Below are 138,753 nucleotides of genomic sequence, written 5' to 3'. Positions count from 1 at the left end.
TAGCTTTAAGCCGCTGTACGGCTCCTGGGCCCGCAGCACGGCTTAATGCATGATTTTCATGTCGAGCTTTTTTGCAAGTTTTGAAGTCTGGTCCTTTGTTAGCCCGCGGCGCGGCTCTTGGGCCCGCGACGTGACTTAACACTAAGTCGCTAAAAAGGTGCATTTTCAACCCAAAAGGCACATTCGAACCCCAAATGTTTTGGGGTTGTTCTAGGGCATTTAAACTGCGTTTTTACATGTTTTTAGACCATTTTAAGTCTAAATACATGAATATTAACTTTCAAGTCACTAATGGGTATGAATCAAAGGTTGTGACTTTTCAAGAAACCTTTTGACCCATTATAAATACACTCTTTGTGTATATAAAAAAGGTTACAGATTTTTTACTTTTTACATACACTTTCAACTTAAATAATTAGAAGATAAATCACTGCAATTTGTGATGACCCAGGAATTTCCGACCAAATTTAAACTTGAATCTTATATGGTTTCGACACGATAAGCAAAGTCTGTAATGTTGAAGTCTCAAAATCTTTGAACTGTGTACATGTATACATTTGACCTTTGACAAATCCCGACGATTCACGAACAAATATTTGTAAATAACTATGTATATATATATAAATGTATTATATATAATAATTTGATATTATAAATTATAATTTAAACATTTAAAAATTAAATATGTAAAATAAGATATAAAGTCATTATGTTGTACTTAAAATAAATTCATATATATATGTATGATTTCTATAGATAATTATAATAATATGTAGATATGTAAGAATTTATTACTCAATGTAAGCTACTATATATATAATTATTAAATACTACATAATTAATAAGTTGTATATATATAAAGTGTAAATACAAGTTTAGAATATAATATAAGAAGGTTGTTATTAAATTAAACCTATAGATATAACTTTTATACATAAATATTATTGTGTGTATAACATAATATATATAAAATTTATAAATGATAAATATTCACTAAAAGTTATTATATTATACGAAATTTCAAGATAAAGTATAAATGTTATATTAATAATATGGGCATTACTTTCAGTATAATTATTAATTGTAACATTAATATTTGTATTATTAATGATAGTAAATCAAATATAAACCATATATGTGTATATAAAATTTTATATATATATATAAGTTATGATATTATTATTATTAATACTATTATTATTATTATTATTATTATTAATATGAATATATTTATTATTTGTTTATATAAATTATAAATAGAAAACAAAAAATGACAGATATATATATATATATATATATATATATATATATATATATATATATATATATATATATATATACTCGTAATATAATCACTGTCAATTATTTTTCTTCTTTGCTATTAGTCTCGTGACCTTCCTCAACTGTATTATCACAACCCAACAAATTTATTCAATTAATTATGTTAAAGATATCCTTCAATCAGATATGTATACCAACTGCCTGATGTAATTCGAGGGAAGAAAAATCACAGCAATACCTCTGCTATATTTTTTTTTTCTTTTCTTCGTAAACCCACTTTTAACCATAATCGATTTTCGAATCAAACTTCAAAATCTAATAACGCAGTTGTGTTAGGAATCTTTCGTTTGATCTATCTATAAGTTTACAACCTCCAATTCTTTCTATATACTTAGAATTTCGAAGTCAAACGTTATAAAGAAAAAGTCAAAATGAGTTGTTCTTTGAAGAATTTGAATTTGTTTTCAAGATTTTGGATTAATTGATGATGCATATAGATTCTAGGTATGAATTGAAAACTATTTCGTGTTAAACATTTTTGCTATAACACAATACAAATCAAAAATCGATTTTTTTTTATATAAATGTTCGACGAACAGAGCAGACACTGAATATATATATTTTTTTAATCAAGAACACTCTTCCTTGTTCTATGATTGGTTACGAGTCCAAAATTGAGATCATTAATTTGTCATTTGATGTTCATTGATCTACCGAATAAATTGAAGAAGGGAGAAGGAGAAGTAAGGGAAACCAGTGCAAACAGTTTAATTAAATTGGAGTGGGACTAATATCAGAAAGATTGGGGTGGACAGATAGTTAAGGGTGTTTGATCGGAACGGGAGGTCTTGGGTTCAAACCTGGTTATGAGCATTTATATTTTTTTGGAGAGCATTTAAAGGTAGTCCTTAATTGTTATATTTACTAATATGATTATTAATGTTATTATAAATCGTTATTGTTATTGTTATTATTATTATTATTATTACTATTATTATTTTTGTTGTATTTATGATTATTACTATGTTAATGAATAAGTGATAATAATTATTAGATAAAATTAAGATTTTTCATATATAGATTATTAATATAAGTATGTTTATAATATATAAATATATATATATATATATATATATATATATATATATATATATATATATATATATATATATATATATATATTTAAACTTATAATTAAGTGATTGATGCAAAGATAAAAATATTATTACCATTAATATTATTACTGTTATTATTATTATAAAATATTGAATACAAAAGATATTGAATAAAATTAAGGTGAATATATGTAAATGCTAGTAATTGTAATATTGGAAATTTTGATGAGGTTAGGATTATGAAAACAATATTTATGATATTAATAAAGATAAAATCATCAGTATTGACAATAAATAACATTAGAAATAAGTATGAAAATTATTTAAGTTTATGGATTATATATGTAACTATAACACAGCTTTGAAACTTTACTATAAGTATTATAACTAATATTATTATTATCAGTATTATTATGTAAACATAAGTGCTATGACTAATTTTATTATCATTTTGTTATTAAGTAACACCAATAAGTATTAATAACGTTATTTTTAGTATTAGTATCATTTAAAACTTATTATTATTATTATTATTAACAAGATTATTATTATTATTAAGATTAACCTTAGTAATAAGATTGACATAATTATTATTGTTTTTATTGATAAGTTAAGTATTACTATAACTATCATACTATGAGATATTATTATCATCATTAAAAATTAATAATAAGATTATTATTATTACCACCAATATGATTATAAGTATTATTATTTATATTATCATAAGTAGTATTAATATGCAAGTACAAAAATTATTATCACAAATATCATTAACAGTAAAATTATTAATTTTATAATTATTATTGTTATTACCAGTATTATTATTATCATTTTTTTAAAATGGGTATTAGTATAACTACTGATAATATTATTATAAAGATATTACGACTTTTGATTATTAATATTATTTTAACCAAATAAATATTAGTTACAAAAATATAATCAATACATATATAACTTAACTCTATTATGATTTTTATAATAAGTAAGATATATAAAATAAATATATGTAAGATATTAATGGAATGCATAAATCATTTAAGTAACAATTATATCACTAGTAATAACATATATAATATATACAAATGATATAAGTTCATGAATCCGAGGCCAACCCTGCATTGTTCAGTTGTTTAATGTCGTTATATGTATTTTTACTACAAAATATATCATGGTGAGTTCATTTGAATCCCTTTTACTCTTTACGTTTTTGGACTGAGAATACATGCAATTGCTTTATTAACTGTTTTACAATATTTATATGCGTGAGTTTCATTTGCCTTTTTACCCTTTATATTTTTGGGCTGAGAATACATGCGCAATTTTTATAACTGTTTTATGAAATAGACACAAGTAATTGAAACTACATTATATGGTTGAATGATCGAAATCGAATATGCCCCTTTTTATTAAGTCTGGTAATCTAAGAATTAGGGAACAGACACCCTAATTGACGCGAATCCTAAAGATAGATCTATCGGGCCCAACAAGCCTCATCCAAAGTACCGGATGCTTTAGTACTTCGAAATTTATATCTTATCCGAAGGAGGATCCCGGAATGATGGGAATATTCTTATATACATATTGTGAATATCGGTTACCAGGTGTTCAATCCATATGAATGATATTTTTGTCTCTATGCATGGGATGTATGTTTATGAGAAATGGAAATATTAAATCTTGTGGTCTATTAAAATTATGAAATGAATATTTATGATAAACTAATGAACTCACCAACCTTTTGGTTGACACTTGAAAGCATGTTTATTCTCAGGTACGAAAGAAATCTTTCGCTGTGCATTTGCTCATCTTAGAGATATTACTTGGAGTCATTCATGACATATTTCAAAAGATGTTGCATTCGAGTCGTTGCGTTCATCAAGATTATTATTAAATCAATTATAGTTAATTATATTATGAAATGATTTTCATGCCGTCAACTTTCGATGTAATGAAAGATTGTCTTTTCAAAAACGAATGCAATGTTTGTAAAATGTATCATATAGGGGTCAAGTACCTCGCGATGTAATCAACCGTTGTGAATCGTTTATAATTGATATGGACTTTGTCCGGAGGGATTAGGACGGGGTATGACACAATTGTTTTGATTGTTTTCTTTTAGCCAAGACAACAATCTAGTCTTTGTCTTATCCCAATCAAAACTTCGTGTAACCCGTGGCTAATTGGGTCGAAATATTTGATTAGGAAAGTGTTCACACGATTCAAAGATCAATCCGGAGTCGGTTCCATTTCAGGCACGAAGATTACTTACAATCCAAGTTCATAACACCCGAGGCTTTATAAATGGATAAGGTTTTCATGCTCATGGGGAGGGGTATATTTAGCCAGATGTACATGGCCTAACCGGTTAATCGTGATCGTTTCCGTGGCCACCCCAAGATATGCTAGTGAGGGTTGAACTCTTTAGTCCTCTTCTGAGGATATTAAGACCTCAAACATGGGCTATCTTGGGATGGTTCTAGAAGCCTTATAATAAGATTAAATGATTTCTATATTACTCGGTATAAAAAGTTAATTATAAAATAAGGCCCCAGTATTCGATTCAAACTTATGTGTAGATTGAATTTTTTTCTTAATATCTATTTGTATATACATATGAAATGTAGTCATGTAGATACCTACGACGTAGTTACGCTTGACACGAATTTGGTCATTGTTCTACTTAATCAACAATCAAATTATTTGTCATTATACATGCGCCTGCATATTTTGGAATCCCTTAAAATTTGTAGGTCCTGGTCGACCACCTCACCCACCCTTAAAGACGACCATGTACTTATGTAAGTACCATAGTAACTCGGATTATTAAAAATTAGTTGAGAAGGCAAAACGGGGAATCTTCTAATCCGTTGATGATGTATGTGAGCACCAAGGCCAGCAACATTAACATATACACGATGCCTTGGTCGATTAATGCTCCTGAATCGTGGTTAGTTAAGTAAGACCTGCCAAATATTCTAAAAACCCCTTTCATGGAAGATGCAAAACAGAGAATTGTTTCTATATGTTGTTTGTGCACATGAGTAATTCACATTGAAGGCATATATGTAGACAAGTAGCATCAAGAAAGATGTGCGTTACATGCACACCGTTTGGCTGTTTGAGCATGAAATATACATTTTTATGCAATATTCATGGACAACAATAAGTACATAATCTTAGGTAACTGGTGATATGGGGAACTTTCAGTAACTGTGAACAAAAAAATGTGCATTAAAGGCTTGTTCGTCATATTTTGCGTTACATGTGCCTGCTGTAGTAGAAGCAACACGACTTTAAATTTAATTATAAGGAATTGTCATAAAAAACAGTATGTTAAACTTTATAATGTGAAAGTACCTAAATCTCTGTAATATGATGAGTTTATTAGGAGTTCTGTGTTGTGTGTTTTAATAAAACAATTATGTTTAGGAAGTGTAAATTGAGTTTTTGCTTCAACCTGTGTGTAAACGGAACATATTTTACCACTGAACATTTGGTTGGGTGGTAAAAAGTCTCCGTTGGTTCTGGACCTGTATATTTGAAAGAATAAGTGAGTTCGAATTGTGAGGAGTTTTCTCCAAGGTTGTGCCTCTGGTATCCTTCAATATGTACGGGTCAAGCATTTAACCTAAAATATTCCGGATACGCTTTGCGCGATGAGAGTAGTTTCTTCCTAATGCGTGTGTGGGTGGCAAATGAGAGTAGTCGATGCCGACATATTTTTACTGATGTTATGCGAGGTGTATACGAAATAGTTATATTTTGACTACGAAATACTATTAAATACGATACAATTTTACACAAGTTATTTATTTATTTATAGAGTGGATATACCTAAACCTTGCTACAACACTATAGGCAGTGTACCTAATCGTACAGTAGTGTAGTTTTTAGTAAGTCCGGTTCGTTCCGCAGGGAGCTAGCCAAGTTTAACGCTATATTTTTAAAAACTATATTTGTAATATATATATATATATATATATATATATATATATATATATATATATATATATATATATATATATATATATATAAGTAGTATTATTATTATTATAAAAAGGGGGTTTTACCGTTTAATGACCGGTTTGTCGATTTTATGTCTTAAGTCGCAATTAAAACCTAATGTAAAATATTAAATATACAAATGACTTAATTTAAAGCATAAATTAAATAACGATAATAAAAGTGCGATAATTTAAAGTGCTATAAATAAAATGACGATAAATAAAATTGCGATAATTAAAAAGTACGATAATTAAAAATGCGATAAGATATAAAATAAAGGAATTATGCTTATTTAAACTTCCGTAATCATGATGTTCGACGTGTTGATATTAATTTATTACCATGGGTTAATTGTCCTTTGTCCTGGATTATTCGATATGTCCATACGGTTTTGTCCATAATAGTCCATCGGTCATAATTATAAAGTGCGAGGATCTTCGTCAAATTAACCTTAAATCCGAAGTCAAATATTCCAACTAATTGGGGATTCGAACTGTAACAAGGTTGATAGTGCTCTAAATGAACATATATTTAGTATCAATATCCCTCCGATATGTAAAGATTTCAGTTGAAATTGTTCCATTTTCATGTAATATTCATTTATATTAAATAAGTGCGAAGACAAAAGGCGAAAACAACGAATTGAAGACGCAAAGGTCCAAAAAGCTCAAAAGTACAAGATACAATTAAAAAGGTTCAATTTATTGATAAGGAACGTCTAAAAATGACAAGAGTACAAGTTACGAAACGCAAAGTACAAAATATCTCAGCGTACGCAAGGACGTTCGAAAATTTGGAACCGGTACATGAACCAACTCTCAACGCTCGACGCAACGAAAAAAAAATTACGAGTCTACTATGTATATAAATATAATATAATATATAAATAATTATAAAAATTATTTATATATTATATATATTTAAATAAAAACCGTCGGCAGCCTTGGATCTTAAACTTGTGGGCTGGTTTTGGAACCTCCGCGACTTGCGGAGCTGGAAGGCCAAAAGTGCCGCGACTCGCGGAGCACAGAAATTTCAGAATCCCTATAAAAGGTCGCGAATTCTGCCGAGTAATATATAATAATAATAATAATAATAATACTCCATAAGATAATAAATAAATAAATATATATATATAGTATAGATTAGTGTTATATTAGATTAGTTCGGGTTATGTAAAGGTTATTTTACGGGTTTTTGAAGTCGAAACTCTGTCCGTGTAACACTACGCGATAAATAATCAATGTAAGCTATGTTCTCCTTTTTAAATTAATGTCTCGTAGCTAAGTTATTATTATGCTTATTTAAAATGAAGTAATCATGATGTTGGGCTAATTACTAAAATTGGGCAATTGGGCTTTGTACCATAATTGGGGTTTGGACAAAAGAACGACACTTGTGGAAATTAGACTATGGGCTATTAATGGGCTTTATATTTATTTAACTAAATGATAGTTTGTTAATGTTAATATAAAGATCTACAATTGGGCGTCCCTATAAATTACCATATACACTCAATCGGACACGATGGGCGGGGTATTTATATGTACGAATAATCGTTTATTTAACCGGACACGGGAATGGATTAATAGCCACTAGAATAATTAAAACAGGGGTGAAATTACATTCAAGGGTAATTGGTGTAATTGTTAACAAAGTAGTAAAACCTTGGTTTACACGCAGTCGATAACCTGGTGTATTCATTAAACAAAGTATTAAAACCTTGTTACAATTCGAATCCCCAATTAGTTGGAATATTTAACTTCGGGTATAATAATAATTTGACGAGGACACTCGCACTTTATATTTATGACTGATGGACTGTTATGGACGAAAACCAGACGGACATATTAAATAATCCAGGACAAAGGACAATTAACCCATGGGCATAAAACTAAAATCAACACGTCAAACATCATGATTACGGAAGTTTAAATAAGCATAATATATTTTATTTCATTTTTTCTCGTACTTTTATTTATTGTCATTTTAATTATTGTTATTTATTTTATTGTTATTTAAATATCGTCATTTACTATACGCTTCGCTTAAAATATAAATCGACAAACCGGTCATTAAACGGTAAATCCCCTTTTATATATTATTATATATAATTATATATATTTTATACAAATATAGTTGTTTAAAAATATAGTGTGCAATAAGCCCGCTCCCTGTGGAACGAACCGGACTTACTAAAAACTATACTACTCTACGATTAGGTACACTGCCTATAGTGTTGTAGCAAGGTTTAGGTATATCCCATTTGTAAATAAATAATTAAAACTTGTGTAATTTGTAACGTATTTCGTAGTAAAAATATAGTACTATTTCGTACCCCCACGCTACAACATCAAGTTTTTGGCGCCGCTGCCGGGGAACTATCTTAAAAGCCGGAAGCGCAACGCTAATATAAAAAAAAAAAAGATTTTTAGTTACTTTTATTAAAAATTCGCTTTTGTAAAAATACGTTTTAATTATTCAAAAATATAAAAAGAAAAACAAAAATATATGTATTTTTAAGATTTTGTAAATATTTAAGTTTTATAAGTTTCTTTATTTCTATTTTAGTTTATAAAAATATAAGTTTTATTTTAAAATCGTTTATTTAAATATAAAAAACAGAAAACATAAAATAAAAAAAAAATAAAGAAAACGCGTAAAAACTCAACCCTGTCAGCTGAATTTCTGAACCCCGCGACTCGCGGGGTTTTCCTCATTTATCACCGCAACTCGCGGAGACCTTCTGACACACGGACAAAACCCTAATCAAGCATTGATTACGGGTTATTTTTAATTATTATTAATTATTAAACCTAATTATAATTATTATTATTATTATTTTTAGTTTTAGTTTTATTTTTACTTTTTATTTATTTATGTATTTAGTATTAATTAAGTTTTTATTAAATTGTAAAATTTGTAGTTTTATTAAATAAATAATATAAAAATAATATTTTATTAAAAATTGTACTTTTTACAACTTTAAGTTTATTTTTATTTGTATAAAAAATAATATTTTTGTGTAATATTTGTATCGTTATTGTTCGTAGCTAGTTTTAAGTTCTAGTATTTTGCCGTAGCTTATTTTTATTTTTAGATTTTTAGGCTTTGCCGTAAAATCCCTTAAGTGCTTTTTCTTTAGACTAAGATTTAGGTGCTTTAGAATTTTGCGACGCAGTTTTTAGATTTTAGTGCCTAATTAAGTTATTGCCGTTTTGGATATAGAATTCCTGTAAGCTTTAATACATTTAAGCGCAACTTTTTAGATTTAATTTTTAGACTTTTAAGTTTCGACGCGCTCTTTTCTTATTTTTATTTTTCGACGTTTTTTTTTCGACGCGCATTCTTTTTCTTTCTTATTTCTCAACGCTTTAGTTTTTAGGACTTAGAAATTTTCTCTATTTCTTATCTCAAACGGAAAGAAAAATTATTTAAGTGGTTAAATTAATGGACGTTGACAATTTTCTGCTTCGTAGTAATAGTTGGATTTGTTAGTGGCTGAGTTGTGAGCTTCCGATTTAAAGGGTTCTGGCTCCCTGCTGCATCTTTTGGCTATTCGAAACGTGGGCAAAAGCAGAAAAGTCTATTAATTGGACAACTTATATAAGTTTTTCTATTTTTATAACTAATAGGATAATTAGTAAATGCACCACATTGTAGCTAAAATCTGGCCATCGCAATAAAATGGAAAATTTTGAAAACAAGGCTATGGAAACTCTTTTTGATATCCGAAATCAATTAAATCAATACTCTCAAACGAGTGTTGATAAAAATTCATTCGGTCAATCTTGGATCACGAACGACGAAACAATAACTGGTTGTGAAATTTGTGGAGATTATCACTCAACATGGGAATGTTACTATTACGTTCCTATGGAAAATTACGCACCCACGGAACCTGAATGGAACGATTACGAAGAATACAATTCAAATTGGGATTATTCCCAAGAATATATCCAAACTCAACAACCAGAAGACGAGGAAAATTATGTGCCTGAAAATTCTTTAGATTATATAAAAATCAAACTCGAAGAACTCAATGCTCAAAATGAACAAATGAGAGAGTTTGTAAACCGGCAAGCTGAAACTCTATCAGACTACACACCTGTTGATCTGAGGAGTCGTGTGCAAGAAAATCTCATATCATCGAATTTTGATGAATTCGAGAGCTCCGAAATCACCAACTATCCCGATGATACTTTTTATTCAGTCTTACCAATTTCACAACATATCGACCCATTAGCCTCTACCGACGAAATCATCGATCCATCAATGGATAAAGAAGAAGTAAGGGTGACAAATTGGTACTCTTGGGAATACGATAACGTTGAAAATTTTACCCCCGAGGCCAAACCGAACTTCACCATTCCACAACCTTCCAACACAATATTCTCAATAGACGAGTCATCCACCGGAAATGAACTACGAGCTGTAATAGATAATGACACCTCGAATTTCACCCAATTGGGTAATAGAGGTGAAAACTTTGATCCTGAGAATAAAAGGAAGGAAATGTTAGGAATTGTCCACCCTATAGAAATATGTATGTCGGTGTATATCGATCCATTTGACCAAGAACCAGAAAAGAGACATATCCATTTACTAAAAGCTACACTTAAAAAAGAATTAAGTAGTGACAATCGGGTGGGTCTAAACTTTAAACCCATTGATATAATATATACCACCCGAGATGTAAATAACTGGCTCACTATTTTAATTCTTGGAACTTATTCTACTGACTTCACATATCGTCAGCTAAGTGTGGGGAAGTTTAACCCTACTTAACGTTAAATTAGGGGTTCGGGTTAGTGCATAACTCGTTAATAAACATGCATAATAAATTAGGGCAAAAGACGTATTTTTAAAGATTAGCAAACAGTTCAGAAAAGCAACCGTTTTTGAAGAAAAATATGTGTGATAAAACATAAAGGAATGAACGATGAGACGCGCCATCTATCATTCGACGAGCTTTGTAATTACAAACTGGGTATTTTTAATTACTTTTCTACACTAATCACCCTCATGAATTTATAATTATAGTCTGATTTCATGTAAATGAGGGCATTGCATGATCTCAAGTGTGGGGAAGGGTTATAAATTCTCTCGGGTTTGCACTTAGTTTATTTGCCAAATTTTGTGAAAATTTGAAAAATTTTCAACTAAATGAAGTCAAAATCATGTTTATACATATTTATGAACGATGAAAACTAGGTGTTAATACCGAAATTATCGTTACCTCGGAAAGGACATAAATTGAGAAACACCCTAAAACGATTGAATTCATTTAAAATAGAATAAAGGAGAATAAAAAGGCAAAAAAAGAAACTAAGTGTGGGGAGAATGTACCAAGTTATTCAATTAAAAATTATCTATCACATGTTTCTGTAAAGTTTATTGCAAGTGTTTTTGTTTTGGACTAAATTAACTGTTTTACCCGATTTATTAAAGAAAGATGGATCTACACGATGAATCAATTCCATCATTAAAAGGAAGTAAAGTCTTCCGAAAAGGACACGCGCTTCTTGATTTAGGTCAAGAAGTTGTCGTCCAGACCAGCTGTAGGTTGACGAAAAATCTAGAAAAGTCATCACTAAAATCAGCATGAAATCCACGGACCTCAGCATAAAACAGGGTCACCAAGTGGTCAGATTTATCCTAACCATGAGAAGGATTTATCTCGTACAATGGGGAGGCACCGTGCAAATTAGCTTGATAAGACTAATGAATCAGATCCCCAGAAAGGATAATCTCCTTAAAAGATTAAAAATCAGCTTTTAAGCCTGATATTACTCAATCCTTGAGATTGACCTTAAAGATTGAGAATTACAAACTCATGGAATTCAATGATATCTAAACTCGAGCTTGAACGAGAAAATATTTTGATCAAATTATAAACCGATTTGTTTTCTGAAAACCCATTTTCAATGCGTTCATTACCATTGAACGTAAAATCCTAGGAATTCACCTAGAATTCATTAGGTCACCTGAACCAAATCGGGTGTCAACCGTAAGAACGGTGGTTGCATATTGGTCGAAGACAGGACCTTTTGCCAAGACCGAAAAACTATAGGGTGATCTTTACTATTGCTCCTACAAAGGATAGTATTGCATCCGACACGTTAAAGACCATAATCAAAAGCATGTCACGGGACATTGCCTTAACAGTTGCTTGTTCATCGCTTTCCTTTACAACCGGAAGGTAGTTTACCGAAAGGTAATATACGGGACAAGTAAACTGGACGTGTTGCTTTCCTAATACAAGGTTAGCAAGTGGGTGAAACAAAACCATAAGTTTTGAGCTAAAATTTTCAAATCTGAAACCCACCAACCCACAAAAATATTTTGCAAACACCGGTGAAGGGTTATTCCGGAAAACCTGTCTAGGGTAAAATCTAGCATGAATTTTCAAAAGATCAAATGTTTTTATAAAGATCCAATTTCCTAACGGATCTAAATTTTCATAGTCATGTGGGACTGTAAACCACAAATGCTACTATCATTGTTTATACCGCCGTATCAAAGTCACTGATGTACAAAGTGTGAAGAATAAAGAAGTGATTCTAGTGTGTTTTATTTCAAGACTGTATTGCTTGAGGACAAGCAACGTTCAAGTGTGGGGATATTTGATAGTGCTCCAAATGAACATATATTTAGTATCAATATCCCTCCGATATGTAAAGATTTCAGTTGAAATTGTTCCATTTTCATGTAATATTCATTTATATTAAATAAGTGCGAAGACAAAAGGCGAAAACAACGAATTGAAGACGCAAAGGTCCAAAAAGCTCAAAAGTACAAGATACAATTAAAAAGGTTCAATTTATTGATAAGGAACGTCTAAAAATGACAAGAGTACAAGTTACGAAACGCAAAGTACAAAATATCTCAGCGTACGCAAGGACGTTCGAAAATTCAGAACCGGTACATGAACCAACTCTCAACGCTCGACGCAACGAAAAAAAAATTACGAGTCTACTATGTATATAAATATAATATAATATATAAATAATTATAAAAATTATTTATATATTATATATATTTAAATAAAAACCGTCGGCAGCCTTGGATCTTAAACTTGTGGGCTGGTTTTGGAACCTCCGCGACTTGCGGAGCTGGAAGGCCAAAAGTGCCGCGACTCGCGGAGCACAGAAATTTCAGAATCCCTATAAAAGGTCGCGAATTCTGCCGAGTAATATATAATAATAATAATAATAATAATACTCCATAAGATAATAAATAAATAAATATATATATATAGTATAGATTAGTGTTATATTAGATTAGTTCGGGTTATGTAAAGGTTATTTTACGGGTTTTTGAAGTCGAAACTCTGTCCGTGTAACACTACGCGATAAATAATCAATGTAAGCTATGTTCTCCTTTTTAAATTAATGTCTCGTAGCTAAGTTATTATTATGCTTATTTAAAATGAAGTAATCATGATGTTGGGCTAATTACTAAAATTGGGCAATTGGGCTTTGTACCATAATTGGGGTTTGGACAAAAGAACGACACTTGTGGAAATTAGACTATGGGCTATTAATGGGCTTTATATTTGTTTAACTAAATGATAGTTTGTTAATGTTAATATAAAGATCTACAATTGGGCGTCCCTATAAATTACCATATACACTCAATCGGACACGATGGGCGGGGTATTTATATGTACGAATAATCGTTTATTTAACCGGACACGGGAATGGATTAATAGCCACTAGAATAATTAAAACAGGGGTGAAATTACATTCAAGGGTAATTGGTGTAATTGTTAACAAAGTAGTAAAACCTTGGTTTACACGCAGTCGATAACCTGGTGTATTCATTAAACAAAGTATTAAAACCTTGTTACAATTCGAATCCCCAATTAGTTGGAATATTTAACTTCGGGTATAATAATAATTTGACGAGGACACTCGCACTTTATATTTATGACTGATGGACTGTTATGGACGAAAACCAGACGGACATATTAAATAATCCAGGACAAAGGACAATTAACCCATGGGCATAAAACTAAAATCAACACGTCAAACATCATGATTACGGAAGTTTAAATAAGCATAATATATTTTATTTCATTTTTTCTCGTACTTTTATTTATTGTCATTTTAATTATTGTTATTTATTTTATTGTTATTTAAATATCGTCATTTACTATACGCTTCGCTTAAAATATAAATCGACAAACCGGTCATTAAACGGTAAACCCCCTTTTATATATTATTATATATAATTATATATATTTTATACAAATATAGTTGTTTAAAAATATAGTGTGCAATAAGCCCGCTCCCTGTGGAACGAACCGGACTTACTAAAAACTATACTACTCTACGATTAGGTACACTGCCTATAGTGTTGTAGCAAGGTTTAGGTATATCCCATTTGTAAATAAATAATTAAAACTTGTGTAATTTGTAACGTATTTCGTAGTAAAAATATAGTACTATTTCGTACCCCCACGCTACAACATCAAAGGTCTTAATACTTTGTTTAATGAATACACCAGGTTATCGACTGCGTGTAATCCAAGGTTTTACTACTTTGTTAACAATTACACCAATTACCCTTGAATGTAATCCACCCTTGTTTTAATGAGTCCATTAACTATTAATCCATTCCCGTGTCCGGTAAAATGAACAATTATTCGTATTTATAGATATCCCGCCCACCGTACCCGATTAAGCGTGTGTGGTTATATATAGACACGTCAAATTGTAACCTTTATATTAAATTAACGAGGTATCGTTTAGTTAATATAAAGCCCATTAATAGCCCATAGTCTAATTTCCACAAGTGTCGTTCTTTTGTCCAAACCCCAATTATGGTACAAAGCCCAATTACCCAATTTTAATATTTAGCCCAACATCATGATTATTTCGTTTTAAATAAGCATAATAATAACTTAGCTACGAGACATTAATTTAAAAAGGTTGAACATAACTTACAATGAGTATTAATCGCGTAGTGTTACATGGACAGAATTTCGACTTACAAACTTAAAACATTCGCTAACATAACCTTATTATTATTAAACTTAAATTAAAATTATAATTAAAATATAAATATAAATATATATTTGAGAGATAGATAGTAGATGGATATGATGTGTATAAAACGTCGAGCAAACTGCCTTTTTATAGAACCTGGTCAGCTACAGTGAGCCATGCGATCGAATGGGTTTAAGGCTACTAGGCCATGCGATCGCATGGCAGCCATCTCCTGGTCACATTGCATTTTAAACGTGGGCTGCTCGTATTTATTTAATATATAATATAATATATATAATTTTATATAATTATATATATATTATATTATATTCTTGTGAATCGTTGACTTGTAATTTTAGGTCCGTTGCGTCGTGCGTTGATAGTTGGTTCATGTCCCGGTTCCGGATTTTTGAACGTCCTTTCGTACGATTTAATATCTTGTACTTTGCGTTTTGTGGCTTGTACTCTTGTAATTTTGAGACGTTTCTCATCAATAAATTGAACCACTTGGATTGTACTTTATACTTTTTAGGGTTTTGATCATTTGCGTCTTCAATTCGTTGAATCTGTCTTTTGTCTTCACCTTTTAATATTTAAACGAATATCACTTGTAAATAGAACAATTGCAACTAAAAGCTTGTCTTTCTTGAAGGATAATGCTATGAAATATATGTTCGTTTTTACCATTATCAAATATTTCCACACTTGAGCGTTGCTTGTCCTCAAGCAATATAGAACTTGAATATAACTTTACTAGAATCACTTCTTTATTCTTCACACTTTGTACATCAGTGATTTTAATACGGCGGTATGAACAATGGTAGTAACGGTGTGGTTTACAGTCCCACATGACTATAAAATTTAGATCCTTTAGGAAATTGGATCTTTATGAAAATATTTGATCTTTTGAAAATTCAGTCTAGCTTTTACCCTAGATAAGTTTTCAGGAATAACCCTTCACCGGTGTTTGCAAATTGTTTTTGTGGGTTTTGTGGGTTTCAGATTTAAAAATTTTAGCTCAAAACTTGCGATTTTGTGACACCCACTTGCTAACCTTGTATTAGGAAAGCAACACGTCTAGTATACTTGCTCCGTATATTACCTTTCGGTAAACTACCGTCCGGTTGTAAAGGAAAGCGTTGAACAAGCTACTGTTAAGGCAATGTCCCGTGACATGCTTTTGATTATGGTCTATATCATGTCGGATGCAATTACTATCCTTTGTAGGAGCAATAGTAAAGATCACCCTATAGTTTTTTGGTCTGGCACAAGGTCCTGTCTTCGACCATGCTATGCAACCACCGTTCTTTCGGTTGACACCCGATTTGGTTGAGGTGACCTAATGAATTCCAGGTGAATTTCTAGGATTTTACGTTCAATGGTAATGAACGCATTGAAAATAGGGTTTTCAGAAAACAAATCGGTTTGTAATTTGATCAAAATATTTTCTCGTTCAAGCTCGAGTTTAGATATCATTGAATTCCATGAGTTTGTAATTCTCAATCTTTAAGGTCAATCCCAAGGATTGAGTAATATCTGTCTTAAAAGTTGATTTTTGATCTTTAAGGAGATTATCCTTTCTGGGGATCTGATTCATTAGTCTTAAAAGCTAATTTGCACGGTGCCCCCCCCCCCCCCCCAATTGTACGAAATAGATCCTCTCATGGTTAGGATAAGTCTGACCCATTGCTGACCCTGTTTGATGCTGAGGTCCGTGGATTTCCAGCTAATTTTTGAGAAAACTTTTCAAGGTTTTTCGTAGACTCTACAACTGGTCTGGACGACAACTTCCTGACCTAAATCAAGAAGCGCGTGTCTTTTTCTCGAAAGACTGTACTTCCTTATAAATTCTATTTATATTACAATAAACTGGGTAAAACTGATTAATATCGTTCAAAACAAAAGTATCTTTAATTATTTGTACAAAAATATCTTTAATTATTTATTCTCCTCTATTCCATTTTAAATGAATTCAAGTGTTTTGGGTTGTTTCTCAATTTATGTCCTTTCCGAGGTAACAATAATTTCGGTGTTAACACCTAGTTTTATCGTTCATAAATATGTATAAACATGATTTTGAATTCATTTATTTGAAAATTTTTAAAAAATTTACTAGAAGTGGGTAGTCAGTATATAAGACTAGGGCTGTTCTTTATTATCAGAGAGTACTAGATTCTAATACAACTATTGCGTTACTAGTATTTTTAATAGTAACCAAGTGTTTAAATTAAAATTTTAAAACCCAAAAGAATTTAACCCCTTCCCACACTTAAGATCTTGCAATGCCCTCATTCGCAAGAAATCAGTAACAATTTAAATTATTGAGGGTGATTAGCGTAGAAAAATGATTAAATTTTACTAAAGTTTCCAAACATATTGTTGTTTGTTTTGAATGATAAATGGTGCACATCATTTGTTCATTCCAGCAGTTGTTATTTCACATATATTTTGCATCTTGTGGTTAAAATTAGTTGCTTTTGCTGAACTTAATGTCAGTCTTTGAAAATGCGTTGTTTTACCTTGTTGTGTACATGAGATAAAATACATACAATACAAATATAAATATGCATGGTAATTTGAAATGGGACTTGATATTCTACTTTCAAATTACAAAAATGAAATATTAGTACAAAATAATAAAAATATTAAACATTACATTAAAGTATCACAATGTTAAATGTTTAACATAAATAGATAAAAATAGATAAAAGATAAGACATCACCAGTGGAACACTATTGATTTGGATAGCGATTCCAATTCATACAGTCGTTCGGGTTCCATGGTTGGTGATAGGTGTCCTGGTAGGCTTGATTTGGGTCGTACAGGTTAAAGGGTGGTCGAATGTCGGGCTGATGTGGTGGATAGTAAGCAGGTCGAGTTGGGATGTAGTTATATGTTACCTGATATGATAGCTGGCTCATGATTTGGTGCTGATGAACTTGCCAGCTATCGTGTTGTCATCGCCTGGAAGTCTCATACTCATTCGCGGCTTGCCACTACTCATACCGACGATGCCTTGCCTCGTTAGTCATTTCTACCTCATCTATACACTAGAAAACGTCGGTAAAACTATCCCTAATGACATCCCTGATGTCATCTGCTTCCTCCATCTCCTCATCCGAACCTCTCTCTACATGTGGATGGTTGCCCCGATATGGCATTGCCTGATTGCGTCTCCTAGTCAATACCTTTGCACCTTGATAGACTTGCAAACCTAAAGTATCGTCTTGTTCCCTGTAGTGACCCGAACTTTTCCATGTTTATATATATTAATTGAGATTGATATTTACATGACTAAATGTTTCCAACGTGTTAAGCAATCAAACTTGTTAAGACTTGATTAAATGAAATAAGTTTCATATAGACAATTGATCACCCAAGTTGACCGGCGATTCACGAACGTTACAAAATTGTGAAAACTACATGTTGTGGTATATATAGACATATATATATGGTTGACATGAGATTATGATGAGTAAGTATCTCACTAAGTATATTAACAATGTGTGATATACATAAGAAATGAGATTACTAAGTTAAGAAACTCGAAATGATATATATAACGATTATCGTTATGATAACGTCTACTAAATACATATGAATCATATTAAGATATTGATACACTATATTTAACATGATAAAATGATATTTAAATATATCATTAAGTGTGTTAACAATGAACTACATATGTAAAAACAAGACTACTAACTCAAGAATTACGAAACGAGACTTATATGTAACGATTATCCTTGTAACGATATTTTAATGTATGTATCATATTAAGAGATATTCATACATCATAATATCATGATAATATAATAATTTAACATCTAATTTGATATAATAAACATTGGGTTAACAACATTAATTGAGATCGTTAAATTAAAGGTTTCAAAACAACACTTACATGTAATGACTAACGAAGACTTAACGAATCCATTAGAATGTATATACATGTTGTGTTTTGATATGTATTCTTACACTTTTGAAAGACTTCGAGACACATGTCAAAGTACTTCTACTTAACAAAAATGCTTACAATTACATCCTCGTTCAGTTTCATCAACAATTCTACTCGTATGCACCCGTATTCGTACTCGTACAATACACAGCTTTTAGATGTATGTACTATTGGTATATACACTCCAATGATCAGCTCTTAGCAGCCCATGTGAGTCACCTAACACATGTGGGAACCAACATTTGGCAACTAGAATGAAATATCTCATAAAATTACAAAAATATTAGTAATCATTCATGACTTATTTACATGAAAACAAAATTACATATCCTTTATATCTAATCCATATACCAACAACCAAAAACACCTACAAACACTTTCATTCTTCAATTTTCTTCATATAATTGATCTCTCTCAAGTTCCATCTTCAAGTTCTAAGTGTTCTTCATAAATTCCATAAGTATAGTTTCATAAAAATCAAGAATACTTTCAAGTTTGCAAGTCTACTTCCAAGCTTTCTAATCCATTCCAAGTAATCATCTAAGATCAAGGAACCTTTGTTATTTATAGTAGGTTATATTTCTAATTCAAGGTAATATTCATATTCAAACTTTGATTCAATTTCTACAACTATAACAATCTTATTTCGAGTGAAAATCTTACTTGAACTGTTTTCGTGTCATGATTCTGCTTCAAGAACTTTCAAGCCATCCAAGGATCCTTTGAGACTAGATCCATTTTTCTCATTTCCAATAGTTTTATCCAGAAAACTTGAGGTAGTAATGATGTTCATAACATCATTCGATTCATACATATAAAGCTATCTTATTCGAAGGTTTAAACTTGTAATCACTAGAACATTGTTTAGTTAATTCTAAACTTGTTCGCAAACAAAAGTTAATCCTTCTAACTTGTCTTTTAAAATCAACTAAACACATGTTCTATATCTATATGATATGCTAACTTAATGATTTAAAATCTGGAAACACGATGAACACCATAAAATCGGATATACGCCGTCGTAGTGAAACCGGGGGCTGTTTTGGTTTGGATAATTAAAAACTACGATAAAATTTTATTTAAAAGTTGTTCTTCTGGGAAAATGATTTTTCATATGAACATGAAACTATATCCAAAAATCTTGGTTAAACTCAAAGTGAAAGTATGTTTTTCAAAATGGTCATCAAGATATCGCTCTTTCGACGGAAATGACTACCTCTTTAGTAATTGACATGTAACTTAAATTTCCAACTATAAACCTATACTTTTTATGTTTGGATTCTTAAATTAGAGTTCAATATGAAACCATAGCAATTTTATTCACTCAAAACGGATTTAAAATGAAGAAGTTATGGATAAAACAGGATTGGATATTTTTAATCTTTTTAGCTACGGGAAATGTTTAACAAATCTATACAAATCATATCCTAGCTAACTTATATTGTATTATACATATATTCTAATATATTATATAATCTTGGGATACCATAGACATGTATGCAAATGTTTTGACATATCATATCGACCCATGTATATATATTATTTGGAACAACCATAGACACTCTATATGCAGTAATGTTGGAGTTAGCTATACAGGGTTGAGGTTGATTCCAAAAATATATATACTTTGAGTTGTGATCTAGCCTGAGACGTGTATACACTGGGTCATGGATTGATTCAAGATAATATATATCTATTTATTTCTGTACATCTAACTGTGGACAACTAGTTGTAGGTTACTAACGAGGACAGCTGACTTAATACACTCAAATCTTTAAAACATAATAAAAATGGTTGTAATTATATTTTTATCATACTTTGATATATATGTACATATTTGTATAGGTTCGTGAATCGATCCGTGGCCAAGTCTTATTTCTGAGGAAGGAAATATCTGTGAAAGTGAGTTATAGTCCCACATTTAAAATCTAATATTTTTGGGATGAGAATACATGCAGGTTTTATAAATGATTTACAAAATAGACACAAGTACGTGAAACTACATTCTATGGTTGAATTATCGAAATCGAATATGCCCCTTTTTATTAAGTCTGGTAATCTAAGAATTAGGGAACAGACACCCTAATTGACGCGAATCCTAAAGATAGATCTATTGGGCCTAACAAACCCCATCCAAAGTACCGGATGCTTTAGTACTTCGAAATTTATATCATATCCGAAGGGTGTCCCGGAATGATGGGGATATTCTTATATATGCATCTTGTTAATGTCGGTTACCAGGTGTTCACCATATGAATGATTTTTATCTCTATGTATGGGATGTGTATTGAAATATGAAATCTTGTGGTCTATTGTTACGATTTGATATATATAGGTTAAACCTATAACTCACCAACATTTTTGTTGACGTTTAAAGCATGTTTATTCTCAGGTGAATACTAAGAGCTTCCGCTGTTGCATACTAAAATAAGGACAAGATTTGGAGTCCATGTTTGTATGATATTGTGTAAAAACTGCATTCAAGAAACATATGTCGATGTAATATATTTCTATTGTAAACCATTATGTAATGGTCGTGTGTAAACAGTATATTTTAGATTATCATTATTTGATAATCTACGTAATGTTTTTAAAACCTTTATTGATAAAATAAAGGTTATGGTTGTTTTAAAAATGAATGCAGTCTTTGAAAAATGTCTCATATAGAGGTCAAAACCTCGCAACGAAATTAATTAATATGGAACGTTTATAATCAATATGAACGGGACATTTCATTCCCGAACTACCATCATTAGACCCCCTTGTTCCCTATCTACACCTAAATACTCTCCAATGAGAGTAACAAAAATGCATCCTCCTATTATTCCTCCGTCCTGTATTCCTTCTACCATTTTGGACAGATAAAAACCAACACAGTAGGGGATATTAATAAAGCCTCTAGTGTCTCGAATGCACTTAAGGTAAAATAAATCGTGTAAGGTCATTTTCTCCTTGTTGTTACCTCTTTGTGTAATCGAGTTTGCTAAAAATCTATGTATTATACGAAGTTCGGCTTTATTAATATCTAAATAGGAGTGTCTTCCTCCCCGCGTAAAAACATTATAATTTGACATACGCCTCCAGATGGCGTTAGCGTCAAAATTTCTATCTACCCTCTCACCATGATAAATCAAATTTGTACAATCAGGTGATAGTAATTCAGCGGGAGTGTAAATCTATAAAGCCCTGGCCATGTCCAGCATGGACATCCTATACATCCTACGACCAAGTAAAAATCTAAGAAAACTCTTATCGTCTAACCTATCAACATCCTTATTAAAAGCTATAGTACTCATTAGCTCAACACACCACTCTTTATATACAGGCGTACGAGTGGTAAATAAACGTTCCCAATCGGAAAAAGAAGAGCTGTCATACCTTTGGATTAGATGCTGCCTAATTGGGTTAGCTAGGTGGACCCTTTCCAAAGGCTCCCAATCTATTACCCTTGGTACTTCTACATTTTTGGTCCAAAGCTTAAATTTGTTACTTTGGTATGTTGGGTAATCTCTCCAACTTCTATCAAATCTTAAATTGGGATGCAACTGTTCTTCATGAATTGTTGGGTGTTCTATTATATGGTGAACGGGAAATACTACGTAGGCAATAAAAAATTGTGGTTCTGGTTCATAGTATGGCACGTGTTGATCATAATGTTGTTGTTGTTCAGGTTGTTGTTCCGGTTCGTGATATTGCATCTCTGGCTATGGTTCCGGGTCAGGTTGCCTAGACGATGATGCACCGTCCGTATCTGTATTTCTCTGCAAAACATATTAAACACAAAATTTGTGCATCCAAATATGCATTAGTGTTAGCAAAATAATAAATTAAAACAATTACAATAACATGTTTAATCCACATTAAACTTATACTCATTTTCATATTTTTATCAATTATACACATTTTCAAATAATCATATATGAAAATGTTTACAAAGTTCATAAGCTTTTATCTCAAATAACATGTCAAAATAATCATTACTAACAATTAAACAAGTTTCAAATGGCATTTATATCAAATTAATCAAGTTCATGAATTTTAGACTTAAAAAGTCTACTTTAATTCTCAAAAATCATGTTTAGGATCAATGTTTGGATCATTTAGCAACCTAAACATGTTACACTACTTAATTTAGCAATAATTCATCACAAAAATCGGCCATAACTTGTTTATATCAAAAAGCCCCAAATTGCTCAAGAACACAAACCCTAGATTTCTAAAAATTTTGAAGTTTTTGGCTTCAAATCATGTTAAATAGCATCAATCTAGGTTATGCATACATAATATACTAAAAATTTAACTCTAATTACACTAAAAATTATCAAAATCAAATTAGGACAAATATTTGTAATTATCACAAAAATTAGGAAATTTATGAGTTTAGAGGTGAAATTTTTACCTTTCTGCTTCCCCATCTGAGAAAAGACATGATTATAGCGGATTATTGTGACGAATTTCGTTGATTTTGGTGAAAAATTGGTGAAAATTGAGGGTGTTTGGGAGAGTTTTCGCGTATATGTGTGTGTATTGTGAGGAGACAGAGACCAGCGACTGGAACTTAACAATCTGTCCAGCATTTTGATGCCATGCGATCGCATGGCTTTGCTGTGTAAACCCCATGCGATCGCATGGGTCCTATTTCTTTTTTCTTTTTTTTTATAAAAACCTTTGACTAATAAAATAAAAATTAAATTAATTAAAATTTTGTTTCTTTTAAGAATGAGGGCGTTTCGGTACGTCGACCTAGTTCGTCTCTCGACAAAATTTTAAAATTTGTCATTTTAAAGCGCTGTTTTAAAAGTAAAGATTTTTGAGTTTTTTTAATGTTTTTGGCATACTTTAAATCAATAAAATTAAAACAATTATAACAAAATTTCTCGTCCCGCCCTTGGGTAAAGCAATTTCGGTTCAACGACCTAGACTTCAACTCACAACGAATTTTATAAATCAATTTTTAACTTGATGAAGTAAAGTACATTTTTGTTTTTAAATTCACACCAAACTTAAATTTAAAATGCATAAAATTTCATAAATATTATTAATATTTATATACATTAATTTTACAAAATTATATTGAAAATATTAATTTTTAAAATGTTTAAAAACTTAAATATATTGGTTTTAAAAATTTACAATAATAATTTAATATTAATTTAAAAACAAGGTAAAAATTAAAATTAAAAATCTTTTTGGTCTTTTATCCCACTTTAATTAATCAAATATTATCAAAAATATACGTCCCTCTTTTGGGTAAAGTAATTTCGGCTATATTGCCTAGTTTTACTCCTGACGAATTTTTGAAATATTTTGGATTGATTGATTAAAGATATTTATACCTTATGAATAAACGGTAAATTTCGCAGTGATGTAATAAATTTTTGTATGATATCAATAATTTTGGTTTCGCATATCTAATTTTATTGAATATCAATTTAATACTTTATAGCGAACGATTCAGCGTTTATTATCAAAAGGTTAAAAGCAATAAATAAAAATAAAAACTGTACATATTTATCTGTGAGATAGAATTCTCAGAGACCTGCTTTAGCCGACTCATAGGAGAGTTGTGTGATTTGATTTTCCATAGCTACATAAGCGTAACCTCGATTCTTCAATAACTTTTCTTCTAAACATATGAACGGTCCTTCTCTGCATAGAGTAACAGATTCGGTATTTGAATATGTTTGATTGTTTGAACTTTTACCTTCGTGTGACCATTTTCTGCATTTATGACATCTTTCAAGATGTCGTGCTCTTCTTTTTGTTGCGGATTTTGATTTTCCTTTACCAAAATGTGTCTTATGATGATCTTTCCTGAGTTCTTTTCTCACTTCGTCCATTTTGCCTCTTATGAATGATACCAGTTCACTCGGAAAAGTGTTATTATTACGTTTAGTAATCATAGCGTGTAGTAGTAGACCATGGTTCAGATCAAAGGAATTCTTCATCTCGTAAAACCTAAAAGAAATAAAAATTCAGAATGGAGGGAGAAGACTAGTTCTTTAGGGTCTGCTAGGGAAAGACCATTCGGATTCCATTTTCGAGAACTACACGAAAACAGAAAATCTAACTCTAACAGAAATACTTATTACCCTTAAAAGATTCGAATCTTCCCACACTTAGTTAGCTGTGGTGTCGAAATTGTGATTAACTTCATCTTCAACTTCCATTGGATTATCTATGTAATGTTTAACTCTGTGACCATTAACCTTAAATTCAACCCCATTTGAATTTATTAACTCTACTGTTCCGTATGGAAAAACTCTTTTCACTATGAATGGTCCAGACCATCTTGATTTCAATTTTCCAGGAAATAGCTTGAATCGTGAATTAAAAAGAAGAACTCTATCTCCTTCCTTAAATTCTTTTGAACTTCTGATTCTTTTATCATGCCATTTCTTCGTTTTTTCCTTATAGATTAACGAATTTTCATATGCTTCATGTCTTAATTCTTCTAATTCATTTAGTTGACTTAACCATAGACGTCCGGCTTCATACAAATCAAGATTACATGTCTTCAAAGCCCAAAATGCTTTGTGCTCAATTTCTACTGGAAGGTGACATGCTTTTCCGTAAACAAGTTTAATAGATGTGGTTCCAATTGCAGTTTTGTAGGCTGTTCTAAAAGCCCAGAGTGCATCCTCCAATTTCATGGACCATTCCTTCGGATTTGATCCTATGGTTTTCTCTAGAATACGTTTTAAAGCTCGGTTGGTATTTTCAACTTGTCCACTTGTTTGTGGATGATAAGCGGTTGAGATTTTATGAGTTACTCCATATCTTTTGAGAACTTTCTCAAGTTGATTATTACAAAAATGAGTACCCCGATCACTTATTAAAGCTTTCGGTGTTCCGAACCTAGAAAAAAGATATTTTAAGAAGTTGACTACAACTCGTGCATCGTTAGTTGGGAGAGCTTGTGCTTCCACCCATTTAGATACATAATCAATGGCAACGAGAATGTAGAGATTATTATGAGATTTTGGAAATGGACCCATAAAGTCAATACCCCAAACGTCAAATACTTCACATACTTGAATGACATTTTGTGGCATTTCATCACGTTGACTTATTTTTCCGACCCGTTGACATGCATCACAGGATTTACAAAGAAGGTGTGCGTCTTTGAAAATTGTAGGCCAATAGAATCCAGCGTCATAGACTTTCCTTGCGGTAAGTTGAGGCCCATAATGCCCTCCTGTTGGTCCTGTGTGACAATGATTTAAGATTTGACTAGCTTCATTTCCGAATACACATCGGCGCATTATTCTATTGGGACAACTTTTAAACAAATGTGGATCTTCCCAAAAATAGTGTTTTATATCACTAAAGAATTTCTTTCATTTTTGGTACGACAACCCTTTTTCAAGGAATCCACATACTAAGTAGTTTGCATAGTCTGCAAACCATGAAATTTCATTATAATCGATCTTCAAAAGATATTCATCAGAAAAGTTATCTTGTATAGCCGATTCATTTAGAACTTCTAAATCGGGATTTTCAAGACGAGAAAGATTATCAGCGGCAAGATTTTCTGCTCCCTTTTTGTCTCGGATTTCAATATCGAACTATTGTAAGAGTAAGATCCAACGGATTAATCGTGGTTTAGCATCTTGTTTTGAAAATAGGTATCTAAGAGCAGAATGGTCAGTATAGACCACCGTTTTAGCTAGAACGAGATATGAACGAAATTTGTCAAAAGCAAAGACAATAGCAAGGAGTTCTTTTTCAGTAGTTGTGTAATTCGTTTGTGCTCCTTGTAACGTCTTACTAGCGTAATAAATAGGTTGAAATCGTTTTTCAATCCTTTGACCTAAAACGGCTCCCATTGCAAAATCACTTGCATCGCACATAAGTTCAAACGGTAGATTTCAATTTGGAGTTATCATGATCGGCGCATTAGTGAGTTTTTCTTTAAGAATATTAAAAGATTTGATGCATTCATCTAAAAAGATGAATGGAGCATCTTTTTCTAAGAGTTTATTCATAGGAGTGGCAATTTTAGAAAAATCTTTTATGAAATGTCGGTAAAAACCGGCATGCCCTAGAAAACTCCTAACTCCTCTAACATTGGTGGGATGTGGAAGTTTAGCAATTACATCTACTTTAGCTCTATCCACTTCAATTCCTTCTTTTGAAATCTTATGTCCAAGAACGATGCCTTCTCTAACCATGAAATGGCATTTCTCCCAATTAAGAACTAGATTTGATTGTTCGAATCTAATAAGCATTCGTTCAAGATTAACTAGACATGATTCAAAAGTATCACCGAAGACTGAAAAGTCGTCCATGAAAACTTCCATGCATTCTTCTATCATGTCGTGAAAAATCGCCATCATACATCTTTGAAAGGTTACAGGGGCATTGCAAAGTCCAAATGGCATGTGTTTGTAAGCAAAAGTACCATAAGGGCACGTGAAGGTGGTTTTCTCTTGGTCCTCGGGTGCGATTGGAATTTGAAAATATCCGGAAAAACTGTCAAGAAAACAATAGTAACTATTCTCGACTAATCTTTCTAACATTTGATCAATGAAAGATAAGGGAAAGTGATCTTTTCTGGTGGCGTCATTTAATTTTCTATAATCAATACAGACACTCCATCCTGTTACAGTCCTAGTAGGAATAAGCTCATTTTTTTCATTTGTGATGACAGTCATGCCACCCTTCTTAGGTACACATTGAACTGGGATTACCCATGGACTATCAGAAATTGGATAAATTAAACTTGCATCGAGCAGTTTAATAATTTCTTTCTTAACAACATCTTGCATATTAGGATTTAGTCTTCATTGGCATTGCACATAGGTTTTATGACCTTCTTCCATAAGGATTTTATGTGTGCAATACGAAGGACTTATGCCTTTAATGTCATGAATCTTCCATGCAATAGCTGGTTTATGAGCTTTTAACACAGAAATGAGTTGAGATTTTCCATTTTCCGTAAGAGAAGACGATATTATTACAGGTAATTCAGATTCACCATGTAAATAAGCGTATTCCAAATGGTTTGGAAGTAACTTTAACTCTAATATCGCTGGTTCTTCTATCGATGATTTGTATCGATATCTGTCTTCCTCTTTTAGCATTTGAATTTCTTCTGTTGTTGGTTCGTATTCATTAGCCATGAGTGCGGGTAACATTTCAGCTTCATCAATTAGTTCAGTCCCTTCTCCTAAAAAATATTCTCCTGTTCCTTGTAATTCTGGAAATTCTTCTAACAAATCTGCATGTGAATCTATAGGTTAAATATAATATCATGTATCATCTGCAGATTGCGGTTGTTGCATGGCTCTATCAACAGAAAAGGTAACACTCTCGTCCTCTATACTTAGGGTCAGTTTCTTACCGAACACGTCTATTATTGCTTTAGCCGTGTTTAAGAATGGTCTTCCTAATATGAGAGGAACTCGAGAATCTTCTTCCATGTCCAAAATAACAAAATCTACTAGAAATACTAAAGTACCAACTTTAACTAGCATGTTCTCCATTATCCCTCTAGGATATTTTACTGATCGATCGGCTAGTTGTATGCTTATTCGTGTTGGTTTTAATTCTCCAAGGTCTAGTTTAGCGTATAGTGAATACGGCATTAAATTTATACTAGCACCTAAGTCTGCCAATGCTTCTATTGAACTAAGACTACTCAGAAAACATGGAATTGTGAAACTTCCTGGGTCTGAGAGTTTTTCTGGTAGTTTATTCAACAGTACTGCAGAACAATTAGCATTCATAGTAACAGCCGAGAGTTCTTCCATTTTCTTTCTATTTGTGATTAGATCTTTCAGGAATTTAGCATATCTTGGCATTCCTGAAATCACATCAATGAAAGGAAGGTTTACATTTATTTTTTTAAACATATCCAAGAATTTGGATTGCTCGGCTTCAAGTCTTTCTTTTCTCATTTTACTTGGGTAAGGAAGTGGTAGTTGGTATGGTTTAACATAAGGTTTAGCTTTAACTGTGTTATCTTCATTAACCTTTTCAACTACCGATTCTGGTTCCTTTTCTTGCTCAGGCTGTGATGTCTGTGTAGTAAGAATAGAGTCATCAGAAATTTCAGGTATTTCAGGTGGTTTAAGTGTAATACCACTTCTCGTGGTAATGGCTTTAGCTGTTTCATTTTGGGGGTTAGCATTTGTATCACTAGGTAGACTCCCCGGTTTTCTTTCACCTATTAACCTTGCTAGGTTGCTTACTTCTTATTCCAGATTTTGGATAGAAGCTTGTTGATTTCTAAATGCTTGGCCATTTTGTTCATTCGTTTGTTTCTGAGATGTGAAAAACTGCGTTTGAGATTCAACTAGCTTTGATATCATGTCTTCTAAATTTGGCTTTTTATCATCGGTTTGTGGTGGTTTATTTGGAAAAATAGGTCTTTGCTGATTGTAGGTATTGTTAGATACTTGTTGATTGCTAGGACCTTATTGGTTGTTGTATGGAACATTTCAGTTATAATTCTGGTTTTGATTGTAGATTGGTCTTGGCGGTTGATAATTATTCTGATAATTATTTCCAGGCCTTTGGTTCATGTATGAAACATTCTCTCTTTGTTCCATTGTTTGTTTAATACTGAGACAATCTTTTGTCAAATGTGGTCCTCCACACTGCTCACAACTAATTCATGTTGCGTGAATATCCTTAGTCATCTTTTTCATTCGTCTTTCGAAAGCATCTAACTTTGCGGAAATGGAATCAAAGTCATGGCTAGAATGAGCTCTAGCTGCTTTAGATGATCTAACAATGTCTTTTTCTTGATGCCACTCATGTGAGTGGGAGGCTGTGTTATCAATAATTTTGTAAGCTTCAGTTGCGGTTTTCTTCATAATGGAACCACCAGCTGCTATATAGATGTCTTTGCGTCTAGTAATGTCGCATCCTTGATAGAATATTTGAACTGTTTGATAAGTGTCTAAACCATGTTGAGGACATCCTCTCAATAACTTTCCAAATCTTGTCCATGCCTCATATAGAGTTTCATTTGGCTTTTGTGTGAACGTAACTATTTCTCCTTGAAGTCTCACGGCTTTAGATGCCGGAAAGAATTGTTTAAGAAATTTTTCAACTAAAACATCCCATGTATCAATCGCCCCTTCAGGTAGCGATTCTAACCAATCTTTGGCTTCTCCCTTTAAAGTCCAGGGAAATAACATGAGATATATCTGTTCATCCTCAACTTCTCTGATTTTGAATAGAGTACAGATCCTATTAAAGGTACGAAGATGTTCATTTGGATCTTCCTTTGGCGCAACACTAAATTGGCATTGATTTGTTACCATGTGTAGGATTTGTTCTTTGATTTTATAATCTAGTGCATTAATGTCTGGTTGAGTAATTGCGTGACCTTGGCCAGTGCGTTTAGCCCTCATTCGGTCTTCCATACTTAGAGGTTCCAGATTTTCCATGATTGAAATTGTTGAATCTGAATTACTAGAGGATTCTGACTTAATGGTCTCTTCCTCGACAATCTCTGGATGAGTGATTTGTGATTCAGGAGGAATGATTAGTGGTTCAGGATCTTTGAATTGTCCCTAAATATCCTCCAGATTCTCAATTGTGAGGTCGGGTTTAAAAAATGGATTATCGGAAATTTGAATCAGAGTACTTGGTAGACTAGATGACGATTCTAAAGAAAAATCAACGGCGACAATGTTGGCTAGATGTCTTGATCGAGTTACAGGTGGTGAACGTATGAAAGGTGGTGAACGTTTTCCTCGGTGCATTCACTGAATATCCTGTTAGTTAAAAAAGATAAAAATTATATAAGCTATCAAATTAATAGACTTTTCTGATTTTGTCCACGTTTCGAATAGCCAATAGATGCAGTAGGTAGCCAGAACCCTTTAAATCGGAAGCCCACAACTCGCCACTAACAAATCCAACTATTACTACGAATCAGAAAATTTTGGATGTCTATTAATTTAACCACTTAAAATAATTTTTCGTCGAAATTTTGAAAAAAAAAATCTATGTCCTAAAAACTAGAGCGTCAAGAAATAAGAAAGAAAAGGAATGAGTAGAAAAACGTCGAAAAATAAAAGGTCGAAAAATAATCGTCGAAAAACAAACAGTCGAAAAATAAAAAAAAGAAAATAAAGCGTCGAAACTTAAAAGTCTAAACATTAAATATTAAAAGATGCGTCTAAAGGTATTAAAGCTTAAAAGGAATTCTATATCCAAAACGGCAATAACTTAATAGGCACTAAAATCTATTAAATACTAAAGCGATAAGCGACGTCGTAAATTTCTAAAGCGTCTAAATCTTAATCTAAAGAAAAAGCACTTAAGGGATTTTACGACAAAGTCTAAAAATCTAGAGCTACTATGGCAAAATACTAAGTTTAAAACTAGTTACGAACGAAAAAAAATACAAATTACGAATTAAACGATAAAAATATACAATTTATAACTAGAATGATAAAAATACAAATTTTATAAAAAATATTATATTTATATTATTATTTTATAAAAGTAGTAATTTATATAATTAATAATAATTTTAAAACTTAATATTACTAAATATAAATTAAAACTAAACTTAAAAACTATATAATTAATTAAAACCCTAATTAGGTTAATAATAATAATAATAATTAATTTAAAAACCCTAATGTAATTATGGCGTACCAGGTTTCAGCTGTCAGAACCTCTCATGCAGTCGCATGAGTGTAGTGCACCTTAGCCATGCGATTGTTGGGCTGCTACAGTACCAGGCCCGATTCAGTTTTAATTATTTTATTTTTTTTAGACACTTAAAAATATATACATAAATATTTTTATGTTTTTATATTTTTGTAATTTTAACACTTATTACTAAAACAAAATATTTTTACAAAATAAGAAATATTATATTTTTACAAAAATATTTTAAAAACTAAATTTTTTTTATAGCGTTTCGCTTTCTTCCCCGGCAGCGGCGCCAAAAATACTTGATGTTATGCGAGGTGTATACGAAATAGTTATATTTTTACTACGAAATACTATTAAATACGATACAGTTTTACACAAGTTATTTATTTATTTATAGAGTGGATATACCTAAACATTGCTACAACACTATAAGCAGTGTACTTAATCGTACAGTAGTGTAGTTTTTAATAAGTCCGGTTCGTTCCACAGGGAGCTAGCCAAGTTTAACGCTATATTTTTAAAAACTATATATATATATATATATATATATATATATATATATATATATATATATATATATATATATATATATATAAGTAGTATTATTATTATTATAAAAATGGGGTTTTACCGTTTAATGACCGGTTTGTCGATTTTATGTATTAAGTCGCAATTAAAACCTAATGTAAAATATTAAATATACAAATGACTTAATTTAAAGCGTAAATTAAATAACGATAATAAAAGTGCGATAATTTAATGTGCTATAAATAAAATGACGATAAATAAAATTGCGATAATTAAAAAGTACGATAATTAAAAGTGCGATAAGATATAAAATAAAGGAATTATGCTTATTTAAACTTCCGTAATCATGATGTTCGACGTGTTGATTTTAATTTATTACCATGGGTTAATTGTCCTTTGTCCTGGATTATTCGATATGTCCATACGGTTTTGTCCATAATAGTCCATCGGTCATAATTATAAAGTGCGAGGATCTTCGTCAAATTAACCTTATATCCGAAGTTAAATATTCCAACTAATTGGGGATTCGAACTTTAACAAGGTCTTAATACTTTGTTTAATGAATACACCAGGTTATCGATTAATCCAAGGTTTTACTACTTTATTAACAATTACACCAATTACCCTTGAATGTAATCCACCCCTATTTTAATGAGTCCATTAACTATTAATCAATTCCCGTGTCCAGTAAAATGAACAATTATTCGTATTTATAGATATCCCGCCCACCGTACCCGATTAAGCGTGTGTTGTGTAGTGACCCGAACTTTTCCATGTTTATATATATTAATTGAGATTGATATTTACATGATTAAATGTTTCCAACATGTTAAGCAATCAAACTTGTTAAGACTTGATTAATTGAAATATGTTTCATATAGACAATTGACCACCCAAGTTGACCGGTGATTCACGAACGTTAAAAATTGTAAAAACTATATGATGACATATATATATGGATATATATATAGTTAACATGATACTATGATAAGTAAACATATCATTAAGTATATTAACAATGAACTACATATGTAAAAACAAGACTACTAACTTAATGATTTTTAAACGAGACATATATGTAACGATTATCGTTGTAAAGACATTTAATGTATATATATATATCATATTAAGAGATATTCATACATGATAATATCATGATAATATAATAATTTAAAATCTCATTTGATATTATAAACATTGGGTTAACAACATTTAACAAGATCGTTAACTTAAAGGTTTCAAAACAACACTTACATGTAATGACTAACGATGACTTAACGACTCAGTTAAAATGTATATACATGTAGTGTTTTAATATGTATTTATACACTTTTGAAAGACTTCAATACACTTATCAAAATACTTCTACTTAACAAAAATGCTTACAATTACATCCTCGTTCAGTTTCATCAACAATTCTACTCGTATGCACCCGTATTCGTACTCGTACAATACACAACTTTTAGATGTATGTACTATTGGTATATACACTCCAATGATCAGCTCTTAGCAGCCCATGTGAGTCACCTAACACATGTGGGAACCATCATTTGGCAACTAGCATGAAATATCTCATAAAATTACAAAAATATGAGTAATCATTCATGACTTATTTACATGAAAACAAAATTACATATCCTTTATATCTAATCCATACACCAACGACCAAAAACACCTACAAACACTTTCATTCTTCAATTTTCTTTATCTAATTGATCTCTCTCAAGTTCTATCTTCAAGTTCTAAGTGTTCTTCATATATTCTACAAGTTCTAGTTACATAAAATCAAGAATACTTTCAAGTTTGCTAGCTCACTTCCAATCTTGTAAGGTGATCATCCAACCTCAAGAAATCTTTGTTTCTTACAGTAGGTTATCATTCTAATACAAGGTAATAATCATATTCAAACTTTGGTTCAATTTCTATAACTATAACAATCTTATTTCAAGTGATGATCTTACTTGAACTTGTTTTCGTGTCATGATTCTGCTTCAAGAACTTCGAGCCATCCAAGGATCCGTTGAAGCTAGATCCATTTTTCTATTTTCCAGTAGGTTTATCCAAGGAACTTAAGGTAGTAATGATGTTCATAACATCATTCGATTCATACATATAAAGCTATCTTATTCGAAGGTTTAAACTTGTAATCACTAGAACATAGTTTAGTTAATTCTAAACTTGTTCGCAAACAAAAGTTAATCCTTCTAACTTGACTTTTAAAATCAACTAAACACATGTTCTATATCTATATGATATGCTAACTTAATGATTTAAAACCTGGAGACACGAAAAACACCGTAAAACCGGATTTACGCCGTCGTAGTAACACCGCGGGCTGTTTTGGGTTAGTTAATTAAAAACTATGATAAACTTTGATTTAAAAGTTGTTATTCTGGGAAAATGATTTTTATTATGAACATGAAACTATATCCAAAAATTATGGTTAAACTCAAAGTGGAAGTATGTTTTCTAAAATGGTCATCTAGACGTCGTTCTTTCGACTGAAATGACTACCTTTACAAAAATGACTTGTAACTTATTTTTCCGACTACAAACCTATACTTTTTCTCTTTAGATTCATAAAATATAGTTCAATATGAAACCATAGCAATTTGATTCACTCAAAACGGATTTAAAATGAAGAAGTTATGGGTAAAACAAGATTGGATAATTTTTCTCATTTTAGCTACGTGAAAATTGGTAACAAATCTATTCCAACCATAACTTAATCAACTTGTATTGTATATTATGTAATCTTGAGATACCATAGACACGTATACAATGTTTCGACCTATCATGTCGACACATCTATATATATTTCGGAACAACCATAGACACTCTATATGTGAATGTTGGAGTTAGCTATACAGGGTTGAGGTTGATTCCAAAATATATATAGTTTGAGTTGTGATCAATACTGAGATACGTATACACTGGGTCGTGGATTGATTCAAGATAATATTTATCGATTTATTTCTGTACATCTAACTGTGGACAACTAGTTGTAGGTTACTAACGAGGACAGCTGACTTAATAAACTTAAAACATCAAAATATATTAAAAGTGTTGTAAATATATTTTGAACATACTTTGATATATATGTATATATTGTTATAGGTTCGTGAATCAACCAGTGGCCAAGTCTTACTTTCCGACGAAGTAAAAATCTGTGAAAGTGAGTTATAGTCCCACTTTTAAAATCTAATATTTTTGGGATGAGAATACATGCAGGTTTTATAAATGATTTACAAAATAGACACAAGTACGTGAAACTACATTCTATGGTTGAATTATCGAAATCGAATATGCCCCTTTTTATTAAGTCTGGTAATCTAAGAATTAGGGAACAGACACCCTAATTGATGCGAATCCTAAAGATAGATCTATTGGGCCTAACAAACCCCATCCAAAGTACCGGATGCTTTAGTACTTCGAAATTTATATCATATCCGAAGGGTGTCCCGGAATGATGGGGATATTCTTATATATATGCATCTTGTTAATGTCGGTTACCAGGTGTTCACCATATGAATGATTTTTATCTCTATGTATGGGATGTGTATTGAAATATGAAATCTTGTGGTCTATTATTATGATTTGATATATATAGGTTAAACCTATAACTCACCAACATTTTTGTTGACGTTTTAAGCATGTTTATTCTCAGGTGATTATTAAGAGCTTCCGCTGTCGCATACTTAAATAAGGACGAGATTTGGAGTCCATGCTTGTATGATATTGTGTAAAAACTGCATTCAAGAAACTTATTTTGTTGTAACATATTTGTATTGTAAACCATTATGTAATGGTCGTGTGTAAACAGGATATTTTAGATTATCATTATTTGATAATCTACGTAAAGCTTTTTAAACCTTTATTGATGAAATAAAGGTTATGGTTTGTTTTAAAATGAATGCAGTCTTTGAAAAACGTCTCATATAGAGGTCAAAACCTCGCAACGAAATCAATTAATATGTAACGTTTTTAATCAATAAGAACGGGACATTTCAGTTGGTATCAGAGCGTTGGTCTTAGAGAACCAGAATTTTGCATTAGTGTGTCTTATCGAGTTTGTTAGGATGCATTAGTGAGTCTGGACTTCGACCGTGTTTACTTGAAAAATGATTGCTTAACAAATTTTGTTGGAAACTATATATTTTTAACATGTGAATATTATGTGATATACTAATCTCTTAACGCGTTTGATATTATGTGATAGATGTCTACCTCTAAAACAAGTCCCATTGACTCGCCTAATAATAATGAAGAGTCAAATGTAAATTGGAATGATTCGTGGACTGATTCACAAGTTCCCGAAGAGGAACCGGAAGAAGAGTCGGAACCGGAAGAAGAATCGGAACCGGAAGAAGAATCGGAACCGGATGAAGAAATAGAACCGGTGGGGGAAATAATAAAACGGTTAAGTAAAAGAAAATCCTCAACCAACCGACCAAGGTTAATTATGGTCAATGGTGTTTTCGCCAAGGAAGCAAAATATTGGGAGGATTACCAATTCTTCGATGAATCGGATTTCGACGAGAATTCCGATGATATTATAGAAATTACCCCAACTGAATTTAAACAGGCAAAAGAAAATAATAAAGGAAAGGGCATAAAAATAGAGAAATCTAATTCCAACCCCGATGAACTTTATATGTATCGTCAACCCCCGAAGTCCTTAAGTTGTAACAATGACCCGGGAACCTCTAAACCACCAGGTTTTTCTAAACCAATGTGGATAACGACGGCTCGTATTAGGGGAACATCATATATCCCTAGAAACTTGGCAAAACGAACCAAAACCGAAGAAGAAGAAACAAGCGAGTCGGAATAAGATAGTTGTATTCGTGTGGTGTAATATAAGTAATATAGTGTGCTTATGCTTTATGATATATGTAAAAATTGCTTGTATTAATAAGTAATTTTTTTATGAATCTAACTCTTGTCTATTTTACAGTATAAAAACACAAAATGGATAGACAACCCAATATTTTAAGAGACCTACCCGGAGACATGATTGATGAAATCTTGTCTAGAGTCGGTCAGAATTCTTCGGTACAACTATTTAAGGCGAGATCAGTTTGTAAGACATTCGAAGAACGTTCCAAGAATGCCTTGGTTTATAAAAGGCTTTCGTTCGAAAGATGGGGGATATCACATTGGGAAATCCATAAGTTACGATGTGTTTACTTTGACGCATATATTGCGGGGAACCCAAATGCTATTTTACGCAATGGGTTAAGAAATTATTTTGACTCAATATATCCGAATATTGGACTTCGTGATTTAGAAAAAGCGGCTAACATGCAACATAAAGAAGCATGTTATGCTTACGGATTAGTAATGTTCGCTTCTCACCAAAGTGAGAACAAGAACATCGGGCTACAACTATTAAACAAAACGTTCCCACAAGTGACGGAGTCGGTAGTTGGAGTAAGAAATGAGGTTTTTAGATTGTTACGGGACTGTTGGACATTACGTAACCCTCGTCCCTTTGACGACGTTACAACACGCTGTCTTATCAACGGCCATAACGGTTATGTTCCACAAGACCAAGGATGGGAAATAATCCTAGTAAAACCAGAATGCATGACTTGTTTCTGGACGTATGAATTACGTGTCTTTATTGCCTTTGCTGAACGACTTGTGTACTAGCTAGAATTATCTTCACAACTATCTTGTATCAAAGTTATTGTGTGCTATATTTCATGCTTTATGTAAAATAAGCGGTATTGTAAGTTTGTAAAATATTGTATAAAAGTTTGAACGCGAAATATTATTATAATCAGTTTTTCATATAGAATTGTAGTAGTTGAATTGTATATTAGCTACTAAGTATGAACTTAACGGGTAGGTACTACCAGAATTTAAACTTATAAAATGCTAATATGAAGAAAAAGCTTTTATAAATGAGTTCATATTATGCTACGAAATACTATTAACTACTCTTAATATTCTGTATGATTAACTTGTTCCATTTGACTATTTTGAAGGAAATGGCACCGACTACTCGACACACCGTGAATATGAATGAAGAGGAATTCCGTACTTTTCTAGCTTCAAACATAGCCGCAGTACAGGCTGCGCTACATACCAACAATAACCTTGGATCTAGCAGTACAGGAAATCGTGTAGGATGCACCTACAAAGAATTCACTGCCTGCAAACCTTTGGAATTTGATGGAACCGAAGGACCGATCGGATTGAAACGGTGGACCGAGAAGGTCGAATCGGTGTTTGCCATAAGTAAGTGTACTGAATAGGAAAAAGTAAAGTACGCTACACATACCTTCACAGGTTCTGCGTTAACATGGTGGAATACCTATCCAGAGCAAGTGGGACAAGACGATGCGTACGCACTACCGTGGTCAGCATTCAAGCACTTGATGAACGAGAAGTACCGTCCCAGAACCGAGGTCAATAAGCTCAAGACAGAACTTAGAGGGTTACGAACCCAAGGATTTGATATTACCACGTACTAAAGACGATTCACAGAATTGTGCCTATTGTGTCCGGGAGCATTCGAAGATGAGGAAGAGAAGATCGACGCGTTTGTGAAAGGATTACCGGAAAGAATCCAAGAAGATATAAGTTCACACGAGCCCGCCTCCATACAACAGGCATGTAGAATGGCTCACAAACTAGTGAACCAGATTGAAGAAAGAATTAAAGAACAGACTGCTGAAGAGGCCAATGTGAAGCAAGTCAAAAGAAAGTGGGAGGAAAACGGTGATAAGAATCACCAATACAACAACAACAGCAATTACAACAATAATCGCAACAATTATCCCAACAATCGCAACATCAATCGCAACTACAACAAACGCCCCAACAACAACAACAACAACAACAACAACAACAACAACAACAACAACAACAACTACAACAATCATCCCAACAACAATAATAACCGCAACAACAACAACAACAACAACAACAATCAGAAGCAGCTATGCCAAAGGTGTGAAAAGTATCACTCGGGGTTCTGCACCAAATTTTGCAACAAGTGTAAAAGAAATGGTCATAGCGCGGCGAAGTGTGAGGTCTACGGACCAGGGGTTAATAGAACGAAAGGAACAAATGGTGTCGGAACGAGTAATGGCGGAGCAAGTAGTGTCGGAGCAAGTTATGCTAATGTAGTTTGTTATAAATGTGGAAAACCGGGCCACATTATTAGAAAATGCCCGAACCAGGAGAACACGAATGGACAAGGCCGCGGAAGAGTTTTCAATATTAATGCGGCAGAGGCACAGGAAGACCCGGAGCTTGTTACGGGTACGTTTCTTATTGACAATAAATCTGCTTACGTTTTATTTGATTCGGGTGCGGATAGAAGCTATATGAGTAGAGATTTTTGTGCTAAATTAAGTTGTCCATTGACGCCTTTGGATAGTAAATTTTTATTCGAATTAGCAAATGGTAAATTAATTTCAGCAGATAATATATGTCGGAATCGAGAAATTAAACTGGTTAGCGAAACATTTAAGATTGACTTGATACCAGTAGAGTTAGGGAGTTTTGATGTGATAATCGGTATGGACTGGTTGAAAGAAGTGAAAGCAGAGATCGTTTATTACAAAAATGCAATTCGCATTATACGAGAACAAGGAAAACCCTTAATGGTGTACGGAGAAAAGGGAAACACGAAGCTACATCTTATTAGTAATTTGAAGGCACAAAAACTAATAAGAAAAGGTTGCTATGCTGTTCTAGCACACGTCGAGAAAGTACAAACTGAAGAAAAGAGCATCAATGATGTTCCCGTCGCAAAAGAATTTCCCGATGTATTTCCGAAAGAATTACCGGGATTACCCCCACATCGATCCGTTGAATTTCAAATAGATCTTGTACCAGGAGCTGCACCAATAGCTCGTGCTCCTTACAGACTCGCACCCAGCGAGATGAAAGAACTGCAAAGCCAATTACAAGAACTTTTAGAGCGTGGTTTCATTCGACCAAGCACATCACCGTGGGGAGCTCCTGTTTTGTTTGTCAAGAAGAAAGATGGTACATTCAGGTTATGTATCGACTACCGAGAGTTGAACAAACTTACCATCAAGAACCGCTACCCATTACCGAGAATCGACGACTTATTTGATCAACTACAAGGCTCGTCTGTTTATTCAAAGATTGACTTACGTTCCGGGTATCATCAAATGCGGGTGAAAGAAGATGATATTCCAAAGACTGCTTTCAGAACACGTTACGGTCGTTACGAGTTTATGGTCATGCCATTTGGTTTAACTAATGCTCCAGCTGTGTTCATGGACCTTATGAACCGAGTGTGTGGACCATACCTTGACAAGTTTGTCATTGTTTTCATTGATGACATACTTATTTACTCAAAGAATGACCAAGAACATGGTGAACATTTGAGAAAGGTGTTAGAAGTATTGAGGAAGGAAGAATTGTACGCTAAGTTTTCAAAGTGTGCATTTTGGTTGGAAGAAGTTCAATTCCTCGGTCACATAGTGAACAAAGAAGGTATTAAGGTGGATCCGGCAAAGATAGAAACTGTTGAAAAGTGGGAAACCCCGAAAACTCCGAAACACATACGCCAGTTTTTAGGACTAGCTGGTTACTACAGAAGGTTCATCCAAGACTTTTCCAGAATAGCAAAACCCTTGACTGCATTAACGCATAAAGGGAAGAAATTTGAATGGAATGATGAACAAGAGAAAGCATTTCAGTTATTGAAGAAAAAGCTAACTACGGCACCTATATTGTCATTGCCTGAAGGGAATGATGATTTTGTGATTTATTGTGACGCATCAAAGCAAGGTCTCGGTTGTGTATTAATGCAACGAACGAAGGTGATTGCTTATGCGTCTAGACAATTGAAGATTCACGAACAAAATTATACGACGCATGATTTGGAATTAGGCGCGGTTGTTTTTGCATTAAAGACTTGGAGGCACTACTTATATGGGGTCAAAAGTATTATATATACCGACCACAAAAGTCTTCAACACATTTTTAATCAGAAACAACTGAATATGAGGCAGCGTAGGTGGATTGAATTATTGAATGATTACGACTTTGAGATTCGTTACCACCCGGGGAAGGCAAATGTGGTAGCCGATGCCTTGAGCAGGAAGGACAGAGAACCCATTCGAGTAAAATCTATGAATATAATGATTCATAATAACCTTACTACTCAAATAAAGGAGGCGCAACAAGGAGTTTTAAAAGAGGGAAATTTAAAGGATGAAATACCCAAAGGATCGGAGAAGCATCTTAATATTCGGGAAGACGGAACCCGTTATAGGGTTGAAAGGATTTGGGTACCAAAATTTGGAGATATGAGAGAAATGGTACTTAGAGAAGCTCATAAAACCAGATACTCAATACATCCTGGAACGGAGAAGATGTACAAGGATCTCAAGAAACATTTTTGGTGGCCGGGTATGAAAGCCGATGTTGCTAAATACGTAGGAGAATGTTTGACGTGTACTAAGGTCAAAGCTGAGCATCAGAAACCATCAGGTCTACTTCAACAACCCGAAATTCCGGAATGGAAATGGGAAAACATTACCATGGATTTCATCACTAAATTGCCAAGGACTGCAAGTGGTTTTGATACTATTTGGGTAATAGTTGATCGTCTCACCAAATCAGCACACTTCCTACCAATAAGAGAAGATGACAAGATGGATAAGTTTGCACGACTGTATTTGAAGGAAGTCGTCTCCAGACATGGAATACCAATCTCTATTATCTCTGATAGGGATGGCAGATTTATTTCAAGATTTTGGCAGACATTACAGCAAGCATTAGGAACTCGTCTAGACATGAGTACTGCCTATCATCCACAAACTGATGGGCAGAGCGAAAGGACGATACAAACGCTTGAAGACATGCTACGAGCATGTGTTATTGATTTCGGAAACAGTTGGGATCGACATCTACCGTTAGCAGAATTTTCCTACAACAACAGCTACCATTCAAGCATTGAGATGGCGCCGTTTGAAGCACTTTATGGTAGAAAGTGCAGGTCTCCGATTTGTTGGAGTGAAGTGGGGGATAGACAGATTACGGGTCCGGAGATTATACAAGAAACTACCGAGAAGATCATCCAAATTCAACAACGGTTGAAAACCGCCCAAAGTCGACAAAAGAGCTACGCTGACATTAAAAGAAAAGATATAGAATTTGAAATTGGAGAGATGGTCATGCTTAAAGTTGCACCTTGGAAAGGCGTTGTTCGATTTGGTAAACGAGGGAAATTAAATCCAAGGTATATTGGACCATTCAAGATTATTGATCGTGTCGGACCAGTAGCTTACCGACTTGAGTTACCTCAACAACTCGCGGCTGTACATAACACTTTCCACGTCTCGAATTTGAAGAAATGTTTTGCTAAAGAAGATCTCACTATTCCATTAGATGAAATCCAAATCAACGAAAAACTTCAATTCATCGAAGAAACCGTCGAAATAATGGATCGTGAGGTTAAAAGACTTAAGCAAAACAAGATACCAATTGTTAAGGTTCGATGGAATGCTCGTAGAGGACCCGAGTTCACCTGGGAGCGTGAAGATCAGATGAAGAAGAAATACCCGCATCTATTTCCAGAAGATTCGTCAACACCTTCAACAGCTTAAAATTTCGGGACGAAATTTATTTAACGGGTAGGTACTGTAGTGACCCGAACTTTTCCATGTTTATATATATTAATTGAGATTGATATTTACATGATTAAATGTTTCTAACATGTTAAGCAATCAAACTTGTTAAGACTTGATTAATTGAAATATGTTTCATATAGACAATTGACCACCCAAGTTGACCGGTGATTCACGAACGTTAAAAATTGTAAAAACTATATGATGACATATATATATGGATATATATATAGTTAACATGATACTATGATAAGTAAACATATCATTAAGTATATTAACAATGAACTACATATGTAAAAACAAGACTACTAACTTAATGATTTTTAAACGAGACATATATGTAACGATTATCGTTGTAAAGACATTTAATGTATATATATATATCATATTAAGAGATATTCATACATGATAATATCATGATAATATAATAATTTAAAATCTCATTTGATATTATAAACATTGGGTTAACAACATTTAACAAGATCGTTAACTTAAAGGTTTCAAAACAACACTTACATGTAATGACTAACGATGACTTAACGACTCAGTTAAAATGTATATACATGTAGTGTTTTAATATGTATTTATACAATTTTGAAAGACTTCAATACACTTATCAAAATACTTCTACTTAACAAAAATGCTTACAATTACATCCTCGTTCAGTTTCATCAACAATTCTACTCGTATGCACCCGTATTCGTACTCGTACAATACACAACTTTTAGATGTATGTACTATTGGTATATACACTCCAATGATCAGCTCTTAGCAGCCCATGTGAGTCACCTAACACATGTGGGAACCATCATTTGGCAACTAGCATGAAATATCTCATAAAATTACAAAAATATGAGTAATCATTCATGACTTATTTACATGAAAACAAAATTACATATCCTTTATATCTAATCCATACACCAATGACCAAAAACACCTACAAACACTTTCATTCTTCAATTTTCTTTATCTAATTGATCTCTCTCAAGTTCTATCTTCAAGTTCTAAGTGTTCTTCATATATTCTACAAGTTCTAGTTACATAAAATCAAGAATACTTTCAAGTTTGCTAGCTCACTTCCAATCTTGTAAGGTGATCATCCAACCTCAAGAAATCTTTGTTTCTTACAGTAGGTTATCATTCTAATACAAGGTAATAATCATATTCAAACTTTGGTTCAATTTCTATAACTATAACAATCTTATTTCAAGTGATGATCTTACTTGAACTTGTTTTCGTGTCATGATTCTGCTTCAAGAACTTCGACCCACCCAAGGATCCGTTGAAGCTAGATACATTTTTCTCTTTTCCAGTAGGTTTATCCAAGGAACTTAAGGTAGTAATGATGTTCATAACATCATTCGATTCATACATATAAAGCTATCTTATTCGAAGGTTTAAACTTGTAATCACTAGAACATAGTTTAGTTAATTCTAAACTTGTTCGCAAACAAAAGTTAATCCTTCTAACTTGACTTTTAAAATCAACTAAACACATGTTCTATATCTATATGATATGCTAACTTAATGATTTAAAACCTGGAGACACGAAAAACACCGTAAAACCGGATTTACGCCGTCGTAGTAACACCGCGGGCTGTTTTGGGTTAGTTAATTAAAAACTATGATAAACTTTGATTTAAAAGTTGTTATTCTGGGAAAATGATTTTTATTATGAACATGAAACTATATCCAAAAATTATGGTTAAACTCAAAGTGGAAGTATGTTTTCTAAAATGGTCATCTAGACGTCGTTCTTTCGACTGAAATGACTACCTTTACAAAAACGACTTGTAACTTATTTTTCCGACTATAAACCTATACTTTTTCTGTTTAGATTCATAAAATAGAGTTCAATATTAAACCATAGCAATTTGATTCACTCAAAACGGATTTAAAATGAAGAAGTTATGGGTAAAACAAGATTGGATAATTTTTCTCATTTTAGCTACGTGAAAATTGGTAACAAATCTATTCCAACCATAACTTAATCAACTTGTATTGTATATTATGTAATCTTGAGATACCATAGACACGTATACAATGTTTCGACCTATCATGTCGACACATCTATATATATTTCGGAACAACCATAGACACTCTATATGTGAATGTTGGAGTTAGCTATACAGGGTTGAGGTTGATTCCAAAATATATATAGTTTGAGTTGTGATCAATACTGAGATACGTATACACTGGGTCGTGGATTGATTCAAGATAATATTTATCGATTTATTTCTGTACATCTAACTGTGGACAACTAGTTGTAGGTTACTAACGATGACAGCTGACTTAATAAACTTAAAACATCAAAATATATTAAAAGTGTTGTAAATATATTTTGAACATACTTTGATATATATGTATATATTGTTATAGGTTCGTGAATCAACCAGTGGCCAAGTCTTACTTCCCGACGAAGTAAAAATCTGTGAAAGTGAGTTATAGTCCCACTTTTAAAATCTAATATTTTTGGGATGAGAATACATGCAGGTTTTATAAATGATTTACAAAATAGACACAAGTACGTGAAACTACATTCTATGGTTGAATTATCGAAATCGAATATGCTCCTTTTTATTAAGTCTGGTAATCTAAGAATTAGGGAACAGACACCCTAATTGACGCGAATCCTAAAGATAGATCTATTGGGCCTAACAAACCCCATCCAAAGTACCGGATGCTTTAGTACTTCGAAATTTATATCATATCCGAAGGGTGTCCCGGAATGATGGGGATATTCTTATATATATGCATCTTGTTAATGTCGGTTACCAGGTGTTCACCATATGAATGATTTTTATCTCTATGTATGGGATGTGTATTGAAATATGAAATCTTGTGGTCTATTATTATGATTTGATATATATAGGTTAAACCTATAACTCACCAACATTTTTGTTGACGTTTTAAGCATGTTTATTCTCAGGTGATTATTAAGAGCTTCCGCTGTCGCATACTTAAATAAGGACGAGATTTGGAGTCCATGCTTGTATGATATTGTGTAAAAACTGCATTCAAGAAACTTATTTTGTTGTAACATATTTGTATTGTAAACCATTATGTAATGGTCGTGTGTAAACAGGATATTTTAGATTATCATTATTTGATAATCTACGTAAAGCTTTTTAAACCTTTATTGATGAAATAAAGGTTATGGTTTGTTTTAAAATGAATGCAGTCTTTGAAAAACGTCTCATATAGAGGTCAAAACCTCGCAACGAAATCAATTAATATGTAACGTTTTTAATCAATAAGAACGGGACATTTCATGTTGTTATATATAGATACGTCAAATTGTAATCTTTATATTAAATTAACGAGGTATCGTTTAGTTAATATAAAGCCCATTAATAGCCCATAGTCTAATTTTCACAAGTGTCGTTCTTTTGTCCAAACCCCAATTATGGTACAAAGCCCAATAACCCCGTCTTTATTATTTAGCCCAACATCATGATTACTTCGATTTAAATAAGCATAATAATAACTTAGCTACGAGACATTAATTTAAAAAGGTTGAACATAACTTACAATGAGTATTAATCGCGTAGTGTTACACGGACAGAATTTCGACTTACAAACTTAAAACTTTCGCTAACATAACCTTATTATTATTAAACTTAAATTAAAATTATAATTAAAATATAAATATAAATATATATTTGAGAGATAGAGAGTAGATGGATATGATGTGTATAAAACGTCGAGCAAACTGCCTTTTTATAGAACCTGGTCAGCTACAGTGAGCCATGCGATCGCATGGGTTTAAGGCTACCAGGCCATGCGATCGCATGGCAGCCATCTCCTGGTCACATTGCATTTTAAACGTGGGCTGCTCGTATTTATTTAATATATAATATAATATATATATATATATATATATAATTTTATATAATTATATATATATTATATTATATTCTTGTGAATAGTTGACTTGTAATTTTAGGTCCGTTGCGTCGCGCGTTGATAGTTGGTTCATGTCCCGGTTTCGGATTTTCGAACGTCCTTTCGTACGATTTAATATCTTGTACTTTGCGTTTTGCGGCTGGTACTCTTGTAATTTTGAGACGTTTCTCATCAATAAATTGAACCACTTGGATTGTACTTTATACTTTTTAGCGTTTTGGTCATTTGCGTCTTCAATTCGTCGAATCTGTCTTTTGTCTTCACCTTTTAATATTTAAACGAATATCACTTGTAAATAGAACAATTGCAACTAAAAGCTTGTCTTTCTTGAAGGATAATGATATGAAATATATGTTCGTTTTTAGCATTATCAATATATATATATATATATATATATATATATATATATATATATATATATATATATATATATATATATATATATATATGTGTGTGTGTGTGTGTGTGTGTGTGTGTGTGTGTGTGTGTGTGTGTGTGTGTGTGGCTAATTAAGATCGAAGTGAATTTTTGGGGGAAGGAGGAAGTAAAAGATTACATACATATAATGTTATTGTTTAAGCAAAAATTGGTGAAAATTTATCAGAAATATTAAATTCTGTGAAAAATATCAACATTCGTTAAAAAGAATATCATTAGATGTCAATGTTTTTGACAAAATCAATAACATTCATTAAATGTAATGTTTTCTGGAGGGAAAATCAATAACATTCATTACATATAATGTTTGTGTATGGGAGAGGTGAGATTGGACAATCCAGTGGCGAATCTAAGATCGAAATTCAATTGGGTCCTATACAATTTGAGTGATACTTTATAATTTTTTTTTTAATTATGACTGTTTACATTAAAAAAAAATATTGATTCTAAAAATATATGGGGTCACATCTTTATATTTAGTGGTGTCCTTTAAGAATTTAGTAGTATTTTAAAAAAAAATCAAAATATTGTGGGGTCAAAGGACCCCATAGCATACATGCTAGACTCGCCCCTGGGACAATCCTTCCCCTATCCAAGAATAAAAACAAGTCATTTCTCCAGCAAGAGTGAAACACTCTCAAAAGTAGAGAAAGTCATCACTCTCTATATTCGATGGATAAAGAGATTGTTTTCGAGTGGACCTCCGGCAAATAAATAGAAAATTTAAAAAAATAAATTAATAAACGCAAATATAAATAAAATTGAGACGCCATGAAAATGGTAGAATCAAATTTTCATGGGTTTTAAATCCTACATGGAATTCAATTTAGTATCTAAACGGCAGTTAATACACCAATAAATCGACGCTTGTTGTTGACTCAAAAATAGAGCCTAATTCATCGGGTTCGCATTTCGGTTTCGAGTTCACGTATCACGGTCGCATTCCAGTTTTGGATTCACGTTTCAATTTCGGGTTTGCGTTTTTCAATCGCGTTCCTGTTTTGGGTTCGCATTACAAAGTCTGAGATTTGAAAACCTCAAACCAAACAGAAAATAGGATATCATATCCCAAGATTTGAAATCCCATAAGATTTGAAATGTTCAAATCCTGAGAATTGAAATCCTTAAATCAAACGCCCCTTAAGAGAAAGACTTGGACATCCATAAACCACCATCCTTACCTTTACAAGACATTGAAAATTAATGCACTATTTCTAATATAACTATATTAATAGTTTAGTTTATCCACGGTGGCTTTATTAACGTTCGAGTTACATTTTTAATTTAAAGATGGTTTTTTACAATTTTGGTAGCACAGATTTTATAGGGATTAATAATTTTACCACAATGAATGACTTGGCAGTATTGAAGTCACGCGAGTCCTGCTTAGGACATTTTATGGTGTATATATTCGTGTTACTATTAAGGGTGTGTGAATTTGCCTTTAAAAAAAACATTGAATGGATGTTTGCTTAAACATCAAATCTAGTTCTAGTACTCGTATAGTATATATGACAAAATTGTACTCTTAATTTTAACTAGTCCGGATCCGGCCTTCGTGGTGCGGCGGGGGCTTTCGGCATGCATATTCATATTTAACGTATCGATGTGTATGTAGAGAAGGGAAACGGCCCATGTGTTAAGATCCGTTTTAGGTGTCGTTGTGGTTAGCGCTTTTTAAAAAGTGTCCGTTTCGAACGTAGTTAGTTTCGTTGTGTTCGTGAAATTATTTCGAGTTGAACGGTGGTGGCAGAAAAATTTAACTGGGGTCGAGCAGGAAGATATGACCCGTTGAAAATTTGGGTGGAGTTTATTTTTTATTTTTAATAAAAATAACAGTTTTACATTTTATACCCTTGAAAATTGAGAAGTATGTACTTTGGACCCTGGATGAGGGGGTTAATGTGAAAATTAAGAGGTGGTTGGGTGGATGTCGGTTGATCAACTGCAAAGTGGTTAAACGACTTAATTTCCCACGTAGTTTAGTACTCCCGTTCCATAATAAGTGTCCTGTTTTTACTTTTTAAAATCACTTTGACTTTAAATATTTTTATTTTTATAATATAATATTTGATATAAATTATATGACTGGATTGAATTTTATATGTACTTTTTAATGGTATAAGTATCACCAACTATTATATAACACAAATAAAGATATTCGAGGTCAAAGTTGAAAAGAATTGACTTTGAAAAGTCAATACAGGACACTTATTATGGAACGGAAGGAGTATATCGAAGGTTTAATTTTAGAAACGTACAAGTGAGAAAATTGTATTTTTATTTTTTTAAATCTAAGATAACCCTACTAGATCCTTTGAACAAAGGTAAGACTCAAATTTATCCATCTCTAAATGTACACCAAATGGATTATTTGAGACCGGGGTTGTGCCCGTCTCCACTTCTCTGACACTACTCAACCTAAAATCCACTTTTAATCGCTCTTTATAGATGGCGGACGATATTTCCGTGTCAATCCTCCTAAGGACCTATAGTTTAACAACAATGAAAATTGGCTATTTTAATAATAAAAGGCATTATTTAGCACTACACTAGTAGTAGAAGTAAGCAGCTAAGTTAGCCTATGATTAGACAATCAAAAATTCGACAACAACAGAGCGCTAGCATTAGTGATAGATCCAAATAGCAAGAATTGCTAATCATCTAAATCATCATCAGAAGCAAGAGTATCTTCATCCTCATCTCGCTTTAGCCTTTTCCATTTGTGTGCTTGCTCCAAAAGTTTCAAAGTGGATGCTTGTGATTCTTCTGGGAAGAGGTAATCTATGTACTCCTCATACCTGCAGTTCACAAATTTTATTTAGATATTAGTATCATCACAAATCTTATAAAACCGATCTACAATAAACACTTATGGCATCCAGCAGATGCAGAGCTTGAATGACTAAATCCAAATTCTTGAAAATTGTAAATCTTCTTCTGACAAATCATTAAATTCAACCCAAGAGTCATACAATGTATCAATTTCTATGGGTATAAAGACACTTATTATTTAAGTCGTCCCTTAAAGTCAGTTCTTCGGGTCTTCGTTAAATTCTCATAGCTTAGCTTTTAAATAAAGGATCCAACATCCGAATAGTAGTATACGTTTATCATTTGAGACATGAATGATAATATACACACAAAATCGAGTTTTTACTGATGATGTTTTACCAAATACAACATAGTCCAAAAGGGGATAAGTGTCAATTCACCAGTAAAGCCTTAACTTGTAGTCAAATAATTGTGAAACTTTTAATAGCCAAATAAAGAAAATACCAGGTCTTTTAGAGAGTTTTATAATAACTTAAAAGGCATAACAGCAACTGACAAATACTACGTGTAGGATTGCTCTTAGCTCACATATAATGAAAGAAACTACTAATACTAGTCAAACGTAATTACACGATAAAGAAGGAAATTTTGAGCGATTATGTTATAATGACTCTGATTGATCTCAAACGATCAAATCATGACTAGTTGCTAAAAAGAAACAGGTGAAGTCTCCATAATATTCAATATTGTAATAATGTATAAATATCTCCAGCATTTTGTTTTAGAAACAAGATTATTTTATCAAGTAATATAACATAATACTTGACGCACCAAAGTAACAGTACACCAAGGTAACCCAACAACCAGTAGTTTGTGAGTTTAAGTCTCACTTGAGACAAAATGTGTAAATAATAAGTGGGCGGGGTGTTTTCGTTTCTTGAAAGTACATATTTCTTGCCATGCCAATTGTTTAATGGGGAAAAATCAAGAACATTCAGCGAAAAAGCATGTCAGGCCATCCCGCCAGCCCATAAACATTTGCATGAATTATTTGACCCGCCCATTAAAAAAACAATAACTGATCAACGCAAAGAACCAAGATCTAATGATTAAAACAAATAAGAACATGTCAAACGACATAAAAGTACAATAACAAGTTCAGTGACATACCCATCAGAACCATCGTCAATTTCAATTTTCCTTTTCTTCTTCAGTTTCATGGGCTGCTGAACACGCACCAGTTGTTTGTCACCCAGATCACCAAAACTGGTCTCTAAATTCAACCATTCTTCTAGTAACACGGCCCGCTCTTCTTTTAGCTCAGGGGCAGACGATTTGTAGTAGTTTATTGCATTTTCAAATACTCCTGATAACAACAAAGTAAAATAACAAATATGAGAATCATATAAAACTCAACAATTCCCTAGTAAATTCATATGAGAAACAGTTTGAATGTAGCCGTGGGTGCATATTAACTAAAGACATAAAACCGCCTTAAATTATGTTATTTGATAGTCAGGTTATTATTTATGTAATATATAAAAAAAATTATTCATTTTCACTAACTAATTATTTTTATATAAATCTGGACAAGAAGATTTAAAATAAACTCTACCAGAACCAAACTATGCCAAAAGTTATGTTTTGACCCGTTACCCGACTCGACCCAACAATTTTGCCATATGTAACTTGGTGAGTAACAAGATTAGATTCTTACTTCTAGCACGTTGAAGGCAAAGTTTCTTCTGTTCGAGATCCACTTCTTGTTCAACTTTTTCCATGGAAAAAGCTTCAAACTTTGCATATGAGATCCACACCTTTAGATGCTTTGTGCGGTCCAAAAGCCGTTCATATAGTTGTCTACTTCTGTCAAACTCTCCTTCTGATTTCTCAAAGTCAATATAGGCCTGCAATAACAAATACCAGTTATTATCCATAACTACAATAAAATTTAAAACATGCACTTACTAGCAAGTTTACCCATTTCCTTATTGGCACACATATAGAGAAGCAGTGATGACAGGTTCCATTAGCAATATTCAACTTTATTGGTGCACTCGGTTATACAATCAGACAATCAAAACAGTGATAACTCTAACAACAACAGTCAAACATAAGGCATGTGTATCTCATTTTAAGATTACTGTTGAGGTGCCAATCGTTTAAAGACATACATATTACACTTTTAAATGAAACTAAAGTTAAGAAAAGTAATTACCTTCCACAACAACTCGGGCATGTCCAGTGCAGGTTGTGCAATCGCAAGTTCAAAAATGGCTCTGGCCCGCTCAGTTTCACCCAAAGACCTTTCCAACTCAGGATACTTGTTCCATGCATAGCAATTTTCAGGAGACCATTCCAGATATTTTGCATATAGCTTCCGACAACGATCTATCTTACCAAGCTGTAGCTCAATCTCAATATACTTCTTGAAAATCTGTAAAATTTAAGCATCATGGGTTAATAAACCTAAATCAAAAGCATATAAACAGGTAAATAACTAACATGATTACACTAAAAGTCAGGTCATGAATTATACCTTGTCTTTAGGAGCCATTCCAATTGCATTCCCAAGAACTTTCCTTGCATCCGAAAGATTCAGCTGTCTAATTTCAAACTGGGCAGCCAACAACCAAATAATTGCAAAAGAAAACTTCTTGTGAGGTATTACCTTTAAACACTGGTTATAAACACCCCTGGTTCGTTCAATATCTCTTGCGTCTAGCTCTTCGTACAAAGCGTAATTGATCCATAGATATATGTATCGTTGCCAATATCTCTTCTCCTCAGCTGGCGGAACATTCGCAATTGCTCTTTCGTACACTTCTCGAATTCTTAATTTGTCCCTAACACTTTCCTCAAGTCTTACATAGTCAAACCAAGAATCATAATTGAAAGGATTGTTTTTAACATGTTGCTCATACTCAAATCTCTTATTCCCAACAATTGCATCTTCAATGCCATCCGTATCACCATATTTCTTCTCAAAAGCAACAAACTTCTTGTAAAGATTTTCAGTCCGACCCTTTGGTATGTGATCTAAAGCAAATTTATACACACATCTTGCTCTCTCGGTTTCTTTACATTTCTCCTCAAACTCAGCAAAAGCAACATATAAAGTCTCAGCTTCTTCATCATCTTCCAACTTAAACTTATCAACTGCTCTTTCATAACAGTTCCTGGCTCTACCAATCTCCCCATATTTCATCTCAAATTTAGCAAATCGAATCCACACACCAACTTTGGGAAGACATTTTACAAATCTCTCATAGATAGCCCGAGCTCGCTCAATCTCCCTGTATCTTAGCTCAAATTTAACATATGAAATCCATGCTTGCTGGTCAGGTTCCCAACTCATCCACCTTTCAAATATCTGTCTAGCACCTGCAAATCATAAATGATATGTGTAAATACAACTTATGCATTAACACAGTTATAAAGAGCAAAAACTTTTACCCGTTAAAATAGTTAGAACTTTACCCTCCCTGACCCAGCATATTACAGCCCTTGAATTATAAAATCAACATACTCAGTTTGATAGCTATACTTACTATGTTTGATATATCATGATTACAACATAGTTTTTGTCTTTCTGATTAGCAAAACTAAATGAGTATGCACATCATTTAAGTTTGTTGTTATGCACTATTAAGTAAAAGTCACTACTTAAATATAGTTCAACAAAATCATCCCTCTTGCCATTTCATTTATATATCCTCATAAATAGTATCTTTAAGTGTATCTAATTATCACATAATGCTAACTCAGAGTCTTACTCAAGTGCTTATACACTGCTATGTGTGCTAACCCACTAGTTTACCTGATTATTATTCCTATAACTAATACTAATCCTACTATCTACTCAAAAGTTTATACAGCTTAGAAATAATGATAAATTCAAGATACTCATTGTAGGATCGTTTAAACAGAATTACACAATCGTTAGCTTATCCGTGCAGCAGCACTCTATCCGTACAGATGTAACTCTTATCCCCGTACGGATGGACTCTACATTATAACGTTGATTTCGTACTAAGTCCAAATGAACGAGGGCCTTACGTTTATGCACCAACACTCATTAAACTTTCTTCACATATAACTCTATCTAGATATCACATTATTATACATTTAACAATTTAACATAACATATGTTCAAAAACTATACACAAAACATGATAAGCCAAAATATATAATGATAACATAATTTTTATAATTAGTAATATTATTGTACCTGCAACATTGCCAAGCATCTCCTCCATATGAATGTACTTAAACCACAACTGATCAACCCTAGGCAACAAAGTAACCGCACGATCCCACACATTCCTCGCATGATTAACAAACTTATTCTTCATCTCCACGTCAGCATACTTCATCCACATTGTATGATCTCTATTATGAACATCAAGAGCTCGTTCCCAAACTGATCTAGCACGGTCAAAATCCTTCTGTGATTCCTCCCATTTAGCATACTTCACCCACACACTCTTATTACGCTTCTGCATCCTTATTGAATCTTCGAATTCCTTTCGTTTACGAAGACGATAGTCCGCGAGTTCAGTTTGATCGGAGATTTCATGTTTAGGTGGTCGGATTTCAGGTTCCTGACGATCGCGAGCTTCACGTAGAATTTGTTCGGCGGTGATTTGGATTGGGGCGGGGGTTTTATTCTTAACCCTAGTTGGACGCGGAAGCTTCAATTCCGTTTCCCTAGGGGTTAGAACCCCTAAATTGGGGTCTCCATCAGGATGCGACATGGTTAGTTGATGAATAATTTTCAGAGATCAGACTAAATTAGGGCCAGTACCGTAGAAGAATCCAGAAGATTGAAGACGAAGAATGTATTAACTTTTTCGAAGATAACCGCCGACGGAGAGGATTTTTTTAGGTATAGAAAAGAAAACCACTACCACGTGTCGTTCTTATACTCCCAATTCAATTCAATTGGCCGACTCCATCTTTTATTATTTTTTTTTATATTTTTAATTTTAGCAATAAGGCTAACTAGTGTGAAAACGATTAAAAAAACGTTTTCAACTAAAAGATACAAAGTGTAGTGACCCGATAAAATTGTCATTGACGGCGCCGTCTACTTAGGTCTCGTTACGTGGTCATAAGTCTTTAAAACAACGTTTGACCAAAATATGTCCCATTCATTTCAATTATAAAGATGTTTTAAGGTTTACAAAGTAGGTTCGACGACCAAACATGTTACAACGTTTTAAGTACAATTGAAACCTATGCGACACAAATCAAGTTAAGTCAAAAGACGCTCCACGTATGCATGTATACTCAACATCCAAGCAAGTATCAAAAGTAATGAGCGGAAGCATGTATCACAAAACGTTCAAGGACCTGAGAAAAACATAGAAATCTGTCAACGAAAACGTTGGTGAAATCATAGGTTTAAGTAAGTAAGTACAAATGAACCACAAGATTTATATCATTGAAATAATAGTAAACCATTCTAAAATTTGTTATCACGAGCACCCAATTATCAAGGCTTAACTTTTCATCCATAGAACCCCATCACAATAGTGTTAGAACATACACTGTTTCTCGAAAATATATTTCATCCGAATAACGGTAGCGAACCGTCCGAATGAGGGTTTGTCAAACCCATATGGCCATACAACATAAGTTCTCGCTTACACCCGGCAAGTGTAACTAATGATAATCGAATTGAGGATTTTTGTTCTAACTCGTATGTAGAATGTTTGTTTTCGTACTTGTGTTCACTTTGTAAAATGAAACGTTTATGTTTTCTCATCCCAAATATAAGTTTGAAAGAGTAAAAGTGGGACTATAATCTCACCTTGAGTGCACGAGTAATAAAGTACTTCACAAGTAAACGTGTGCAAGGACAATTGCTAGTCTTGACCTAAATAAATAGGTTGTGTCACTATCGGTAAACACGGTCGGTCAAAGTGTTCAATTAGTCCTATGGCTCGATACGACTCGATTAATTAGCATGCGAAAACAAATTTGTCAAGTTTCATGCAAGATACAAGTATATAAGAGCAAGATAGAATGATTGCATAAGTAATTGGTTAAGTTTGATTAAAAGTCAATTTTGGTCGGGTCAAAGTCAACGAAAAAGTCAACACGTTCGGGTCGGGCCCCGAACTATTTTTATGAGGTTTTTAATCGTATATAAGCATGTTAGAACAAGTTACATGTGAATCGGAGGTGCGTAGCATACTTAGAATTAAACGAAAAATGACCAACCAAATCAGAACCTGACAGTTCATCTGGACGGCATCCATATTGGCTGGACGGCGTCCAGATGTAAAGGCCTGGACGGCGTCCAGATCAGTGCACAGGTCTGATTGCTGATTTTTCACAAGTGCACGAACCAAAACCCAAACAAACACAATTTATGATCCGCAAACAATCAAAACATGTATCTTATACCGTTAGGAAGGTAATTTGACGAGGAAAACAACTAAACATATTTCATCAATCAATCTACCAATTACAACAACCAAAACCACATTTAATGCTCATCATTAATTGCATCCAAGTTCATAACTCTCATTTCATGATTCGGTGATCCATTTTACATAAATGATATGCCGTTTTGAAGGTAATTAAACATACATTGCAACTAAATACTTACAAGCAACATTGTTAAGCATTTAAGGCATCAAAATTCACATTGAAGACCACCAAACCCTTAACCAAAAATCATAAACTCATAAATCATGTTATTGAAGTTTTCTTAATCAACCTACACATCACAATGAAGCTAGTGATGCTAGTAACACAATTAATACTTGCACTTTAGCATATCAACAACATTTAATCATCCAAAACTCAAGATCAAACACACACTTTTCAAGTTCATGCTAGTTACACTAAAATAACGAGATCGAGCATATAAATCACATAATCATGTTAAACTTAAGCCATAGACATTAATTAACACTTTTATAAGTTAAAAACATCAAGAACAAGGAATTTAGTGATTTTAGAAAATTACCCAAACTTGATGAAATCGATATGAAATCGAAGAGGAAGATGCAAGGATTCCAAATATGTAATTTGTTTCGTGAAACACTTACTAGATCGGAAATAGATGATGATTCTTTGTTTGAATGTTTGAGAGAATAAAAGTGGAAGTATGAGAAAGAAGAAGATGAAATGAATGGGTGAGAGGAGGTTTGACCACTTTGACCTAGTCACCACTTTGGCATCTTGGCAAGTTTAGTCCCTCAAGTTTGAATCGGGTGCGTGAATTACCTAAACGAGATAATTTAAAATGCGTATTAACGGAAGATGTTATAATTCTATAACGGACTTTAAATAACATAACGGAAGGTAAACGAAAAAAGGCGGGATGTTACACAAAGTGATAGCCTAAAGGCTCGAACCTAAGAGAATATCCAACTAAACTGCAATTATCTATTACCGAGCCTTTAGCAATGAACTAAACGAATGAAACCGCAAAAAAAATAAAACAACTATCTAAACAATCATGATAAAAGAGAAAACATGGACAAACGACAAAACAACAATCAAACGCGCTAGAAGGTCACTTTCTTCATCTTGCCGTCAATGATCTCCAGATCAATTCTTTTCATGTTCCTATAACAATTCTCTATGTCAAAACACAACGAGAATAGCTTCAGTCGAAGCAATAATACCACGATCGAGGAACTCTCTCCATTCTCTCCGAATTGAGTATCGATAAACAACCTTTGAACTGCGTCGCCAAAATCCATATCATTAACATCATCATCAAGTAGATTAAAAGAACTCGAAATAATTTCTTCCTTCCTCTTTCTAAGTGTTGATATACTCTGTATTCTTTTAATAATAATAATAATAATAATAATAATAATAATAATAATAATAATAATAATAATAATAATAATAATAATAATAATTATTATTATTATTGCGTTTAATTTATAAAATTATTTCGTGGCTAACAATGATGTCGTTGAGGCGGAACTCGAGTCGTACTAAAAGGTATAACCCGTGAAAGATTTAGATGTTATTTTAAATTAACAATATATGTGCATCTCCGCGTTTCACTATGGAATTGTCGACTTTTAAAAATTTAACGCAAAATCAATGTGTATGAAAAATACCCCAAATATTTAGCATTTTTTAAAAAGAATCTGTTTTGCGTATATTTAGTGACATTGTGTTCGTAAAATTATTTCGAGTTTAACGATGATGCCGGAAAAATTTAACTCGTTGCGAGCGAGAAGATATGACTCGTTGAATATTTGGTTGGAGTGTATTTAAAATTTTTATGAAAATCTTGATTTGGCACTTTACCCCCTGTCTGGGGGGGCGGTTTTAATGTTTAAACAAAGTCTGGGGGGTTTTTTGGCAAAGTGGAAATTATATTAAAAAAAAAAGCGAAATAGCGAAAATACCCCTGATACTATTCATTATTTTTGTCTAATAGTTAGTATGGTAATTAGGAAAATGTTACGAATCGTTTAAACACACTGCATATAATTTAATCCTATTTTTATAATTTAAATATGACATAAATAAATATTGATGACATAATTATAAAAAAATTTCTATATCAAAAGTGTATATGTTTTATATAAATTTTAATTAATTAAAATAGATTTAATAAAATTATTATAATATGTTTAAATGTAGCACTACCGGTTACATTTATAGATGTCCCATAGTAAGTAAAAGGAACTTTTATTATTAGCTAGGAATGACAATTGGCAAAAAAAAACTCGCAACCGGTGGGTATTCCTACTCATGATGGACGGGTAAATTCAAATATATATATATATATATATATATATATATATATATATATATATATATATATATATATGGATACGGTTCGGATACAAATTCGTACCCGTTGATGAGTCGTGGTCAGGTGATGGATATACAAAACCACGACGGGTAATATCTAACTTCTAAATCCGTAATACGCGTCTGAAAAATTCACAGATATATTCTTTAACCCGCATAGATATATTTAATTGCACATTCTTATGCTTATATTATTCAATGTAATTCTATAGATATATTTAGTTAAATATTAATAGACTTATATTTTCAATGTATATTTTCGTAGTTATTTGTGGGTTCACTCTCGGGTCATAGGTTTCCATGGGTTCTTACTTCAATTAGAAAACAAACATATCACAATTCGTGGAAAAGTGCCATATTTGCGCACAAGTGAAAGCGGAACACCGAAAAGATACAGTATGGGTCCTTAGGTCAAATGAAAATTCCAGAGCGGAAATGAGAACATATGACGATGGATTTCGTGACAAAGTTACCCCGAACCCATAAGGGAAATGACATGATATGGGTGATAGTGGACTGTTTGACGAAAAGCGCTCATTTCTTAGCTACCGGTGAAACAACTTCGTCGACCAAGTTAGCTCGGTTGTATTTGAATGAAATAGTGTCAAGACATAGGATACCATTATAGTCGAGGTTTGTGTCTAACTTTTGTAAGAGTCTACAAGAAAATTAGGTACCCGTGTCAATATCGGTACAACCTATCATCCTCAGACCGATGGTCAAAGTGAACGAACTACTCAAACTCTAAAAGATATGTTAAGAGCTTGTGTACTATAATACAGTGGATCGTAGGATTCTCATCTACCATTGATTGAATTATGATATTGCAAAATCTATACATGTTTTACACGTTCAATTATTGCAATATCGATCTCATTTTGGTTATGTTTGATCAAGAAACGAAGAAAAGTTCAGGATTTAGGAAAGAAAGTTGGTTTTGAGAATTTTAGAGGCTAATGAATGTTTATTGATTAAGTTTGGAAGAAAGAAAGCAAGTCGGAGAAAGTTAGAGTTTTAAATCGAACAACTAGTGTAGAACACGGGAATCTCACGTATCAGTCTTATCTCTCGAGTTTCAATATGCTGGCGTAATGCGGGAAGTTTTACCAGAACGCGAGGATTGAGTTTTTCAGACCTTCAATCCCTGGCATTATTTTCGCGTTTTGATATGGGTTTTAAGTTTCATTCACCTCGCGGAAGCGAGGAGTCTTCGCAAAACGCGAATTTAGTTGATTTCAGATTTTTCCAAACTTCTATAAATAAACGGGTGATGTCAAAGCTAAGGGATACGAAATAGTTTATATTTTACTAGGAAAAACTATTAAATATGCTACAATTTTACACAAGATATTTATTTATTTATAGAATGGATCTACTTAAACCTTGCTACAACACTTATAGGCAGTGTACCTAATCGTACAGTAGTGTAGTCTTTAGTAAGTCCGGTTCGTTCCACAGGGAATCTTTTTTAAGCAAAGCTCAACGCTATATTAGTTTACTTTTATAAAAATACAAATATATATATATAAGTAATATTATTATTATAAAGGGGGGTTTTTACCGTTTAATGACCGGTTTGTCGATTTTAAAACTTTAGTCGCAGTTAAAACCAAATGTAAAATATTAAATAAATAAAAGACTTAATTTAAAGCGTAAAATAAATAACGATAATGAAATTGCAATAAAAGTGCGATAAAATAAAATTGCGATAATTAAAAAGTACGATAATTAAAAATGCGATTAAATAACAATAAATAAAAGTGCGATAATTAGAAGTGCAATTAAATATAAAATAAAGGAAATTAAATATGAAATAAAAGAATTATGCTTATTTAAACTTCCGTAATCATGATGTTTGACGTGTTGATTTTAGTTTTATGCCCATGGGTTAATTGTCCTTTGTCCTGGATTATTTAATATGTCCGTCTGGTTTTTGTCCATAACAGTCCATCGGTCATAAATTTAAAGTGCGAGTGTCCTCGTCAAATTATCCTTATACCCGAAGTCAAATATTCCAACTAATTGGGGACTTAAACTGTAACAAGGTTTTAATACTTTGTTTAATAATTACACCAGGATATCAACTGCGTGTAACCCAAGGTTTTAATACTTTGTTAACAATTATACCAAGTGTCCTTGTATATAATTTCACCCCTGTTTTAATAATTCTAGTGACCATTAATCCATTCCCGTGTCCGGTTAAATGAACGATTATTCGTACATATAAATATCCCGCCCATCGTGTCTGATTGAGTGTATATGGTAATTTATAGGGACGCCTAATTGTAAATCTTTATATTAACATTAACAAACTATCATTTAGTTAAACAAATATAAAGCCCATTAATAGCTCATAGTCTAATTTCCACAAGTGTCGTTCTTTTGTCCAAACCCCAATTATGGTACAAAGCCCAATTACCCAATTTTAGTAATTAGCCCAACATCATGATTACTTCGTTTTAAATAAGCATAATAATAACTTAGCTACGAGACATTAATGTAAAAAGGTTGAACATAACTTACAATGATTAAAAATAGCGTAGCGTTACACGGACAGAATTTCGACTTACACCCTTACAATATTCGCTAACATACCCTTATTATTAGAATTATAATTAAAATTAAAATTAAAATATAAATAATATATATATATATATATATATATATCGTATGAATGAGGAGAAAAAAGATGATGAAAATGATCAGATTTCGGTTTGCTTTATAGGGAGTTTCAAAACTGGGGGCTCCGCGACTCGCGGCCATTTTGGCCTACAAACTCCGCGAGTCGCGGAGAATGAAATTACAGCTCAGCCCCTTGGAGTCTTTCTCTGCCGACGGTTTTTATTTATAAATATAATATATATATATATAATTAATATAATTAATTATATATTATATTATATTTATATACATAGTTAACTTGTAATTTTTAGTCCGTTGCGTCGAGCGTTAAGAGTTGACTCTGGTCCCGGTTCCGGATTTTCGAACGTCCTTGCGTACAATTTAATATCTTGTACTTTGCGTTTTGAATCTTGTACTCTTGTAATTTCGAGACGTTTCTTATCAATAATTGGAACCTTTTTTATTGTCTTTTGTACTTTTGAGCTTTTTGGTCGTTTGCGTCTTCAATTCGTCGAATCTGTCTTTTGTCTTCACCTTTTATTATTTAAACGAATATCACTTGTAAATAGAACAATTGCAACTAAAAGCTTGTCTTTCTTGAGGAATAATGCTATGAAATATATGTTCGTTTTTAGCATTATCAAATATTCCCACACTTGAGCATTGCTTGTCCTCAAGCAATATCGTCTTGAAATACAAGAATCACTTCTTTATTCTTCACACTTTGTACATCAGTGATTTCTATACGGTGATATAAACAATGGTAGTAACGATATGGTTTACAGTCCCACATGACAATAAAAATTTAGATCCATTAAGGAAATTGGATCTTTATGAAAACATTTGATCTTTTGAAATTAAATCTAGTTTTTACCCTAGATAAGTTTTCCGGAATAACCCTTTACCGGTGTTTGCAAAATATTTTTGTGGGTTTGGTGGGTTTCAGATTTGAAAATTTTAGCTCAAAACTTATGGTTTTGTGTCACCCACTTGCTAACCTTGTATTTGGAAAGCAACACGTCCAGTTTACTTGTCCCGTATATTACCTTTCGGTAAACTACCGTCCGGTTGTAAAGGAAAGCGTTTGAACAAGCAACTGTTAAGGCAATGTCCCCTGACATGCTTTTAATTATGGTCTATAACGTGTCGGACGCAATTACTATCCTTGGTAGGAGCAATAGTAAAGCTCACCCTTATAATTTTTCGATCTGGCACAAGGTCCTGTCTTTGACCATGCTATGCAACCACCGTTCTTACGGTTGACACCCGATTTAGTTCAGGTGACCTAATGAATTCCAGGTGAATTCCTAGGATTTTACGTTCAATGGTAATGAACGCATTGAAAATAGGGTTTTCAGAAAACAAATCGGTTTGTAATTTTGATCAAAATATTTTCTCGTTCAAGCTCGAGTTTAGATATCATTGAATTCCATGAGTTTGTAATTCTCAATCTTTAAGGTCAATCTCTAGGATTGAATAATATCAGTCTTAAAAGCTGATTTTTAATCTTTAAGGAGATTATCCTTTCTGGGGATCTGATTCATTAGTCTTATCCAGCTAATTTGCATGGCGCCCCCCCATTGTACGAGATAAATCCTTCTCATGGTTAGGATAAATCTGACCACTTGGCGACCCTGTTTAATGCTGAGGTCCGTGGATTTCCTGCTGATTTTAGTGATGACTTTTCTAGATTTTTCGTCAACCTACAGCTGGTCTGGACGACAACTTCATGACCTAAATCAAGAAGCGCGTTTCTTTTTCGGAAGACTTTACTTCCTTTTAATGATGGAATTGATTCATCGTGTAGATCCATCTCTTCTTTTCTTTCATCGGGTAAAACAGTTTAGTTTAGTCCAAAGCAAAAGTATTTTCAGTTATTTGTTACAGATATATGTGACATATGTTTAAGATAACTTGGTAAATTTTCCCACACTTGGCTTTTATTTTCCTTTTTATCGTCCTCTATTCCATTTTAAATGAATTTTAACATTTTAGTTTGTTTCTCAATTTATGTCCTTTCCGAGGTAACAATAATTTCGGTGTTAAAACCTAGTTTTATCGTTCATAAATATGTATAAACATGATTTTGAATTCATTTAATTGAAAATTTTGAAAAATTTTACTAGAATTGGGTAGTCAGTATATAAGACTAGGGCTGTTCTTTATTATCAGAGAGCACTAGATTCTAATACAACTACTGCTTTACTAGTATTTTTAATGGTAACCAAGTGTTTAAGATAAAAATTTTAAAATCCGAAAGAATTTAACCCCTTCCCACACTTAAGATCTTGCAATGCCCTCATTTGCAAGAAATCAGTAACAATTTAAATTATTGAGGGTGATTTGTGTGAAAATGATTAAAGTTTACCAAAGTTTCCAAATATATTGGCGTTTGTTTGCTGAATGATAAATGGTGTACATCATTTGTTCATTCCGTCTTGTTGTTATTTCACATATATTTTGCTTCTTGTCGTCAAAATTAGTTGCTTTTGCTGAACTTAATGCCAGTCTTTGAAAATGCGTTGTTTTACCCTGTTGTGTACATAAGATAAACTGCAAACATATATACATATTTTTGAAGTTTGGTATATTACCCCACATTCAAAAATTATTAAAATCTAAGAATAAAAGTTAGACAATTATAAAAATGATTACAATATTAACAAAAGCATTAAACGTATCAATAATTACAAATTACAAAAAAAAAAAAAAAAAAAAAACTAAGTATACTAGGGATGATACTGGTACCAATAGGGGTTCCAGGCATAACCATAGGTGCTATAGAATGCTTCGGCAGGGTTATACGTAGGATATGGTGGCTGCATCTCTATAGACCAAGGAGGGAAGATGGGTTTCGGTGTAGGAATATAGTTTCTACCTATATGTTGGCAATGAGCTATGATTTGGTTCTGATGAACTTGCCAATCTTCAAATGCTCTCTGTCTAGCATTTTCGTATTCCTGAGAAGCTATAAACCTTTGCATTTCTTGCATCTCATTCCCCCCTCCTACATTACCTTGTTGTTGGTTTCTCTCTACCTGTGGATGTCTACCATGGTATCGTACTGCGGCGTTATTTCGCCTCTTCAAAACTTTCGCACCATGGTATACATTTAAACCTATAGTATCGCGGGGTTCTGGTTCTTCTACTAATAATCCCCCCCGACTTATATCCACACCGAGATATTCACCAATCAAAGTAATAAAAATACCACCTCCTATTATGCTATGCGGTCGCATCCCCCGAACCATAGCTGATAAATAATAACCCACACAATATGGTATACTTACAGCGCTTTGTGGGTCTCGAATACACATATGGTAAAACAAATCCTGTTCATTTACTTTTTCCTTGTTCTTACCCCTTTGTGTAATCGAATTGGCTAAAAACCTATGAATCACTCTTAATTCGGCTCTATCTATATCCAAATAAGAGTAATTTCCCCCTTTGAAATGGTGATGGCTTGTCATTTGACTCCACACACCGTGTGTATCAAAATTTTCATCTATCTTTCTACCGTTTAGTATCAACCCTCTATAATCGGCAGATGCTAACTCCTCAGGCGTATATATACGTAAAGCCTGAGCCATGTCTAGTAAAGACATGTGGCGCATCGAACCGCCTAACAAAAATCTAATAAAAGAACGATCGGTTAAACTAGCTACCCGATCATTCAACTCTATACTACACAACAATTCTTCACACCATACTTTATATACAGGTCTACGCATGGTGAATAAACGTACCCAGTCATTAAAAGTAGAATTACCATACCTCTGTACAAGTAATTCCCTAATTGGCCCGGCCAATTCTACATCTTCTAAGGGTCCCCATTCTATGACCCTCGGTACCTCAACAACCTTAGAATGAAGAGTATGCAAACCCCTTTGGTATTTTGGATAATCTATCCAAAGTCTGTCAAATCTCAGGTTCGGGTGCAACTCTTCCAAGTGCATATCAGAAAAGGTCATGACTGGATGAGGTATATCCTGCTTGTAGTAGTTATCCACCTCCTATTGTTCCGCATTCTCAGCAGGAGCATTGTGGGCTTGGGATGAAGATTCACCCCTTTCAGTCTGCAAAACACATCAAACACAAATTTTGTGCATCCAAATATGCATTAGTGTCAGCAAAATCATCAATCAAAATAATTACAATGACATTATCAATTTATATCAAACTTAAGCTCATTTTCATATTTTCATCAAATCTACACTTTTTCAAATAAGCATATACGAAAATGTTCGCCTAGTTCATAATCATTCAACTCAAATAACATGTCAAAATAATCATTACTAGCAATTAAACAAGTCTCAAATGGCATTATCTTTCAAAAATCAAGTTCATGAATTTTAGACTTGAAAAAGTCCACTTTAATTCTCAAAATCATGTTTAGGCTCAAAGTTTGGATCATTTAACTACCTAGACATGTTACACTACTCAATTTAGCAACAATTCATGACAAAAATCGGCCATAACCTGTTTATATCAAAAAGCCCCAAATTTGCTCAAGAACACAAACCCTAGATTACTCTAAATTTGAAGTTTAAGGCTTCTAATCATGTTAAATAGCATCAATCTAGGTTATACAAGCATAATACATAAACAATTTAAGCATAATTACACTAAAAAGCATCAAAATCAAATTGGGAAAAAAATTGCTCAAGAACACCAAATTTCGGATTAAATGGTGTTTAGGTGTAGAAATTTACCGTTTTTCTTGAGTAATTCCTAGATAGCATCCTTCTAAACATGATTTTAGTAAAAAATTTGGTGATTAACGGTTAAAAATTGTGATTTTGGGGTGTATTTCTCGGGTTTTTTCGTGCAGAATTCGCTGTGTTTTTGAGTTGTGGAGTGCACTGATCTGTTACAGCTCTTTATTTTTTTTCTGGGTTTTGGTCCCTCCGCGACTCGCGGCATTTAACCCTTCAAACTCCGCGAGTCGCGGAGTTTGATATATATATATATATATATTTTTTTTTTATAATCATTAACTTATGAAACAATTAAGTACTTAATTTTAAAATTTTGTTTCCCTTGTTATTTAGGACGAGGTCGTTTCGGATTGATGTCCTAGTCCGTCCCTCGACAAAATTTTAAAATTTGTCTTTTTGTAGCGATTGTTTTAAAAGCTAAGATTTTTGGGGTTTTTTTTTTTTTTTTAATGTTTTTGGCATACTTTAATTCAATGAGATTAAAAATAATGATGATAAAAGTTCTCGTCCCTCTCTCGGGTAAAGCAATTTCGGTTCAAAGACCTAGTCTTCAACTTACGACGAATTTTAAAAATCATATTTTTAACTTAATGAGATAAAGTAAATTTTTGTTTTTAAATTCACACAATTTAAATATAAAATTCAAAATTAATATTAAAAATTCACACCAAACTTAAAATTTGAAATGCATAAAATTAAAAATTCATATTTTAAAAATTCACACCAAACTTAATTTAAAAATTCATATTATAAATTCATACCAAACTTATATTAATTTTTCAAATATTTACAATTTTAAAAATATTGTTTTTACAAAATTTACAATATTAATTTAAGATTTAAATATTAATTTTAAAAACATGGTAAAAATAAAATTAAAATTCTTTTTGTCTTTTTATCCCACTTTAATCAATCAAATATTATCAAAAATATGCGCCCCTCTTTTCGGTAAAGTAATTTCGGTTCCAAGACCTAATTTAACTCATGACGAATTTTTGAAATATTTTGTGTTGATTGATTAAAGATATTTATACCTTAAGAATAAACGTTAAATTTCGCAGTGATGTAATAAATTTTTGAATGATATCAATAATTTCGGTCGCCAAACCTAATTTTATTCAATACCAATTTAATACTTTTTAGCGAACAAATTAGCGTTTATTATCAAAAGGTTAAAAAAAATAAAAACTGTACAGACATACCTGTGAAATACATTTCTTAGTTATATGATCTATCCCATTCATAAGATAGTCGGTTTAATTGGTTTTCCATGGCTACATAGGCGTAACCTCGAGCATTCAGTGTCTTTTCTTCTAAACATATGAACGGTCCGTCTCTGCATAAAGTAACAAATTCGGTATTTGAATAGGTTTGATTATTTGAACATTTACCTCCATGTGACCATTTTCCGCATTTGTGACATCGTTCTAGGTGTCGTGCTCTTCTTTTCGCTGCGGATTTTGATTTTCCTTTACCAAATTGTAACTTATTATCTTCGCATCTGGATTCTTTTCTAACTCCGTCCATTCTTTCTCTGATTACTGATACTATTTCACTCGGTAGTATGTCATTATTACGTTTAGTTATCAAAGCGTGTAGCATTAGACCATGGTTTAGTTCACAGGCAGTCTTCATTTCGTAAAAACCTAAAAAAAAAAAAAAAAATTCAGAATGGGGGGAGAAGACTAGTTCTTTAGGGTCTGCTAGGGAAAGACCATTCGGGTTCCATTTTCGAGAACTACACGAAAACAGACAATCTAACTCTAACAGAAATACATATTATCCTTTAAAGACTTGATTCTCCCCACACTTAGTTAGCTGTGGTGTCGAAATTGTGATTAACTTCGTTGTCGACTTCCATCGGACCATGTATGTAATGTTTAACTCTGTGACCATTAACTTTAAATTCAATCCCTTTTGAATTTATTAATTCTATCGTTCCGTATGGGAAAACTCTTTTGACTATGAATGGTCCAGACCATCTTGATTTCAATTTTCCAGGAAATAGCTTGAATCGTGAATTGAAAAGAAGAACTCTGTCTCCTTCTTTAAATTCTTTTGAACTTCTGATTCTTTTATCATGCCATTTCTTCGTTCTTTCTTTATAGATTAACGAATTTTCGTATGCTTCATGTCTTAATTCTTCTAATTCGTTTAGTTGACTTAATCGTAGACGTCCGGCTTCATGTAAATCAAGATTACATGTCTTCAAAGCCCAAAATGTTTTGTGTTCAATTTCTACTGGAAGATGACATGCTTTTCCATAAACAAGTCTAAAAGGTGTGGTTCCAATTGGAGTTTTGTAGGCTGTTCTAAAAGCCCAGAGTGCATCCTCCAATTTAATGGACCATTCCTTCGGATTTGATCCTACGGTTTTCTCTAGAATACGTTTTAAAGCTCGGTTTGTATTTTCAACTTGTCCACTTGTTTGTGGATGATATGCGGTGGAGATTTTATGAGTTACTCCATATCTTTTAAGAACTTTCTCAAGTTGATTATTACAGAAATGAGTACCCCGATCACTTATTAAAGCTTTCGGTGTTCCAAACCTTGCAAAAAGACGTTTTAAAAAGTTGACTACAACTCGTGCATCGTTAGTTGGGAGAGCTTGTGCTTCCGCCCATTTAGATACATAATCAATGGCTACGAGTATATATAGATTATTATGAGATTTTGGAAATGGACCCATAAAGTCAATACCCCAAATGTCAAATACTTCACATACTTGGATGACATTTTGTGGCATTTCATCACGTTGACTTATTCTTCCGGTCCTTTGACATGCATCACAGGATTTGCAAAGAAGGTGTGCGTCTTTGTAAATTGTAGGCCAATAGAATCCAGCTTCATAAACTTTTCTTGCTGTTAGTTGAGGCCCATAATGCCCTCCTGTTGGTCCTGTGTGACAATGGTTTAAAATTTTACTAGCTTCATCTCCAAATACACATCGGCGTATTATTCCATCGGGACAACTTTTAAACAGATGTGGATCTTCCCAAAAATAGTGTTTTATATCACTGAAGAATTTCTTTCGTCTTTGGTATGATAATCCTTTTTCAAGGAATCCACAAACTAAGTAGTTTGCATAGTCTGCAAACCATGGGATTTCTTTATAATCTATCTTCAATAGATATTCATCAGGAAAGTTGTCTTGTATGGCCGATTCATTTAGAACTTCTAATTCGGGATTTTCAAGACGAGAAAGATGATCAGCGGCGAGATTTTCTGCTCCTCTTTTATCTCGGATTTCAATATCAAACTCTTGTAAGAGTAAGATCCAACGGATTAATCTTGGTTTAGCATCTTGTTTTGAAAATAAGTATCTAAGAGCAGAATGGTCGGTATAGACCACCGTTTTTGCTAGAACGAGATATGATCGAAATTTGTCAAAAGCAAAGACAATAGCAAGGAGTTCTTTTTCAGTAGTTGTATAGTTCGTTTGTGCTCCTTGTAATGTCTTACTAGCATAATATATAGGTTGAAATCGTTTTTCAATCCTTTGTCCTAAAACGGCTCCCATTGCAAAATCACTTGCATCGCACATTAGTTCAAATGGTAGATTCTAATTTGGTGTTATCATGATCGGCGCATTAGTGAGTTTCTCTTTAAGAATATTAAAAGATTTGATACACTCATCTGAAAAGATGAATGGCGCATCCTTTTCTAGGAGTTTATTCATAGGAGTGGCAATTTTAGAAAAATCTTTTATGAAACGTCGGTAAAAACCGGCATGCCCTAGAAAACTCCTAACTCCTCTAACATTGGTGGGATGTGGAAGTTTAGCAATTACATCTACTTTAGCTCTATCCACTTCAATTCCTTCTTTTGAAATTTTATGTCCAAGAACGATGCCTTCTTTAACCATGAAATGGCATTTCTCCCAATTAAGTACTAGATTTGATTGTTCGCATCTAAGAAGCATTCGTTCCAGATTAACTAGACATGATTCAAATGTATCACCGAAGACTGAAAAGTCATCCATGAATACTTCCATGCATTCTTCTATCATGTCGTGAAAAATCGCCATCATACACCTTTGAAAGGTTGCAGGGGCGTTGCAAAGTCCAAATGGCATGCGTTTGTAAGCAAAAGTACCATAAGGGCACGTGAATGTGGTTTTCTCTTGATCTTCGGGTGCTATTGGAATTTGAAAATATCCGGAAAATCCATCTAGAAAACAATAGTAACTATTTCCGGCTAATCTTTCCAACATTTGATCTATGAAAGGTAAGGGAAAGTGATCTTTTCTGGTGGCGTCATTTAATTTTCTATAATCAATACATACACGCCATCCTGTTACAGTTCTAGTAGGAATAAGCTCATTTTTCTCATTTGTAATGACAGTCATGCCACCCTTCTTAGGCACGCATTGAACTGGGCTTACCCATGGACTATCAGAGATTGGATAAATTAAACTTGCATCTAGCAGTTTAATAATCTCTTTCTTAACTACGTCTTGCATATTAGGATTTAGTCTTCGTTGGCGTTGCACATACGTTTTATGACCTTCTTCCATAAGGATTTTATGTGTGCAATACGAAGGACTTATTCCTTTAATATCATGAATCTTCCATGCAATGGCTGGTTTATGAGCTTTCAACACAGAAATGAGTTGTGATTTCTCATTTTCAGTAAGAGAAGACGATATTATTACAGGTAATTCAGATTCACCATGTAAATAAGCGTATTCCAAATGGTTTGGAAGTGGCTTTAACTCTAATTTCGGAGGTTCTTCTATCGATGATTTGTATCGATATCTGTCTTCTTCTTTTAGCATTTGAATTTCTTCTGTTGTTGGTTCATATCCATTAGCTATAAGTGTAGCTAACATTTCAGCTTCATCAATTGGTTCATTACCTTCTCCTAAAGAACATTCTCCTGTTCCTTGTAATTCTGGAAATTCTTCTAATAATTCTGCATGTGCATCTATAGTTTGCATATAATAACATGTATCATCTGCAGATTGTGGTTGTTGCATTGCTCTATCAACTGAAAAGGTAACACTCTCATCCTCTATACTTAAGGTCAGTTTCTTACCGAACACGTCTATCATTGCTTTAGCCGTGTTTAAAAATGGTCTTCCTAATATGAGAGGAACTTGAGAATCTTCTTCCATGTCCAAAACAACAAAATCTACTGGAAATACTAAAGTACCAACTTTAACTAGCATGTTCTCCATTATCCCTCTAGGATATTTTATTGATCTATCGGCTAGTTGTATGCTTATTCTGGTTGGTTTCAATTCTCCAAGGTCTAGTTTAGCGTATAGTGAATACGGCATTAGATTTATACTAGCACCTAAGTCTGCCAATGCTTCTATTGAACTAAGACTACCCAGAAAACATGGAATTGTGAAACTTCCTGGATCAGATAGTTTTTCCGGTATCTTATTCAACAGCACTGCTGAACAATTAGCATTCATAGTAACAGCCGAGAGTTCTTCCATTTTCTTTCTATTTGAGATTAGATCTTTCAAGAATTTAGCATATCTAGGCATTCCTGAAATCACATCAATGAAAGGAAGATTTGCATTTATCTGTTTAAACATATCCAAGAATTTGGATTGCTCGGCTTCAAGTTTTTCTTTCTTCATTTTACTTGGATAAGGAAGTGGTGGTTGATATGGTTTAACATAAGGTTTAGCCTTAACTGTGTTATCTTCATTAACCTTTTCAACTACCGGTTCTTTTTCCTTATCTTGATCAGGTTGTGGTTCTTGTGGAGTAGGAATAGTTTCATCAGAAGTTACAGGTATTTCAGGTGGTTTAAGTGTTGTACCACTTCTTGTGGTAATGGCTTTAGCTGTTTCATTCCGGGGGTTAGCATTTGTATCACTAGGTAGACTTCCTGGTTTTCTTTCACCTATTAACCTTGCTAGGTTACTCACTTCTTGTTCCAGATTTTGAATAGAAGCTTGTTGATTTCTAAATGCTTGAGCATTTTGTTCATTGGTTTGTTTTTGAGATGTGAAAAACTGCGTTTGAGTTTCAACTAGCTTCGTCATCATATCTTCTAAATTCGGCTTTTTATCATCGGTTTGTTGTGGTGGTTTGTTTTGAAAATTAGGTCTTTGCTGATTGTAAGTATTATTGGATACTTGTTGATTGCTAGGACCTTGTTGGTTGTTGTATGGATTATTTCGGTTATAATTCTGGTTTTGATTGTAAATCGGTCTTGGCGGTTGATAATTATTCTGATAATTATTTCCAGGCCTTTGGTTTATGTATGAAATATTCTCTCTTTGTTCCATTGTTAATTCTATACTGAGACAATCTTTTGTCAAATGTGGTCCTCCACACTGCTCACAACTAATTCGTATTGAGTGAATATCCTTAGTCATCTTTTCCATTCGTCTTTCCACAGCATCTATCTTTGCGGAAATGGAATCAAAGTCATGGCTAGAATCGGCTCTAGCTGCTTTAGATGATCTAATGATATCTTTTTCTTGGTGCCACTCATGTGAGTGGGAAGCAGTGTTATCAATAATTTTGTAAGCATCAGTTTCGGTTTTCTTCATAATAGAACCACCAGCTGCTATATCTATGTCTTTCCTTGTAGTGATGTCGCATCCTTGGTAGAATATTTGTACTATTTGACAGGTGTCTAAACCATGTTGCGGACATCCTCTTAACAACTTTCCATATCTTGTCCATGCCTCATATAGAGTTTCATTTGGCTTCTGTGAAAACGTAACAATTTCTGCTTGAAGTCTTACGGCTTTAGATGCAGGAAAGAATTGTTTAAGAAATTTGTCAACTAAATCATCCCATGTAGTAATCGCCCTTTCAGGTAACGATTCCAACCAATCTTTGGCTTCTCCCTTTAAAGTCCAGGGAAATAACATGAGATATATCTGTTCATCCTCCACTTCTCGGATTTTAAATAGTGTGCAGATCCTATTAAAGGTACGTAGATGTTCATTTGGATCTTCCTTCGGCGCACCACTAAATTGGCATTGATTAGTCACCATGTGTAGAATTTGTCCTTTGATTTCATAATCTGGCGCATTAATGTCTGGATGAGTAATTGAGTGACCTTGACCAGTGCGTTTAGCTCTCATTCGGTCTTCCATACTTAGAGGTTCCAGATTCTCCATAATTGAATTTGTTGAATCGGTATCACTAGATGATTCTGATTTAATGGTTCGTTCCTCAACAATCTCTGTTTGAATGATTGGTGGTTCCGGAGGAAAGTTTAATGGTTCAGGATCTACGAACCGTTCCTGAATATTCTCTGGATTCTCAATTGTGAGGTTGGGTTCAAAAAATGGATTATCGGAAATTTGAACTGAAGTACTTGGTCGACTGGATGACGATTCTAAAGAAAAATCAACGGCGGTTATATTTGCTAAATGTCTTGATCTAGTTACAGGTGGTGAACGTACAAAAGGTGGTGAACGTCTTGCTCGGTGCATTCACTGAATATCCTATTAGTTTTAAAAAAGAAAGAAAAATTATAATAAATTATCCAATCAATAGACTTTTCTGATTTTGCCCACGTTTCGAATAGCCAAAAGATGCAGCAGAGGGGCAGGATTCGTTTGGTCTCAATATAATTGAGGACTGTTTGGCTCCAATAACCCGGTCCACGTACAAATCCAACTATTACTACGAACCAGAAAATTTTGATGTCTATTAATTTAACCACTTAAAATAAATTTTCGTAATTTTAAGAAATTTAGAGAAGAAGTAGAATAAAAATCTATGTCCTAAAACTAGAATAGCGAGAAATAAGAAAGAAAAAGAGTTCGTCGAAAAAGGTCGAAGAAGAAAAATGGTTGAAAAATAAAAGGTGACGAAAAAAAAATAAAAGAAACTTATAAAACTTAAAAATACTTTACTAACCTAACCTTATTACTACAACTAACTTAAAATTATAATCGCAAATTGAGATTACTAATTGGAATGATAATTGATACATAGTAAAAGGTGTCTAAAAATATTAAAGCTTACAGGAAAAACTAAATCCCAAATGGAAATAACTTAAAAAGAAACTAAAACTTAAAAAGGCGTCGCAAAATTCTAAAGCACCTAAATCTTAGTCTAAAGAAAAAGCACTTAAGGAATTCTACGGCAAAGCTTAAAAATCTAGGAGTAAAAATGACTATAGCAAAAACTAAGTTTAAAACTAAATATGAGCTAAAAATACAAAAGTTACGCTAAAGAGATTAAAAAGGGACAAAATATAAAAATATACAAAAAGTTGTAAAAATTACAATTTTTATAAAAAAATTATTTTTATATTATTTATTTATTAAAACTATTAATTTAATATTTTAATTAAACTAATTAAACAAAATAATAATAAAAACTAAAATTAATAATTAATTAAAAACTAATTAGGGTTTTATATTAATAATTATAATATAATCCGTAATTAATGTGAAATTAGGGTTCTGTCAGCGTGTCAGAGCAGCTCCGCGACTTGCGGTATTTAAAACATCAAACCCCGCGACTCGCGGGGTTCCAAAATTCAGCTGACAGGTTTAAATTCGACGCGTTTTTCTTTATTTTTTATTTTATTTTATTTTCTGTTTTTAATTTTTTCTGTTTTAAAAAAAATAAAATATGTGTATAAATAAAACTTATATTTAAAACTTAAATAAAAATAGAATCACTTTATAATTTTATAAATAAAAATCTTAAAACTTGATTTATATATATATTTTTTTTATATTTATATGTTTTTAAATAAAAAAAACAAAATACTTAAATAAAACTTATGTTTTTATAAAAACAAAGAAACTTTATAAAACTTAAATATTTATCAAACTCCTAAAAATATTTATATTTTTGTTTTTCTTTTTATATTTTCGAATATTTAAAACGTTTTTTTTTATATATATTAGCGTTGCGCTTCCGGCGTTTAAGAGTTTTCCCCGGCAGCGGCGCCAAAAATACTTGATGTCAAAGCTAAGGGATACGAAATAGTTTATATTTTACTAGGAAAAACTATTAAATATGCTACAATTTTACACAAGATATTTATTTATTTATAGAATGGATCTACTTAAACCTTGCTACAACACTTATAGGCAGTGTACCTAATCGTACAGTAGTGTAGTCTTTAGTAAGTCCGGTTCGTTCCACAGGGAATCTTTTTTAAGCAAAGCTCAACGCTATATTAGTTTACTTTTATAAAAATACAAATATATATATAAGTAATATTATTATTATAAAGGGGAGTTTTTACCGTTTAATGACCGGTTTGTCGATTTTAAAACTTTAGTCGCAGTTAAAACCAAATGTAAAATATTAAATAAATAAAAGACTTAATTTAAAGCGTAAAATAAATAACGATAATGAAATTGCAATAAAAGTGCGATAAAATAAAATTGTGATAATTAAAAAGTACGATAATTAAAAATGCGATTAAATAACAATAAATAAAAGTGCGATAATTAGAAGTGCAATTAAATATAAAATAAAGGAAATAAAATATGAAATAAAAGAATTATGCTTATTTAAACTTCCGTAATCATGATGTTTGACGTGTTGATTTTAGTTTTATGCCCATGGGTTAATTGTCCTTTGTCCTGGATTATTTAATATGTCCGTCTGGTTTTTGTCCATAACAGTCCATCGGTCATAAATTTAAAGTGCGAGTGTCCTCGTCAAATTATCCTTATACCCGAAGTCAAATATTCCAACTAATTGGGGACTTAAACTGTAACAAGGTTTTAATACTTTGTTTAATAATTACACCAGGATATCAACTGCGTGTAACCCAAGGTTTTAATACTTTGTTAACAATTATACCAAGTGTCCTTGTATATAATTTCACCCCTGTTTTAATAATTCTAGTGACCATTAATCCATTCCCGTGTCCGGTTAAATGAACGATTATTCGTACATATAAATATCCCGCCCATCGTGTCCGATTGAGTGTATATGGTAATTTATAGGGACGCCTAATTGTAAATCTTTATATTAACATTAACAAACTATCATTTAGTTAAACAAATATAAAGCCCATTAATAGCTCATAGTCTAATTTCCACAAGTGTCGTTCTTTTGTTCAAACCCCAATTATGGTACAAAGCCCAATTACCCAATTTTAGTAATTAGCCCAACATCATGATTACTTCGTTTTAAATAAGCATAATAATAACTTAGCTACGAGACATTAATGTAAAAAGGTTGAACATAACTTACAATGATTAAAAATAGCGTAGCGTTACACGGACAGAATTTCGACTTACACCCTTACAATATTCGCTAACATACCCTTATTATTAGAATTATAATTAAAATTAAAATTAAAATATAAATAATATATATATATATCGTATGAATGAGGAGAAAAAAGATGATGAAAATGATCAGATTTCGGTTTGCTTTATAGGGAGTTTCAAAACTGGGGGCTCCGCGACTCGCGGCCATTTTGGCCTTCAAACTCCGCGAGTCGCGGAGAATGAAATTACAGCTCAGCCCCTTGGAGTCTTTCTCTGCCGACGGTTTTTATTTATAAATATAATATATATATAATTAATATAATTAATTATATATTATATTATATTTATATACATAGTTAACTTGTAATTTTTAGTCCGTTGCGTCGAGCGTTAAGAGTTGACTCTGGTCCCGGTTCCGGATTTTCGAACGTCCTTGCGTACAATTTAATATCTTGTACTTTGCGTTTTGAATCTTGTACTCTTGTAATTTCGAGACGTTTCTTATCAATAATTGGAACCTTTTTTATTGTCTTTTGTACTTTTGAGCTTTTTGGTCGTTTGCGTCTTCAATTCGTCGAATCTGTCTTTTGTCTTCACCTTTTATTATTTAAACGAATATCACTTGTAAATAGAACAATTGCAACTAAAAGCTTGTCTTTCTTGAGGAATAATGCTATGAAATATATGTTCGTTTTTAGCATTATCAATGGGTTAAACCCCAATTTAGGGTATTTGACTTTAGTTACGAATTTTTCACCTCCAGAGGTTATGATACGAACTGTTAGGGTTTTCTACCATTGTTTTAAGGCATTTGACACTTGGATTCAATTGTAGCTAAGCTTAATCATTCAATAAGGTTTTTTATTATTTGATTAATACAATGGTTGCAATTGTCTATTCTATGTGTTTGATTGATCTTTGCATGATGATGTTCGGCTAAATTTGTAGTATTCGCTTAGATGATTGAACCTTGGTGATGGATTGCTATCTTTTGGTTTTATTCAATTAATTAATTTGTTATGTTTATGTTTAACTAACGAATGATCGTTATCGATGTTAATTGGTTAGCTTTAATCGCGGAGATTGTTAGTTGTTTAACGAAGGTTAGATAAATTAATGATCTTTACTAGGTTGTTGAACGTGAATAACTTAGGACTTCGTAGAATTGTGTAACGACCTGCCAAAATCGCTATTGACGCGGTACGTTATTCATTGATTTCATAGTGAGGTTTTGACCTCTACATGATACGTTTTGTAAACATTGCATTCTTTTGAAAAGATACACCATAAATGAATATATAATTCCAAGGTTTTTGACATCTGATGATTTCTACATATAGACAATCACCGTAAATAATAGTTTACAATAATACATCCGTTGACAATGCAGTCAAAATGGTGATGATTTTGTGAATGCAAAGTTTTCTCGAATAAAGCATGTATGACTCCATGCACATAGCTTGTATAACGTATAAGCAAACAGCGCAAGACTTCTAGGAACCTGAGAATAAACATGATTAAAAGTGTCAACACAAAGGTTGGTGAGTTCATAGTTTTAAATGTTGCGCATAATCTGTATATAAAGATGGATCACAAGATTTCAGTTGTTTCATCCAGAAACGTTTATCAAAATATTCTACAAGATTGAGTACCCTGGTAACTAAACTTAACGTATATATAATAAGTATCCCTGTTTTAACATACATGCAACCAACATGTACAATACACACAATCCAACGTGTACTAAACTCAAATAGCATACGTCTGTTTTATAGTTCAGGCTAAGGTTTCTATACCTGGAACAGACGGGGATGTCAAGCCTTATGGATCCATATACAACTACTCGCGCCCACCAGTTCTTATAACTGGCAGTTACTAGTTACCAAAGCTAAGGGATTTTCGGTTCAAACTCAGTGTAGAATTAAGTATGTACTTGTATCCATTGCGTTTAAAGTAAAGTGCATGTATTCTCAGCCCAAAAATATAGATTGCAAAAGCAATTAAAAAGGGAGCAAATGAAACTCACCTGAATACGAGTGATGAAAGCTAATGGGAAAAAAAATGAGATGACGACCACAAATGAGTGTATCCTGGATAATCGTATAAATTTAATACTTATACTAATAAATAAATAATAACTATTTAAGGATGTGTTTCATATTAATTTTTATACTTAAGAGGAAATTAGTAAGTGACATGAACTTGTTGATATTATTTGTAACTATATATATGGTTCAGGGGTAAACCAGTAAATATGACATACTTTAAAACTAATTTGTAAAATTATACATAATCTAGGGGCTCAAGTTGTAAATCATAATATTACTCCAATATCTTTTCTTGTCTGCATCGTTTCTTTCAATTTTCGAGTAACACAACAGTTACCAACTTTTCACTCTTAATATTTTATTCTAATTTGTAAATTTTGTTCTTAATGCTTAGTAAAAAAAATGTGTAAATATAGAAACGTAAATCTTGAAATATTTTGTATCCCGAATCACTAGTAAACGACATATTTAAAGACTCATAACTTTTCTATTTCCACGACTTTAATCATTACTTTCGATTGGTCTCAATTTGATTTTTAGGGATATGAATACTATATGATTAGGAGATTCTCATAGCATGTTAATATTCATGTTAAATTAAGAAATACCTTTGAAAGAAACCGAGCACTTTAACGAAGCTAGACTTAAAATCTCTTGTTATTGTCGACGTAATCTACTAAAAAAAATCCTTCTTTTCATCTCAATGTGATGTCTTTTTGGGTGTGGGTATATGTAAGTGACCAAGTGTATGTTTGTATATTTTGTAGAACTTGTTGGCTCTATGTTTGTTTATAATGAGTCATATATATAGAATAATAATAATAATTTAAATAATATAATAATATAATATAATAATATTAGTGCATAAAAATGTGTTAAAACTTGAAGCCGCCTCATTTTTGTATTTTATGTGCCGACACCCGACTCCGTGTTTTAATTAATTCAATCGAATTTTTTTTTTAAAAAGTCGTATTTGTTAAATACCTTAGGGGTATGTTATGTAACTTATAATTAATAATTTCTATCATGTCACTTTCATGTGAATAGTAAATTATTTACTTTCATTTCATTTACTATTCATATGAATAGTAAATGAATTAATTTTGATTCAACTATTTAAGTTACATTGTTGTACGTTGTGCTTTACAGCTTGTACATCTTTGATTTAACTGCGTTTCTTCTTATAATTTAAAAAAATTCACATCATAAAAATAAAACGATCATATACGTAAAACCTTTAATTTGAAATTGCATCATTCAATAGTAAATTTTTATCATTTCATATATAAATATTATTCGCGTGTTTCTGTATATATATATATATATATATATATATATATACACACAATTATATAATTATAACAAGTTATGACGTTCGTGAATCGTCGGACAAAAAAGGTGGTCAACCGTTATATAAAACTCATTTACAAAAGTTTTAAAACTTGTCAAAATGCATTGCTTATCATGACGAAAATATTAAATCATATAGAGAATTGGTTTAAATAAGTCGAAATTTTCCGGGTCATCATAGTACCTACCCGTTAAAGAAATTTCGTCCCGAAATTTGATAGAGGTTGTCATGGCTAACAATAAAAATGTTTTCATGACGAATATGAGTTGATAACTAGAGTTTTATCATTTTTGATTAATATAGATAAAACAATTCGATTATGTGAAGCGTACGAGTGAAGCTGTCACAAAAGATAGAGATTTAACTTTTGACGTAGTCACGGTGGATTTCCAGAATTTAAGGAAATTAAATAAGATCTTTGTAATCTATATAAGATTTGATTCTTCGGTGATTAAGGAAATTATGATTTTCTTTGATTAAATGCATCTGCCTTGATTGCTATGTCCGTTATTTCGCTATAAATCAACCTCTTCCGTTCCATTATTTTCACCACTCCTACATCTTCTTCCTCATTTCATATTTTCAAAAGATTGTGAAAATGTTTCATCCAGTTCTGATCCTTGACATTTTCCTGGCTATCGTATCCTTCATTCTTCTTTTTCATCTGTCACCAGAGGAAGTTATTTTCTTCTACTATTACCTTGGGGTTATAATGTTTTTAATTCTCCCGTGTCTTTACATTGCAATACGTATTGATATACATGGTTTGTAGTTTATGTGTTGTTGTCATGCTTTATATTTTCCCTTATATTTAGGAGCTCCCTGCTTTTGTTTTTCAATCCCGACTTCAAGTTAAGCGAATAATGGTCCAGAATTCGTAGGTATGGAGTTTCAAATGATCATAATATACAAAGCAGAAAGGAAAGATAATAGCACGATTTGATTTGTCAAATTACCAGAATATCCGGAAAAGACCGAATCATCAAGAAAAATATTTTCTTGATATGTTTAGAGATTAAATAGAATTAAAGAGTTATGTAACATGGTTCATGATGAGGGTGTGATCTGTGAACCTTTATCACGTTCCATTAGAAACTCAGCATGACTTATTGTAATATAACCACATTGGCCCGACGTCATTATATTATACTAACTCATGCTTCAATTCCCAACACTACTTCAAAAACATCCATTTTTCGAATTTTTCAGAATTTAGAAACTAAAATAGTTTCTTTTATGATGTAACACAGATAGCGCGAAGAGATAAATAATTTTGGATAATAATAGTTATGAATATATCTTCAGAAATATCGAAGATATTTATAATGAAAGATATGATGACATCTTAGAATTTCTAATATCGAAGGATGACGAAGAAGATTTGTTTGTAAAGGTTTAGAGTCAGGAGCAAGGTATTCGTTAATGACTTCAGCAGATACTGAATCATTTGGATTCTTTGAAGGCAGGTTTAGTCTTTGTGATTTGTCCACAGCCTCCTTCATGGTTTGCTCAACCGTTTCTCAGTACCAAATTTATCTCATTTTCTGGGTTTTTCCAACACACTACTCTTTATCATCAAACTTTCGACTGTTAAGGTCGTTTACAGTTTTTGCTGCTTCATCGGATTTTTCAAACTCCAAGAACTGATTCGTAAACTGGGGTGCTTTTCAGAAATTTATAATTGAAGTACATAAGTTCAGGAGATAGATGTTACATGTGTGTGTGTGTGTGTATATATATATATATATATATATATATATATATTGATGTTGCGGTGTTCGAATATGATGATTGATGCTTCCCAGTATTTGGTATGGCAATTATTGTTAGAAGATGTAGACGAGTACATGATAGGGTTTCAATGAATAAATATAGTGATTTTTCGGAGAGACCTAAGTCAAAGGTTAATGAAGTTGCTGGTACGTTTACTGTTAATATGGTGAAATATAAAAGGTTCTCCGGTAAAAAAAATGTACATATCAAGGTTATGATAAGGCTAATCTGAAAAGTCGACGTTGAATGATTGGAAGTGTGATAAAACTGGATACCTTAAATAAATTTGCAAGGTTATTTTTGGTAATAACAATGCCAATGGATCACAGATTTATGTTAAATTTTTACTTAGGTTCCGGAAGTTTTCAGGTGCATAACTATATGCAAAAATCTTTCTTTTCGAAGATAATGTGTGATTGGATCATCCTCTCGATTGTTTCTTAATTGAGGTGTTTTCAAGAATCATGAAGGGTTTGAACGCAGATTGTAATCGTCAATATCTAGAATTTTGAATGATACGAATATTTTTCTGAATTTTAGAAGTGATGTTCTAGCACAGTTTTGAAGTCAAAGTATAGCTTTGAAAGATGTAGGAATCTAAGAGTGATGATATCGGTTATATCTCGACTTGGATTCTGATCTGTTAAAATCAGAATATGTAATTGGATTTGAATGAGTATGGTTGCTCAGATTTCTATGAGAGAATGTATATCGTTGTGAAAGTAGTGAGTATAGTTAATGATTATTGATTAATTGAATGATGTACCGTGTAAAATATTAATTGTGAACTCAAATATTTCTCGGGTATTACCTACCCGTTAAAAAAAATTTCACAATTAATATTTTTGTACAATAGAATTTTACTACAGTCTTTATGAAAATATATATGTATACTTTCTTCAGATGTAATACATATTTAATGAGTTAATATACTATTAAACTCTTTTGATTTTCGGCTGGAACTAGAAATGAATAATCTCTAAAACATTAGATATTACATAATCTTTGCGGAGTATTTGACTAATGTCATCAATACTTCATTATCTATTCTTATTGACATTCCTCGGTGAAGGATATTAGTGCTTGTGGAATTTTGTGAACTTCGCAAGGTACGGGTGATGTTTTCTAGAAAGTTTTGAATAAATCGATAATGAAAGTGTAACATCAAACATGTAATTGAGTAATACACTTGGTTTATTAGGAGATGGAATTCATTGAGTTGAAACAGAGATTGTAGTTAACGATGGTTAAGTCATAGATCATAGCATATTAGTAATATGAATTAACCGAGTAGTACTTACCCTTAAAAATTCATACATAATAGCTTAGTACGAAAAGATATATTATGGTTTTCAAAATTCATATATATATATAATATATAAATTCTTTAGAAATAATGAGTTAATACTTCATAACTCGTTATTTCAATATAACCATTGGTGGTTGTGTTGTCGATATCGTCGGTGGTTATGGAGCTGGTGGAGCTTGTGGTGCTACAGGTGTTGCTTGTGTTGGTGATACTGATGGTGATGCTGGTGGCGCTTGTACAACAAGTCTAGCTTGTAAATCACACACCATTCTTGTCAGGATTTTCTCTATCATCTCTATCCATCTACTCATCTGGTTTACGGTTAGAACAGAATAATTAATCTCTAAAACTTTTAGAAACTACATATTCTCTGCAGAATATTTCTTCAATGAAGTGATGAATTAATACTTCATCGTTTGTTGTTGTTGGTACTCCTTGGTACCTATGGTGCGTATGATGTTGATGCCCGAGGTACATATTGTGATGTTGAGGCGTGTGATGTGGATATGGTTGTTAGTGGTAATGGTACTGTTGGTATTGATGATGGTGGTACTATTGATGTCGGTGATGCTGCTGGTGCTTGTGGTATTGAAGCTTGTGATGTGGATGTTGTTGGTGGTACTGGTGTTGTTGCTGGTGCTTGTAATCTTTGCACCATATTCTCCAACGCCACTACTCGAGTGCGAAGATCGTTGACTTCTTCTATTACACTAGGATGATTGGAAGTTCGAACGAGCGGATGAATAAGATTTAGAATAGTAGATGTTACGTAATCGTTGCGAGCTATTCTGGAAATGAGGGTGAAAATGGTGTTACGGATTGGTTCGCCGGTAAGTGCTTCAGGTTCTTCGCCCAGAGGGAAATGTGGTGGATGGAAGGGATCACCTTCTTCTTGTCTCCAATGATTAAGTAGATTACGAACCCATCCCCAATTCATCCAGAATAGATGATGGCTAATTGGTTGATCCATTCCGGTTACGCTGCTTTCGGAGCTTAGGTAGAATTCCATATCAGAAGAGCTATCGGAATCTAAGGAATTTGAACTAGATGCGGGATCCATATTGTATAATCAGGGAAATGATTTTTGATATGGAATAGATTATAGGGTTTAGATTGGTATTCTTCAATACATAATTTACATATGCATATGTAATACTAAAATCCCATAAATTACGGAGGAATCTTTGGAAGATGTCAGGCAAAGTTTACAATAACATATATGCTAAGATATGAATTCGTCTGTACACTATCTATGCAATAAATGTAGGAAAACGTGTCTAGACTTAAGAATGATAAGTATGTAATTTCCGACAAAAAATGATAAGCAAAAATCGGTAAAAACAAATACGGTCGTAGTCCAGACTCACTAATGCATCCTAACAATTACCAGTTAAACACACTAATGCAAATTCTGGTTCCCTATGACCTCAAGCTCGGATACCAACTGTAACGACCTGCCAAAATCGCTATTGGCACGGTACGTTATTCATTAATTTCATAGTGAGGTTTTGACCACTACATGATACGTTTTGTAAACATTGCATTCTTTTGAAAAGATACACCATAAATGAATATCTAATTCCAAGGTTTTTGACATCTGATGATTTCTACATATAGACAATCACCGTAAATAATAGTTTACAATAATACATCCGTTGACAATGCAGTCAAAATAAGATACATGGTGATGATTTTGTGAATGCAAAGTTTTCTCGAATAAAGCATGTATGACTCCATGCACATAGCTTGTATAACGTATAAGTAAACAGCGGAAGACTTCTAGGAACATGAGAATAAACATGCTTAAAAGTGTCAACACAAAGGTTGGTGAGTTCATAGTTTTAAATGTTGCGCATAATCTGTATATAAAGATGGATCACAAGATTTCAGTTGTTTCATCCAGAAACGTTTATCAAAATATTCTACAAGATTGAGCACCCTGGTAACTAAACCTAACGTATATATAATAAGTACCCCTGTTTTAACATACATGCAACCAACATGTATAATACACGCAATCCAACGTGTACTAAGCTCAAATAGCATACGTCTATTTTATAGTTCAGGCTAGGGTTTCTATACATGGAACAGACGGGGATGTCAAGCCCTATGGATCTATATACAACTACTCGCGCCCACCACTTCTTATAACTGGCATTTACTAGTTACCAAAGCTAAGGGATTTTTGGTTCAAACTCAGTGTAGAATTAAGTATGTACTTGTATCCATTGCGTTTAAAGTAAAGTGCATGTATTCTCAGCCCAAAAATATAGATTGCAAAAACAATTAAAAAGGGAGAAAATGAAACTCACCTGAGTACGATTGATGAAAGCTAATGGGAAAAAAAATGAGATGACGGCCACAAATGAGTGTATCCTGGATAATCGTATAAATTTAATACTTATACTAATAAATAAATAATAACTATTTAAGGATGTGTTTCGTATTAATTTTTATACTTAAGAGGAAATTAGTAAGTAACATGAACTTGTTGATATTATTTGTAACTATATATATGGTTCAGGGGTAAACCAGTAAATATGACATACTTTAAAACTAATTTGTAAAATTATACATAATCTAGGGGCTCAAGTTGTAAATCTTAATATTACTCCAATATCTTTTCTTGTCTGCATCGTTTCTTTCAATTTTCGAGTAACACAACAGTTACCAAATTTTCACTTTTTATATTTTATTCTAATTTGTAAATTTTGTTCTTAATGCTTAGTAAAAAAATGTGTAAATATAGAAGCGTAAATCTTGAAATATTTTGTATCCCGAATCACTAGTAAATGACATATTTAAAGACTCATAACTTTTCTATTTCGACAAATTTAATCATTACTTTCGATTGGTCTCGATTTGATTTTTAGGGATATGAATACTATATGATTAGGAGATTCTCATAGCATGTTAATATTCATGTTAAATTAAGAAATACCTTTGAAAGAAACCGAGCACTTGAACGAAGCTAGACTTAAAATCTCTTGTTATTGTCGACGTAATCTACTAAAAAATCCTTCTTTTCATCTCCATGTGATGTCTTTTTGGGTGTGGGTATATGTAAGTGACTAAGTGTATGTTTGTATATTTTGTAGAACTTGTTGGCTCTATGTTTGTTTATAATGAGTCATATATATAGAATAATAATAATAATTTAAATAATATAATAATATAATATAATAATATTAGTGCATAAAAACGTGTTAAAACAGTGAAGCCGCCTCATTTTTGTATTTTATGTGCCGACAGCCGACTCCGTGTTTTAATTAATTCAATCGAAATTTTTTTTAAAAAAAATTCATATTTCTTAAATACCTTAGGGGTATGTTATGTAACTTATAATTAATAATTTCTATCATGTCACTTTCATATGAATAGTAAATGAATTAATTTCGATTCAACTATTTAAGTTACATTGTACGTTGTGTTTTACAGCTTGTACATCTTTGATTTAACTGCGTTTCTTCTTATAATTTAAAAAAATTTACATCATAAAAATAAAACGATCATATACGTAAAACCTTTAATTTGAAATTGCATCATTCAATAGTAAATTTTTATCATTTCATATATAAATATTATTCGCATGTTTCTGTATATATGTAAATATATATATATATATATATATATATATATATATATATATATATATATATATATATATATATATATATATATATATATATATATATATATATATATAGACACACACACACACACACACACACACAATTATATAATTATCACAAGTTATGGCGTTCGTGAATCGTCGGACAAACAAGGTGGTCAACCGTTATATAAAACTCATTTACAAAAGTTTCAAAACTTGTCAAAATGAATTGCTTATCATGACAAAAATATTAAATCATATAGAGAATTGATTTAAATAAGTCGAAATTTTCCGAGTCTATCATAAATTGTATGCGGGAAACCAGTAGAATTAGACGATTAGTAATTAAACTATTGATATACTTTGGTAATTGTGAAAGTTGTGTAGGGAAACCGGAACAACTTAAGTTAGATTATATTCATAAGTAATTACTTGGTGCGTTGATTAGTAAATGAGGATAACGACAGTTAAACTCAGGGAGCCAGTTAATAAACTGCGAGAATTCAAAGATAATTGCGGTGTCATCATAAATACAATTGTTTAAACGGGTTTAATAAGCAATATTGATCCAAGAGAATTGATTGTAAGTGAATACCTTTGTCTCTACTGGTTTAAGTTTAATTTTAATTCACGTATTTTATTTAGTTTAATCAAATTCAAACAAAAACCCCTTTTTAACTTGGGATAATTATTAGTATTTGAATTCTTAATTAAACTTATCCTTGTGGAACGAACTGGTCATTTACTTGCTAATTGCTATAAGATCGGGTTTAGTTCCCTGATTTGTGTGATAATTGTTAGGTAATTTGCTAGTTATTTTAAGGTACGATTTAGCACATCAACTTTGTGCCGCCGCTATTGGGGAGCGGTGTTATTTAGAAATTTAAGTTTGCTTTTAGTTATTCGATCCTTTTGTGAGAATCTAATTCTTGCAAAAGTTACTTGCTTTATTTTGTTTTTATTTTGCGTAGACGTGTTTTGTTTGTTGTATTGTGATCGCATATTACGTGAATTTTATGAAACTATGTTCTGACAACAATTCAGAACTAGTAAGCTCATTTTTTGAATCCTAATAAGCAGGCACTCAAGAGCAACAAGGTTAAGGAAGAGTAACTGATAGTTGATGGTTTTGCTGCATTACCTTTCTATATTCCTGATTTTGAGTTTATTAAAGGGGAAGAAAAGATGGCTAACAATGAAAATCAAACAATGGAGGCTTTGATGAAGGCCACGAGAACCGGTCAAAGGTATGCAATTCGGCAACCCAATGTCGCGGACGAATTCGAGATTAAAGGACAGTTTCTCCACATGGTTTCTAGTTAGTGCCAATTTAGTGGTACTCCAATGGAAGATGCTAACGAGCATCTTTGTACATTCATGAGGATCTATAATTTATTTAAGTTGAAGTCAGTCAATGATAATGTGATTTATTTGAGGGTTTTTCCATGGTCCTTGAAAGGCGATACAAATGATTGGTTTAATTCACTGCCTGAAGGTGCGATTACTACATGGGATGTCATGGTTAATGGGTTTTTGCAGCATTTCTTTCCAGTTTCTAAGGCCGCACGATTACAAAGTTAGATCAATCACTTTGTCCAAAAGCCAGCAGAGACACTTTATGAGGCTTGGACCCGGTTTGGTAAAATGCTAAGGATGTGTCCTCAACACGGGTTGAACACATTTCAGAAGGTTAAGATATTCTATAAAGGTGTTAATGTGTCTACGCGTAAGGAGTTTGATATTGCCGAAGGTGGGTCCATTATGAAGAAGACACCGGATGAGGGCCATACCATTATTGCTGAAACAACCGCACACTCTCATGATTGGCATCAGGAGTAGGAGTTTTTCAAGAACATCTAAAGTCACTAGTGTCGAGGGTCTAGTGATGATATTGCTTCGATTAATGCTAAGTTGGCTACTTTTGGAAGGCAGGTGGATAAAGTGACAAAGGATATTCATGATATGAAGGTAGGTTGTGAAGTTTTTCAAGGTTCGCATCTCACCAAAGATTGTGATTAGTTGACTATGGAGGAACAAGCTAAATGAAATGGGGGCATTTTGACTAATATCCCTTAGAAATATCAATAGAGCATATTTGTTCTCACTAATTCTATAAATGAGAACATTCTCATTTGAATACTTACTAGTGAAATGACCCGTGGAATCACGGATTTATCTAAATGAAACAATTTAATGACATGTTTTAGGTATTAAGTGAATGTAAATGGTAAAGTCATTTATTTTAATGACCCGTTCGACTAAAAAACTTGTCGTTGTTTTTACAAATATATAGAGACATGGTTTTTCGCATACATATGTAACGTAATTAATCTCGTAAACATAATCCATATCCGAATATTAATAATATAATAATTATAATTATTATAATATAAATAAAATAATAATATTAAAGTCTGCTCAAAGTTGAGTATTTATATTTTTAATAATAATTATTAATAATAATAAATGTCTTTTGAATTTTTTTAGAAATTAATATAAAATAATGACATCATCAAAGATGTTTTAATTTTTTTTTTATTTTGAATTATTTTTGAGCTTAAAAAATGTTTATTTATGACATCATCATTTTAGAGATTTAATAGATATTATAGATATCTCCAATAGAATCATGTGTTTTTCATTTGAATATAAAAATTAGACTTGAAATTAATTGTAAATTATCAAAAATACCTCTCCACGTAATTAATTATAAAATTTCACTAATTCTATTGATCCTCTCTTTCTCCAGGTTCTCTCCCCTCCACTTTATCCTCCAACGCGATATGGAAAATGTGTAATGTCTACTGGTACTTCATGACAGGGATAATATTATGGGTTAATATGTAGTCAACGGGGGTCAAACTCCTAACCTCCCCTAAAGGAAGCATGTCACCAACCGCTGAATCACATCACAACTTCTTTATAATTAGTGACACTTTTCTAAAGCCATAGACCCATAGTAGACATAAAGGTTTTGTGGCACATTCATTTTGCCACATAAAATGCTTTGATATCAACCAATTTAACTAGCAGTTGTTGACACTAACTTATTAAATTGCATCATAATTAAGATGATGCATCAACTAATTTCATGTCATGTATTTAATTATTCTATTCTAATTGTATCAATGAATCAATGCAAATACATAAAATGGTATAATGATTTATATTATTATTTTCATGTAATGTAATCTATATTATTCTATTACAGGTGTTTAGTTAACGCAATTCAAGTGAAGTCTTTTGAATAGATCTCGTGTAGGCTTAAAGGAAAAAAGATCGAGTGACTTAGTTGGTTATCTAATCCGTGTTTGTATCTAAATATGTAGTTTTAGTGTTGTAACACCCCATGTTTGTAACCGAAAACGGATGTCACATTAACGATAATCAATATGAGCAAAGTTCGTCTAATACGTACACGAGTCATTAAAATACACTAAACGAGTGTGCATTACAATATTTAATTCAAAAATCATAAATCTTGAACTAGCTTTTCCAACTTCTTCAACTTCCCCGTACTCTATTCCTTATGATCCTTGAATACCTGCCGCATGGAAATAAAAATGCGGCTGAGCGAAAGGCCCAGTGCGTGGATACGAATAAAAGAAAATAAACTATAGTTGTTTTAGAAAAAAAAAAGTATTTTTTTATTATTATATATTAAAGCGGAGTGTTTTGAAAACTAGCTACATAGATTTAAATAATATTCATAACCAAATGTAAAGATTTTATAAAATAGTTTTTGATAAAACGATGTCTTTGAGATGAGACAAACGAAGGAAAAACTTAACAATATGAATCAAACGAATTCAGAATCAATGGGATCCAAAACGAATCCAGAATCAATGGGATCCAAAACGAATCCAGAATCAATGGGATCCAAAACGAATTCAAAATCAATGGGGTACGACAATCCGAGCTCAATACAATACAATACAATGGGTACATGGACCTGCAGATCCAAGTGTACTGTAACATCCCGTTTTTCCCGTACATATTTAAAGGTACAAACTTAATTATTTATACGCTTATAACTTGTGCGTTTATGTGATTAAAAGACCTAAGTGCTAGTTATTGTGTAAATGTGTATATATATATATATATATATATATATATATATATATACGAATATGTATGTGTATATATATGTGTTTAGAATATATGCATGTATAAGTATATGCATGGGTCTTCGTTGATGTTAAGTCTTGTGAGACTAAAAGATGAAGTTTAGACGTACATAGGAAGCGTGAACAAGGTGTACAAGTTGAATAAATTGTTAAGTTGTGTAAAGTTGTCGAATGGGTCAGTTGAAGGCCATTGTCGCGCCGCGACATTGACCTCAAAACAAAGTCAGGAGGCATGCTAAGTAGGGTCGAGTTTTCCTTTAAATGTCGCGCCGCGGAGAAAGAGGTCGCGCCGCGACCAATAACTAGAATCTGAGTCAGGAGTGAATTGAGACAGCTCGTAAAATACGTTAATTGTCGCGCCGCGACAATTGAAGTCGCGCCGCGACCCACTGGGTGAACTGGTTCCGGATTTTGTTTTTAAAATAAGTGGTTCAAGGGTATTTTCATCTTTTCGCGTATGGATCTGATTGGAGCATTAAACCCCAACCACTTATCTCATTTATTCAATTTCTTTTCTCTTTTCTTCTTCTATTTACTCTCAAAACATAAAACTCATTTAAATTAAAAGTAAGATTCGAGAATGAAGAATTGTGAATCGATCTTTGGAGCAAGAAGTAAAGTTGTTCTCCTTGTTCTTAGCTACGACTTGATAGTATTGGTAAGTCTTAACTCCATGTATTGAGTTTTAGTTAATTAATGGCTAGGGTTTTGGCCATTTGAGTCTTGTAAGACCCATTTGGGGGTTAAATGGGCGAATTTGGGTTATATTGATGTAAGGAGACCCTAATAACTATAATCTAGGGTTTGGTTATGTAAATCGAGATTGGTAAGTGTTAGATGGTGTTGTTAGTCACTAACGCACTTGTAAATGATGAAAGAATTGTTAATGGGTCATGTTTGACTAAAATTGCAAGTGTAAGTGTCAAAATGAGTCAAATGAGTAATAGTTGACCTAATTGGGTGAAATGGGTATGAAATGCCCATAGTTCGGGTTAGTTGGTGTTAGTAGACTTACATTACTTGTTCCTAGTGATTTATGACAAGTCTTAGCCATTAATGGGCGGTTTTGGTGTAGTTGAGCCATTTAATGCAAATTGGGTCATTAAATGCTCAAGAGTGAGAATTGTGGTTAATTCCACTAGTTGTGTATTGAATGTGTACTTATTGTATTAGGTACTTCACTTTGAAGCTTGCGGAGTTGTTAATTCATCGCCTAGTCTATAAAGTGAGTGGAATAATTATGCGTACATGTATATGGCGTATTTATTTGTGAATGTTATGGTATGAACCATGTGCCGGTAGTACCATAACATGTATGTGACGAGTATTATGATGTGAACCACGTGACGGTAGCATCAAGTGTGAACCACGTGCCGGTAGCACTATAAAATTTGGATGTGAACCACGTGCCGGTAGCATCAAGTGTGAACCACGTGCCGGTAGCACTATAAAATGAGGCGTGAACCACGTGCCGGTAGCGCCAAAGTGTGAACCACGAGCCGGTAGCACTATAAAAGAGTGAGACTCAAATGCGTATGGTGTGAACCACGTGCCGGTAGCACCATAGCGTTATGGTTAACCATATTATGTTGATGGATATTGATTAGCATATATATATATATATATATATATATATATATATATATATATATATATATATATATATATATATATATATATATATATATATATATATATATATATTGTGTTGAGTATATGCTATTGTGATGTTGTGATATTGTACGAGTTGTTAGCATTATGAGTAAGACGACATGCTATTTGTGTTATATTCTCGTATGAGGTATTTGTTGGGTGCGAATGCAAATAGATGGGTTATATATATGTGTGTATAATTGTTGCACAACTAAGCTTTAGCTTACCCCTCTCGTTGTTTATCTTTTTAAGATGCATGTGTGGACAAAGGGAAAGGGGTTATTGGATACTAGTTCCCCGTGTTGGATTAATGTGAAGCTTTTGAAGTTGGCCTAGCGTTTTGGGTAGTTTAGCCTCAAACCAAGCTCGGAGTGTTGTTTGAATTAAAACTATCATTTTTGGATAGGTCAAACTTGTATCACATTTGTTAATGGCCTTCGTGCCTTTTGTAAAACATTAAACTTGTAGTATGTTCTAATGGAACGTGTGGTATGGTTACATATTTAATTGGCGCGTAAATGTGTATTATATAAAAAAAATTATCGTATGGAATACGGGTTGGGTTGTTTCATGTAACAACAATGGTGAAGAAGGCGTTGGACACTACACCTCCATTCACAACAATATGATACAATACAATAACTATGGTTAACCAATACGCCTCCTAAAAATCCCATCACACCACAATGAGGAGACGCCGTAACAAATCATACCATTACGGAAGTGTCACGCCACCAGTGCCACAATGACATGCCTATGGTACCTCTATAGGAAGTTATGCTCGCATACCCAGAGTAAAATAAATAACGCTAAACAAATATTTGGTCAACAATAAAGCAATGAGTCCAACTATTAGAAGCCAATAACGATGTTCAAAAGTCAATATTAATAGGAGGTCAATAACGCACGGAGTCCAATAAAATTTATCAAAGAGTTCGTACAAATTAATTAAATGAACCGATATCCATATCAAACAATATTAATCAATGTAATTTTAGTAAAAAGATTAAAATCCGTCGATATATATTAATAAATATATTTTAGTAAAAATAATCCGTTTAAATATTATGAGTAAAGAAATCCGTACAGTTTATCATGCATAAATAATAATACGTTTAAAATAAGTTAATATACGAATCAAAAGATAGGCTAGAATCCGTACTACAAAAATATAGTTTTAGTAACCAAAATTGAATACGCATTATATATCATGTGATTTATCAAGAAATCCATACAAAACTCATTTGAACAAATAATATTTAGTAATAAAATTAGATGTATTTATATTTATATTGGTACTAAAATTCATTAACTAAATAATATTTCAGTAAAAGTAGAGATCCGTACCTGGATAATTTTCTTACTCTCTTAAGATTGTAAAGAAAATCCAGAATCTTCACAAGTCTACATGACAAATAACTAACTTAATATATATATACAACAACAACAATACCCAATTCCACTTAAGTATATATATATATTCTAAAATCCTTATTTCAATTATTAATATACTTATCCATTTAAAATGTACAACAACTGTAACTAAGATCATCTATTGTTTATTTTTGTAACCTTATACATGGTATATGTGCTATTTTGAAAAATCATAAAATTACTACTTACTAGGCCACCTTAACCAATTTTATTGTTTTCACCTTGATTCTAAGTTTTAATATATACTAATCTTTACAAATGATATTTCTATAGACTTTTAGACTTAGCTTCATTCAATTCAATCCCGAACCATCTAAATGTTTTAACCACTCTATAGAAATGATAATTTAATGGAGTTCACTATTTAATATTTTATGAAACTATATATAGTTAACTAATAGTAAAACAGTTAGTAGTCGTTCTATATTTATATGTATTCATGGTTCAGGAATTACCTCTAAAGTATATACGATCGAGCTTGAGATCGCTTTTAAATTTTTAGTCTTTTATCGAATGCTCTTCTTCCTCCAAGTTATTTGTGAAAGTGTTGATGAAAGAAATAGTGATATGATATGTACACTTTATATAATACCCGAGTTTAGCCGTAAATATTAGAAATAAATAGTCGAATATCATAATTAATTGGCATTCCAACAACTTAATGATATTTAAATGGCCACTATGAATTCCCTTTTTAAATGTCACATTCTAAAGTATAGTTCTATCCCTTAAATGTTACTGTCATTTATTACTTTTATTTTATTATTATTATTTTATTATGTATCTCATAATTCCATCACCTTTCGGTGGAGTTTTTAATTTCATAAGCAATAACGATAATGATACCTAAAATTTTAAATGGGTTTTTTGCATGTATTTAATATCATTTAAAGTTAAGAATATTAACTACTTGTATTATTTAATGGCTTAAAAACAACTAATATTATACTACTTGTATTAGATATTTAAATTCATATTTTTATATTTATTATAATTATTATTTACTATATTAAATTTTAGGGTATTACAACTCTACCCCTCTAAAAAATGATTTCGTCCTCGAAATCGACAATAATTAAACTTTGTCACACAACTTAGAGTTGGCAATTTCCGTATATCAATTTTATTTTAATATCAATTATTATAAGAATGAAATTCTTAGGTTGTACCTTAACACGATCCATCAGTCCTCAATGCGAACACCCTGCCGTTGGTAGTCGGTTGAGTTTTGTCTTTTCCGGTAGTATCACGTTGACTTCTACAATCTCTTGCTATATGAAACAACCCAACCCGTATTCTATACGATAAATTTTTTTTTTAAAAAATAATACACATTTACGCGCCAATTAAATATGTAAACCATTCCACACGTTTCGTTAAAACATTCAACAAGTTTAGTGTTTACAAAAGGCACAAAGGCCATTAACGAATGTGATACAAGTTGACCAATACAAAAATGATAGTTTTAAACCAAACAACACATCGAGCATGGTTTGGGACTAAACTACCCAAAACGCTAGGCCAACTTCCAAAAGCTCCAACATAACATCATCAAGGGACACCTAGTGCCCAACAACCCCCTTGCCCTTGTCCACACCTGCATCTAAAAAGATAAACAACGAGAGGGGTAAGCTAATGCTTAGTGAGTGCAACAATTATACGTTTACATATACAACCTACTTACTTGCAATCACTTACGCATTTACCGCATACATGCTAGCATTATAAGTAATCATACCATCACAAGTATAACACTAAACCTTCCACCATACGAGCTAGCATAACAATAGCATATAGTTTAAACAATATAATATGCTACGATCCACACACACACAACCATGGTTAACCAAACGAACGAGGGAACGGTGTTTAAAGACCGTCGGAGTTCATAACAACCATTAGTGCACTTAACACTTCGTACACTAACCCCACGGGTGGCTTCTTAACACGTCGATACTTCACCCCGGGTGGTGCCTTAACACTTCGACACTTCACCCCGAGTGGTGTCTTAGCACATCGACACTTCACTCATTACATCTCTCGGAGTGGCATCTTAACACATCGATACTTCACTCCCGAGTGGTGTCTTAACACATCGACACTTCACTCGCCACGTGAGGAGTGGTGTCTTAACACGTCGACACTTCACAACTCAACTACACAAATAAATACATCATATATGCACGCATATAATTATTCCACTCACCTTAACACTTCGGTGATGATTATGCACTTCCGAAACTTCAAGGCAACGTACCTAATACATAAGTACACATTTAATTACACAACTAGTAGAACTTACCACACTACATATCACTTGAGCATTTAATGACCCATTTGCATTAAATAGCTCACCTACCTCAAAACCGCCCATAAATGGCCAAGACTCATATTAAATCACTAAAGCTGGTGATTTAAGTCTACTAACATTAATTAATCGCAACTTAGGGTAATTCATACCCATTTTGCCCAAACTAGGTCAACATTAACCCCTTTTGACCCATTTTAACACTCTTTCAACATTAAACAAGTGTTTTAAAGCTTAACAACACCATTAATACTTACAAATCTTAAATCATAAGGCCAAACCCTAGGTTATAGCTATTTAAGATTTCCTTTCACCCACATAACCCAAGTTCACCCATTTTAACCCCAAATGGGTCATACAAGTCTCTAGTAACCAAAACCCTAGCCATTAACCAATTAAAACTTAAAACATAAAGTTAGAACTTACCAAAACTATCCTCTTGTAGCTAGTAACAAGGAGGACAACTTTAATTCTTGCTTCTAGGTTTGATTCACAAATCTCCAACTCCAAATCTTAAGTTTAATCTAAATGGGTTTTAAGTTTTGGGAGAGAAATTGGAAAGAAAAGAGAAAAGAAATCAAATGAAATGGATAAGTGGCTGGGATTTAATGCTCACATCAGATTTATACGCCAAATTACCAATTTGCCCCTTAAAGTCATTTAATTTGAGCTAAAACCGGAGTCTGTCCACCAGTATTGCCGCGGCGCGGCTTAATTCGTCGCGGCGCGACGTACAACGGGAAAATCAACCCTCCTTAACTCACTTTCTGATCCTGGTTTGCTTGCTATGCCACGGCGCGGACCCATTTGTCGCGGCGCGGCCTAAGGCTGCATCTGAACAGTTCAACCATCTTAAACAAGTTTCGACTTAATTTAATTTGTACATTCCAAACCCGCTTCCTATTTTCACCTAGCCTTCAACAATAGTCTCACAAGACTTAACGCTATCAAAACCCACATATATACTTGCATATGCACACATTATCAAGTATTCATTTATATATATATATATATATATATATATATATATATATATATATATATATATATATATATATATATATATATACATATATTCATACATTTACGCATAAGCTAACGAGTTATAAACGTACAAATGATTAAGTATGTACCTTTCGATACGTACGGGAAAAACAGGATGTTACAACTCTCCCCCACTTGAATCGGGGCGCGTCCTCGCGATCCAAGCCGCATGACAAGCCGGAAGATAGACCAAGACAAACTCTTCGGATTCCCATGTAAACTCGGAACCCTTTCGATATCGCCATTGCACCTTGAAAGTTCTAATTTCCTTATTTCGCAACATCTTAACCTTCTCATCAAGGATTGCAACCGGTTCTTCCGCATACTCTAGCTTGTTATTCAACGTAATCTCATCTAAAGGTACCCAAGTCGAGTCATCTGCAAGACACTTACGAAGATGGGAAACATGAAACGTGTTATGGATTCCCGCAAGTTCTTCGGGTAACTCTAGTCGATAAGCAACCTCACCAATACGTGCCGAAACCTTGAAAGGACCAATAAACCGAGGAGCTAACTTTCCTCGTTTCCGAAACCGGATAACACCTTCCATGGAGAAACCTTAAGCATCACCATGTCACCTTCTTGAAACTCAATCGTTCTCCTACCTTTATCGGCATAAGACTTTTGTCGATCTTGTGCCGCTTTAGGTCGAGCCCGAATCATCTCAATCTTACAATTCGTCTCCAAAACCAAATCGGAGCTCCCGATCTCTCTTTAACCCACTTCTCCCCAACAAATAGGAGTTCGACACCTACGCCCATAAAGCATCTCATACGGTGGCATTCCAATACTAGTGTGGTAACTATTATTGTACGAGAATTCCACCAATGGCAAGTGCTCATCCCAACTTCCACCAAAATCAATAATACACGCCCTTAACATATCCTCCAACGTTTGGTTCGTACTCTCGGTTTGACCGTCCGTTTGAGGATGATACGCCGTGCTCATTTTCAATTGAGTACCCATATCTTCATGAAACTTGTTCCAAAACCGGGACGTAAAACGAGTATCTCGATCCGAAACAATAGATATAGGAACCCCATGTCTCGATATCACCTCCTTGATAAACAACTTGGATAAAGTCTCCGATGATATCGTTTCCCGAATGGGAAGAAACAAAGCACTTTTCGTCAATCGATCAACTATCACCCAAATCGTATCATATTGGGTCCTCGCCGTCTTCGGTAACTTAGTAATGAAGTCCATGGTAATGTGCTCTCATTTCCATTTCGGGACTTCCAAGGGTTGTAACTTACCGTACGGCTTTTGGTGTTCGGCTTTAACTTGCAAACACGTGACGCATTGTTCAACATACTTAACCACATCACGTTTCATACCGGGCCACCAATAATCTTTCTTCAAGTCATAGTACATCTTTGTTGCACCCGGATGAATGGAATACTTTGACTTATGTGCTTCATCTAGTAGCACTTGTCGGTTACCACCCAACTTAGGTACCCACACTCTTCCTTGAAAAGACAACAAACCACGCGAGCCCATAGTAATGAACTCCGTTTGCCCCACAATCCGCTCTTCATGCTTGTTGTGAACATACGCTTCTATTTGAATATCACCAAGCTTTACAAGGAAATCGTTAGTAATAATCATGCGTAACGACCCTACTCTTATCGCCGGATGTTGACTCTTTCGACTCAACGCATCCGCGACCACGTTCGCCTTTCCCGGATGGTAAAGTATCTCATAATCCTTTACCACATCCATCCACCTACGTTGACGATAATTCAAATCTCATTGAGTAAAGAGATGTTTCAAACTCTTATGGTCCGAATAAATCGTACACTTGACACCATACAAGTAGTGGCGCCAAATTTTCAATGCATGAACCACCGCCGCCAATTCAAGATCGTGAGTCGGGTATCTCTTTTCGTGTTCATTTAATTGTCGAGAGGCGTAAGCGGTGACTTTACCTCTTTGCATCAAAACACACCCGAGCCCATTTAAAGAAGCATCACAATAAACCGTCATGTCTTCTACCCCTTCCGGCAACACTAACACCGGAGCTTGACACAATTTCTCTTTTAACAATTGAAAAGCGATTTATTGCTCGTTCTCCCAATTGAACCTTACGTTCTTCCTCGTCAATTTAGTCAAAGGATAAGCAATCTTAGAAAAGTCTTGGATGAACCGACGATAATAACCGGCCAATCCAAGAAAGCTTCGGATTTCCGTAGGCTTAGTCGGTTGTCCCCAACTCTTAACCGTTTCTATCTTCCCCGGGTCTACTTGAATTCCTTCTCGATTCACAATATGGCCAAGGAATTGAACTTCCCTTAGCCAAAATTCACATTTGGAGAATTTTGCATACAACTTCTCCTTCCGCAATGTCTTCAACACTTCACGCAAATGGTGCTCATGTTCCTTCATACTCTTAGAATAAACAAGTATGTTTTCGATGAACACAATTACCGACTTGTCCAACATAGGTTGGCACACTCGGTTCATAAGATCCATGAATGCCGCCGGTGCATTCGTAAGACCAAAAGGCATAACTACAAACTCATAATGCCCATAACGCATTCGAAAATCCGTTTTCTCTATGTCTTCCTCACGGACCCGCACTTGATGATAGCCGGACCGTAACTCAATCTTAGAAAAATACGTTGTACCTTGGAGTTGGTCAAACAAATCGTCAATCCGAGGCAATGGATAACGATTCTTGATCGTCACTTTATTCAACTCCCTATAATCGATGCACATCCGCATACTTCCATCTTTCTTTTTCACAAACAAAACCGGAGCACCCCATGGCGAGGAGCTCGGTCGAATGAAACCCTTTTCAAGCAACTCTTGGGTTTGATTTAACAACTCTTGCATTTCCGTTGGCGCTAAACGATAAGGAGTTTTAGCAATGAGAGTAGCTCCCGGAACCAACTCAATGCAAAATTCTACTTGTCTTTCCGCCGAAACACCCGGTAACTCATCCGGAAAAACGTCTTCAAACTCATTAACCACCAGAATTTTACGAATGGGTGGTGGCTCATCACGAGTATCAACTACATGAGCGAGATAACATACACCACCACTCTTGAGAAAATGTTGTGCCCGTGCATAAGTGCATAATGGTACGAGTCTTCTTCGTTTATCACCATGAATAATCAACTCTCCCCCACTTGGGGTTCTCACACGAATGAACTTATCATGGCATGCAATATCGGCTCTATAACGATCGAGCCAATCCATGCCAACAACAATATCAAACTCACCCAAAGTCATCGGAATGAGATCGATTTTAAACGTTTCAGTACCAAACACAACATTACAATCTTTACACACATCAACCCCTAGCACCGTCTTACCATCCGCTATTTCAACTTCTACCGGATGACTTAACTTATCTAGCGGTTTGTTAAGCTTAGACACAAATCGAGGCGATACAAAAGACAAATTAGCACCGCTATCAAATAATATCTTTGCCGGATTAGAGTTAACCATGAAAGTACCTGAGACAACTTCATTGGAATGCCTGGCCTCATCATTGGTCATCAAATAATTCCGCCCCTTAGCCGTGCCCGCCGCCTTCTCTAACCTCTTAACATGATCACCCCGCAAGTCGGGACACTCCGGCCTCTTATGCCCTTCTTTACCGCAATTAAAACAAGTGAGCTTGGTTGTGGTTGATTGTTTCGGGCACTCACGAGCCATGTGCCCCCTTTGCCCACAATTGTAGCAAGCATAAGTAAAATCACCGGAAGCACCCTTCTTAACACTACCAACACTCTCGGAGCCCTTCTTGTGCTTCTTGTTAGAAAAGTTCGAATGACTAGTAGCTTCAAACTTCTTTTTGCCGAAGGTAAAGCCACTCTTTCTCAAGATGAGCGACTCGAAACCTTTGGCCATATCAAACAACTCATCAAAACTCTTCACCACATTCACGCTTATCTTCTCTTGATAATTATCATTCAAGATTCGATAAAAGTCTTCCTTCAACATTTTATCATTCCCGACATACTCCGGGCAAAATTGAGTTTTTGACAAGTAAACGGATTTAAGAGTATTCAAATCCATCGACCCTTGCCTCAAGGAACGTAACTCGTCCTTAAGCCTAGTAAGATCGGTCGAAGTTCGGTACTCTTGGAAGAACTCCGTTTTGAACTCATCCCAAGTAAAATCCATGCATTGTTCTTCGCCATAAACTTGGATTTTTGCATCCCACCATAGCTTCGCATCACCTCTTAGCATGCTACAACCATACCTTGTCTTTTTATCAATCGGGCATTCACAAGTTCGAAAGGCCCCCTCCATATCGAAGATCCACCTGGCACTCTTTAACGGGTCTCTTTCGCCCTCAAAAGTAGGTGGTTGAGCATCCTTAAAGTTCTTATAGAAAAAGTCACGTCTTCCCACATTATCTTCATGTAGGACGGCGTTAACTTGTTCTTTGACTACATTGACCAATTGTTCGTCAATTGAGTCTAGGAACATCTTCTTGATATCCACAAGGTACTCCGCCTCTTGACTTCTAAGAATGGCCTCAATCTTGGTCGTCAACTCGGCGTCCTCACTAGTGCCCCCATTTTCAGTGTCGTGTCTGTTTCTCATCTTCATTCTATAAAACGGAAAAGATTAAACAACGAACGAAACAAAAGGACATAACACGTATGCATATAAGTATACCCCACACTACTCCATCTTACTCAACAATCGTCGTACATTACTTGTTTGACACGATTTGCACCCGTAACAATGGTAGCTAATCATTGTTACGCGAGCACGTCGCATTAACTTGCTAGTACAACGTCCATCTCGCTTGATGATTGCTAAACACAACACAAATCAATTAGCACGAGGTTAGTTCACATAAACCAAAGCACTAAAAATTCTCGATTAGACCCAAAGTCCTACAAGTCCCGCATAAAAGCGCATGCACAATAAAGTCTAAGTCTAGGCACCTATCTCAAGTCGCCTAAATCCCTTAGACCATGCTCTGATACCACTTGAAACAACCCAACCCGTATTCCATACGATATTTTTTTTTTAAATAATACAAATTTACGCGCCAATTAAATATGTAAACCATTCCACATGTTTCGTTAAAACATTCAACAAGTTTAGTGTTTACAAAAGGCACAAAGGCCATTAACGAATGTGATACAAGTTGACCAATACAAAAATGATAGTTTTAAACCAAACAACACATCGAGCATGGTTTGGGACTAAACTACCCAAAACGCTAGGCCAACTTCCAAAAGCTCCAACATAACATCATCAAGGGACACCTAGTAGACAGCTCCCTTTCTTCAATTTGCTGGAGTAGACAGCTCATGGTCCTCTGTAAGCGCTCAATGGATTCTTGTTGGCCCGCTAGTGTTTCTTGAAAATTTTGACTCCGTTCAATCTCGTTTCTCATGAAGTCTAAAATTACATCTTCTAAATTCGACTGACTCTCCTCTCCTTGTTGAATTTGAAAGTGTTGTTGAGATGAATCCCAGGATGAGTTACCATTTTCATAATAATCTCATGGTTGGTCCATCGGGGCATAATGATACATAAGACTATCATCACACTCCTCGGGCATATGGTAACCTCCATAAGTCTTACAAACACCTCTTAGTTCAACCCTAGCTTCCCAAGAACCCATATACCAATCATTATTCATACCCATGAAAACCGATGATTCACCCGATTGTTGGACATCATACATGGCTTTCGAATTCATAAAATCATACCCAGCCATATTATACCTGTAACCTAGCTGCAATCACACCATAAAAGAAAAAACAAAACAAACAAAAACAAAAATAAAGCAGGTAACTTTCATGAAAATAACTTCCCACGAAAGGATCGAATAACTAAAAGTCTATTAAAATCTTTTAAACAAAACCGCTCCCCGGCAGCGGCGCCAAAAAGTTGATGTGTCAAGACGTAACCTTTAAAATGTAGACAATATGCTCAATAATTAACACATAATACAGGCAACTAAACCCGATCATGCAGTAACTAGCAAGTAAATTGACCAGTTCGATCCACAGGGAGAAGTCTGTTTTAAGGACCTTACAACGATTAATTATTCTAAAGGAAAAGGGGAGTTTTAGTTGTAGAATTGTTAAGTAACAAACAGAAAATAAAATGAGATAAATAACAAGAATGAGAAGGCGGTGTTTACTTCAATGATTGATAAATGATAGAGATTGTTCTTTTATAGTTAAACCCGTTATTATGTAGTTACAAGTAAATGTAAATGGCTTATATCAATCTCACAATATCTATAAACCGAGAACTATAAACTTAGTAAATTCACATAAACCTTGTCATTAGTTCTTCTTTACCTATGTTTAATCAATAAGACTCTTCCTTGGTTGAATTCACATAAAACCTAGTTTATTAAAATCACTCTAAATAAACTACACTATTGTAAAATCTAGTTACCATTCAATTACCATCCTACACTCACATGTAGATGTCTAAATCACTAGGTGTTGAAGTACAAGCCATGAATATTGATAAACTCACATAAATCAATTCATAACTTGTATAATTGAACTAGAGTAAATGGATACTTACAACAATGGATCTATGGAAGAACATAATTGATTTAGATTGATTAGATTAATTAGACCCAACCCGGTTAAACTCACGTAAAACCTAAATTACAACAATCACTTGAGGTAAATTCATGACTATGTAGTTTCTAGTACCTATTCAATTACCGATCTAAACATATAGCAAAGTCGTCAATTAAGTATATGTTTACCCATCTAGATTACTAAAAGTATTGAAGCATAGATTGTGTTCCTAGTGTTACATGTAGTTAACAATCTATGTAATTGAAGTAAAGTACCAAACTAGCATAACTATGGTTCTTTTTGTTGGACATGGTAATTTAATCAATCAAACATCATAGTAACTTAAATAACATTAAAAGATAGAACAATTCCAAACCATAAATCTTACATTAAAGTAAACACACAAGGCTTTAGACAATCATAATAATGAAGGTTACAACAATACAACCGAAACAATAGGAATTCATAATCTTATCACTAAAATAAATGAAACCGAGAGTACCTATCGTAGTAAATGATCCCTTCTTCAATATTGATGCTCAAAAGGGTGAAGAACCCTTTAGAATGGCTGGGGGGAAGCCCCCTTCTCGAACTAGAACTGATGTATATTGAGGTGTCTCAAATTTGTAACCAAAGCTCTTCTTAAATAGGCTTAAAAGTTAGGTAAAATAACCAGAAATGCATCAGATGAGCCGCATCTAGAAGGGATGCGCCGCATCTCTTTACTTTTAGTGGATTCCAGCTCATTTTAACACCCAAAACTGTCAGCAGGCTTCAGATGCGCCGCATCTAGATGAGATGTGCCGCATCTGGCTTTGTTGATGTCTAATGCTCCGTATCTAAAACTTTCGGGACTTTTTTGGCCTCAGATGCGCCGCATCTAAGGCAGATGCGCTGCATCTGGTACTGTTTATTGGTAATTTTCCAATATGATGTTGTAGAGCTCTGAGTTACGGACGTCTGGGCTACGGATTCACCCTTTTTTGAGTTCGTATGACCGAGTTATGGCCAAAACGGTGCAGGTGCGCAAAATCTTCTAAAATCAGCAATATTTTTCATAAATTTTTGCTTCAACACTCGCAATGGATTATACACATATTTTAACTTATTACAATACACAAGTATAACAATTACATACAAAATGATACAAAATCGGATCGAAATAACGACAACAAATATGTATAATTTTGGCGTTATCACAGACTTTGCTTATCGTGTCGGAAACATATAAAGATTAAAGTTTAAATTTGGTCGGAAATTTTCGGGTTGTCACAGCAAGTCTAACAAATCTGGCCATAAAGTCCGTAGCAGATTCGTCCTCTCATTGGCGAATGTTATCATACTCTCTAACGTACGCCTCTCTATCAGCCCTAGAAAAGTATTGTTGATAGAATTCTTGACGAAACTCGTTCCATGAAAGTGCATTGACAAAGGCATCGCCTCCTTTGGCTTGCTTGATTGCTTTCCACCATCTTCCCGCATCACCCTCCAATTTATAAGTAGCCAATTTCACCTTGTGGTTGTCAATACATCCGAAAACCTCAAAAAGTTTCTCCATGTGAGCAATCCAATTTTCTGCATCAATCGGAGTCGGGGCTGAGCTAAAGTTTTGGGGTTTCTGCTTCTGAAATCTCTCCAGCCATACATGAAGATCACCCAGTTGTATTGTTGTTCCACCAGAACCTTCAGATGTGTTATGAAAGGACACGTCCTAATCCATCCGGACAAAGTCCACATCGATTATAAACGATTCACAATAGTTGATTACATCGCGAGGTATTTGACCTCTATATGATACATTTTACAAACATTGCATTCGTTTTTAAAAGACATACTTTCATTACATCGAAAGTTGACGGCATGCATACCATTTCATAATATATCTAACTATAATTGACTTAATAATAATCTTGATGAACTCAACGACTCGAATGCAACATCTTTCGAAATATGCCATGAATGACTCCAAGTAATATCTATAAAATGAGCAAATGCACAGCGGAAGATTTCTTTCGTACCTGAGAATAAACATGCTTTAGAGTGTCAACCAAAAGGTTGGTGAGTTCATTAGTTTAACATAAATAATCATATCATAATTTTAATAGACCACAAGATTTCATATTCCATTTCTCGTAAACATACGTCCCGTGCATAGAAACAAAAAATATCATTCATATGGATTGAACACCTGGTAACCGACATTCACAATATGCATATAAGAATATCCCCATCATTCCGGGATCCTACTTCGGACATGATATAAATTTCGAAGTACTAAAGCATCCGGTACTTTGGATGGGGCTTGTTGGGCCCGATAGATCTATCTTTAGAGTTCGCATCAATTAGGGTGTCTGTTCCCTAATTCTTAGATTACCAGACTTAATAAAAAGGGCATATTCGGTTTAATAATTCAACCATAGAATGTAGTTTCGATTACTTGTGTCTATTTCGTAAAACAGTTATAAAAGTTGCGCATGTATTCTCAGCCCAAAAATATAAAGGGTAAAAAGGCAAATGAAACTCACCTAATGTATTTTGTAGTAAAAATACATATGACTATATTGAACAATGCAGGGTTGGCCTCGGATTCACGAACCTATATCATGTATATATATATATTAAAACATATACTTGTAATTGAATAAATCTATATATTATTATTAGTGATGTAATTGTTATATTTAATAATTTATAAGTTTTCTTATTTAATTATATATGTTCCATTTTATATATCGTAATATTAATATAGTTATGTCATGTATATTAAATTTATATCTTTTATATTAAGATCCTTTGTTTATGAAATTATTATTAATTTTGGTAATACTAAGGTTAATAAAAGTAATAATATTTTATAATAATAATATTGATAAAAGCGATAATAATAATATTATTAGAAATAATGATATTAATAATTATAATACCAAGTTGTACTATGATAATAATTGTTATAGAAATTTTAGTATTTCTTATGAATCATAAAATAATCCAAATTGTAACTTAATGATTTTTCTGCTAATCTTTATATCTAAGATTTTTATTTTTCATATTTGTAATAATATTATTAAAACCTTTATAATCCTAATCATGAAAATTATAATCTTTGTGTTAAATTTCAAAACTAAAGACTAAAGCTCCTATAACATTAATTCGTAATCCTAATCGTAACAATAATAATTGTTTTACTAATAATTTGCTATAGTTGATAATATTGATAACAATTAATAATACCATAATACTAATAAGTAATATTAATAATAATAATAACCATGATGAAAATAATAACATTAATTACTTTTAAAAATAATAACATTCTTTATGTTAGTAATAATATTACACTCCTAATAATAATAGCATAATCAATAATAATAATAATGAAAATAATAATAACAATAATAATAATAATAGTAATAATAACGATCTTAAAGAAAGAATACTACCTTGAAAGCCTTCCTAAAAAGAAATGCTCACAGCCGGGATTGAACCCGTGACCTCTCAAATATCCAAACATCACTAGCCATTCCTCCATTTCTATTATTCTGTTTAAATCTATATTTCTGTAAATATAACCCGTTTAATTGTGATCTTGTTCTTCTTCCTCCTCACTAATTTACATCGACCTTAACTAAAAAAAAAAACTCAACATATATTTTTATTTGATGTAACTCTGAAACAACAACATATAATAACAGTATTACCAGGTAATAGCCACGAATTAAATTAAAAAAAAATAAATTTACAGCAGCTCCGCTGCTTTTGCTGTTTGCACAAAAAAAAAATTGATTTTGAAAATTAAAATGTTTTACAAAATTGTTATAACATAAAGTAAGTTTCAAATGATATATAAAAACGTTCTTAATTATCAATTGAACTCAAATTATAACAGATTTCTCGAATTTAATCAAAGAACATTCGTTTGACTTTTTGCTCAAAAACTTTGACTCGAAAATTCAAAGTCGATATAACGAATTGAGACTTGAGATTTTGAAGAAAACTTACATGTATGATTCCTAACGTTTCTGCATTAACACATTTTTAAAATTTATTCAAAATCGAATATTTGATGAAAAGTTAGAAGGACAGAGCTATCGAGCGTATATATAAAAATTAGTTTGATTTTTGCTGTTATCAAATGAATTGCAATCACAGAATATTAGGTAAAGGCTATTAGATAATATTACAGCTCATATTACTTGTTTGATATCTCAATTGATTTCGACACCATTGAAATCAGGAACCGAAAAAAAATAAATAAATAAAGGCGTACGATCTCCTACAGATTCTTGTTTGTTACAAGACTTTTTGGGATCAATTGGTCCAAGTTTACAGGTATAAAACAATTTATAAAAACAGTTTGATAGTTACTTATAACTGATTTGGATTCTTTTTCTAGATTTACTTTATAAAAAAAATTGATATTAATAATAATAATCTTATTAAATATCATTAATAAAATACTGAAATAATAATATAACAATACTATTAATAGTAATTATCTTAATAATATTATTATTTATAATATTAATACTAATAGTTATAATAATGTTTATAATGATATTATTAATGATAATGTTAGTAAATTGTATTATTTTTATAATAACAATAATAATGATAGTATATTTTCGTAATAATAATTCTTAGCGATACTACTAACAGTTATCATAATTGTATAACAATAATAATGTTATAATAATACTAATTATACTAATTATATTAATAGTAACAATAATATTAAACATCATGTACCAATTTATATATGCTAACTTATTCATACCGATTTCATATATATATATATCGTGTATTAGAAATAGTGATACGAATATTGACATTGATATTAACACTAACAATATTAATGAAAGTAATAGTAATAATTTTGATATATCAGTTATATTTTAACTTGTAATTACATTTAATATAATACTATTACATTTCATTAGTTACGTAATACTTATAATAACACATTTGGATATTTAACATTTATATACCTTATATATTACTATATAATACTTATTGATAGCAATGATATGTGTGTGTGTGTGTGTGTGTGTGTGTGTGTGTATATATATATATATATATATATATATATATATATATATATATAAATTCATTTTTTTAATTTAAACTTAATTATATTGTATCTTATTTTACATTTTAAATTTCACACAATTGTTCGTGAATCGTCGGGGATAGTCAAAGGTCAACTGAGTCTATGTAAACAGTTCAAAAATTCTTAAGACTCAACTTTACAAACCTTGCTTATCGTATTGAAATCATATAAAGATTAAGTTTAAATTTGGTCGGAAATTCCCGGGTCATCACATGTTAGGTGGGGTCTCGAGTGTAGTCGCAATGGCATTTACTAGAGTAGGTTGTTCGCGAATGGCATTTACAGTTTGAGTGACTATAGTAGGTATCATACTTGATGACGCTTGATTTATTGCAGTCAAGATATTCGGGTCCACTGCATTCTCATTTGATCTCGGCATACGATGACGAGTTGTTCTTCGAATCTTACAACGGGAGTTTCTTTTCAAAGCATTGCGAAAAGGAGGCATCTATAAGAAACAAAAAGGTTGGAATCAAAACCCGAATAAGGATACCGAAAAGGAAATGAAGAGAAAGTTGTCAAAAACAGTAGCGGAAGTGAAACCAAGTCTCACGGGTCAACACCGGTCGGGTTTCAACAAGAAAGAACCTAATGCTCTGATATCATAACTGTAACACCCCATGTTTGTAACCGAAAATGGATGTCACATTAACGATAATCAATATGAGCAAAGTTCGTCTAATACGTACACGAGTCATTAAAATACACTAAACGAGTGTGCATTACAATATTTAATTCAAAAATCTTAAATCTTGAACTAGCTTTTCCAACTTCTTCAACTTCCCCGTACTTTATTCCTTATGATCCTTGAATACCTGCCGCATGGAAATAAAAATGCGGCTGAGCGAAAGGCCCAGTGCACGGATACGAATAAAAGAAAATAAACTATAGTTGTTTTATAAAAAAAAGTATTTTTTTTATTATTATATATTAAAGCGGAGTGTTCTAAAAACCAGCCACATAGATTTAAATAATATTCATAACCAAATGTAAAGATTTTATAAAATAGTTTTTGATAAAACGATGTCTCTGAGATGAGCCAAACGAAGGAAAAACTTAACAATATGAATCAAACGAATTCAGAGTCAATGGGATCCAAAATGAATCCATAATCAATGGGATCCAAAACGAATCCAGAATCAATGGGATCCAAAACGAATCCAGAATCAATGGGGTACGACAATCCGAGCTCAATACAATACAATACAATGGGTACATGGACCTGCAGATCCAAGTGTACCAACAATGGTGAAGAAGGCGTTGGACACTACACCTCCATTCACAACAATACGATACAATACAATAACTATGGATAACCAATACGCCTCCTAAAAATCCCATCACACCACAATGAGGAGACGCCGTAACAAATCACACCATTACGGAAGTGTCACGCCACCGGTGCCACAATGACATGCCTATGGTACCTCCATAGGAAGTTATGCTCGCATACCCAGAGTAAAATAAATAACGCTAAACAAATATTTGGTCAACAATAAAGCAATGAGTCCAACTATCAGAAGCCAATAACGATGTTCAGAAGTCAATATTAATAGGAGGTCAATAACGCACGGAGTCCAATAAAATTTATCAAAGAGTTCGTACAAATTAATTAAATGAACCGATATCTATATCAAACAATATTAATCAAAGTAATTTTAGTAAAAAGATTAAAATCCGTCGATATATATTAACAAATATATTTTAGTAAAAATAATCCGTTTAAATATTATGAGTAAAGAAATCCGTACCGTTTATCATGCATAAATAATAATACTTTTAAAATAAGTTAATATACGAATCAAAAGATAAGCTAGAATCCGTACTACAAAAATATAGTTTTAGTAACCAAAATTGAATACGCATTATATATCATGTGATTTATCAAGAAATCCATACAAAACTCATTTGAATAAATAATATTTAGTAATAAAATTAGATGTATTTGTATTAGTACTAAGATTCATTAACTAAATAATATTTCAGTAAAAGTAGAGATCCGTACCTGGATAATTTTCTTACACTCTTAAGATTGTAAAGAAAATCCAGAATCTTCACAAGTCTACATGACAAATAACTAACTATATATATATATATATATATATATATATATATATATATATATATTCTCAAATCCTTATTTCAATTATTAATATGCTTATCCATTTAACATGTACAACAACTGTAACTAAGATCATCTATTGTTTATTTTTGTAACCTTATACATGGTATATGTGCTATTTTGAAAAATCATAAAATTACTACTTACTAGGCCACCTTAACCAATTTTATTGTTTTCACCTTGATTCTAAGTTTTAATATATACTAATCTTTACAAATGATATTTCTATAGACTTTTAGATTTAGCTTCGTTCAATTCAATCCCGAACCATCTAAATGTTTTAACCACTCGATAGAAATGATAATTTAATGGAGTTCACTATTTAATATTTTATGAAACTATATATAGTTATCTAATAGTAAAACAGTTAGTAGTAGTTGTATATTGATATGTATTCATGGTTCAGGAATTACCTCTAAAGTATATACGATCGAGCTTGAGTTCGCTTTTAAATTTTTAGTCTTTTATCGAATGCTCTTCTTCCTCCAAGTTATTTGTGAAAGTGTTGATGAAAGAAATAGTGATATGATATGTACACTTTATATAATACCCGAGTTTAGCCGTAAATATTAGAAATAAATAGTCGAATATCATAATTAATTGGCATTCCAACAACTTAATGATATTTAAATGGCCACTATGAATTCCCTTTTTAAATGTCACACTATAAAGTAAAGTTCTATCCCTTAAATGTTGCTGTCATTTATTACTTTTATTTTATTATTATTATTATATTATTTTATTATGTATCTCATAATTCAATCACCTTTCGGTAGAGTTTTTAATTTCATAACCAATAACGATAATGATACCTAAAATTTTAAGTGGGTTTTTTTGCATGTATTTAATATCATTTAAAGTTAAGAATATTAACTACTTGTATTATTTAATGGCTTAAAAACAACTAATATTATACTACTTGTATTAGTTATTTAAATTCATATTTTTATATTTATTATAATTACTATTTACTATATAAAATTTTAGGGTATTTCAAGTGTAGGTTGCAACCTTTGCACCCTAGTTTGTAGCTTGTGATTTCTTTTGCCCAACCTTGTCGTTGTATGGTTGTGGCCTTGTTGTATCGTTGTTTTCTATTTATTATATTATCTTGCCTTTCAAAAAAAATTACACGTGTTTATGTTCTTAAAAGTTAGTGTCTTGGTGTTAATACAAATGAGTTTGTTTTGCTTTTAAAAAAAAAATAAATAAATAAATAAAAATTTGAGTTTGTTTTTTCAATATTCTATTTCTTTTATATAAGACATAGTTATGACATAGATGCAAGATTTATAAATTGGATAATTGGATAAAAGGCGCATAACTTAGATGCAAAATGATGCAACCACTTATTAAATTGCATCAATATTAAGATGATGGATCAACTAATTTCATGTAATGCAATCTATACCGTATTATTTTATCCAGATCAATGAATCAATGCAAATACATCACATGGATTAATGCTTTTTTTAATTATTTTATCGCAAATGTTTATGTCTCTTAAAGTTAATGTGTCAGTGAAGGCAACAAATAATGTATTAGCTTCTTCATAATCTTCATAATCTGCTAACTTATCAACCGCCCTTGCATAACAATTACGGCCTCTACGAATATGCCCGTTTTCATTTCGAATTTAGCAAACTGAATTCACACACCAAGTTTAGAAAGACACTTCACTAATCTCTCATAGATAGCCCGGTCTCACTCAATCTCGTTGTATCTTAGTTCAAACTTGATATAGTGAGTACATTATGTAACTTAAAATAAAAGTTGTACATCTGTCTCTTTACGAAAAGATTAATGTCAAATGTCAAATGTCAAATTTAATTAAAATGAGAACAATAGTAAAGGGTGCTGATTCGTACACCACCAAAATTATCCATACACCACTAAATATGCAACACAGTGTTGTACTGTACAACTCTTTAAAGCATATTTAGCGAAATAGTGGTGTATGGATAATTTCAAGTGGTGTACGAATCAGTCCCCATAGTTATAGTCCCATAGTTATAGTTTTAAGGTACATACAAATTACAGAAATACTCCGTATTAAATTAAAAGATGCTGGACTATTTAATTTAGTTCGGATTTGAAATGAGAAACGGAATAGTGGGGCCAACAAAGCATGTGGTCCTTCAATAATATTGTCATAAGTGGACAAATGTTTCCAGTGTCAATGTAAATTACCAATCGTGTCCTATTCACCAATTTGAACACTGGTAGCTGATGGGCATATTTGTGCTGTACAAAGATTACAGGGTCCACACATTTTGGCTGTTACAACTTTAAGGATGTGTGTGCTGCTTTAATTATTTATTTATTGGTATTATTTTTACGGAGTATCTTTTAGAAGGGGTAGAATATATATATATTTTTTGGGTAAATGAAATCACCAGGTGAATATATTAATATCAAAAAATAATACAAGAAAAAGTGCCGAGTTATAGGACATAACCTATAACCTCACAAACGACCAAGCTTTAACAAAACATCAAAGCAAACAAGAGCTACAAGCTCGAAACAAACGAAAACAAAACCCTTAAGAAATTTTCCAATCGGATTTTAATCTAAGAACACTAGCAGTCGACCTCCAGTGGAAACTCGTCAATTTTAAACAACGGTAGAGTAGATGGTCTCATAGACCTGAGCCGGGGATCGATGACCTTTTTTGAAAACCTTCCTGTTTCTCTCATGCCATACAAAATACACGGAAGCAGCAAACAAAAGCTTGATAACAACAAATCTAGCAATATTCCTATTAGCAAACGGGCTCAACAACAACATGAAATCCCTCCAACCATAACAATTGATTGGAAAATCGAAGTGCCTTACCACTAGAGACCACACTTGGGCCGCATACGAACACGTGAAGAAAAGATGATCATGAGAATCCGGGACCTTATTACAGAGCGGGCAAGTTATACCATTAACATCACGAATCTCCCACGTCTTTAACATATCTTGCGTCTTCTGTCTTTCAGTAACCACAAAATAAATGCATGACGGGAAATACATCGAGATAACCAAACCACATGGAACCATTGAACCTGACTTGCACGAGGCCGAAGATATTCCCAGACATGTGCAATCGAGAATTCACACGGAATCCCATTAAGATCTTTCCACTTCACAACATCCATGTTATTTGAAAATGACAGAGGAGCTAGGTTCGCCAGAACCGTGAACCTATCGACCCAATCACTTGGCCATAACCAAACGTCATTAAGAACAATGTCAGCCACAGAGTCAGACAACCTCAAATCGGCTTGAATAATATCACGACGTCGAACAATATTGATGAGAGGGCCCTTACCCGACCAATCATCGAACCAAGCCGAGGTATGGACTCCATTACCAATAATATGCACAAATTGTCCTCGCAAAACCTCGCGCATGCCAAGCAATTTACACCACCCCCAACTCACATTAGTAGGCATCGAGACATCCCAAAAATTTTTATTTTTTAGCCGATAAGAATGAATCCACTTAACCCAAAAGGGAGTCTTTGTGGGAAAGAATCCTCTAAATATGACCCGTTAACAGAGCGATATTCCAATATTTAAGACGCCGAATTCCTAAACCTCCTTCCACCTTAGGAAGACAAACATCGTCTCATTTAACTTTGGCTTTTCCTTTCTTCATAGCACCTTGGCACCATAAAAAACCCTGCATCAAAGCTTCAATTTCCTTGATAATGGCACTCGGGAGAAGGAACACGGATTGCCAATAAATTTGCATAGAAGAAAGAACCGAACTAAATAATTGCACACGACCTGCAAACGAAAGAAACTTGTTTTGCCAACTATCGATTCTACTTCTCACCCGATCAACAAGTACTTTACAGTCATTATAGAACAAGCACGAAGCGATAAGCGGCACACCTAAATACTTAATAGGTAAAGATCCTTCCTCAAACGGCATCAACACAAGAATCTGCGCTTTAACATGATTAGAAACATTAGCAAAAAATGTCGTGCTCTTCGGTAAACTTGGAACAAGACCGGACCAAGATTTAAACTCCTCTAAAGCTGAGCTAATAACTTGAATCGACTGAGTATCCGCATGAGAAAAAATAAACAAATCATCCGCAAAACACAAATATATAATCTCTTGCTCTTCACATTTAGGATGATAAGTAAACCCTTGAGAAGCATTACGAGTCAACAGAAGCGTAAGAATCTCCATAACAAGTGTGAAAAGGTATGGAGACATCGGATCCCCTTGTCGCAAACCCTTCTTACCTTTAAAATACCCGTGAAGATCACCATTGATATTTAAGGAAAAGAAAACTGTAGTCACACACTTCATAATCCAACGAACCATTGAAGGGTGAAACCCAAACCGCATTAATATAGTCTCCAAAAAAATACCAATCAACAGTATCATAAGTCTTTTGAATATCTACCTTAAAAGCACAACGGGGGACACCTGAGGACAAAAGATAATTCCACATAAGCTCCTGAGTTAATAAAATATTATCCAAAATACGTCTACCCGGAACAAACACGGACTGATTTACACTAACAATATCATCTAGGCCATCTTTTATGCGATTTACAATAATCTTACTAATGCATTTATACAAGACATTACATAAAGCAATTGGTCGGTAATCAGTAACTTTGGTGGGAGATTAGACTTTAGGTAACAAATCAATAACCGTATGATTAATATCCGACAACAACTAACCATTACGAAAAAAATATTTGACAGCATCAACAATCTCATCCCAACTATATCCCAAGAAGATTTAAAAAATTCCACTGTATAACCATCTGGACCTGGGGATTTATTATTCCCCATATCAAACATAACCGATTTCACCTCAGAAGTTGTGACCGGACGAATCATACTACAAGCTGTGATGACCCGGAAATTTCCGATAAAATTTAAACTTAATCTTTATATGGTTTCGACATTATAAGCAAAGTCTATAATGTTGAGTCTCAAAATTTTTGAACTGTTTTCATATACGCAATTACCTTGTAACTATTCCCGACGATTCACGAACATCGCTGTATATATATATATATATATATATATATATATATATATATATATATATATATATATATATATATATATATATATATATATATATATAATTAATAAATAGTAAAGATGCAATAAATTATGTAATTGATAGGTAGTATATAATAAATGGAAATATAGTAAACTTAATTACAAGTTGAATATAATTATTATATTAATACTATTATCAATACTAGTATTATTATTATTAAGCAATATTATCAATAATATCATTAAATAGATTGTTATTATTAGTATATATATGGTGATATATAAATATTAAATATTAATAGAATGTTATTACATAACTAATAAATTGTAATATTAAATGTAATTACAAAATTAAATTTAATATATATAAATTGATATAGTATTATTATTAATATTATTGTAATCAGTATTATTGTTGTTATATAATTTATAGTAATTATTATCACTATCAATAGTAATATTATTATTATTATATCATTATTACTAAGATTAACTATAATCTATAAATATAAATATATAAATAAAAGGGATATACAAATAAGAATATAAATACAGATAAATATAATCAGATATATATATATAGGCCGTTACATATATATATATATATATATATATATATATATATATATATATATATATAAGAATCAGTAATAATATTTTAAATATTATAAAGATGAATATTATTAGTATTTTTATGTATTATTATTAATAATATTAAATATTATATCAAATAAAAATAAACTAGAACACATATATATATATATATATATATATATATATATATATATATATATATATATATATATATATATATATATATATATATATATATATATATATATATATATATATATATATCTGAATAACCCAATCTGTTACACATCACGATCACTTTATTTATCCTGTCTCTAATCCTGATTCCAAATTGAATTAAGTCACAGAAGTATCCAAAATCAGTTGAAGGTCTCATTCATCTTTTTTTTATTATATATAATTCTGTTTGTATTTGATTCTCTGTCGACCTGGATAACTCCACAAAGCATATAGATTTTCTTTATAATTATACCACAATCGTTTATATATCACTCTCAATCATCTAGTATAAGGTATCCACTGCAATTCATGAAAAATCAATCAAAATTTATAAAAAAAAATCGATGAACACCCCTGTTCTTGTTATTTTTTTTAAAAGCTCTAGTTTGAATCAAATTACAAAAATCTAAAATTACAGTCTTGTTATAAATTTTTCATTCAAACTTTCTGTAAACTCTCAAATCCCAATTCTTCATATCGACTGGTAATTTTGAAGTCAAAGTTTTAATTCAAAAAGGTCAAACCTGTGTTCTTGAATCAAATTGAGGTTTTACAAATTGATTCTGTTGAAATTGATATTTAATGAAGTTTCTATAGATCATTTAAAACCTTTCTCATTTTATGATCCTGGTCTCAAACAGCCTAAATTTTAAAATCAAACATCGAGTTCAAACTCTCTTTAGCGAGTCCAGTATCTGCTGCATTTGATTTTTTTTCCCCACAAGCTCAACAAATGAATGATTCTGTTTTGAATTCAGATACTAGTCAAACCTGTATATATTACTAATATGATTATTTGAGTTCTGGCAATCGTAACTATGATGAAGAGGGTGAAGAAAGGAATCAGAAAAATAAACGGATTATGATTATTAGGATACGATTTAATTCAGAAAAAAAGAAATGGTCGAGTGGTCATGCGTTGGTTCGGGTTAGTGATTGGTCTTGGGTTCGAGCCTCGCTTGAGGCAATTTTTTTTTATAAAAAGCTTATTTGAAGGTATACTTCTTTTAATATGTTATATTTATTATTATTATTATTATTATTATTATTATTATTATTATCATCATCATTATTATTATTATTATTATTATTATTATTATTATTATTATTATTATTATTAATTAATGTTATTACTACTAAGTATATTAATTATCACTAGTATTATAATAATAATAATAATAATAATAATAATAATAATAATAATAATAATAATAATAATAATTATTATTATTATTATTATTATTATTATTATTATTATTATTATTATTATTAGTGTTATTACTATAGTTATTGATATTGTTATTATTATTATTATTATTATTATTATTATTATTATTATCATTATTATTATTATTATTATTATTATTATTATTATTATTATTATTATTATTATTATAAGTATTAAAAAAATATTATTAGTATCATAATAAGTGTTATAACAATTATCATTATTATTACTATAAGTATTATTAATGTTATTATCATTATTAATTTATCATTTTAGTACTACTATTATTATTATGATTATTATTAGGATTATTATTGTTATTATAAAAACAATACAAGTTATTATTATCTATCGAAACTATAATTTTTGTTACAGATAAATATTTTGTACCTAAAATATACTTAATACATATATTGTAATTATATTAATAGTTTATATACCTACATATCAAACATATTAATATTATTTATATAAATACTTATATATAACAAACTATTGATTTTTACATATAACACTAAACAATTATATATATAAATATGGATATATTAAAATACCTATATAAATATTAATCATTTTGAATATATACACAAATTAAACATATATATAATATATAAATTAGGATATAATAAATTTTGTTCAGTACGATTATATGTTTTAATATATATATATATATATATATATATATATATATATATATATATATATATATATATATATATACAAATGGTATAGGTTCGTGAATCCGAGGCTAACCTGCATTGTTCAGTTGTTCAATATTGTTATATGTATTTTTACTACAAAATACAGTATGGTGAGTTTCATTTGCCTTTTTACCCTTTATATTTTTGGGCTGAGAATACATGCGCAATTTTTATAAATGTTTTTACGAAATAGACACAAGTAATCGAAACTACATTATATGGTTGAATGATCGAAGCCGAATATGCCCCTTTTAGCTTGGTAGCCTAAGAATTAGGGAACATCACTAATTTTGAGAATTAGTGCACGCCTAATTGACGCGAATCCTAAAGATAGATCTATGGGCCCGACGAACCCCATCCAAAGTACCGGATGCTTTAGTACTTCGATGTTGTTTTTATCATGTCCGAAGGATTTCCCGGAATGATAGGGGATATTCTTATATGCATCTTGTTAATGTCGGTTACCAGGTGTTCAATCCATATGAATGATTTTTGTCTCTATGCATGGGACGTATGTTTATGAGAAATGGAAATATGAAATCTTGTGGTCTATTAAAATTATGAAATGATTATTTATGATAAACTAATGAACTCACCAACCTTTTGGTTGACACTTGAAAGCATGTTTATTCTCAGGTACGAAAGAAATCTTTCGCTGTGCATTTGCTCATTTTAGAGCTATTACTTGGAGTCATTCATGACATATTTCAAAAGACGTTGCATTCGAGTCGTTGAGTTCATCAAGATTATTATTAAGTCAATTATAGTTGGATATATTATGAAATGGTATGCATGTCATCAACCTTCAATGTAAAGAAAATTTGTCTTTTAAAAACGAATGCAATGATTATAAAATGTATCATATAGGGGTCAAGTAACTCGCGATGTAATCAATTGTAATGTATTCGTCCAGATGGATTAGGACGGGTCGTTAGAGTTGGTATCAAAGCGGTGGTCTTAGCGAACCCGGTCTTGCATTAGTGTGTCTAACTGATAGTTGTTTAGATGCATTAGTGAGTCTGGACTTCGACCGTGTCTGCATGTCAAAAGTTTTGCTTATCATTTCGTGTCGAAAATTATATACTTATCATCCTTAGGAAATTACCTACTTATCATTCTTAGTCTAGACATATCTTACTGCATTGATTGCATGAATAGTGTATAGACAAAATTTATATCTTAGCGTATCTGTTATTGTTACCTTTGCCTGACGGCTTCCGTAGATTCCTCCGTAACTTATGGGATTTTAGTATTATATATGCATATATAAATTATGTATTGCAGGGTACTAATCTACATCCTATAATCTATTTCTTATAAAAAAATCCTTCATCTGATCGTACGAGATGAATTCCTCCACCAGTTCGAGTCCCTCAGATTTCGATAGCTATTCCGATAGTTATTCCGACAGCTATTCCGACATGGATATTCACCTAAGCTCCGAAAGCGGTGTCACCAGAATGAATCAATCAATCAGCCATCCCCAATTCATCTGATGGGTTAGTAGTCGATTTAATCAATGGAGACGCGAAGAAGGCGATCCTTTTCACCAACCGAATTTACCTCTTGGTGATGAACCTGAAGCACTTACCGGAGAACCTATCTGAAACACCATTTTTAGCCTCATTTCCAGAGTAGTTTGACACGATTATATTCTATCCACAATTTTAAACCTTATTCATCTGCTCGTCCTGACCGACAATCATCCTGGAATAATAGAAGAAGTCAACGAACTTCGTGCTCGAATAATCAATTTGGAGAATATGGTGCAAAATTTACCAGCTTCAGCAACATCACCGGCACCAATAGTACCATCACCACCATCAACAGCAACATCCGCATCCCATGCCTCAACATCTCATTCTGTACCTCGAGTATAATCATCGTTCTACGAATCGTTCTACATCATTTATCTTCATTCTACATCATTTATCTTCGTTCGACATGGCGATTATGTAATCTCTAAAGTTTTGGAGATTATTCATTCCAGTTCCAACCGAAAATCAGGTGAGATTAATATTATATTAACTCATTAAATCCATAATTACATCTGAAGAAAATATATATGTATATATGTTTTCATGAAGATTGTAATTAAAAATTCTTTTGTAAAAACTGTTAATGGTGAAAATATTTTAACGGGTAGGTAATACCCGAGGAATATTTAGATTTCACCTTAATAAGTTACACTGTACATTCGTCGAAGCTGATTCAACAGTCATTTACTATCCTACTTACATCCACAGATATATGTATCTGTTCATCGCAGAATAACCATTTTTATTCAAATTCATATTTGGATTTGGATTTATCATAATCTAACAAGTGGCATAATGAAGAAAATATTGGACAAAATAAAATTTGTTAGAAACAAACAAATTAACTATGAGAAATTTTGTTAAGAATCCACGCTAACTGTTCCTAGCTAACTGTTCCTAGCTAACTGTTAATTCCGTATTACCTTTTATTTATCGCAATTTATTTATCGCATTTTAATTATCGCAATTTATATTCTCGCAATTTTATTTATCGTCATTTAATTTCTGTTATTTATTTTACGCACTTTAAATATCGGGACACGTATACAAGGTTTTGACATATCATATCGACGCATATATATATATATATATATATATATATATATATATATATATATATATATATATATATATATATATATATATATATATATATATATATATATATATATATATATATATATTATTTGGAATAACCATAGACACTCTATATGCAGTAATGCTAGAGTTAGCTATACAGGGTTGAGGTTGATTCTACAATAATATATATACTTTGAGTTGTGATCGAGTCTGAGACGTATACGGGTCACGATACGTATTAATTAATTCGAATATTATATATTAAACTATATATGAATTATTGGACTGTTAACTGTGGACTATTGACTGTGGACTAATAACATTGGACAATTAAAATGAATTAAAATATTGATTATAACATATGAAACTAAACATCTCTTCAAGTTTGCCACTTGATTTCATCTTAAACCTCATTTGTATCTCGACGATTACAATCTACATTCAAACCTTTCATGATTCTTGAAAACACCTCAACCGAGAGGATGAACCAACATCACTTCATCTACGGAAGGAAAGATTTATGTATATAGTTATGCACCTGAAAACTCTCGAAAACTGAGTAAACATTTAACACATATCTATGCTAGCTCCTTTGGCGTTATTATTTCCGAAAATAACTATGCAATTCCTTTTCAAATTAACCAATTTTGTCACAGCTCCAGCAAGTCAACTTCGACTTTTTGTTCGAAACAACCTTATTATAACCTTGATATATATGCATGCTCTTTTATTGTTACCGGGGAACCGTTTATATCTCACCACATTAACAGTAAACTTACCAACAACTTCGTTGATCTTTGACTTTCCAAAAAATCATTATCCTTCTTATAACGAGAATTGCCATACCAGTTACCGAGAAATTAACAATCAGTATTTCGAATCTCGTAGCCTTTCTACATCAATAGTTATATGTGTACATATAACAATTATCTCCTAGAATTACGATCTTCAATTCTGAAATTAGAATTACGATCTTCAATTCTGAAATTTTGAAAAGCACCCAGCCTACGAATCAATACATTGAACTTTGAAAAAGCTGAATGAAGCAGCAGAAACTGTGGGCAACCGTAAATGACATTAATCGTCGAAAGTTTGATAATAAAGAATAGTATGTTGAAAAAGCTCAGAAAAGTTGGAACTGGAAAACGGATTGAGCTAACCACGAAGGAGACCAAGGACAAATACAAGGACCATACCCTATATTCAAAGAATCCAGATAATTCTGTATCCAATGAAATCTTTAGAGAAAACCTTGCTCTATACTCATATTAAATCTTGTGGAAAATTTTCTTCATCAACCTTCGAACTTGGAAATTCCAAAATATCATCATAAATATCTTCGATATTTCTGAGGATATTTTCATAAATATTCTCGTCCGAAATTATATACCTCTTCGTGCTTCCTGTGTTTCAATATATTGGAAACTTCTGTAAAATCTAAGTTTAATTTATGAATGAATTCTGGAGAAATGTAAAGAAATTGATGCATGAATTAGTATAATATAATGACACTTGATCAACGTGATTATATTACAGTAAGTCATGCTGAGTTTCTAATGAAACGTGATGATTCACAGACCATAACGTCATCATGTGTCATGTTAGACGACTCTAGTATTCTATTTAACCTCAAAAATATCAAGAAAATATTTTCTTGATGATTCGGTCTTTTCCGTATATTCTGGTAATTTGACAAATCAAATCGTGCTACTACCTTTCCTTTCTACCTTGTATAATATGATAATTCGAAACTCCATATCTACAAATTCTGGACTATTACTTACGAAAAGAAAACAAAAGCATGAAGCTCCGAAATAGAAAGGGGGTATAAATCGCAGCAAATAAGAGAGAGCATTAACTGTGAATGACAATGATTATAGAAGACGGAAGCAGGGACTTCGAAATATAAGGGAGAATATAAAGCCTGATAACAACACATAAATTACAAACCGTGTATATCAATGTTTATCGCAACCTAAAGACACTATAACTCCAAGGGCGAAGTAGAAGAAAACAGATTCCTCCGGTGGAAGTTGGAAGAGGAGAATGATTATTGCGATAGTAAGCATAAGGACAAGGATCAAAAATGGTTTAAGCATTTTCACAATCTTTTGGATGTATGAACTAAGAAAGAAAGTGTAGGAATGGTGAGAATAATGGAACGGAAGAGTTTAATTCATAATGGGAATATCAGACAGAGTAATCGAGGCAGATCACCGTATTTAATTAGAGAGATCTTAATTTCCTTATTCGCCGAAAAATCAAATCTTTCAGATTTCGAAGATTTTCTTTAAATCCTTTGAATTCCGGAATTCAACCATGACTAGTCAAAAGTTATGATGAAACATGTCTTTCTCATTTCACTATTTAGTGATAGCTTCATTCGTACTCTTAGAGTAATCGAATTATCTTATCCATATTACTCAACAGTAATAAAATTCTATCTTATCAACTCATATTCGTCATGAAAACATATTTACGGTTAACCATGACAATCACACTCAAATTTCGGGACGAAATTTCTTTAACGGGTAGGTACTGTGATGACCCGGAAATTTTCGATCAAATTTAAACTTAATCTTTATATGGTTTCGACATGATAAGCAAAGTCTATAATGTTGAGTCTCGAAAATTTTGAACTGTTTTCATATACGCAATTTCCTTGTGACTATTCCCGACGATTCACGAACATCGCTGTATAAATAGATATGTAATATATATATATATATACATATATATATATATACATATATATATATATATACATATATATATATATACATATATATATATATATATATATGTATATATATATATATATATATATATATATATAATAAATACTAAAGATGCAATAAATTATGTAATTGATAGGTAGTATATAATAAATGAAAATATAGTAAACTTAATTACAAGTTGAATATAATTATTATATTAATACTATTATCAATACTAGTATTATTATTATTAAGCAATATTATCAATAATATCATTAAACAGATTTTTATTATTAATATATATATGGTGATATATAAATATTAAATATTAATAGTATGTTAATACATAACTAATAAATTGTAATATTAAATGTAATTACAAAATTAAATTTAATATATATAAATTGATATAGTATTATTATTAATATTATTGTAATCAGTATTATTGTTGTTATATAATTTATAGTAATTATTATCATTATCAATAGTATTATTATTATTATTATTATATCATTATTACTAAGATTAACTATAATCTATAAATATAAATATATAAATAAAAGGGATATACAAATAAGAATATAAATATAGATAAATATAATCAGATATATATAAGCCGTTATATATATATATATATATATATATATATATATATATATATATATATATATATATATATATATATATATATATATAATAAGAATCAGTAATAATATTATAAATATTATAAAGATGAATATTATTAGTATTTTTATGTATTATTATTAATAATATTAAATATTATATCAAATAAAAATAAACTAGAACATATATATATATATATATATATATATATATATATATATATATATATATATATATATATATATATATATATATATATATATATATATATATATATATATATATATCTGAATAACCCAATCTGTTACACATCACGATCACTTTATTTATCCTATCTCTAATCCTGATTCCGAATTGAATTAAGTCACAGAAGTATCCAAAATCAGTTGAAGGTCTCATTCATCTTTTTATTTTTATTTTTTATATATAATTATGTTTGTATTTGATTCTCTGTCGACCTGGATAACTCCACAAAGCATATAGATTTTCTTTCTAATTACACCACAATCGTTTATATATCACTCTCAATCATCCAGTATAAGGTATCCACTGCAATTCATGAAAAATCAATCAAAATTTATAAAAAAACCGATGAACACCCATGTTCTTGTTATTTTTTTTAAAAGCTCTAGTTTGAATCAAACTACAAAAATCTAAAATTTCAGTCTTGTTAGAAATCTTTCATTCAAACTTTCTGTAAACTCTCAAATCCCAATTCTTCATATCGACTGGTAATTTTGAAGTCAAAGTTTTAATTCAAAAAGGTCAAACCTGTGTTCTTGAATCAAATTGAGGTTTTACAAATTGATTATGTTGAAATTGATATTTCATGAAGTTTCTATAGATCATTTAAAACCTTTCTCGTTTTATGATCCTAGTTTCAAACAGCCTAAATTTTAAAATCAAACATCGAGTTCAAACTCTCTTTAGCGAGTCCAGTATCTGCTGCATTTGATTTTTTTTCCCCACAAGCTCAACAAACGAATGATTCTGTTTTGAATTCAAATACTAGACAAACCTGTATATATTACTAATACGATTATTTGAGTTCTGGCAATCGTAACTATGATGAAGAGGGTGAAGAAAGGAATCAGAAAAATAAACGGATTATGTATATTAGGATACGATTTAATTCAGAAAAAAAGAAATGGTCGAGTGGTCGTGTGTTGGTTCGGGTTAGCGAGTGGTCTTGGGTTCGAGCCTCGCTTGAGGCTATTTTTTTTATAAAAAGCTTATTTGAAGGTATACTTCTTTTAATAAGTTATATTTATATTTATTATTATTATTATTATTATTATTATTATTATTATTATTATTATTATTATTATTATTATTATTATTATTATTATTATTGTTATTGTTATTATTATGATTGATTATTAATTAATGTTATTACTACTAAGTATATTAATTATCACTAGTATTATAATAATTATTATTATTATTATTATTATTATTATTATTATTATTATTATTATTATTATTATTATTATTATTATTATTATTATTATTATTATTATTATTATTATTAGTGTTATTACTATAGTTATTGATATTATTATTATTATTATTATTATTATTATTATTATTATTATTATTATTATTATTATTATTATTATTATTATTGTTATTATAAGTATTACAAAAAAAATATATTATTAGTATCATAATAAGTGTTATAACAATTATCATTATTATTACTATAAGTATTATTAATGTTATTATCATTATTAATTTATCATTTTAGTACTACTATTATTATTATGATTATTATTAGGATTATTATTGTTATTATAAAAACAATACAAGTTATTATTATCTATCGAAACTATCATTTTTGTTACAGATAAATATTTTGTACCTAAAATATACTTAATACATATATTGTAATTATATTAATAGTTTATATAACTACATATCAAACATATTAATATTATTTATATAAATACTTATATATAACAAAGTATTGATTTTTACATATAACACTAAACAATTATATATATAAATATGGATATATTAAAATACCTATATAAATATTAATCATTTTGAATATATACACAAATTAAACATATATATAATATATAAATTAGGATATAATAAATTTTGTTCAGTACGATTATATGTTTTAATATATATATATATATATATATATATATATATACAAATGGTATAGGTTCGTGAATCAGAGGCCAACCCTGCATTGTTCAGTTGTTCAATATTGTTATATGTATTTTTACTACAAAATACATTATGGTGAGTTTCATTTGCCTTTTTACCCTTTATATTTTTGGGCTGAGAATACATGCGCAATTTTTATAAATGTTTTACGAAATAGATACAAGTAATCGAAACTAAATTATATGGTTGAATGATCGAAGCCGAATATGCCCCTTTTAGCTTGGTAGCCTAAGAATTAGGGAACATCACTAATTTTGAGAATTAGTGCACGCCTAATTGACGCGAATCCTAAAGATAGATCTATGGGCCCGACGAACCCCATCCAAAGTACCGGATGCTTTAGTACTTCGATGTTGTTTTTATCATGTCCGAAAGATTTCCCAGAATGATAAGCGATATTCTTATATGCATCTTGTTAATGTCGGTTACCAGGTGTTCAATCCATATGAATGATTTTTGTCTCTATGCATGGGACGTATGTTTATGAGAAATGGAAATATGAAATCTTGTGGTCTATTAAAATTATAAAATGATTATTTATGATAAACTAATGAACTCACCAACCTTTTGGTTGACACTTGAAAGCATGTTTATTCTCAGGTACGAAAGAAATCTTCCGCTGTGCATTTGCTCATTTTAGAGCTATTACTTGGAGTCATTCATGACATATTTCAAAAGACGTTGCATTCGAGTCGTTGAGTTTATCAAGATTATTATTAAGTCAATTATAGTTAGATATATTATGAAATGGTATGCATGTCGTCAACCTTCAATGTAAAGAAAGTTTGTCTTAAAAACGAATGCAATGATTGTAAAATGTATCATATAGAGGTCAAGTACCTCGCGATGTAATCAATTGTAATGTATTCGTCCAGATGGATTAGGACGGGTCATTAGACAAGCTTTATCATAACTTAGTTTCTTAGTAAAAAGAGAATCAGGAATATGAATACCTGCGTGATCAGAGGTAATACCAAGAAACTGAGTGAAATGCTCAACAAACACATTAGTAATAGCATCATCTTCTACCATTACTCCTTGGGCATTTTCAATTGCAATAATACGACTTCTATGTACCTTTCCTTTCACAATTTTATAAAAGTATCGACTATTGTTATCACCGACACGCAACCACTCAATCTTTGTCTTTTGTTTTAGATATCTTTCTTCATCTAAAACTGCTTCATTGTAAGCCCGCAACAAACAACTAGCATCTTCCCTAAGCTCGACAGAAAAAGGACATCGATCCAAAGCAGTTTGAGCCTCATCAAGCTCGGTTTTAAGCTTAATCACACGATTGTGAAGATTACCATTCTGCCACATTAACTTACGAAGTGGTTTCTTTAGCCACCTAAGTTTCTTCACCACTTGAAACATCTTATGACCCACAACAACTCTACGCCACCCCTTTAAAACAACATCAGCAAAACCTTCTTTATGTACAATAAAATTACCAAACTTAAACGGTTTGTGATGCGTTTGGCCGGAATTGGGAAACTTTAAAACAACCGGGCAATGATCCGAAACACCATATGGCTAGAATATAGCAAAAGCATTACCATACACATCAATAAAGTTATCATTAGCCATAACCCGATCGATCTTTTTGAGCATACCATCCATTGATTGCGAACTTTGGTTCCAAGTATAACGAACAACTGAATGATTAACATCACTCATTCTGAGCATTTCTACACATTCTCAAAATTCCCTCATGGCAATAGTAACACGAGAGCTACTAGTAGTAGAATCATCGGGATCCAGCGCAACATTAAAATCTCCCATGATAATCCATGGGTAATTACCCACGAATCCCTTATGCATGATTAAATCACTCCATAACATATGACGAGTAATATAGTAGTTGTCCGCATAAACAATAGACACAAATGACTGAACACTACCATTTATCACTTTCTCCAAACAATGAATTACTTGATGCGTCATATTTAGCACCATGACGTTTACCACATTGGGATTCCAACCAAAGAATAATGCGAGTTCCATAATTACAAACCTGTTGATTCGAGACCTAACTCCACATAGGGAAGACATTCGAACAAATTGCTTAAAGTTTCGAGATATTAACATGAGTTTCCAGGACCGCACATAAGCATAAATCATTATTATTAACAATATCTTGAATCTCCTTTTGTCTAGGGTGTCGATTCAAACCCCTAATATTCCACATCGTGAAACTAATCATTGGAACCATCTTTCCTAGGGTGCTTGCCCCGTTCAGTTTGCTGCCCCATAAACATGGATGTCTCATCATCATTAACTTCAATATCACTTTCCTCATCCACAAGTTTAAGAGACATACCCACATTATCCTCTTCGCCATCTTCTGCTATATCAACACCTATACTATCAACTTCGTTAAGGTCTTTAAGGTCGTTAAGAACCTCATATGGATTTTTAATAGCTATACCTTCAGGCTCGTTAACCTTAACAGCTTCATGGTTACTTTCATGAGCCTTGGTATCATCCTTTTTCTTTATCACCGGATGATAAAGAAGAGTTTGTTTCTTCTTACCAACATTAAATCCACTTGGTTGCTTCTAACTTACATTGCTCGGACCTTTATTGGTTTTCTTTTTCCCAATCATTTCAAATCCATCCATACCCTTTGTAGGCTAATTATCCGGCACTGCCTTAGGACATTGGGAATCCTTATGCCCAAATAGAGCACAACAAGAACAATGAGGCGGTTTCCATTCGTACTCTACTTTTAGATTACATACATCTAACGACCAGTCCTAATCCATCTGGACGAATACATTACATTTGGTCACATCGCGATGTACTTGACCTCTATATGATACATTTTACAAATATTGCATTCGTTTTTAAAAGACAAATTTTCATTACATCGAAAGTTGACGGCATGCATACCATTTCATAATATATCCAACTATAATTGACTTAATAATAATCTTGATGAACTCAACGACTCGAATGCAACGTCTTTTGAAATATGTCATGAATGACTCCAAGTAATATCTCTAGAATGACCAAATGCACAGCGGAAGATTTCTTTCATACCTGAGAATAAACATACTTTAAAGTGTCAACCAAAAGGTTGGTGAGTTCATTAGTTTATCATAATCGATCATTTCCATCATTTTAATAGACCACAAGATTTCATATATTTAATTGTACACGTAACCCGAGTACAAAATAACACGTGTAACCCGCGAATTAAAAATCATTCATATGGTGAACGCTTGATAACCGACTTAACTTTAATGCATAGAATATCCCCAAACAGAACCTCTCGTCTGTATAATAATAATAATCTCGAAGTACTAAAGCATCCGTACCCGAGATGGGACTTGTCGAGGTCCATAGATCTATCTTTAGGATTCGCGTCAATTAGGGGCCATACCCATTTCCTAATTATTAGGTTACCAAGCTAAAAAGGGGTGATATTCAATATTCATAATCCAGCCATAGAATGTAGTTTTTGATCACTTGTGTCTATTTCGTAAAACATTAATAAAATCAGAGCATGTATTCTCAGTCCCAAAATATATATAAAAAGGAAGTAATGAAAATCACATAATGTATTTTGTAGTAAAAATACATATGATGACATTAAACAATTGTAGGATTGGCCTCGGATTCACGAACCTATATCATTCATATATGTATTAAAACATATAACAAGTTCATATATTAATAATATTAATATACTTGTTATATTTAATAATTCATATGTCATGTTTAATAAATAACTTAGATATATTTATTTTATATATCTTGAATAATTAATTAATATTTATTAAAAATATAATAGTAGAGTTAGGTTATCTGTTTTAAATAGGGTTTTATATATATTTAATTGTTATTTTAATAATAATAATGATACTAGTAATAATAATAAAAATGATAATAATAATGATAATACTAATTATTATTAATGGTAGTGTTAAAAATAATAATATTGATAATAATGATATTAATAATTAATAGCTCATTTAAATCATAATTTTTACTTAAGCTTAATTATATTACTTAAATCACAACTTAATTATAATACTTTTATTTCATAACATTCTTCATAATGTCCTAATATTTTAAGATTTTAACGATTTTATGTCTGTACGTACATATATATAAATATTCTGTTTATAAGTTTTCATGCCCATAGCTATGTTATTCATATCTTAATCAATATAAATTTTATAGTTATATACATACTTACTTATTCATTATCATTATACTTTTGTTCATAAATTTTTAATACTTAATATTAACGATAATCTTATTTGTAGCTATAGTCATAATAATAATAATAATAATAATAATAATAATAATAATATTAATACATGTATTAGTAATAATAATAATGATAAAATTCATAATACTTAATTTATAATAATTCTAATAATAATAATAATAATAATAATAATAATAATAACAACCATAACAATAATAATTATAATAACAATAATAATAATAATAATCATAATAATATTTATAATGATAATAATAATGAATAAGTAAGTAACTACCTCAGTAATAGGCTAAAAATAAACTGCCCACGACGGGGCTCGAACCCGTGACCTCATGCTTAACCAAAACATCCCTTTACCACTCTTCCGTCCCTTTATTTCTGGAATTATATTCGAATTAAATCTTTTTAACCTATTCCTGTTTCTCTTCTTCTTAGTTCGATTACACCAGACGACCAGAACCCCACTTAGCTATCATTAATTATTTATTTAGTTTTAAGATTAAAAATTAATACAGAAGCAATCTAGTGTGACTCGTTGTTTGACAAGGTAAATTAAAACATCTGCGGTTAAAAAAAAAACGATGAACACTAAATTCACATTTCGAATTCTAAGTTGTTTTAAACAAAAATTATAACATGAATCAAGTTTAAAATGGCTCCTCGAAACCCTATGAATCATCAATTGATCAAAAATCTTTAAAACGAATTCGAATTTCACAAAAAAACTCGACTGTTTGACTTTTGAAGATTTAAGTTTGACCTAAAAATTCGTACTCAAGATAAGGATTTAGAATGTGAGATTTCATAGACATATTTACTAGTTGAATCCTAATCTAACAGCAATAATGAATTTTTATAATTGAGTCGAATTCGAATTTTGACCAAAAAGTTGAGTTTTCAGGGGAACCGACGGTTTTCTTTTATTTATTTATTTATTTATTTTATTTGCAGAAGAAGATAAATACAATGTACCAATGAACGATGTATATATAACAATCAGAATCGAGTGAAGTTGTTTTATAGCCAAGATTTGTTCGACATGATTCAATCAGTGAGAAGAAAATTGCAAAAGCAGATATTGACTAATAACAGATTCGTACAAGTTTTTGACATTTTAATTTATATTTAATTAATATTAATAATTAAAATTAATAATAAGTTTATTAATAATTAATAATAATATTGATAATATTATTACTAATAATAGATAAATACTAATAATAATAATAATAATAATAATAATAATAATAATAATAATAATAATAATAATAATAATAATAATAATAATAATAATAATAATAATAATAATATGAATGATAACCATATTTAATAATATCAATAAAAATGATAATAATAAGAATAATGATAATAATATCCTTAAATAAAAATGATAATTTTAATAATTAGGTTAATAATAATAATTTTAATAATCAATATAATAATTAAAATTGTAACTTTTACTAATAACAATGATATTAATAATGATAACAATAATATTATTTATATTACTAATAATAATATTAATATTATATTAATAATAATAACATCTTAATTCTTACATATCAAATTTCATATTTATGTATTATATATATAATCACAATAATAACAGTACTGTTAATATTTAATATTTACTTTAATAATAATAATGAAAGTAATAATAATATTAGTAAAGATAACAAATTAATAATACAAATATTAATGTAACAACTATATTCAACTTATTGATTTTGTAATATTTAATAATCATATGTAATAACTTTTATTAAATATTTATTATTTATACATTTTATATATAACACAATATTTTTATTTATACATAGAAATCATATATATAGATTCTTAATAGTATATATATATATATATATATATATATATATATATATATATATTTATATTTTTATATATAATAGTAATATATATATATATATATATATATATATATATTTATATATATATATATATATATATATATAATAGTAACTTATCTATTCTAGTTATTATTTTACATTTTTAATTCTAAATGATTAAGTATACTTTATTAATTTCAAAATATTATATACACTTATATTTATATTTATATCTATATATGATTTACATATTCAATTACTCATAATTGTTCGTGAATCGTCAGGAATAGTCAAAGGTCAAATGAATCCATCTAAACAGTTCAAAAATTTTAAGACTTAACATTACAGACTTTGCTTATCGTGTCGAGATCATATGATAGTAAGTTTAAATTTGGTCGGAAATTTTCGGGTCGTCACAGTACCTACCCGTTAAAGAAATTTCGTCCCAAAATTTGATTAGGATGGTCATGGATGACTATAAATATGTTTTCATGACGAATATGAGTTGATAAATAGAGTTTTATCATCCTTGAGTAATATGAATGAAACAATTTGATTACTCGAAACGTACGAGTGAAGCTATTACAAAAGAGTGAAATGAGTAAATGCAGATTCGTCTTAACCGGTGATGTAATCACGGTTGATTTCCGGAATTTAAGGGATTTTAGAGAAAATCTTCGAAATCTTTATAAGATTTGATTCTTTAGAAAATAAGGAATTTAGGATCCTCTTTAATTAAATGCGATCATCTGTCTCGATTGCTCTGTCGGATATTTTACTATCAATCTACTCCCTTCGTTTCCTTTATATTTTAGAGTTCTATCCTTTTGTTTTTCTCTTCCCGACTTCTAGTCAAGCGAATAATGGTCCAGAATTAGTAGGTATCGAGTTTCGAATGAACATGACTAATGTTCAAATAGAGGGATTGTAATAGCACGATCTTGATTGGTTAAATTACAAGAGTTCAAGAGAAAATATAGGATTATCAGAAAGATATGTTCTTGATATGTTTGAAGATTAGGTAGAATGTAAGAGTCGTGTAACATGGCACATGATGACGTTATGATCTATGAATCATCACGTCCCATTAAAAACTCAGCATGACTTACTATAATATAATCACGTTGATCAAGTGTAATTATATTATACTAACTCATGCTTCAATTTCCAACACTACTTCAAAATCATTCATAATTCAAATTCGAATTTTTCAGAATTTTAGAAACTAAAAACAGTTTCTTTTATGATATACCACAGATAGAGCGGAGAGATAATTAATTTCGGATAAGAATATTTATGACTATATCTTCAGAAATATTGAGGATATTTACAATGAAAGATATGATAATACCTTAGAATTTTAGATTCAAAGTGTGATGAAGAAATTCATTCACAATGATTTAGAGCGATTAAAGAGTAAGGTATTCGCTAAGGATTTCATCAGAAATAGAATCATCAGGATTCTTTAAATACAGGGTTAGTTATTGTTATTTGTTCGCAGTCTCCTTCATGGTTTTCTCAATCCGTTTTCCAGTTTCAACTTTTCTGAGCTTTTCCAACATACTATTCTTTATCATCAAACTTCCGACGATTAATGTCATTTACGATTGTCTACAGTTTCTGCTGCTTCATTCAGCTTTTTCAAAGTTAAATGTATTGATTAGTAGGCTGGGTGCTTTTTAAAATTTCAGAATTGAAGATCGTAATTCTAAGAGATAAATGTTATATGTATGCATATAACTGTTGATGTAGAAATGTTGCGAGATTCGAAATACTGATTGCTAATTCTCAGTAATTGGTATGGTAATTATTGTTACAAAACGCGGATGAATATATGATAAGGTTTTAATAAACAAATATAATGGTTCTTCGGAGAGACTTAATCCAATGACTAATAAAGTTGCTGGTACGTTTACTGCTAATTTAATGGAATATAAACGATTCCCCGGTAACGAAGGCAAAAAGACAACGTATATATCAAGGTTATAATAAGTCTAGTCCGATTGAAAGTCGAAGTTGACTCGCTGGAGCTGTGACAGAATTGGCTAATTTGGAAAGAGATTGCAAAGTTATTTTCGGTAATAACAACGCCAGGGAATTATAAATTAGTTTTAAACTTCTACTTAGGTTCCAAAAGTTTTTCCCAAGTGCATAACTATATGCATAAATCTTTCCTTCCGTAGATGAAATGCGGTTGGTTCATCCTCTCGATTGAGGTGTTTTCAAGAATCATGAAAAGTTTGAACGCAGATTGTAATCGTCAAGATACAAATGAGGTTTAAGATGAAATCAAGTGACAAATTTGATGAAATGTTTAGTTTCATATATTATAATCAATATTTTAATTCATTTTAATTGTCCAATGTCATTAGTCCATAGTTAGGAGTCCACAATTAGTAGTTCAACAATTCATATATAGTTTAATATATAATATTCGAATTAATTATTACGTGTCGTGACCCGTTATATACATGTCTCAGACTCGATCACAACTCAAAGTATATATATTATTTAGAATCAACCTCAACCCTGTATAGCTAACTCAAGCATTACTGCATATAGAGTGTCTATGGTTATTCCAAATAATATATATAGATGCGTCGATATGATATGTCAAAATAATGTATACGTGTCCCGATATTTAAAATGCGTAAATTAAATAACAGAAATTAAATGACGATAAATAAAATTGCGAGAATATAAATTGCGATAAATAAAATGTAATCAGTTAGCTAGGAATAGTTAGCGTGGATTCTTAACAAAGTTTTTCTCATAGTTAATTTGTTTGTTTCTAACAAATTTTATTTTGTCCAATATTTTCTTCATTATGCCACTTGTTGGATTCTGATAAGTCAAAATCCAAATATGAAATTGAATGAAAATGGTTATTCTGCGGTGAACGGATACGTATATCTGTGGGTGTAAGTAAGATAGTAAATGACTATTGAATCAGATTCGAAGAATGTACAGTGTAACTTATTAATGTGAAATCTAAATATTTCTCGGGTATTACCTACCCGTTAAAATATTTTCACCACTAATCGTTTGTACAAAAGAATTTTTGATTACAATCTTTATGAAAATATACTTACATATATATTCTCTTTAGATGTAATCATGGATTTAATGAGTCAATATGATATTAAACTCATTTGATTTACCGTTAGAATAAGAATATATAATCTCTAGAACATTAGAGATTACATAATCGTCATGTCGTACGAAGATAAATGATGTAGAACGTCATGTAGAACGATGATTATGCTCGAGGTACAGATTGTTGATGTTGAGGCATGTGTTATTATGGTTTGTGTTGTTGCTGGTGGTACTGTTGATGTCGTTGATGTTGCTGAAGCTAGTACGTTTTGCACCATATTTTCCAAGGCTACAACTCGGGCGTGAAGCTCGTTGACTTTATTACTCCTGGATGATTGTCGGTAGGAACGAGCGAATGAATAAGGTTTAGAATCTGACTTGTGATATAGTCGTGGCGATATATTCCGGAAATGAGAGAGAAAATGGTATTACGAATAGGTTCGCCGGTAAGTGCTTCAGGTTCTTCGCCAAGAGGTGATTTCGGTTGATGGAAAGGATCACCTTCTTCTTGTCTCCATTGATTAAGTCGACTATGAACCCATAAAATGAATTGGGGATGGCTGATTAGTTGATTCATTCTGGTGACGCTGCTTCCGGAGCTTAGGTGAAACTCCATATCGGGGTCCGAGGGACTTGAACTAGTGGCGAGTTCCATTTCGTACGATTGAATAAAGGATTTTTCGATATGAAATGATTTTCCGGCTATCGGATGGTATTCTAATTACATAGAATATCTATAGAACAAGAGATTTCGTAGATTACGGAGGAATTTACGGAATATGTCAGGCAAGTCTACAGTAACAGATACACTAAGATATGAATTATCAGATACGCTAAGATATGAATTTTGTCTATACACTATCGATGCACTAAATGCAGTAAGATGTGTCTAGACTAAGAATAATAAGCAAGTGATTCCCTAAGAATGATAAGCAGGTAATTTTTGACACGAAATGATAAGCAAAACTTTTTGACGTGCAGACACGGTCGAAGTCCAGACTCACTAATGCATCTTAACAACTATCAGTTAGACACACTAATTCAAGACCTGGTTCGCTAAGACCACCGCTCTGATACTAACTCTAACGACCCGTCCTAATCCATCTGGACGAATACATTACATTTTGTTACATCGCGATGTACTTGACCTCTATATGATACATTTTACAAATATTGCATTCGTTTTTAAAAGACAAATTTTCATTACCTCAAAAGTTGACGGCATGCATAACATTTCATAATATATCCAACTATAATTGACTTAATAATAATCTTGATGAACTCAACGACTCGAATGCAACGTCTTTTGAAATATGTCATGAATGACTCCAAGTAATATCTCTAGAATGAGCAAATGCACAACGGAAGATTTCTTTCATACCTGAGAAATCTTTCATATGGTTGGTGAGTTCATTAGTTTATCATAATCGATCATTTCCATAATTTTAATAGACCACAAGATTTCACATATTTAATTGTACACGTAACCCGAGTACAAAATAACACGCGTAACCCGCGAATTAAAAATCATTCATATGGTGAACTCTTGATAACCGACTTAACTTTAATGCATAGAATATCCCCAAACAGAACCTCTCGTCTGTATAATAATAATAATAATCTCGAAGTACTAAAGCATCCGTACCCTGGATGGGACTTGTCGAGGTCCATAGATCTATCTTTAGGATTCGCGTCAATTAGAGGTCATACCCGTTTCCTAATTATTAGGTTACCAAGCTAAAAAAGGGTGATATTCAATATTCATAATCCAGCCATAGAATGTAGTTTTTGATCACTTGTGTCTATTTCATAAAACATTAATGAAATCAGCGCATGTATTCTCAGTCCCATAAATATATATAAAAGGAAGTAATGAAACTCACATAATGTATTTTGTAGTAAAAATACATATAACGACATTGAACAATTGTAGGATTGGCCTCGGATTCACGAACCTATATCATTCATATATGTATTAAAACATATAACAAGTTCATATATTAATAATATTAATATACTTGTTATATTTAATAATTCATATGTCATGTTTAATAAATAACTTAGATATATTTATTTTATATATCTTGAATAATTAATTAATATTTATTAAAAATATAATAGTAGAGTTAGGTTATCTGTTTTAAATAGGGTTTTATATATATTTAATTATTATTTTAATAATAATAATGATACTAGTAATAATAATAAAAATGATAATAATAATGATAATACTAATTATTATTAATGGTAGTGTTAGAAATAATAATATTGATAATAATGATATTAATAATTAATAGCTCATTTAAATCATAATTTTTACTTAAGCTTGATTATATTACTTAAATCACAACTTAATTATAATACTTTTATTTCATAACATTCTTCATAATATCCTAATATTTTAAGATTTTAACGATTTTATGTCTGTACGTACATATATATATAAATATTCTGTTTATAAGTTTTCATGCCCATAGCTATGTTATTCATATCTTAATCAATATAAATTTTATAGTTATATACATACTTACTTATTCATTATCATTAGACTTTAGTTCATAAACTTTTAATACTTAATATTAACGATAATCTTATTTGTAGCTATAGTCATAATAATAATAATATTAATACATGTATTAGTAATAATAATAATGATAAAATTCATAATACTTAATT

At 31.9% G+C, this 138,753-nt stretch overlaps 3 protein-coding genes and 1 non-coding gene across 4 annotated transcripts; 1 reads left to right on the top strand and 3 right to left on the bottom strand.

Moving 5' to 3' along the window:
* The first annotated feature begins 30,273 nt into the window (after positions 1-30,273).
* Positions 30,274-30,380, top strand: LOC139887342 (small nucleolar RNA R71). The gene has a single exon (XR_011773177.1). It is a non-coding gene; the product is annotated as a small nucleolar RNA R71 (small nucleolar RNA).
* Positions 30,381-49,922: 19,542 nt separating this feature from the next.
* LOC139862706 (uncharacterized) lies at positions 49,923-55,122 on the bottom strand. Its single transcript, XM_071851332.1, has 6 exons — positions 54,493-55,122; positions 52,801-53,645; positions 52,480-52,698; positions 51,979-52,168; positions 51,432-51,627; positions 49,923-50,287 (listed from the first exon to the last, which is right to left on the bottom strand). The coding sequence occupies exons 1-6, from the start codon at positions 55,016-55,018 to the stop codon at positions 50,143-50,145; spliced, it is 2,121 nt and encodes a 706-aa protein (XP_071707433.1). The 5' UTR covers positions 55,019-55,122; the 3' UTR covers positions 49,923-50,142.
* Positions 55,123-113,603: 58,481 nt separating this feature from the next.
* Positions 113,604-114,430, bottom strand: LOC139886546 (uncharacterized). Its single transcript, XM_071870390.1, has 2 exons — positions 114,041-114,430; positions 113,604-113,963 (listed from the first exon to the last, which is right to left on the bottom strand). Exons 1-2 carry the CDS (start codon positions 114,428-114,430, stop codon positions 113,604-113,606), a joined length of 750 nt encoding a protein of 249 aa, XP_071726491.1.
* A 10,797-nt stretch (positions 114,431-125,227) lies between these two features.
* LOC139886535 (uncharacterized) lies at positions 125,228-128,583 on the bottom strand. The gene is made up of 3 exons (XM_071870376.1): positions 128,488-128,583; positions 127,848-128,430; positions 125,228-125,265 (listed from the first exon to the last, which is right to left on the bottom strand). Exons 1-3 carry the CDS (start codon positions 128,581-128,583, stop codon positions 125,228-125,230), a joined length of 717 nt encoding a protein of 238 aa, XP_071726477.1.
* Positions 128,584-138,753: the final 10,170 nt, after the last annotated feature.

The sequence above is a fragment of the Rutidosis leptorrhynchoides genome, chromosome 1, assembly GCF_046630445.1.
Source record: "Rutidosis leptorrhynchoides isolate AG116_Rl617_1_P2 chromosome 1, CSIRO_AGI_Rlap_v1, whole genome shotgun sequence".
Lineage (NCBI taxonomy): Eukaryota > Viridiplantae > Streptophyta > Magnoliopsida > Asterales > Asteraceae > Rutidosis > Rutidosis leptorrhynchoides.
Note: the sequence above shows the minus strand (reverse complement) of the source record. Positions and strands in the feature narration are given on the sequence as shown.

Coding starts and splice junctions, on each gene's coding strand:
- LOC139862706 (XM_071851332.1), bottom strand. CDS start 55,018: ATGTCGCATCCTGATGGAGACCCCAATTTAGGGGTTCTAACCCCTAGG. Junction 53,646..54,492: donor GATGCTTGGCAATGTTGCAG/GTACAATAATAT, acceptor TATGATTTGCAG/GTGCTAGACAGATATTTGAA. Junction 50,288..51,431: donor ATTGACGATGGTTCTGATGG/GTATGTCACTGA, acceptor TGTGAACTGCAG/GTATGAGGAGTACATAGATT.
- LOC139886546 (XM_071870390.1), bottom strand. CDS start 114,430: ATGCCTACTAATGTGAGTTGGGGGTGGTGTAAATTGCTTGGCATGCGC. Junction 113,964..114,040: donor TTCGGCCTCGTGCAAGTCAG/GTTCAATGGTTC, acceptor ACTGAAAGACAG/AAGACGCAAGATATGTTAAA.
- LOC139886535 (XM_071870376.1), bottom strand. CDS start 128,583: ATGCTCAGAATGAGTGATGTTAATCATTCAGTTGTTCGTTATACTTGG. Junction 128,431..128,487: donor TGCTCAAAAAGATCGATCGG/GTTATGGCTAAT, acceptor GCTATATTCTAG/CCATATGGTGTTTCGGATCA. Junction 125,266..127,847: donor TATTACCTCTGATCACGCAG/GTATTCATATTC, acceptor CATGAATTGCAG/TGGATACCTTATACTGGATG.